This window comes from Garra rufa, chromosome 6, assembly GCF_049309525.1.
Source record: "Garra rufa chromosome 6, GarRuf1.0, whole genome shotgun sequence".
Lineage (NCBI taxonomy): Eukaryota > Metazoa > Chordata > Actinopteri > Cypriniformes > Cyprinidae > Garra > Garra rufa.
The window spans coordinates 39468915-39605680 of NC_133366.1; the positions used below are offsets into that span (position 1 = coordinate 39468915).

Here is a 136766-nt window from a genome sequence, read left to right on the forward strand (position 1 = left end):
AGGGGCCGTTCACATGTAGCATCTTTTTTGCGCTCAAGTTCGTTATTTCAAATGTAGACGCGCGGCTTGCACGCGCATAATGGAAGCGACGCAGTCGTTTTTTCCAGGCGCGTGCACGCCGCATCCAGATAAAAACATCTCAACTTTTCAGAATGCCGCAAGCGCACCGCAGGTCATGTGACATGAACCAACCAATCAGCTTCCTCACGTTTTTCCGTTACATTGAAACCTCAGCAGAAACATGGAGGAGCTCTCTTTGTGTTTCGAAGATGAACGAAGGTTACGGGTTTGGAGCAGCATGAGGGTGAGTAATTAACGACGTAATTTTAATTTTTGGGTGAACTAACCTTTTAAGCGTGCTAGCAGCAGGTAACGTTAAGTCAGGAATGGGCAACTGACATCCTGCGGGCGGGCCTCATACGGGACGCAGTGTCTTTTAATACGGCTCGCTGGACCATATTATAATGGGATTATTGATTTTTAAAATATTTAAAAAGTCATTCACGAAAGATAGTTTTCAGATTATGATGTTAATGCTACTCCAAACAGGAGGTCGCTAGTTTATAGCCGATCCCCGGACTACAGCTTAGTGTGCGCACGATAATGTTTACTTTGAAATGAGCACAAAGAAAAGATGTCAGAGTGCACCAGAACGCTTCATTTACATGTTAAATTCTCAAAATTTAACCCCAGACCCCATATAAGGACTATTATCGGAACAATGTCACATTTTCCACCTCATGTGAGGTATGAAAATAACTATTGAATTTTTCATGCTACCGTTGAAGCTGCAGGGCTGCAGTAGAGCTTCCCTGGCCTGTGGGTGCTTATGGGTTGCCTGGATGCAATCTATAACAGACCTCACTATGGGCACATGGCTGATATGTTCCGCCCAGAGTTTTGCACCAGAGCTAGCAACTAATCCAACAGATATATATTTTTTCATTGTTTAAATTTTTTTTGTCATTTTTTGGCAACCTAGGGTGTGCCCTCGGGATGCACCGAAATGAAAATTCTTGGCCGAAACTGAAAACCGAAAAAGAGGAAACCAAGGCCGAAAACCGAAACAATTATGCCAATTATTAGTACCATTGCATTTATGGCTATGACTGTGTACTAATCTTACTAAAGTCAAGGCATTGCAATTGCATAATATTAAAGTTTCAAAGAATAAATCAATTATATTAACTTAAACAATTATTATCAATCAAATATTATATTACTTAAATAACATATACATATATTTTACTGCCTTTGTTTAAATTAATGTGTTATAAAAATTTAAACAATTATCTTGTGGATCCATCAGTTCACATTTACAACGCTAAGCGTTTCTCTTCCAGCAGGAGGCGCTTTCAGAATAATATTACACAAAGCAGCGCAGCAAATGACTTTGAAACGTGCAGCACTCATATTTATTTAATGGATAGGCTTTTGAAGTTTCATCGCAATTCTTGTCTTTCAGTCCCCACATTTAAGACCACCTGAAATCATAATTAAGACTTTCTTAACCTCTAATAACACTGCAGTCATCAATGAAAATTAAGAGCTTTAGAACTGACTTTCAAAAACAAAAACAAAAACAAACCTTACACAAAATACGTTTCTTTTTATTTTTTTTTCCCACCATGTTCGGGGCACAAGAAAAATATTAGGGGACTAAATTAATATCAGTATATGAACCGTCACTCATTGTTTCTGAGAGAATGCACATCAGATGCTGAAAGCATTGTCAGTTTTTACTTTTACTTTAACATATTGCACAGTTTTCACGTTGCTTGTGTGATATCCATTGGCTCACCTCCATGGTTTAAAACATAAATATTTATAAAAATACAGTATAGAGGAAAGACATATCTTTAACATATTGCGACGTAACACCAATGTAAAGCCATTGTTTTGAAATATCGGCATTACAAGTTTTGCAAATCGCTATTGTTGGAAGTTGCCGGTATTGTAAAAATACATACTTCCCCCAGCTCGTTTATTCGCCCTTTAAATAAAACAGCTCGAGTCCGCGTCAAAGTTTAAAGCCAATTTAATAGTAAAGTCAAAGAGTGCTGAGCTCAGGATTCCAGAACAGCCAATATCAAATCTGACATTCTGGGCAGTCCAGGAATGTCTCACAAAACTAAATGCAAGTATTTATATTCTTGATCTGCAGGTCTCTCCTCCTGATATCGTTCAACCATTCTCCTCCAATCAGGGCCTGTTATCACCAACCGCTCCTGCACTGAAAAGAAAATACAGCCCCATCCCATTCTTCTTCTTAGAGTGACCAAAAGTCTAGTCTACAGTGACCTTCAAATTGCTACTATTTTTGCAGGGCTTCTTTTCTCCTACGTGCCTGTAAACAAAGGTTTCTCAGAAATTACATAAATGTAGAGAGTTCGCAACTACACACACACATTTTACTAAACAGATTCTGTTACATAGTGTACACTTTGTCTTTTCATAAGCATAGAACATTTCGTCTTCTCATAAGCACAGAACATCCAAAACACAAATTTAAAAGCATTTAGAAAAAGTATTTTCCACACTATCCGTGGGTCTTTCTCAGATATACTGAAATACCTCCACACCGCAGACGTGTTGCTTCAGACAAGCACGTGCAGGCTGCGGTTTCTGTTTGCATCAGCATACTGTTTCGGCTGTGTTGTTTCGGAGATAAAAATCTTTCCATTTTCGGCCGAAAAATTTCGGTGGCCGAATATACGGTGCATCCCTAGTGTGCCCTGTGTCCCACCCACCATGACCGTACAGGACACACCCTAGTCCTAACTCCAAATGTTTCCTCTGGGTTGAACTCGTGACCTTGTCCACATTCTCCAGGTGGCCAAGGTGTGCAATAGGCAGAATTGTACTCTTGGTCCATTGCTCGCCACCCCATCAAGAGGGCTGCAGCAGAGCTTCCCTGGCCTGTAAGGGTGTCCTCTCCCTAAATGCACAGGCGCTTATGGGTTGCCTGGATGCAATCTATAACAGACTGTACTATGGGCACATGGATGATCTGTCCCGCCCAGAGTTCTGCACCAGAGCTAGAAACCAATCCGTCAAAAAGAAAGGCTGCAAGAGGGCTGCAGCAGAGCTTCCCTGGCCTGTAAGGGTGGCCTCTCCCTAAATGCACAGGTGCTTATGGGTTGCCTGGAAGCAATCTATAACAGACTGCACTATGGGTACATGGCTGATCTGTCTCGCCCAGAGTTTGGTACCTGAGGTAGGAACCAATCTGACAAAAAGAAAGGCCAATTTGTTGCAGATATTTTTGTCATTTTTTTTTGGCAATCTAGGGTGTGTCTTGTGTCCCACCCACCACAACCTTACAGGACACACCCTAGTCCTAACTCCAAGTGTTTCATTTGGGGTGAACTCATGACCTTGCCCAAATTCTCCAGGTGGCCAAGGTGTCATTGCTGCTCTCCGCTCCGTCAAGAGGGGTGCAGCAGAGCTTCCCTGGCCTGTAAGGGTGGCCTCTCCCTAAATGTACAGGTGCTTATGGGTTGCCTGGATGCAATCTATAACAGACTGCACTATGGGCACATGGCTGATCTGTCCCGCCCAGAGTTCTGCACCGGAGCTAGGAACCAATCTGACAAAAAAAGGCCAATTTGTTGCAGATAGTTTTTTTCATTGTTTAAAAATAATTTTTGTCATTTTTTGGCAACCTAGGGTGTGTCCTGTGTCCCACCCACCACGACCTTACAGGACACACCCTAGTCCTAACTCCAAGTGTTTCCTCTGGGGTGAACTCATGACCTTGCCCAAATTCTCCAGGTGGCCAAGGTGTCATTGCTGCTCGCCGCCCGATCAAGAGGGCTGCAGTAGAGCTTCCCTGGCCTGTGGGGTGCTTATGGGTTGCCTGGATGCAATCTTTAACAGACTGCACTATGGGCACATGGCTGATCTGTCCCGCCCAGAGTTCTGCACCGGAGCTAGGAACCAATCTGACAAAAAAAGGCCAATTTGTTGCAGATAGTTTTTTTCATTGTTTAAAAATAATTTTTGTCATTTTTTGGCAACCTAGGGTGTGTCCTGTGTCCCACCCACCACGACCTTACAGGACACACCCTAGTCCTAACTCCAAGTGTTTCCTCTGGGGTGAACTCACGACCTTGCCCAAATTCTCCAGGTGGCCAAGGTGTCATTGCTGCTCGCCGCCCGATCAAGAGGGCTGCAGTAGAGCTTCCCTGGCCTGTGGGGTGCTTATGGGTTGCCTGGATGCAATCTATAACAGACTGCACTATGGGCACATGGCTGATCTGTCCTGCCCAGAGCTAGGAACCAATCCGAAAAAAAGTCTTTTTGTCAATTTGTTGCAGATAGTTTTTTCCATTGTGTAAAAATTAATTTTGTCGTTTTTTTTTTTTTTTTTTTGCAACCTAAGGGTGTGCCCTGTGTCCTACCCACCACGACCTTACAGGACACACCCTAGTCCTAATTCCTCTGGGGTGAACTGTCAGCATTGCCCAAAGCTTGCGACAGCACTTAAAACCACTTAAAGTTATTTAAAATCTTACCTGTTGGCGACTCTTCTGTCATCTGTCGTGGTCACTACTTCTGAAGGTACATTACTTACCTGCAGAAGTCTTGACTTGATATTGTAAAGACATTGTTTCACATGCTGTTGTGTGAGAACAAATGTAAATGTGATTCACAAATTCAAGAATTCACTTCAGTTTGTAAGGAAATAACTTATCTGACAACTACTTATATCTATGCTTAAATCTAGTCTCATTAATAAATGTTTGTTTGCTTTCATTTAAAATTTTATTTGTAAGTGACTCTTGTCATCTGCCATGATCTTTTCTTTCTTAAGACAATGTCATGCTTCCAGAAGCATTGAGTTGATAATGGAGAGATGTTGTTTTACACACTGCTGTGCATGTGTTAATGTAAATTTAAATTTACATTTTTAAGGATTCGGTTTGAAAATATTTTACTTATCTGACAGCTATACTAATAACTTAGCTTTTTACTTTTCTCACAGTTAACTTGAGTATCTTAAATAAAGTATATGTTTTTTGCTTTCATTTAACATCTTACTTGTTGGCGACTCTTCTGTCATCTGTTGTGGTCTCTGCTTTCTGAAGATGATGACTTGACTTGCCTGCAGAAGTCTTGATTTGATATTGTAGAGATGTTTTTTAAGACTTAACGTTACTTGAAATCCTTGTACTTCATTTCTTAACTGACTCTGCATGACCAGGAATTCCGAATTCCATGATGTCATAATGGTTGAAGGATCTGTGTATTCCAGCTGTACTGTAGTTACCTTAAAGGTGCAGTGTGTAGATTTTTGCGGCATCTAGCGGTAAGATTGTGAATTGCAACCAACGGCTCCCGTCCACCGCTCACCCTCCCTTTACAGAAGCTACGGTGGCCCACACGGGATTGAGATGTCGTCGTTTTAGATAGCAAAGAGTAATGAGGTTTCTTTTAAAACGTAAATTAAGTAATTATATTTACTTAATAATTAAATAAAACGATGTTATTGTGAATATTACAGTTACTTGTTTATCATTGTGTCAGTGTTTTTCCGCTAGAACAACAGTGATGAAACGCGATCTGTAGAGCAGTTTGTCCGTTTAGGGCTACTGTAGAAACAATACGGCGACTTCCATGTGAGGGGACCCGCGGTGTATGTAGATATAAACTGATAATTCTAAGGTAATAAAAACATAATGGTTCATTAAGTAAGGTCTTTATACATCCCTGAAAACGTTATGTATACTATATTGCATTTCTGTCTAGAGATCCTCTTAAATATTACACATTGCACCTTTAAATTTATTTTTGATTTTTTTTAAATGTATTTCAAAATATTGAAATAACAAAAAATTCAGTTTAGCAGCCTTACTGTCTGTTGAATTTTTTTTGGAGGCAAAAAAAAAAAATGAATCAGAAGAAATCTGAGTTGCTCAAAAATGGAGACATAAATTTTTACTGTTGGTTACTGTTTATCTGTGTTTACTGTGTTTTCTTCATTTTTGTCTACTATGCATTTCTATTAGTCGGTTTGTTATCAAGGGTAGATGATTTTGTGCTTAGCAAACTGAATCCAGAATCCAGTATCTGAACAAACACTCCAGAATTGCTCAGACACAATGTTGCTAAAAAAAACCCATAGACAACAAAATATGTTTTAAAAAATTTATATTATATAGTTTGTAACTGTATTTAGGACTTTTGTTGTTGTTTTTATTATATATTTTAGGCTATATTTTATGTTTGTTTGTTATGTAAAATGTCTGTGAATGAAATAGCCCTGATTTCATGTGATATGCTAGGATGTCAGTCATGAAAGAAAACAGTTACCGATATTCTTCAGTCAAGACTACTATGAAACAAGAAGTTGAAATAAATTAGTTTGAACTGAAATACTTCGTACTTTCAGAATGTTTCAATAAAACGATGATGGGTTATTTAGGTAGTTATATATTTTTATATGTCTAAGGTAGATTTTCTGAAATAGTGATAGAAAATTAGGTCAGTGAACTCAATGAACAGTCAAATCTTTCTTAATGTCTGGGGCATATCTAATAATTCAAAATGTATTATGGTATCCTTTAGGAAATCAACACTGTCTAATAAAATAGATTTTGTATTTTGTCTTTCAGCTCTGGGGTAACTATACAACGGAGACAGTTAAGCAGTGGACATCACACGTATTTAGGGACACACTTCTCCCAGTCTTCATGGGTCTTTGAACATCACTGTCTGTTTATCAAGGTTTGTACCTTAATGTTGATCATATGACCAGCTGTGACAGGTTACTGATAATAGTTCAATTTCATTCATTTTTATACTTTGAGCCTAACCTAAGCATGATCTTTCAGAAATCGCTCTGATATGCTGATTTAATTCCATTTTGTGGTTGGCTGCGGAAAGAGTTAATGATGGAAGCATGTTGGAGATCATAAAAATGTCAAGTCTAATCTTTTTCCAAAAAGTTTCCATTAGTTTGAATGGCCTAATAACTTAAATGAGTAGTTCACTTCCAGAACAAAAAATTAAAGATAATGTACTCAAACCGTTGTCATCCAAGATGTTCATGCCTTTCTTTCTTCAGTCGTAAAAAAAAAAGTGTTTTTTGAGGAAAACATTTCAGAAATTATCTCCATATAGTGGACTTCAATGGTGCCCGAGAGTTTGAACGTCCAAAATGCATTTTAAATGCAGCTTTAAAGGGCTCTAAACCATCGCAGCTGAGGAAGATGGGTCTTATTTAGGGAAATGACTGTAAAAATAAAATAAAAATGTGAAATAAAAAATGTTTAAAAGGGGGTGAGAACCCCTACTCTAAACGATCTCAGCCAAGAAATAAGGGGCTTATCTAGTGAAACGATCGATCGATCAGAGGTGTAAAAAGTACTCAAATTTTTTACTCAAGTGAAAGTACAGATACTCAGTGAAAATTTTACTCAATTAAAAGTACAAGTATAAAAGTACAACTTTAAATTGTACTGAAGTATTAAAAAAGTTTTTTTCTGACAGATAAAACTGAAAACTCCATCCCTTCCACCCTCATGCCATCCCATATATATACAATGTTCATTTATCAGATGAACACAAAGTGTTTTAGAAAAAAAAAACCTTTGCAAGTGTATGGGTTGTCCAAAAATGACTCTTCATCAACTACACAAAGTGAATATGACAGTAACTCATATAACCCGTTAATGAATCGAAGAAAGAAACTCATAAACATCTGGGATGACATGAGTGTCAGTAAATGATGAGAGAATTTTCATTTTTGGGTAAACTATCCGTTTGAAGAGCAAGATGTGATGAAACATTCCAGAAAGAATACAAGAATGTCAATCAATGAGGAGAGTCATGGAATTAAAACATACAACAATAACGTTTTGAAAGGCTACTTTTTTGTGTTGTCTATTCAACATCACTGTCTAAAAGGTTCAAATCTTTTGTTTATTTGGGGTTTTAGAGGTTTTTTTTTTGCAATATTGATAATTATTTGCTACTAATTAGATTAATGAACAAATCATGTAATTATTAAGATTAAAAAAATATTTATTTACAGTCCTAATTCCTACTCAGTGTGTCATATAATGGTATATTATAAATACAACTTACCCACTACCTGGTGAGAACGTCACTAAACATGAATTACAATTAAACATACAATGTTCATTCAACCACTTTTTTTGGAGATTTGTAACATTTATTAAAAAAAAAACCCACAAAAATATTAAATGTATTTAAATTTGCAGCACTGATTTTATTTGCACTCAATCTTGTGCAGTCAGCAAATATAATACAAAGCTAATGGCTCAATCAAAACAGAAAGAATCCCTTCTCCAGCCTCAAAATCACTTGACATCATTGCTTTATCTTTTTTTGTAAAGGGCGTTTGACTTTCTTTGCAATACAAACATTTGTGGTTAAAAAGTATACAAATTATTAGTTTTTTTTTTTTTAGAAAATTATTGATCATTTCTACACATAAGACACTTATTCCTTGGCTGAGATCGTGTAGAGCTCTTCGAAGCTGCATTAACACTGCAATTTGGACTTTCAATCCGTTGACCACCATTGAAGTCCACAATATGGATAATGTTTTCTTCAAAAACCTTAATTTGTTTTTGACTGAAGAAAGAAATACATGAACATCTTGGATGGCATAGGGGTGAGTAAATTATTCTTGAATAAGTACATTTTTATTCTGGAAGTGAACTAATAATGTTCTTGAATATTTTTGCTGGTCTATATAAACAAATATATATTTATGAAGAATGGATAAATAATGACTCGACTATTCTTACCATTTTATTTGTAACAAATAAAACTTTTCCAATACAATTGTATTCTCACACATCTGTCCTTACAACATAAAGTAGGAAAATTAAAAAAAGAAAATGTCCTCTGAAATATTTACATTTACTACAAAATCAGAGGTAAAAGATTTCCCTTTTGTGTTTCACATTAATTGATGGGTGAATTTGTAAAACCACTCACAACATTCGACAATATGAAAATGGTGATACAATGCATATTTGGTCAGATTACATGATATAGATTGTGCTAGTTTATTTTCCACATGAAACAATGATTCGTCAAAATCTGATGGTGCCTTCGCATCTGTACAAATGGTGACTGTCATGCACTGGAAAATAGATGGTTTTTTTCTTTTCTCAAAACATTGACTGATTAGCATAGAATTTCCCATTGAACAAATGCTAATTGATATCCTCTTGAAAATATAAGCATAGCTAGTTTCAACAAAAGTTGAAAGTTGAAAAACCCTGAAACTTGGTTGTGATATTAATATGTTGTAAAATGTAACAAGATGGAGAAGGTAGATAGTGGAAGATTTGCATGTTAGATTTTCAAATACAAAACTAACTCAACTCTGGTTTTAAAAAAAAATACACAAAGACAAAGATGCTGCAAAGAAAGTAAAACATTTCCTTACATCGCAAGTTTGCAGTGACCAGACTTTCTTGGGAATTACTGAATAATGACTATTACCACTGGACTAGAAGGAAAACCACTCATATTAAACCACCCTGTCATCTACGTTTTCAACAATAACATTATGCACATATTAAGCTTTGGAACCAAAACTTATGTTTCTCTTAACATGCACACACTGTGAGCGACACTGTGAAATTCATCTCATTCAATACAAATAACATTCTGTGTTGAAGAAATAGTAAGGGTTAGTGCATAGAACAAGAGTGCAGTCATATCCAAAACCATAACCATAAGACTGTTACGGTCCACAATACTGATACAGACACATTAGGGCCATTTTTATGTGCGAGTTTGTTCCCAAAGTTGTAAATCTAATTTATCATGCAGTGATGTTTTATGAATCCAATTCTGGACATCAAACTTCTAGTGAAAAGTCTTTTAAGATGTAATTTAGTCGGCTTGTAAAATCCCCCTTTCGAATGCGTCCTCGCCAGCATGAAATATGTTCTTTTTGTTGATGTTAACACACTAACATCATTGATACCATCACAACGCTGATAAACAAGAATGCAGACGCGAACGGTTAGAGAAATGAATGTTTCCTGCAGCGGTATGGACTGAAAGCAAGAAAACTATTTCCTGTTCTATACTCCATTATAATTTCAAATACAAATCATTTATAATATAATAGCTATTATATATGTAATGGAATATGCAGTTCTCTTGGCCCAGTATAGATACAATAAAGTGTGTCCTCTCAAAAATGGACACATACTGGCTTTCAGTAATATAATTGTCTAGTCATCTTGGCAGTACTTCACTTGAATGAATAAACCACCCTGGTACTTAAAATTGGTCTTGGCGTGAAATATATATATTACAATTCACTCTGGCGGATGTGACTGTATTTTTAATTCAGTTTAAGTATCATCATCTTTTTCTTAACACAAAAGCAGGTTCATATCCATAAATGTGGAACATTTAACTTTAATAGCGAACCATTTTAAACATGTGACTATGATAAGGCACTACCAGTGTCAGATGATCCATTATGTTACTGTTTTGAGAGTTTGGTGGCATTTAGCTTCAACATTTGAACTTCCAACCCTGATTGAAAGCATGTAGATAGTTGTTTTGGTAAGTTTAGTGAAGAAAATCCTCTTTAAATATTACTGCAATCAGTACTTTTCGTAACTTATGTGCACTGACAAGTACCTCACTCACATAGTATAAATATCACTCAATACATTGACAATTTTTATAGATCATGTGCTAATATGCATAATAACATTTTGTTTTATACTTTATTTCATATAGGATTAATGCGACAATATAATTACAGTGAGAATATCTCTAATACTTGAGTGGTTTTCAACTTGAAGGTGCGGTTCACGTTCAATATTGCACAGTTTTTGAGACAAATCTCCATTTTTAGCTATTTTTCCTTGTCCTAAATCTGTGAGAGATATGTACGTATATATCTATGTGTGTGTGCTACAGATAAACGAACAGGATACTGGCATAAGCACCAATACTTGTGTTGCTGAATTTTATCTTTTATGTATCGCTTAAGTGAGTTGGTGGATCCACTATACAACTGGTGACGAAAACAGTGGAAACTCTAAACCCGGACTGCATCCCTCACTAAACACTTTTTTTGGGGGGGATCTGGTGTTAAACAAATTATGACAAGTAAAAAGTACCATCATGTTGTTTGCTTGTTGTCTCCTCATTGGTCTGTTGAATCGTTCCAGACAGCACATGGTTGGATTCATGCCTTTTCATTGGATCTGCTGGCCGATTGCCAGAGTTTTACTCCACCTCAAATCTGACTTGACAACTTTCAGCTATAGGATTGGAGCTACAATTTGTTGTGACAACTCTGTATCCCAGCTGCCCTGCCTGCCTGGCTATTAAATTGTGTGCTGTCGGGAGAAATCAACAGACTCTTGAGCTGTGGGCAACAGAAAGAGGCTGTCAGATTGATCAGACGCAGGTCTCGGTGTGTAACGATGTGGCCCTTGGTCCAGGGGAAGGTTTTATGTTGCATAGTGATCAAAACTGCCCAGGTATTCCAATGCTGCTCGATAGCAGAACTGGTACTGCTCCTGTAGAGGGTGCACACACACACACACACACACACACACACACACACACACACACACACACACACACACACACACACACACACACACACACACACACACACACACACATCATTTGAACCAAATCTCAGACTGCTGATCAGTATACTACTATTTGGTAAAAAAAAAAAAAAAAAGTAAAGTGCAATTTTAATTTTATTATGAGAAATAGTCACTTAAATGACAATTGTGAGATATTAAATTCCATTTACAAGAAATAAAATCACAATTACTAGGAAGTCGCTAGTTTGGGTACAAAGTCCTAATGATGAGTAATAAAGTGAACATTTGAAAGAAATAGTCTATTATGATTAGTGCTGGGCAACAATTAATTGCATCCGAAATAAAAGTTTTACATGCATGTATATATTTAAGAACAATATGTTATGTTTACATATTAAATATATTTGGGTCAAAGATGGAAAAAGTGTTTAAGCATAAAAACAATAAGTGTAATACTGCTTTAAATTGTAGTTTTCCCCCCAAAAAGTATTACGTTTTTTTTTAATTGAATTGCATTTTTGTTTTTCTAAGCAAAAAATAAAAACAAAAAAACAAAAATCGATTGATGACATATTAAAAGATGAATTACTTTCACCCCAAGTACTAATTAGTTATAATTCTACATTTTTAAAAATTGCCACTATCCTAGGTTTTGCCCATTTGTCAGTAAGAATTTTTTACTAATTAAAACACAATGAAATTTAATGTGCTCCCTTATTCTTTTAGATATTTTAATATGTACAAGTCAGAATAAGCATATTGTTTGAATTTTTACATAAATATTGTGATACACTGAATGACAATGTAACATATTTCAACCAAATTTTGACATTTTATTCTCCAAAATCTTTTTTGAAAACTTAAGTAGACACTTTACTTACATTTACTGTGCTTTCTATGGACATAAAATAATTTATTTAAATTTCTTTTGACGTGGACATCTTAACGTCTTTGACCCATTTATATATAATATAAATTATATGAATATAAACTGTACATGTAAACATTTTCAATACATATTATGGATTTTCATTTATTTCAATGAAGATATACTGTGTGTTTCTATATATACTGAATAATATATACACAGTACACACACACATATATAAATAGAAACCTTTATTTTGGATGCGATTAATCGTTGCCCAGCACTACTTATGATATATAAAGTCACAATAATGAGAAGTAAATTCATAATTATAAAAAATAAAGTTGTGATTATTAAATATAAAGTCACAATTGGTTGAAACGGATGCAATTATGAGCTTCAAGGTAACAATAAGAATTTATCATATTTGCAAGAAATAGTTAAGTCAGTTATGGATATAAACCCACAACTGCAGTTGGAAAATAAGAAATAGCAATAACATGTAATTAAACAATTGTAAGAAATAAAGTCACAATAACGGTAAAGTCACAATTTGCAATTGTGAGATATAGTCACAATAACAAGTAATAAATTCAGGATGTTAAGAAAAAAATAGAAAAAAGGGGAAATATAAATTAAGAATTATGAGAAATAGTTGCAATTGCAAGCTATAAACTGACATGAAAAACTAAGTAATAATAATGAGATATAAAGTCACAAATGTAAGAATAAGATGCAATTATAAGCAACAAAGTGAAAGAAATAATAAGAAAGATGAGAAATAAAGTCAACTGTAAGAAATAATTACAAAATATATAACTAGGATAAGCCCCTTTTACATCGTAATACCTTTAAATCGGCATAAAATTACCGGTAAATACAAAAATGTGGCGTTCATAGTCTATGATGTTCCGTCTTTTTACTGGTAAAGCACCATTCACACATCAATTTCAAAATACCTGTCAACTTGGTGACATTATTAACCAGAAATGACCTCAAAACAGCTGCGCCTCCCAGAGTTGTGTTTAACATGGAGGGGTATACGCAGTCAGTGTTTTTGGTAATGTTTTCATTTTTGTTTCAAATGTTCACATTCATACAGCTTCTTTTGCCCCAGAGACAATACATACAGAATGTTATGATTGGCTCAGAGTAGACATCTTACATAAGTGCATTCTGAACTTGTATTTGCTCGTAATTACCAGTAATTTACTGGTAATTTTACGACTTCTCATACCAGTAAATTGACAGAACGAATTTACCCGTGTTTTTGAAAAGGTCCTGTTTACACATGATCTCTTAACAGTAATTTACCAGTAAAGACTGTATGTGTGATGGGTGCCATAGTCACAATTGTGAGATTAGTCACTAGGGTTGTCACGATACCATAAAAATTACTTACGATACTATACCAGCTGAAGTATCACGATACCAAGTAGTATCACGATACCATGCAGTATTCTGTTAATTTAAAATTCAAATCTACAAAATGAATAAAAAAATTCATAAATAAAACGATGTAAATGAAAACAGGCAAGATTTTTCTCTGAATACTTCACTAATGTGAATAAATGACTGGCTATTGTTATCCATGAAATCATGTCAACAAAAGTCATCTGAGCACTGCACAGAAGCTTCATAGAGTGACATTTAGATGTGGTATTTATGCATTTAGACTGTACTTATAATTGCATAAATAATGTTATAAGATAAATGTTTTAAATACAAAACTCTGAATATAGAAATGTGTTGGAAAAGAATGGAACATGACGGGAAACTTAAAACCGCCAGCAGGTGGCAGCAGTGTTCATGATTGTATCACTGAGTTGTTCAAACGATTCTTTCAAAACGGCTGAATCATTCAGGGGTGAATCAAATGACTCGTTTTTATGAATGGCTTAGTGAATCAGTGATTCGCCCAAACTAACGCGAATTCAGATTCGAACACAGAAACGAAACTAAAACATCTTGCTCGTGTCTTATTGCTGAACTGTCACGGGCATTTTTGCTGCCATATCTTAAAATATCCAAGTTATATATATATAATGATTGATAAGAACCAAGGTCAAAACCACTATGTTAATGAATGGAATTGCATTTGTGATCGCAAAGATGCTTCCAGAAACAAATTATTACACATGTTTTAAAAGTGGGCAAATGAATAAAAATACGAAAATTCTGTCTAGTAAAATATTTTGATGTTTAATAATTGATTCTTGGGCTGATATTTTTTAAATAACATTAGACAGTCGTCTGAATCAGACCCTCTCTTCTGAAACTGCAGCGTGAACAAGGACGTGCGCGTGCAGCTTCTCATTTCAAACTGAACTTAAGCATGGTGAAACACTGAATAGCATATAAAGCCTATACACCGCTTGTACTACACAAAGCACAGCAGAAAGACATTTTGGCAGTCAACTTGTAATGTTTCTGCTGGCGTGCATGAACGTTTTAAACAGTGTTCCTGCCGTGCATACAACATATCTTATGGTGCTACCGTTTGGAAGATACTACCGTTTCAAAAATGCAATGGCACCGCGGGTATTTGTAAGCTTTAGTATCGCGATACTACCGTAGTACCGGTATACCGTGCAACCCTATTAGTCACTGTTAGATATAAATTCCGTAAATTCCGTAACTTTGAGTAGTGTGGGCAAAAAGACATGAGTACTGCATTATGTGGGTTGCAGTCTGCAAGCTTACCTCTGTCTGCACCATGGCTGGTCTTTGAGTGCGCAACATTTTGACAGTCTGGAAGATATCGACCACTCCTTCATAACGCATCCTCTCCAATACTATACTCAGAGTGATAAATACCCCTGTCCTGCCAACACCAGCACTGCACACACACAACAAAGAAAATACATTAAGTACAATAATGTGAATTCATTCGTATTACTTCATGGCTCTTTGTAAGAATTGACTCTGATTTTTGTCCAATGATGACCTGAACTATAAACATATAATACTGTAATTTTGACTCAAATCTACATATTCTACAATCTACAATTTCCATTTTTATTTATTTGGTAGGTAACCGTACGATCAACCAGTAAACCCCGCAAAATAAACCCTGACTTTAAATTCCTTAGCAATTATTCTCCATACCTGCAATGTACTGAGATCGGCCCATCCTGACCAAACTGCTCTTTTGTTTTGTGCACTTGACCGATGAAATCAATGAAGCCTTCACCAGATTTTGGCACGCCTTGCTCAGGCCAATCCGTAAACTGAAACTGCCGGACTGTTCTCGATTGACCGTCCTAGGAGAGAGTTACATCATTAGAGACAGAAAGTGGCAGCATTTCAACCAGAGGTCTGCGGAGAACTTATATAAATCATGGAACTGTATTAAATTTTCATGATAGTTCTAACTTATAAATAATTTCCAATTTAAGTTCTAAGCATTATATAATGTAGTATCATTAGTTAATGTTCTGAATGAAAGTTTTATAAAATGTAATCGAGAAAAACTTGCTTTTTTATGTTGGGGGTTTCTGGTCTGTAAAAACCCTAGTGCTGATAAATAATACAAACCAATCGTTTTAACTGAATCATTCAAAAGAAGTCATTACAGTAGGAAAATGTATACTCACAAAAAAGTTTCTATTTCCAATTTTTTTATCAAATAAAACATTACTGTACATTCCAGGTTTTTTATGAGCATGGAAGGCTTTTGAAGGTGTTTGACATACCCTCGCGTCTGTGACTTTAAACTCTCGCAGTATATATTGAGGCATGTTGTACTCCGCCATGGGATCCACCACAAAGTACTGATAGCGTGCTGACCTGTCAGATGGCCAGTACTGATGACATTTCTCCTGCATTAGGAAAAAGTACACACACTCATCAGTGTTAGTATTGATATCCAAATCTAAACTAATTTAAAACGTTTTGAAGCTAAAATAAACATAGCCAAAAAATGAAAATCTTGTCATTAATTACTCACCCTAATGTCATTCCAAACCCGTAAGAACTTAATCTTTACGTTCATATTTGGAACAAAAATTAAGATATTGTTGATGAAATCTGAGAGATTTCTGAACCTCCATAGAGAGCAATGGTACTGGGCCTTGAATGTTTTAGTTTTGTTGCTGTCTATGCAGGGTCAGAAAGCTCTCGGATTTCTTCAATGTCTTTATTTGTGTTCTGAAGATGAACAAAGGTCTTAAGGGTTTGGAGTGAGATAGAGTAATTTATGACATGATTTTTATTTTTGGGTGAGCTATCCTCTGAAATAAGTTAAAGCTATAAACATAACAACTGGATCTCAGTATATAAATACTAAAACAACACTGAATAGACACCACATCACTTACAATAAACACCCCTGACATATATGAGTGTATGTGAACTTACCCTTCCCATTTCTCTGAGTTTAGTAAGCATAACTACTATCGTAGAATTGTGTTCCCAAAGCATCCGCCAGTAATCTTCAACTGTCTCAGCCAGCGGCCCCTGAGTCGCAATATACGCCCTCTGTTGCCTAGAGTGACGAGAAGGAAATGAACACTTCAAGAACTAAGAATTTCATCAGCTTTCTTGCAAATGTTGATGTGTCAGTGGCTTGTTTTGTAGATGTATTGTTTTATTACTAATAAATGTATAAAAAGGAGAGATTGCAATGTACCTGTAGCCATCTATAAAACTCCCATTGACATAGTCTGAGCCCTCCACTCCTCTGATTGGCTGCAGACACACGCGTGTGGTCTCGTATGGCATGATATTGACCAATCGGTTTTTGAACTTATTGCACGGAAGGCTGGCACTGACAAATCGGGAGTTATGCGCTTTGGCATTTGCTAACCGCTGAAAAAGGGGTACAGAAATAAGAAATGAGTAAACGATATTTAAATTTTATCTTATATAAGACAAATGGATTTAAAGGAAGTCACTTCCAGAACAAAAAATTACAGATAATGTACTCACCCCCTTGTCATCCAAGATATTCATGTCTTTCTTTCTTCAGTTGTAAAGAATTTTTTTGAGACATTTCAGGATTTTTCTTCATATAGTGGACTTCAGTGGTGCCCTGAGTTTGAACTTACAAAATGCAGTTTAAATGCGGCCTCAAATGATCCCAAATGTGGCTAAAAATGATCCCAGCTGAGGAAGAAGGGCCTTATCTTAATTTCTATACCTTTTAATGTCAAGAGCTCATCTTTTCTTGCTCTTCCTGAACTCTGACAGTTAGGGAATGTCTAAAAACTCCCAACTCATGTTCTTCCTTAACTTCAAAATTGTCCATCGCATCTTCTTTGCTTTGTTCACTTTGCAAAGACTGGGTCGGTACTTCTGCAGCTATGTAGAATGATCCTGAAATGAGGGTTTTCCGATGTACTCTAACTGTCTTAACGCAGAATACAAAGAGTTCAGGGAGAGCAAGACAAGACGAGCGTTTGAGGTTAAAGTATTTGGTAACACTTTACAATAAGGTTCATTAGTTAAACATTAGTTAATGTATTAACTAACATGAACTAACCATGAGCAATACATTTGTTACTGTATTTACTAATCTTTATTAACATTAGTTAACGAAAATACAGTTGTTCATTGTTTGTTCATGTTAGTTCACACTGCATTAACTAATGTTAACAAAATTTTAATAATGTATTAGTAAATGTTGAAATTAACATTAACACAGATTAATAAATGCTGTATAAGTCCAGTTCATTATTAGTTCATGTTAACTAATGTGGTTAACTAATGTTAACTAATGAACCTTATTGTAAAGTGTTACCAAGTATTTCAATAGTTTTTTTAGAATAACCGATTATTTCACTAGATAAGACCCTTCTTACTTTGCTGGGATCATTTACAACCACATTTGGGATGTTTGAAATTTGAAGCCGCATTTAAACTTCATTTTGGAGGATCAAACTCGGGGCATCATAAAAGTCCAATATATGGAGAAAAATCCTGAAATATTTTCCTCAAAAAACATAATTTCTTTGCGACTGAAGAAAGAAAGACCATCTTGAATGACAAGGTGGTGAGTACATTATCTGTAAATTTTTGTTCTGGAAGTAAACTTCTCCTTTAACAGCGTTGTGGACTGTTACTTTTCAGGTAATTTGTCAACAAATTATGTCATTTGTTTTAAATTCACAAGTTACATTCGTGGGATGTACTGACTTTAAACTCCTGCTCCATTCCGCTGATGTGCTCCGGCGGTTCCGTCTGTGACAGTCTCTGGATGTAGGCGTAAAGGTTCCGTGCCGGAACCTCTGTGTTGCCGCAGGAAACGGCCTCCAGCAGTGCATCATAAATAAAGATGTACTGCTCCTCTGTCTGCACCATATAGTTTCGCTGAGATCGCATCAGAGTCACGTGACCATAAACATCTATCGTCTTCTCCTGCTTCACACGCTCCAACATGGCATCAATCACAATGAAGCAGCCCGTTCGGCCCACACCGGCACTGAGTTAGAGAGAGAAAATGTCACAAGCACTCAAATTAGCACATTCCAGCGTGAAGGTTGTATAAAAGTTACTTTCACGTTAAAAAAAGAACTTGTGATTTTCTCTCACTGAATGAAAGAGAGAAAATCACTGCACTGCACTTTCACTGCATAAAAACACTAGACAAGGGATGACTGAGAAACACAAATTATATATACATATATATGAGCAATATCACACTGTGGCTGTATATTGGCACGGCTGTGATTCGCCATAGGTAATCACAGCGAGCCGATATACAGCCATATCTCCAGTCTACAAGTGTGATATTACGTTTATACAATTTACAGTTCGACGGCACGGGTGTGTAAATAAACAAAATAACAACGGAGTGTCTTTAAAAGTCTTCTTTTGTGGGAAATACTCCCTTCTACCACAGATTCAAATAAATGTTTTAAAATTGAACAGCTGAGCCCAAGCCTCCGATATAAATTCCAAAACGTCACTTTAGAACTAGTAACGAAGGAATGTTGAGTTGCTTCATTGAAAACGTATTGTATTACTGTATTTAAAGCTCACTGTTATGTGTAGTATTATGAGAGAGAGAGATGGTCTGAGCAATCGTGATTACCTGCATCTGATAAAGCATTCATTCTTCATATTCACTATGAAACATTACTTTGAATGTCCGCTGAGGAAAGCGCTATTATCAGTTAAGGGTGATTTCTGATGACAGCGCTACTCAGTGCATTTGTTAGCTGCATCAAGCTGTTGTTGAAACTAAAAATAACTTCCGTTTCTAACATGTTTATTTTTCACGAACACACGCACCATTTCGCAATACTAAACACTTTTAAATACTACTGTTATTTATATAAAATATTATTTATTGAATAATAATATTTAATAAACAACAACAACAGCCATCATAACAGTTGCTAGGCACTTCACTCAAATGTACAAACACAGTGCTCTGGAACAGCATTGAATGATGAGATTTTGCCAAAACTATTTGCTCTGGAACAAATAATAGTTTAATGAGACCAAAGACTGCCCAGTAGATTTACCCAAAACTAATTACCACTAATAACCACTATAGAGACAGAGTCAGCAGTAAATTCCAGGAGATCTGGCCGAGGTGAGGTGCTCTTGTGCGGGTTCATGAGTGCAGAACACCCACTGACGTTCAAACTGCATATTTGAACAATAAACAAGTACATTCTCGTCTGAAAACCTTTTAAAACTACATTCCGTGACCCAAATCAGTAATATTTATAAAATGATACTGGATTTGGGCATCCACCATGAGAAGTAGGATGCCCAAGAAGTACCGCAAATGGAGTGATACAATTACAAACTGTGAAATGGCTGTTGGAGTTTTGATAACGCTCTAATATCGCATTCCTATCAGCCGATCAGAATGGAGTACCAGGAAAAAAAATGTTTTGTTTATAAGTGGTTAAAACGTTAATTAAAAAGATGAAATGGTAAAAACTTATTTAATAGAAAAACTCACTAATTACTTGTACTGAGCCTGTAAAAAAAAATCAACTAAAATTAGAAAAAGAGAAGTGTTTGCGAGGAAGTTGGGCAGTAGATGAGAACAAAGGAAAGTGTTGTCTCATAGTTTTAAGACATTTAATGTTTTCTTTCTGCATGTCTACTTTTTCATAAGCAATTTTATGTAATCTACCATTTTCCTTGTGTCAGTTCATTTGTAAAAAAAAACCTTGCAATTTATATAGTAATGTTGCTTTGTTGTGTCTAAGCAAAATAATACACTTTGATAGAGACAAACAGTTGAGCCACAGCATTTCAACAGGAAATTGTGTGATATAACGCCAATTGTATATAGTCAAGCCAATTTAGGCCAATGATTCAATAGCACATTCAAGAAACTTTTCATTGGTACAGAAAGAAACTTAATAACAGTTTCTCAGAATCCTATCCTGTCATGTCCGACTGAATATAAATGTGTTTTCACAATTCTGTACTAGTTACCTGCAGTGGACCGCAATGGGTCCAGCGTCTGGGGGGTTGCAGGCTTTGACCCGTCTGAGGAAGGCCAGGAAGGGAGTGGGGTGTTCAGGTACCCCCTGATCTGGCCATCCTGTAAACTGGAACTGACGAACTTCCCTTTTTTCACCACTCCCACTCTGCATATAGAAACAACACAATTCAGCACAGTACAGTACCATACACTAAACCAAACTAAAATAGACTGAACTAGATTAGACAAGACAAGACTGCACATATTATATTTGTACTGAACTGAGCTGGAAGATCACTGAATCAATTATGAGCTGACTTTAACTGAAAAACACAGTATTATCCTGTTTTAATACTGTATAGCTGCTTTGACAATCAATATATAAATAAAGGTGACTTGACTTGACTTGATTTGACTAGATTTGATTAAATTACATAGATGTCAGAGAATGCTTCTCATCCAAGCAGTAGTCTTTTTTTAATTAAAACAAATTCCAGTTAATGTGTATGGCCTTCAATATTTAGCACACAAAGCACAATAACAGTGAAAAACTAAAAAAAAAACGTTACAGGGTAAGATGTGAATAAGCAATACATGACAAATAATTGAAACTGTTGACAACAACAATCATAAATAAATAAATAAAAGCAGAAAATATCAAAATAACAAATGCATAATGTTTAAAGCACTTTTGCATGATTTTCTCAAGAAAAATATGTGGTAGAAAATCAGACATTGCAGAAGAGACGAGACACGAGACTGGGTTCACGAGAACGAGACGACACAAGATTTTTAAACTTTTTTTAAAGAAATCCTCAATGATGAAATATAAAGGCAAAATAGTATTTTATTCAACTAAAAAACACAAAATGCACTTGTACTTTATGAAATTAAACTTCTATTTTAATGAATTATATGCAGTAATAAACATGTAAACTAAAGCTGCATGATTCTGGATAAATTGAAAAACTATTTTCTTTTATACATTGGAGATCACGATTCTGAAGAACAAAGGGATTAGAAATCTAAACAAAATTACATAATTTACTAGTGGTTCTGACAGAACGTTCATTGCTTAAGTGTATATTTGAACAAAATTTTTAAAAATGAAGGTCTTGTGCCACGAGATCTCGTCACATCCCTAATTATATGTTTACATTGATTCTGTTGCACTAAATAAACATTTAAATGCATAGCTTTGTCACTACATATTTTATATGGGTAACACTTTATTTTGATAGTCCACTTTAGACTTTTTAACTAAATGTAAACTACCAGTCATTAGAATCTAATGTAATCTAATGTATTTTGAATAATTTGTCACATAGCAGGTCTATTTTAATTCCAAACATTCCAAAAAAATAAATTAAAATTGTGAAAAATGTATGGAAACCTTTTCTCACAATAGGGATGCCCCCTTAAGTTAGTCGACGAGAAGAGGCTTGGTCGACCAAAATTGTATTAGTCGCTTAGTCACAGTAAACAAAAATTCACACATCGGGCAGGAAATCTAAACGCTCACCTGTCATTCATTGACCTCAAATATGGTTTTTAATCCAAAGATGTATGTAGTAACAATTTTACATAGCAGCTAAATCTAATGTTAACCTAGAAAAATGTGCACTATTCAAGTGTCTGTGTGGAGTATGGAAGTGGAATAGTAGCATGCCTACTGCGTGACAGATGGATCTCTCAAATCTTTAAAGACTCTACGCTTTTTTGTGTAACAATGAAAATTTTCGCTTTTGTAAAATAATGAAAGCAAACAGGATGCGCTTTCTGCTGTCTCTGTCTCTGTAAACTTGAGCGTGAAACTCTAAAGCTATGTGTATACTTGCCTTACAGATATGAAAAATATATCTATAAAAATTAAAATGTCTACTTTTAAACAAACCAATTCAACTAGAAAACAAAGATTATCCTTATGAAACATGCATACGTGCGTATCACTACTGCAGAAATGACGAGTCAGTGTCGCTGACTTAATCTCTTAAGCTGAAAAAAAAAAGTAATAACTAGAGTGTAAATAAATTGTTAAAACATTAAAGCCCTTACTGTTTTTCCCTGACACATTCATAATTATTATATCTGCTGGTGCGCTGTGGAAAGCTTTTTTTGTGTGCGCTTGATTGCTTATTAAGCTATATAGGCAATTAAAGGCTCATTATTATGATTTATATGGTTTCTTAATAAACGTTTGACTAATAGTCAACAAATGCTTAAAATGAATGACTACTAGTCGACCAGAAAAATCTTTATTCGAGGACAGCCCTAGTTCCCAAAAACCTGTGGGTCAACTCTACCGTTAGGTTACATTTGTAAGAGTAAAAAAGTGTTTGTATGTTGTGTTTATGTGCTGATCACTGCTGCTTTGTTACCTTAAAGAGAGCAAAAGTCCTGACACAGTAGGTCGCGAGCTCCACCGTGTCCAGTAAAGAGACTTGCATCAATCCATATGTCTCTGTACCTCTGCTGGGCCAGTACTGATCACATTTATTCTGCACACAGTTCAGCAGACACTTAGTAAACCTCTCACTGCTACATATGCCTCAATGTCAAAGGAGACATTAGAGGAGAGCTGAAGAACCAGCTGAGATCAACACTGACAGTCAGCTGCTCTTCAGCCTGGCTGCTTTCCATCAAAAACAGTACTCACATGGCTATGTGTCAGTCTGCTCCCTAGTTTACTAGCAATTACACTGCCAAAGGAGTGGGTTGTCAAAATCATTCCAGTGCACTGAACACTACACTCCCTAGAAATTATCAGAATGCCTTTTAACCTATTTTTAACCTTGTTTTTACTAATTCCCACCAAAGGGAACTAGAGAATAGACCGAGACACACCCTTTGAGAGTACATTTCAGCATGCAGTGAGAGTGTGATAACCAGCCAAAAAATTCAAGTTACACTTTGGCAAAATGTGTCTCAGAAGTCAGTGAGCGAAAGTGGAAGCGAGAAGAGACAGATCAGAAAAAGAGAGAGTAGGTGTAAAAAAGGGATGAGGCAGAGTTAACAAGGAGGAAAGAGGTGAGACACGGAATGTCAACCATTCAAGTGCAAAGTGAGAGTGGTCTAATTAGCCAAGTGAGACGTCTTGCCTTTGAGAAGAAATACGAAGGCATCTGGAGAGTAATAGACAAACAGCATAAGACTTACTCTGCTCCGTAACACCACACAACAGACTCACTGAGAAATACTGAAAATATCAATGCTGTGTTTGATCAAAAAAAGTTAGTATGGTTAGTATGTGTGCATGTGTTTGTTTTTATGAGTTTGATTAGGTGTTTTTGTGCCTCAGTAGTTCTGTTCCAAAATCCAATCAGTTGCCTACCTAGACAGCATTTTAAACATCCTGATGCAAAAACTGTTTGAAATTTTAATGTTACAGTTTTGAGTTCATTTCACGTTTTGGTGGGCTGCATAAATGCTCATAGCATTTGAAATCTGATTAAAAAATAGAGAAAAATAAGATTTTAAAGTTGTTCATGCAAACTGTTCTGGGCCTTGAACGTGTCAGTTGCGTTGCTGTCTATGCAGGGTCAGAAAGCTTTCGGATTTCATCAAAAATATCTTAATTTGTGTTCTGAAAATAAACGAAGCTCTTACAGGTTTATACAATCATTGAACTGCCTATAGTGGAAAGCAAGGATGCTTACTACATTTTGGAACAGGGATTCTTTGTGTTTCCATCTGAAAATGTATGAGTGCACATGACTTGAGTGTGGTTTGTATTTGTATGATTTAGTGCTCTCACCCTGGATTTCTCCTCTAGTTTGGTGATCATGATGATATTTGCTGAGTGTTGTTCCCACACCATTCTCCAGAAGTCACTAAAGGTGTCTGGCATGGGGCCCTGGGTGGCGATGTATGCGCCCTGTCGGCGGTACCCGTCTATGAAGTTGGCATTGATGTAGTCACCGCCAGGAACACCTGCATAACAAGAGGGAGGTGCCATAGAATGCATTGAGAGAATATTTTAAATTGTTCTCTGATATCTACATAGAAGGTATTTGGCATAGGAAAGGGCAAAAAATGTCCACAAATGGTTTTACAGGTCCATTTACAACCCTAGGATTTGTCCCTAGAATGAAATGCTCTGTTTTTGCCTTATTTGGAAGCTTCATGAATATTAATGAGCTCTGCTCTGATTGGCTGTTTCACAGAGCTGCTCATCTCTATAGCTGGCACATTGACAAAAATATATATTTAATTAGCAGCTCTAGCCGCTTTTAATATGCGGTTTGTTGAATCTGCCGTTTTGAATCGCCGACATTTTAGTCTCATTACTGTGATTCATGTGCTCTGTGTAAAGTTATAATGCTGAGGGAGTGCTTACCACACAAGTTCAGCAGCTTGTCAGTGATAACAGATACTCGGGATCTGTAAATCATTCGCCATCATCAGCGCAGTTATTTCTCTGTTTATGTGGAAAGTGAAATCGTTTGTACTGCAATGTAACAGGCTAGCGCTAGCATTAAGCTAACCGTGTCCCTTCAGTGACTCGCCTTATTTTACTGATGTGCTGACCTTACCGATGATTGGGCGATGCAAATGTTGGGGGCGTAACTATTAACGATCCCGGGGATGTTTCGTAACAGTCGGTGTTATGTTGGAATTGACCTATTTTTCGGTGGTCTTTTGCAAACACTAGATTTATATAAGAAGGAGGAAACGATGGTGTTTGAGACTCATGGTATGTCATGTCCATGTACTGAACTGTTATTATTTAACTATGCCAAGGTAAACACAGTTTTCCATTCTATGGCACCTTTAATCACTTTCAAACTAACAAGAGAAAACAAATGCTCTTCATAAATTTTAATAGGTGTAAATAAAGGATTCAGTTCCATTAGTATTGTGTCACATCTAATATTTCAAAATGACAAAGCAGCATCAGAGGCGAAATGTAGTGCAGCTGCACTTCTGGTGAGTCCCATCTGGGTGCCATCAATTTATCCACCAATTTGCTTCCTCTCTATCTATACTGTCCTATCGCAATAATGGTAAAAAGTAATCATAAAAAAGCAAAGAAACTGCACAAATCAAACAGCTCAATAAATATACAATGTAAGGGATATTTGCTAAAAAAATCTAATCTAAAAAATCTTAAAATCCCTGGAAATGTATCAGAGGTTATCTGAATCACCTTTAAATTAGTGTATGTCATTGTTATTTTAGTATTATTTATATACTGTAGCTTTTTAAAGTGTTTATTAGTATATTTTTAGTTATTTTATTTTACAATATTTTTTTGTAGTAATTTTGTGCTTTTGTAATTTTTATTTTTTTAAATATCTATTTTTAATATTTATGTTTACGTTTTAGTAATTTTACTACTAATTTATTTCAGTTAGCAGCCAAGGTAATTACGATGACAGCATCCAATTACATTTTTTACGTTTATCTAATATTTATATTTTATTTGATTTCAACTATATTTCATGTATGTACAAAAATGTATAGTTTTAGTTTACAATAATAACTATGGAAGACTGATTCCACCACTGAATAAAAAAAAAAATTTTCTCAGAATTGCACGATGCAAACTTAACATTCTGACTTTTTTTCAGAACTGCGAGATACAAACTCGCAATTACAAGTTATAAAGTCAGAATTGTGGGATATAATCTTGTAATTTTAACTTTTTTCTCAAAATTGAGTGATATAAACTTGCAATTGTGAGTTATAAAGTCAGAATTGCAAGATATAAACTCAGAATTTTGAGTTAAAAAGCTAGAATTTCGAGATTTAAACTCACAATTCTGACTTTTATAAATGTGATATAAACTTGCAATTGAGAATTATAATATCAACTTCTTAGAGGAAAAAAAGACTGATATTTCCTCAGAATTGTGAGTTTATATCTCATAATTCTGACTTAATAACTTGCAGTTGTGTGTTATAAAGTCAGAATTGTGAGATATAAACTCAGAATTGCGAGAAATAAAGTCAGAATTAGGAATTTACAGTATATCTTGCAATTGTGACTTTTTTCTCAGAATTGCAAGTTTATATCTTGCAATTTTGAATTTATAACACACAATTGCGAGTTATTATTTCAGAATTGTAAGATATAACTCGGAATTGTGAAGTAGGGTTGCATTTTTGCGAGTGTATATCACAATTCTGAGTAAAAAAGTCAAAATTGCGAGTTTAAATCTTGCAATTCTGGCTTTATATTTCACAATTCTGACTTTTTAACTCATAATTGCGAGTTTATCTCACAACTTTGAGGGAAAAAGTCTGAATTGAGAGTTTGTATCATGCAATTCTCAGAAAAAAGTAACTGAACTTGCAACTGCGAGACGAAAGTGCATTGTTCTTGCAATTCTGAATTTATATCAGATTTCTGAATATGTAACTCGCAATTGCGAGTTTGTATCACGCAATTCTGAGAAAAGAAATTAAAAATTGCGAGATATGAACTCACAAGTCACAACTACGAGAAAAGAAGAATTGTGATTATAAATTGCAATTACCTTTTTATTTTTATTCAGTGGTGAAACCGGGCTTCCATAAATAAATAGTGGAACAATTATGTGTACATTTGTGACCCTGGACCACAAAACCAGTCTTAAGTCGCTGGGGTATATTTGTAGCAATAGCCAAAAATACATTGTATGGGTCAAAATTATTGATTTTTTTTTTATGCCAAAAATCGTTAGGAAATTAAGTAAAGATCATGTTCCATGAAGATTTTTTGTAAAATTCCTACTATAAATATATCAAAATGTAATTTTTTATTAGTAATATGCATGGTTAAGAACTTAATTTGGACAACTTTAAAGGTGATTTTGTCAGCATTTTGATTTTTTTTGCACCCTCAGATTCCAGATTTTCAAATAGTTATATCTCAGCCAGATATTGTCCTATCTTAACAAACCATACATCAATAGAAAGCTTATTTATTCAGCTTTCATATGATGTATACATCTCAGTTTTGTAAAATTTAACCTTATGACTGGTTTTGTGGTCCAGGGTCACATTTAGAGATAATATTTCCCATGATAACACCCCTTTAGGATTTAAAAATGTGTAATTTCTCACGAATATAGACAGAAAAGGCAATATTGGCATACTGAGCACAAACCCTCTCACCATCGTTGTTGGAGAGTGCTACTCTGGTATGGTCGTAGGCGATGACGTTGGCATATCTGTTCTTTGGCTTGTTAATCTCAAGGTTAGAATGTTCCCATGAGAACTGCTGCCCTGGATCAATAGACTACAAAAGAGAAATGCGCCATGAATTACACATCACACTGGACAAGCCTCATACTGTACTTCACATGTTATAAACATAACATGGCCTATGCATTGAAATTAGTGCTCACACAACAAAATTACATGAAAAATAACTCAAAGCATGTTATAGCATGCTAAAAAATATGGGGCTAATATACATCATTCATTGGCCAATATGTTTTTAATGTACACCCGTGGGGTGAGAATGTAAGTGTTTGTATGTGAGATCTGACCTCATATTCTTGAGAGAACCTCAGGTTGTCATTGGCTTTCATCCTCTCTATGTGAGCTGGCAGTTCTGAGACGGACACTGGAGGGTGGCTGGTCATGCCTGTCAATCACATCACACAAACACATCATTTCATACCCTGAGAACACGCTCTGAGCAGTGTGAGGGAAAAAGTTAGTGATCTCATCTATGTTTTAACACTAGGGTTCATGAGTGAATGTGTTTTGAGGAGAACAAAGCTAAAGGAATATCACCAAAAGTTAACCCTGTAAAGCCTGATATTTGAATGGAAGTTTGTTGAACTCATAAGACAATTAATGTGTTTTTGCATATCATGCTTTTATGGCTTATATGAGAAATTAGACTCATACTGAGGAGGGAAAACCCACCTTTTTATGACTTATTTAGTATTAAATATGAGACTTTAGACTCATACTGAAGAGGGAAAATCCACCTTTTTATGGCTTATATAGTATGGAATATGAGAAATTAGACTCGTACTGAGGAGGGAAAAACCACCTAAATTTTATTCGGAGGCCCAAACTAAGCAAAAATATTCAGTTTGGTGCAATTGCTGTTATTTATATGGCCAAAATCGATGAAAAGATGAAATTCTGACAGCTTGTAATGTAAATCAATGAGATTTTTATAAAAGTATAGCAGATTACTTATATAAAATGCATATAAATATTAGATGTTACTCTATATTTCACAATAACATGTGACCCTGGACCACAAAACCAGTCTTAAGTAGCAAAAGTATATTTGTAGCAATAGCCAAAAATACATTGTATGGGTCAAAATGATCGATTTTTCTTTTATGCCAAAAATCATTAGGATATTAAATAAAGATCATGTTCCATGAAGATATTTTGATATCAAAACTTGGAAAATATCAATGGAAAGCTTGTTTCTTCAGCTTTCAGCTGATGTATAAATCTCAATTTCAAAACATTGACCCTAATTCTTAATTGTATGATCAAAGCTCTATAGTTTTTTTTAGTGTAGTTCCCTTAATATTAGGGTTAAGGTTAGATTTCACAGCAAAAAGAAACATACACCATGACCTAAAGGGGGATTTTTTTCAGTTTGGATCACATTTATCATTTAATAGGCCTTAGAAATTTATGTATCAAATATGATACAGTAGACTTTATAGGGTTAATTCTAATGAAACCTTATTTTATTGTGTTTTCAAAAGTGAAAAGAGTTCATAAAATTTTAATGTGAGGTAGTTGGCATTGTAGTTGTTTGTACCGACATAGCAATAATCATTGATTCAGACAGCCAAATATAAAATTTGACTCTCCTCCAGTCATTTCGGAAATGTAATAATACTGATGGTTGTGACCAATTTAAATGAAATGGCCACTTGGGGCTGGGTGTTCTTTTAGTTGGACACTTTTAGTTGTTTTATACATTTAATGTTCATATAAAAATAACTGATCAATACTAATTAAAAGCTCACAAAATATAAGCTAGTCATGTTTTTCATGACAATTGCTGTAAAGTGATGCACTAGGCATCTATAAACTAAAATAAAGAGTATGATATTATTTAAACAGAATTGTTTAGACTGTTTACTGCAGTCTGTAGGTTATTGAAAATGCAGAGAATGTATGTTTTTGCCTACTTATACACAAATGTTATATCTAGTGAAGTAAACAGCCTCACAGAAAATTGTATTACAATAATTTCATGATATATGACTAATTTTTGATTGTGGGATGGGACTGGTCTCCACCCAGACTGATATTCACATCCCATCTCTATAAATAAAATCTGAACTATACTGAATGTGCACAGGGGAGGGTATAGATTACAAGATAGTCAGAAGTATTAAGGAAGATGAAATAAACAATGAAACAGCTGAATCAGATCAAATTAAACTTAAAGCAGAAATCAATAATGCTGCATTTAGAATATCGCTGAGAAGAGTTCATTTCATGTCTGCAATAGTTGCCTGTTCAACAAATTCAAGATCAACATTGATTCAACACTGCATTACTGTACTTTCTAATACAGCTAGCTTTATTTAAAAACACCTCTGGTATGTCCCCATTCAGGGAGCTGTCTATAATTGTGTGTGTGTGTGTGTGTGTGTGTGTGTGCATTTATATCAGATTTCCCCAATATCATGGGGACTAAATCTACCCACAAGGATAGTAAAACTTAAAATCACCTACACTGTGGCGGCCAACCGATGGTCCCCATGAGGAAACATCTTAATAATGACTAAACAATGTCTTAATGAAAATCTAAAAAAGTTTGTGAGGGTTTAGAGGTTAGGGAATAGAAGATATCATTAGCCAAATATAAAACAAAGACGACAATGGAAAGTTGTGACGTCAGTCAGAGCGGAGTGAGGAAAAACTTCACACGCTGCAGAAGGTGTTCACATACACCCCTGTTATTGAGCCAAATGAGTTAAGAGGATGAAAAAGCCAAACTGGTTACTGCATATGTGTGAGTGGAGGTTAGGCAGTCAATATAGACTTCAAAAACCACAACTAACTTGATAACCGTCGATAACCGATGATAGATGCACGCAAACCTAGAAAAGAGACAACACTGTGTTGATACAGACAGTGTGTGTGCGTCAAAGGGGTGTTGAAAGCTGCTTCTTCAGCACTCTGTACCTGTGTGTGAGTGTGTTTGTGACATGTCTTTTCATCAGTATATTACCAGCCGTTGGGAAGTTGATTCTACGCAGCTCCACTGGGTCAGATGGATGCTGGGAACTCATGGCTTTACTGCTGCTGGGAAAGCTGCACTTCCTGCCCTCCAGCTCTGCCCGCTTCCTGTAACATCACACGTGCAGGAGCATTAAAGCAACACTCACTTAGTAGGAAATAGTTTATATTGCATTTTGGTCATAATTAGATTTTGAGAGAAACATAATACACAGACCTGTCTGGTTTGCTGGTTTGTGCACAGATAAAGCGAGGGAAGAAAAAAGAATTAGGGATAAATATAATTAGCTTGTGCAGAAGTAAAATATAAAGCATTTATCATTTTTATTCCTTTGCTTATTACCTTCTCATTCTTTTGCAATGTCATTCAAATGAATGAATATTTTAGGCCGATTTGTGAATCATTCAAGAGTTTCATTGAAAAGGACTGACTCTAATGAATGATTCACACACAAACGCCATGGTTTTAAAGTAGAAGTTCACTTCCAGAACAAAAATTTACAGATAATTTACTCACCTCCTTGTCATCCAAGATGTTCATGTCTGTCTTTCTTCAGTTGTAAATTATATTTCTTGAGGGAAGCATTTCAGGAATGTTCTCCATGTAGTGGACTTCTATTAGTCTAGTGCTTGCTGTGAGTTCCAAAACGCAGTTTAAATGCAACTTCAAAGGGCTCTAAACCCAGAGCCAGCCGAGAAAGAAGGATCTTATCTAGCGAAACGATCGGTTGTTTTCTAAAAAAATTAGACTTGTCTTAGACTTAGTCTCATCTAGCTCTGTGATGTGCATGCATACTCTGTGTACTCTGGTTTAATACAGTTAGTGTAGGTCGAAAAACTCACATCTCATTTTCTCATTTTCCTACATCACTGCAGAAGTACCGACCCAGTGTTTACGAACATGCAAAGAAGGTCAAACGGTGTTGTAGGATGATTTCAAAGTTGAAGGAGAAAATGAGATGGGAGTTTTTCAACATATCCTAACACTATTGAACTGAGCATTTAAAAGTGAGCATGAAAAAGTAAATAAATTGTACATTTTTGTTAGTTTTTAGAAAATATCAGATCGTTTCGTTTAGATAAGACCCTTCTTCCTCGGCTGGGATAGTTTTGAGCCCTTTGAAGCGGCATTTAAACTGCATTTTGGACAAATTTGTGGGCACCATAGAAGTCCACTATATGGAGAACATTCCTGAAGTATTTTTCTCAAGAAACATAATTTCCTTATGACTGAAGAAAGAAAGACATGAACATCTTGGACGACAAGGGGGTGAGTAAATTATCTGTAAATTTTTGTTCTGGAAGTGAGCTTCTTCTTTAAGTTTAACTCTACACAAGCAATATCTAGAAGATACAATGATTGTAGATTTCAGGAAAATTCAGAGCAGAGCATAATTAGAAACCTACCCTCAAGCTATCCAAGGTGTATGTGACTTTATTCTTTCTGACGGATCCAGTCATATAAAAAAAATCCTGGCTCTTCCAAGGTTAATATTGGCAGTGAATGGGTGTTGCGATTTTGAAGTGCAATAAAGTGCATCCAAACATCCATCATAAAATGTTCTCCACACAGCTCCAACGGGTTGATAAAGGCCTTCTGAAGTGAATCGATGTAAAAAAAAAAAAATCCACATTTAAAACTTTATAAACTAATTTCTAGCTTTTATTAACTTTCATACGCAGATTAATGACAGAGTGGCGTTCAAAGTGCAAATATGGAAGTACATTTGCGCATATGACAGTTAGCGGAAACTACAGATTACGGTTTATAAGGTTTTAAATATGGATATTTTTCTTACACAAATCCATCGTTTTGCTTCAGGAGGCCTTTATTAACCCCATGGAGCCATTGGGAGAATTTTTTTTCATGATGGATGGATGCACTTTATTGGACTTCAAAATCTCAACACCCATTTACTTCCATTATAAATCTTGGAAGAGTCAGGAGATCTTTAATATGTCTCTGATTGTATTCATCTGAAAACAGAAAGTCATATACACCTAGGATGGCTTGGGGGTGAGTAAATCTATCTGAGTGAACTATCCCTTTAATTCACTTTATGACTTGATTTGGTCATCCCTTTTATATAATTTAATCTACATTCAAATTATCAAATGCAATTTTTTCTGCTCAGTTCTCTTTATCTCTCACCTTTTAAAGAGAAGGATGAGGATGACAATGCTGATGATGAAGATGACGGCCAGCACTGGCCCCACCACCCACAGAAGCCCCTCCTCCTCATCTACGATTGGCTGTGGCTCAACATCGGAGAACAGCACGGCATCCGAGAATGGACTTGTGGAGTACACGGTCTGTCGATTAAATATCAAAAATTATTTTGACACTTTCTGTTAAATGTCACAATTCTTGTTTTTAAAAGTAATAAGCAATAAATCATAACTTTTGATTACAGTAAATGTTTCAAACTGAGCTATGTTTTTTTCTGAAATGATTTGGTCACACAATGATGAAATTATTTAACACAGTAAATCTAATCACTACCTAATCATAGTGGACCCCAAAATAGACCAACATCAGAGAAAAAAAAAGGACTTACGTTCTGTCCCAGTTCAAGAATAGCCAGCACGTAGCACACATACTCCTGTCCGTTTACAAGCGGTCGGTTTAGGAACGCTCCATACACACGTCCGTCTCCTAGTTTGAATTCAGCTGGAAGATTCTGGAAATGAGCACTTATGTACGCTTTTGCCTCCGCCTGCCTTCGTAAGCGCACAGAGCGACCGGTGCCATTAATCTCCCTCAGCAGCTGGAGAAACCAGAAAAAAAGCACATGACACAAGTTAAGTTAATCACAACGGACACAGCAACTCCCCTGTGGTGAACCAACATGTGCTTCAAACTTTGAACAGCTTTTTTTTATCACAGTGAATGATTTGATAAAAATTTTACAAATTATCACATCAACAACTCAATTACAAAAATGTATTACCTCATCAATGTTCATCTCATCTGGATCACTCCATGAATTCTGAAAGTTTCCTCCTCTCTGCCTCTTCAGAGGGACAACCACAATGTAGAAACCCCTTTCGATAAAACATTATATTACATTATTGTGTGTGAATCTCCTGGGTGAATCTCAAGAAAAGTCTGTGTTATTTTCCTAAAAACCATGAAATATTTCTGCATTGAAAAATTGAACGCTGATATTTCATATTTTTTGGCATCACAAGAATAAATTATATAAAATATATTTAAATATATTCTTTTAAATTCTAAAAGTCTTTAAAATATTATCATTTTTACTAAATATTTGATCTAATACATGCAGCCTCTGTGAATTTTGATTTTTTAAGTTTAGAATTCCCAGTCCACACTGGAAATCTAATTTAAACCTGAACATAAACCATTTCAAATGTGACCCAGGACCACAAAACCAGTCATAACGGGTCAATTTCTTTCCATTGATGTATGGTTTGTTAGGATATAGCAATATTTGGCCAAGATATAACTATTTGAAAATCTGGAATCTGAGGGTGCAAAAAATCTAAATATTGAGAAAATCTCCTTTAAAGTTGTGCAAATGAAGTTCTTAGCAATGCATGTTACTAATCAAAAATTAAGTTTTGATATATTACTGTAGGAAATTTACAAAATATCTTCATGGAACATTATCTTTACTTAATATCCTAATGATTTTTGGCATAAAAGATCATTTTGACCCTTGTTGTTGTTGGCTATTGCCAGAAATATACCTGTGCTACTTACAACTGGTTTTGTGGTCCAGGGTCACAAATACGTTCAATTTGAAACTTTTAATTGGTGTATTCCTGACCTGACATTAGCCTGTCCCTGGACAGTGGGCAGCTGTAGGGTAGCGATGCTCTGAGAGCTGGTCTTGTCCAGCAGCTGGGGTTTCCTAGTCAGCAGGTTTGGAGCCGTCATGGCATCAGCGCGGTGCTGCAGGCCTCCAGTGCCATCAGCTTTACTAGTTAACAGGAAGGTGTAGAGAGACTGGGGTTTCAGCTTAGTCACCAACTTCTGCCCGAGCCGCCCATCCACCTCCACACTCTCACTATCACCATATGAGATCTGAAAGAGAAGGAGAAAATAGAAAAGCAAATAAACATAAAATGCACACTTAACCAGCCAAGACTATGCACATCCTGTGGCACACACACACATTTGAGGAGGGCAGAAAGAGATTAAGACTGACACCTCAGACACTTGCTAAAACGCACACGCTCACACGTTTATACAAACACTGTCATACACAATCCCATCTCAATATGTTGAAAGAAGGGGTGGCGATGAAGGAACAACACACACACCCACATGTTTGTTTTTATACTGAGCTAATGATATTGTCTGTCATCTTAGGTAGTGATTCTCAACCAGGCGTCCAGGGCCTCAGCACACTTAAAGGGATAGTCCTCTTAAAAATGAAAATTTTGTCAATAATTATTGACCCTTATGTCGTTCCAAACCCGTAAGACCTTTGTTCAGCTTCGGAACACAAATGAAGGTATTTTGGTGAAATCCAAGAGCTTTTTGACCCTGCATAGACAGCAATGTAATTATCACATTCAAGGGCCAGAAAGGTAGTGAAGACATCAATAAAATAGTCCATGTGACATCAGTGGTTCAACTGTAATTTTATGAAGCTAGGAGAACCACAGACTATTTTATCGATGTCCTTACTATCTTTCTGGCCCTCGGATGTGGTAATTACATTTCTGTCTATGCAGGGTCAAAAAGCTCTCGGATTTCATCAAAAATATCTTAATTTGTGTTTCAAAGCTGAACAAAGGTCTTACGGGTTTGGAACGACATGAGGGTCAATAATTAATCACAGAATTTTATTTTTGAGTGAACTATCCCTTTAAAAAGGGGCCACAAGATGGCTTAAAATTATTTAAAAAATCTAAACGTAAACTGACATCAGATTCCTTATTTTAATGAATTCCTTCAACAATTAACATTTTTAGAATTTTAATAAATATATGCAGGAATTTTAAAAGTGTGATTTCTAGACCTGAAAAAGTCATTCTATAAAGTAAATCTAAATGTTTCTAATTACATAAAGTTCTAAAATAATTTATCACGTAGAAACAACTAAGAACTGCTATTTCTAAGTAAAAATTATTTAAAAAAAATCAGTCATGTAAATGATAATGTAAATCCCATAATGTAAATTCCTATAATTCTAGACCTGGAAAATTCATATAAATTTCTATACACTAAATGTTACATTAAGTTCTAATATATTTTATCATGTGTAAACAACTAAAAAATGCTGTTTTTGAGTACATTTTATAATAAAATAAAAAATCTTAGTAATGTTAATTCCTATAATTCTAGACCTGGAAAAGTCATATATATTTCTATACACTAAATCTATTTTTTTTCTAGTTACATTAAGTTCTAAAATATTTTATCATGTAGAAACAACTGATAAATTGTTGTTTTTGAGTAAAAAATATTTTTCCAAAAATCTTAGTAATGTAAATTCCTACAATTCTAGACCTGGAAAAGTCTTATACATTTCTATCCACTAACTCTACATTTTTCTAGTTAGATTAAGTTCTAAAATATTTTATCATGTAGAAACACCTAAAAGACTGCTGTTTTTGAGTACATTTTAAAATAAAATAAAAATATTAGTAATTTAAGTTCCTATAATGTAAGTTCCTCTAAATATTGTATCATGTAAAAACAACAGAGAAACTGCTATTTTTTAGTAAATTTTAAAATAAAAAAATCGTATACATTATGTAAATTATAATTCCTATAATTCTAGACCTGAAAAGGTCATATACTTTTTTTATACACTAAATTAAAAATTTTACATTAACTTCTAAAAATGCATATCATGTACAAACAACAGAGAAACTGCTATTTCTAAGTAAAAAATAATTTTAAAAAATCTTAGTAATGTAAATTCTTATAAAAAGTGTGAACCCAGAGAAATGTTCAGTTTTTTGAAATGTCTAGAATAACTGAAACTGTTTTAATTTGAATTATTTTACATTAATATATTGCCACTCTTAGTTTTTGTAAATAAAAACATCTAAAAACAAGCAGCTTTATCATAACAGTGCTTCAGCCTTTACATCAAAACCAAGTTAGAAAATAGAACCAAGTTTTTCCTACAGGTTTTTATTACGGGATTTTTCAAGTAATGGGTAAAATAAGGTCTTCACAAATTCACACCCCCAAACAACTTGAAAAACTCCATTATATAAACCCATAGTTATAAACCCATTAGTCTACCAGGTTTTGATGTCATGGCGGCTTTTGCAGTCATAAAGGTTGAGAACCACTTTTCTAACCTTTTCACACATTCAGACTTTCAACAAACCCAGACTCATGCGCACATACACACACACGCAGCAAAGTTCTGTATTTTGTAGTACTTACAATAAGAGACTGTGCTTTATTACTGGCAGTTCGTGACTCCCAGGTCAGCAGGACTGAACTCTTCATAGCGGCTTTCACTCTAAAGTTCACAGCAAACACTATTAAAGAGAAAAAAACAAGAGATCAACACATCATACATCAATACTTCAGCACACCTGAGCAGAACCTCTGGCCTCCAGCATTGCTAAAGCATTTATGAAGAACATCAAAGAATCTTTTCAACTGTTTCTACTAAAAACATTTACCACATCAGGCTGTTATCTGCGAAGGGTGCACAGAGCCAACAAGAGAAAAAAGAGCTAGTGAGTTACTTTGTCTCATAGCGCTGACAAGAATTCGTCACTCTCTTCTAAGGGCTCACCTTTACCACAGTTGTCTTATGAGATAATGGAGCACTCCACATTCACCTAGATCCATTTACAGAAAGACTCTCACCTTTTATCTGCACTTAACGGACGTCACCGAACAAGAGACTCAGACCGACAAAGACAGACAAAAATATGACCAGACATAAACAGAAAATATCCTTCCAGACTAATGAAAATGGAGTGATTTTGTTTTGGAAGGCTTGTCTGAGAGTAAACGTTTGTGTGAGGATACAAATAAGTCCTACCTTCCTGTGCAGGTTGTGTTTTGATGGATATGGGGAGGCTATAGGGCCCAGGGCCTTGTTTGCTAAGCATGCACACCCTCGCCACATACTCAGTATTTGGCCTTAGGCCATTAAGAACCACTGTAACCTCTGAAACATCTGATTCCATGGCAATGTCCGTGCCATTACTATAGGTGACAGCGAACCACACGCGGTAACCTTGGATCCGTTCATAGTTTTTTGGTCGCTCCCATCTCAGTATCACAGATGTGGAGTTGATGCCTTCGGCTGTTAAGTTAGCCAGAAGCGGAATGGGTTCCCGTACGCTCACATTCTGAGCGTCTGTTGTCCCTGGGGCTGTTACCATGTCGTCTGTGGTTGTCTGCACCACATTTGGTGTTAAAAGTGTGACTTGAGCGCTTGAACCATAGCCCCAGATGGTACGGGCTGCGAGACGGAAGACGTACAGCACCCCTGCATTCAAAGATGGGACGGTGTAGTTGTGTTCCTCAGCGTTTAGCTCTTGCACCATGAAGGAGTCTGAGGTTGGGTCGGCCGGGCCATATGAGAGCCTGTAGCCCAGCACAGGGGACAGACCTGCAGGGGGAGGCTGCCATTTCAGTAGGGCAGTGCTATCCTCTGATGGCGCGACTGTAAGCAGGGGCATACCTGGCACTACGGAGTAGAAAACAGTAGTGTAGATCAACACTAAATATGTAGCATTGCAGCAAAGTTATGTGTAGGGTTAAGTGATATACACTTCCAGTCAAAAGTATTTGAACAGTAAGATTTTTTAACGTTTTTTTAAAGAAGTCTCTTCTGCTCACCAAGCATGCATTTATTTGATTCAAAGTACAGCAAAAACAGTAAAATGTTGAAATATTTTTAGTAATTAAAGTAACTGTTTTCTATTTGAATATATTTTAAAATGTAATTTATTCCTATGATCAAAGCTAAATTTTTAGCATCATTACTCCAGTCTTCAGTGTCGCATGACTTCGGAAATCCTTCGTATTTTTTCAGAATTCTTCAGAAAAATCCAAAAATCAGCATTTGTCTGAAACAAAAAGCTTTGGTAAAGAAATGATAGAAATTAATATTTTTATTTGGCAAGGATGCTTTAAATTGATCAAAGGTGATGATAAAGCCATTTATAATGTTACAAACTATTTCTATTTCAGATAAATGCTGTTCTTCTGAACTTTCTATTCATCAAAGAAAACTCATGAAAATTGTACTCAGCCTTTTTTAATATAATAATAAATGAGCAGCAAATCAGAATATTAGAATGATTACTGAAGGATCATGTGACTGGAGTAATGATGCTAAAAATTACAATGATGCTATAAATTACAGGTTAAAATATATTCAAATAGAAAACAGTGTTAAAAAGTAAAAATATTGAAAAATATTACTGTTTTTTGCCGTACTTCGGATCAAATATATGCAGGCTTGGTGAGCAAAAGAGATTTCTTTAAACATTTAAACATCTAAAAAACATTTAAAAACTTTTGAATGGTAGTGTTCTTGATTTTGTGCTTACTTCAATTATTAGTTATTAGTACCCAAAAATGAAAATGAAAAGACTTGTGCAATATGCAAAAGAAGGTTCAAAGCTCTTTTTTCGTGAATTACAAAGAACTGGGATTGAAGACCTTTAAATTAAGACCTTTAAAAAGGACTCACTGAAATCCACAGATGAATTAATTGACTGGAAATCTTGACAATCTTGTCACAAATTGGCTGAATCAAAAAGTCACAGACTTTTTTTGCATTGCCATTTGCTCAAATAGAAAAAGAAAAACTCCGAGATGTTTTCATGACTTTTAATCAAAGGAAAAAAACTGAGAGAGACAGTCAGAAGAGAGAACAATGTCAAATTTACTGTCCCTCCCATAGACGCGACATTAGAAACACCTTTGCATAAGCAAGAACTTTTTTTTGTAACTTGATGAAAAGGTGATATAAAACCATTATAAAAGTGTTATAAATGTACATACATACAAAATAACTAAATATCAAAAAAACTTTCAAGGATTTATGATAATGATTACCGTTGAAATGCATCATCACAGTCTTGTGAAAAGGGTCCATTGGTCTAAATGTTTTGTTTATGGATCAAAAAGCTGAACTCGCACCTTATTATTCAAAAAGTGATCCAGCTCACGAAATTGGTCTGAATGATTTGTTTATACATCGATGACCTTATAATTTGAAAAGTTGAACTCACTGACTCACTATTTAGTGATACTCACTAAAAATCTTGACATCTGCCAAGAAGTAGTCAGATTTGTTGGAAAATAATTCTTTTGAGTCTTTTCAGTGAATCATTTGATCTGGTCCACAAAATTGGTCTGAATACCCTGTTGAAAAAAAAAAAGTATATTCTGGTTAGAAGTCAGAAGTTTACACACACCTTGCAGAATTTGCAAAATGTTTATTATTTTGCCAAAATAAGAGGGATCATACAAAATGCATGATATTTTTTTATTTAGTTCTGACCTGAATAAGATATTTCCTTGCTAAAAATTACCCTGTTCAAAAGTTTACATACACTTGATTCTTAACACGCTGTTGTTACCTGAATGATCCAAATCTGTGTTTTTTTTGTTTAGTGATAGTTGTTCATGAGTCCCTTAACAATTAAACTGTCTGCTGTTCTTCAGAAAAATTCTTGAAGTCCTACAAACTCTTTGGTTTTTCAACATTTTTGTGTATTTGAACCCTTTCCAACAATGACTGTATAATTTTGAGATCCATCTTTTCACACTGAGGACAACTGAGGGACTCATATGCAACTAATACAGAAGGTTCAAACACTCACTGATGCTCCAGAAGAAAACTCGATGCATTATGAGTCGGGGGATGAAAACTTTTTGAATTTGAACATCAGGGTAAATTTAACTTATCTTCTGTAGCTGGCCGAACTAAATTAAAAAATATGATATTTGGGTAAAATAAGATAAAAATATACACATTTCTATTCTGTTCAAAAGTTTTCACCCCCTGGCTCTTAAAGGAACACTCCACTTTTTTTAGAAATAGGCTCATTCTCCAACTCCCCCCGAGTTAATAAGTTGAGTTTTACCGTTTTGAAATCCATTCAGCCGTTCTCCTGTTCTGGCGATATCACTTTTAGCATAGCTTAGCATAGATCATTGAATCCTATTTAGACCAATAGCATCGCGTTCAAAAATGACCAAAGAGTTTCCATATTTGTTGTATTTAAAACTTGACTCTTCTGTAGTTATATCGTGTACTAAGACCGGTGGAAATGCAAAGCTGCGAGTTTCTAGGCTGATAAGATTAGGAACTACACTCCCATTCCGGCGTAATAGTCAAGGAAGTTTGCTGCCGTAATATGGCCGAAGCAGGCGGAGTATAATCAGAAATGAGTTCCCAGCTAGTTTAGCATTTGCACATGTGCTGCGTGGTATTACTGCTCCTGCTTCAGCCATGTTACGGCAGCAAACTTCCTTGACTATTACGCCGGAATGGGAGTGTAGTTCCTAATCTTATCAGCCTAGAAACTCGCAGCTTTGCATTTCCGCCGGTCTTAGTACACGATATAACTACAGAAGAGTCAAGTTTTAAATAGGACAAATATCGAAACTCGTTGGTCATTTTTGAACGCGATGCTATTGGTCTAATAGGATTCAATGATCTATGCTAAGCTATGCTAAAAGTGATATCACCAGAACAGGAGAACGGCTGAATGGATTTCAAAACGGTAAAACTCAACTTATTAACTCGGGGGGAGTTGGAGAATGAGCCTATTTCTAAAAAAAGTGGAGTGTTCCTTTAATGGATCGTGTTGTGGATCATTCAGGTAACACAGTTTTAAGAATCAAGTGTATGTAAACTTGGGGGGTCATTTTTATAAATTTTCTCCTGTGGACTATATGTAAAAGTCTTCTTTGTAAAATATATATTCAGGTAAGTACTAAATAAAAAATAACATGCAATTTGTATGATCCCATTTATTTTGGTAAAATAATTAACACTTTTCAGATTCTGCTAGGTGTATGTAAACTTTTGACTTTAACTGTATGTTTTGAAGCATGATACTTGCTTTGAACTGGTTTAATCTGGTTTTATACAACTAGCCCCTGCTCAAGACCAGCGTAAACCATCTACCATGCTTCAAAACATATACCTAACCAGCATATGCATATTTTAGAATGACATAAGGGTAAGTAAATGATTTTCATTTTTGGATGACCTTTCTCTTTAACACTGAAATAAACATAAAAACAAGTGTGCATACCAATGCATTAGCGTGTATGTATGTGGGAGTGTGTACACACATGATGGTTTAGTTCTGATGACAGTAGGTTTGCTGCGTGCTCCATCGCCTTTTGAGGTGAATGCAGCCACGGTCACAGAGTATTCAGTGTTCGGCCATAAATCGGTCAAAATCAGGTCCTAATAAAAACATAGACACCTTGCTAAAACACTAATTCAAAAAACCCAACTGTTCTATACTGTACCACATAATCTGTATTCATATCAGAAACTGAGTAAGGAGGAGGGCAAGGAATTGTTGCAAAATTAATGGGAGAAATTGCAATGCTCAATATGGCAGCTCTAGGAATGGATGTTCGACCTTTTGGTTAAAAGAAGTCAGTAACACTTTGATTGAGACACTGTTCGTTTTACTTTAGTACAGTATGTGCAAGCATATTAGCTTTTTTGAAAAAAAAAACTATGATTTAAGCTGAAGAAGCAACTTTTTATATCATTGATATCTTATTGATTTGGATTTGACTCATGTTATTAAAAAATAATCTTGACAAACAGATTCCATTTTTTCCCACTCAGGTATATTTTCATTCATTCAGCTAAAACATAGTTGCCTGAAGGCATAACCAAGATAGTCGCAGAGTGAACTGATTTGCCTTAAAGGGACTCAGATTTATGTAAATATCCGCATTAAAATTCTGGGTCATGTTCAATGTAGATATACTCACATATTGTTTTGAGTCGTTCTGTGGCTGTTTACAAAAACAAGACATAGTTAAAATTGATGTGAATGCCGAGATGTAATAAGATTATTTGCAACAACACAATGAATAAAGGTCTATTGAGAATAAACAGTGTGAAAGGTTCACTGGAACAATTACATGGTGGTTTTAAGGCTCTTCGTTTTTGAGATAGCTATCAGAGGTTCTGTCTTAGCATGCGGATAATAAGCAGATACTGATGTTATCTGATGATTTAGGCAAAATTAAAGTCCATTTAGAGAGCATTAGCTGAGCTAAGAAGCCTAATTACTGACAAACAAACAACTCATCCAGATCAAGTGATAGTTGAGATCTGCATCGTATTTCTAATATATGTAAGTGATTCTTCAGTTAGCGGCATTACTTGAAACCTTGAAAACAAAATAAATAAAATCATCTGTTTCAACTATATAAAATAGTTTATCACATGTCCTTGATCAAATAAATTTTGATATGTGTGATGGTGTGGATGTTTTATATTATATTACACATTTTTCGAGATTTTAAAGAATAAAGTTCAACCTTATACTTAACAATTATCTAGCAGTAAATTGTAAACTTAATTATAAATTAATTAATATGAATAAAAAACTTGTTTTAAATTAAAATGTTCAAATACTGGCTAGTCCGGAAATGACAACCTATAAAGATGTTAAGATGTAAAAATCTGTAATAATGATCTTCCAAACTTCCTCTCATATCTACGGAAGCCTGTTTACGCCACTGAATAAAAAATAAAAAGGTAATTGCGAGTTTTTGTGTCACATTTGTAACTTTTTTAGAACAAGATAACTATTAATTCTGACTTTTTTCTCACAAATTAGATTTTGTATCTCACAATTCCGAATTTATATCTCACAATTCTGACCTTTTTTTTCTTGTAATCTTAGAATTAGGGGATATAAACTCCAAGTTCAATTTTGAGAAAAAAAAAATCACTAATTTAAATCTTGAAATTCAGAATTTTTTCTTGCAATTGTGAGTTTATATCACGCAATACTGAGAAAAAAAGGTCCGAACTGTGGGTTTATATCTCGCAATTCTGACCGTATTAGAAATGCGAGTTTTTATTTCACAACTCTTTCTTTTTCAGAAATGCAACTTTATTTCTCAGAAATACGACCTTATATCTCACAATTCTGACTTTATTTCTTAGAAATGTGAGTTTGTATCTCGTAGATTATAAAAAAAGAGTCTGAACTGTGAGTTTATATCTTGCAATTCTGACTTTGTTTCTCAGAAATGCAAGTGTATATCTCGAAAATCTGACATTCTTTCTCAGAAATGCAACTTTATTTCTCAGAAATGCATGTTTATATCTCGCAATTCTGAATTTATTTCTATGAAATGCGAGTTTATTTCTCAAAAATGTGAGTTTATATCTTGTAATTATGAGAAAAAGGTCTAAACTGTGAGTTTATATCAGGCAATTCTGACTTTATTTCTCAGACATGCAAGTTTATATCAGAAATACATGTTTATATTTTGCAATTCTGACTTTCTTTCTCATAATTGCTAATTAAAATCTCGGAATAGTTTATATCACACAATATTCAGAAAAAAAAGTCTGAACTGCGGGTTTCTATCTCACAATTCTGACTTTATTTCTCAGAGATGTGCATTTAGATCTTGCAATTCTGACTTTATTTCTCAGAAATACAAGTTCATATCTCACAAGTCTGACTTTCTTCCTCAGAAATGCGGCTTTATTTCTCAGAAATGCATGTTTATATCTCGCAATTCAGACTTTTTCTCAGAATCAATCATTTAAATCTCGGAATTCAGAATTTTTTCTCGCAATTACAAGTTTATATCACGCAATACTGAGTAAAAAGATTCAAACTGTGAGTTTATATCTCGCAGTTTTGTCTTTGTAACTCGCACTTGCGAGTTTGTATCTCACAATTGTGATAAAAAACAAGTAGCAAATTTTTTTTTTTATTTAGTGGTGGAAACGGCATCCATACATATCATATTTCATAATAACAAAATTATTTCGACAATTAAATAAAAAAAGATAAAAAATTTAAAAAAAATTAAAACATTTGTTTGGCAAATCTATAGTTGCGTTGATTGTTTTTTTGGCTAAATGAGGATGTTTGTATGTGAATCAACAAATTCAAACTGACAAAACAAAGTAGTGTTAGTTAGGACAATCTTTAAGACAATAGTTGAGAGAACCTAAAAATCTGAATGCATCAGGTTAGTGTTTTCTGAAACAACAGTATACCAAACAATTAAAAATATGATTTCATGACTTAAAAAGTCAAATTAACCTTACTTTAAACCTGTATTAAAGAAGGCTATCATCAGGACTATTACTCTTAGAGGAAATTACTATTAAACACTGATATATAGCCAAAAGAGTGAATTTTGAGTCCTTGAGATTTGAGGACAAAAATAAACAACTCATTTCTAAAGGGTTGCAGCACACCCTGACCGAGAAGTGTATTTGTGTGTGTGTGTCAGTGAGGTGAAGACTCTTACCTGCGGGTCTCTCAGTAGGAGTTCCCTAATTCTGGGCGAGACTGTTCTCTCCCCTGCTGTTCGTCTGGCGTATGTCACCTGGTAACCACGGATCTTTCCATGCTGTCGCTCAGCAACTGGAGGTTTCCATGACACTCTGGCAGAGGTGGCGTTTAAGACCACCACATCCACACCCCGCGGCGCTGCACTGGGCACTAAAGGGGCATTTTAGTAAAGGACATGTAGTCACAGCTGAACATTCCTTCCAGCTCACAGGAGGAGGACAGAGAAGGTGAGGAAAAGAGGTGTGGTAAAAAGCCATGGAAAGGGATCTGACCAGGTTGAGAAAAATACACTTATCTATGAAGATGGAAAGACCTAAAGAAGAAAATCCAATGAGGAGCTTGGGAGAAGTCAGGAATAATGCAACCACTTTCTTCAGGTAGACGAAGGAAAGGGAGGTTTAAATGTAGCTTCAGGTCAAGGGTCAAAATAAGTCGCTGTCATATAGACATACCATCTTCTTCTGTGCGGATCAATATCGGTAGGCTCTCGGGCCCTTGACCGGTGTCAGTGTGGGCAGCAACTGTTACAGAATACAGGGTTCCTTTCTTCAGTCCCTCTATCCGATATCGGAAACAGTTGGATGGAATGTCCGAGATCCTTTGAACGGGGTCTTTCTCCCGTTCCACTGCCACATATCGGATGGAGTATCCCGTTATGCTTCCATTTTCATCTGTGAGGGGTGGAGCCCAGCTGAGCAATAGGCTTGTGGAGGAGGGGCTTATGCATGTGACTTCCTGGGGAGGGAGCATGGACTCTGATTGGGTGATTGGAGGTGAAGTGTGTTTTGAGGCAGCGGAGGTTAGTTAAAGTGTTGTCATGGATTATAATGCGTGAAAATGAAATGAAAAAACAGATAAAGACAAAAAAAAAAAAGACAAAACAGACACGTAAAATGTTGTGGTACTGGTAAAAAAACCATCAAACTGCAAAAGATGTGAACTGAAAAGTAAAACAAATATATTCAACATTAAACTTACTTGTTTGACTTCCTCTTTCCAGATCCTTTTATTGAGGGTCTCATGTTCTTACCTGCTGTTCATACTTAACCCATCCAATGAACAGACTGGGACAATATCATGCAAGTCAGAGGGAGTTCCTCTTTCTCATTTTATTATTTCTTGCATAGGCAAAAGCTAAAATACACCACTTTATGCCAGCAGATAAGTGGCAATTACAACATGACGTGTGTGTTTCAAAATGTCAGATGTCAAGTTTGTCTGCGATCTGAAGCACTAGTTTCAGCTTCCTGTTGCTTATCAAGGTGTTTGCGTGCCCTTCTCTTACATCAAAAGAAGTTTTCCAAGAGCTTAAAAGTAGTCAGTGTAGTGAGGTTCTAAAGAACTCTTGCCCTAATCTTACACGCATATCTACCTCTAGGCACATCATCTCTAACTGACACTTCCTGTCATCAATGCAATCATTTATTTTTATCAAAACACTTTTTACTTCCATCAACAGCACTTGCTATTTGCATCAATGTGATATTTACATGCATCAGTTGTCTGTTTTTAAGAAAACATTCATCAGATTTTTGATATCTTTCTAGTCATTTCATTCCTAACTCTCTAAATACTTGCAGTTGGCAAGTGTGTTAAGTTTAGTTGGTTTCAGTGTCAAAAGTTGATGAACAAAACAGGTGATTTACTAACAAGCTTTCTTAAAGTTTATTCTTTATGTCTAGCATGGGGAAATCTGATTCATATAAGTGAATTGTTTTGTTACAATGGTTCAAAAGATTCAAAGAAGAAGTTAAGTTAAAGAATTGTTAGATTTTAAATGTATTATATATATATTATATTTAAAATGTTTAGTTTTATTTTAAAATTACGAGATTTAAGTCATAATATTTTAAATGTTTAGTGAATGTCGAAATGCTTCAAGAATAAACAACCGGGAGAAGTTGCCAGGCCACAGGAATTGTTCTGAATATATGTGGGATTATTAGCAGAAATCATACCATGTGTTATACTTGCAGGAACAATATGCTTGGAAATAATATTTTCACGTGTTTGATTACATTCATTAGGCCTATTTGTGTGTGCCAGCCACCCAATAATAGCAATAAGCTTTGTGCTTTCGGTACTTTTCATATAAAACAAAGTCTCAGCTTTCAAAATCTGTCAGTTTTATAGTGAAATACAAACAATGTGTCTTGCAATAATGTGTTTTTTAATAATGTGGTGGGACAGATCACTGTATTTATGTGAACCAATCGCTTTTTAGATTACAATGAGACATTCTTTTCATTAAATTATACAGTTTTCTTTGTGAAAATTTCACCACCTACTCCGCAAAAATGTCTGTGGTGTCCAATCTTTCATTCCTCACATGTATTTAATTAAAAACAACAGTACAATGTTCTAAAGGTTGAAGTGGACTCCAACTCTTTTCTCAGGTATATAACGTTAAGTGACTATTTACAAACTGTCTTCCATTCATAATATGTAGCACACCAGCTACCCAGTAATCGCAATAATTTTGCGCTTTGTTGCTTTTAATCCAAATAACAAAGCTCAGATTTTAAATTCTGTCAGTTTTATTATAAAATACAAACTATAAATGTGTTTTTCCTCTTTATTTCAAGTTTAAAGCAGGATATAAATGTCAAGGAACATTAGAAAGAATGGGAAGAAAACAGTATAGCCTAATGTAATAAAACGAATGTCTCATTGTAATCAGAAAGATGACTGATTCACATGCTGCTTAAACTGAGGCGAATACAGCAATCTGTCACACCACATTAAAGAGCGTAAAAACAGATTATTGTAACAGACATATTCTTTGTATTTGTATAAAAAAAAACAGATTTTAAATGCTGAGACTTTGGAATATCTCCCGGTGCTCCCAATTTGGGACTTTTGCATGTGCAAAAGGCTAGAATACACTCTCAAAATATTATAACTTTAATCTTGTAATTGCTACAAATTCATTCTCATAATTTTAACTTTATTCTCAAAATGTTTCGACTTTATTTTCATAATTTTTACATTATTCTTAAAACATTTTGACTATATTCTTTAAATATTTTGACTTTTTTTCTCATAATTTTGACTTTATTCTCAAAATATTTCGACTTTATTCTTGTAATATTTCGACTTTATTCTCATAATTTCTACTTTATTCTCAAAATAAAAGACTTCTGTCTTGTAATCTTAGATTTTTATTTTTGAACGTGGCACTAAAACACCGTCACACTGCAGAAACATTTCTTACTATTAAAGATGTTGAGAACAGTTGCTCAATATGATATTGTCTGATGGTTATACAATACATGTGAAATTACTATTGCCACTTAAATAGCTTTAAACTTAGTTTACTTGCACTTTAGCTAGCTAAATTAAATAAAGGATGCTTGAATGTAGACTACTTTGAAAATACATTTAATAAAAAAGCTGTGAATTTGGGAAGCTACAGTTTCTAGCTTTCTGAACCCCAGTGTGGATCATGTTGAAAAAACAAAGCTGAATTAAGCTGAAAAATTTAGCTGGTCAACCATTATGATTCTTATGGTGAAACTGAGATGATTAAAGGACATCTTGCTGGTTAGGTTAGTTAAGAAGCCTGCTAGCACACCACCATCTAAAAGACTTGGTCTTTTCAGCATGGAGAAAGGTGTTTGTGTTTTATAAAAGCTTTACACAGAACATACGTGTTTGTGGAGTCTGAACGGTGATTTCACTGGTGAATGCCCCCAGGCCGTGTTTACTGCGTGCTGCTAGTTGAAATATGTAGGTGGAAAACGGCTTCAGGTTCTTCAGCAGATAACTGGAGCTCGGATCAAACGATATTTTCTGGAAGACAGCGGTTTAAAGTAATTAGCATAAACCAGACACAACAAATGAAAATGTTTTGTAAGTGTGTGCCTTTGTGTACCTGCTCTGGCTGGTCTCCAAGCCTGTAAATGAGCTCATAGCCAGTGATGGCATCAGTACCACTGTGAGCAGGGGGGATCCACGACAGAAGAATGCTGGTCTCTGATTTCACCTCTGCCTTCAGTTCCGTGGGCTGGGACGGGACTAGAAATGAGAGGAAGCAGAAAGACGATGCTTTTGAACGATGAGCATGATGCAACAGAAACAAAATAGGCTGCAATATTACAATCTATGAAATAATCATAACTTCACATTCTGCACACCTCCCGTCTTGGCAATGATGTGCAGATCGCTGGAAAGAGGTCCGTCTCCCACTGCAGTGAAGGCGAGAACTCTAATATAATAGGTTTTGTTTGGTGTCAGGTCTCGGATGTTCAAAAAATTGGCTCCTCGCACCATTTCCTTCTCCCACTGGCTCACAGGCAGTGACGAATCGGATGTGTAATACACTCTGTAACCAACCACCTGTCCGTTGGCTTCTTCTGGCTCCTCCCACTGCACCATCGCCGTGGAACCACTCAGCATCCGACCTCTGACACGACGAGGAGGGGAACTAGGCGCCTGTTCAGCCGTGCGAGCTTCCACGGTCTGACTCGGTGAGCCACGGCCAATTGAATTCACCGCTACGACCTTAAATTGGTAGTGCGAGTAGGGGCTGAGTCCACCCACGCTGTAACGAGTTGTCGCTATGGCATCGATTTCTTTGAAGGGGTCGGTGGAGGAGGAGGGACGATACTGAATGATGTAATAGGATACAGGTAGTGGATTTCCACTGTCCCACATTAGAGTAATGCTGGTGGCAGATCGCTCCATGATAACTGGAGCTCCTGGAGGATTGGGAAGGGCTATGGAGTTAAAGGAAGAGATGGATGAATTGGGGAAATGTACTATTAAGATTAATCAGACAACCATATTTAACTTAAAGGGATAGTTCACCCGAAAATGAAAATTCTGTCATTACTCACCTTCATGTTGTTTCAAACATGTAAGTTAGAACCCAATTCAAGATATCTTTTTATTTTTAGTTTTCTGACCCTCCCATAGACGTACCACGGGTCGTACCAAGTTTAAGGTCCAGAAAAGTACCAAGATGATCGACAAAGTAGTCCTTGTGACAACAGTGGTTCAACTGTAATTTTACGATGCTACGAGAATGTTTTTTTTTTTTTTTTTGGCGCAAAGAAAACAAAAATAACTACTTTATTCCACATGTTCTTCTCTACTGTGTAACGTGTGTACGCATGTTCATCATCATCTTGATACTTTTCTGTGCCTTGAATGTGGTAAGACCCTTGCTGTCTATGTGAGGAGTCAGAGAGCTCTTGGATTTGATAAAAAATATCTTAATTTGTGTTCCGAAGATCAAACAATGTCTTACGGGTTTGGAACAACATGAGGTTGAGTAATTAATGGCAGAATTAAAATTTTGGGGTGAACTAACCCTTTAATTACTCACCCTTATGTCATTTCAAACCCATAAGACCTTCATTTATGTTCGGAACACAAATGAAAATATTTTTGATGAAATCTGAGAGCTTTCTGACACTGCATAGAAACAAATGCAACTGACACACTAAAGGGCCAGAGCGGTAGTAAGGACGTTGTTAAAAAAGTCCATGTGACATCTGTGGTTTAACCTTAATTTTACTTTTTGTGTGCAAGGATTAATAAAGCCCCCCTGTAGCAAATCGATGCATTTTTGTAAGAAAAATATCCATATTTAAAACGTAATAATCTTTTCGATCTAGCTTGTGCCAACTGCTCAGACACAAAAGCCCTTCTGGGCCTTGATGGATGGATGCACTTTATTGGACTTGTTTTAGACTGTTGAACAAAAACATGCCAGGATAATTTTGAATAAAACTCCAACTGGATTCGTCTGAAAGAAGGAAGTCATGTACACCTAGGATGCCTGGAGGGTGAGTAAATAATAGGCTAATTTTCATTTTTGGGTAAACTAACCCTTTAATGATAGAGTTTTTAATTTATGGGTGAACTATCCCTTTTCAATATAATAACAACATAATAATAAGAATGTAAGTTGAGCATCAAATCAACATATTATAATGATTTCTAAAGGATCATGTGACTGGAATAACGGCTGATAAAAATTCCACATTTTATATAATATACATTAAATTAGTTATTTTAAATGGTAATAATCACAATATAACTGTTTTACTGTTGAATTTTCAATCCAATAAAGGCAGCCATGGTGAACATATGAGGCTTCTTTCTAAAACTAAATTTAAAAAATCTTTTTTTAATCATTTTCATTGAGTATAATTACATATGGTAGCTTTTTAGGCATCGCAGACCTAATGTGAAGGTTGTTCCAAATAGTAGCAATTACATTGCCTCCCAAAAAACTATTTTTGGCTGAATTCAATAGCCAAATTTCTTTCATTTTACAGGGAAGGCAATCTCAGTGCATTGAAACAAGCTCAGTCAACAAATAATAAGATGGTGAAGGATGTGTGACAAATGTTGATTTTGTTTGCACTCACAATGAGTTATTGCCTATGAAGTGTGATCCAAGTCGTTGATTTATGAGGTCATATTTCAGTTAGCCAGGCATTAAACAGCAAGCCAGCTCACTAGGCTTTGGAACAACCATCAGCCTCCCTGCTTCCTAAATACTGGCTCTGCCCAAGGAACATATTGTCTAACTAAATGGTCTCTCTTTCTATAATAACAATAAACATCTTCAAAGAGTACTCCTGCGTACCTTTAACTGTGATCTGGGCAACCGTTTCGATAACTCCGAGAGTCGACATGGCCACACATGTGTAGTTGGCAGACTGGCGTACATCTGTGAGCTCTAAAACATTCCGCCCAATAGGCATGTCATCTTCTGGAGTCAAATCCTCTGCTCCCAGCATCCATTTGACATATGGCATGGGAACGCCCACTGCCTGACAGGAGATATTCACACTTCCTCCCGGCATGATCTCATAATCCATCGGTGGCACTGAGAAGCGAGGAGGGATGCGACGCACTGAGGGTGTGAAAGACAGTGAGCCATTTATTAACTCATGCTAAAGACATTATTAATGCTACAGAGAGCACTGCGCCTAATAAGATACGCCCTCAAGATGTTTTACGCTGCAGGTTATCAATCTGTGTTGTGGTGAAGAGTGGGATAAGATGTGACTGCGTCTCCTCTTTAATGTCCCAGACTATGAATAATTTTTGGGACGTGACTATATAATTAGAAAGGACCCATCAAACACAGCCGCCTGTGACCAAGAGGTGCGCATAAGAAAAGTGATACACATTTTTTAAGCTAACGTTTTTGGCACGTCAAAATACATAGTGTACATGGCAAGTAAGATTATTTTTATGTCAAAGCAAATGTATCAGTGTTAAAAAATATACATTATACAAGTTGGTGGAGTACAAACAAGGCAAATTTTGTTACAAATTAGCCATGACGAATTTTCTTCAGCAAAATCCTTCAGGTCCCACAGATTCTTTGGTTTTTCAGCATTTTTGTGTATTTGAACCCTTTCCAACAATGACTGTATGATTTTGAGATCTATCTTTTCACACTAAGGACAACTGAGGGACTCATTTGCAACTATTACAGAAGGTTCAAACACTCACTGACGCTCCAGAAGGAAAAACCATGTATTAAGAGCCGAGGGGTGAAAACTTATGATCAGAATGAAAATGAGGACATTTTTCTTATTTTGCCTAAATATCATTTCTTTCATTTAGTACTGCCCTTTTTTAAGGTATAGAATATTCTTACATGTTTCCTAGAAGACAAAACAAGTTAAATTTATCCTGATAAAGTTTCCACCCCTGGCTCTCATCGTTTCTACATACAAAAATCAAGCGTATGTAAACTTTTGAATGGGGTCATTTTTATAAATGCAACTAACATTTACTATATGTATGTCTTAAATGTGAAATATCTTATTCAGATCAGTACTAAACAAAAATAACATGCATTTTGTTTGATCCCTTGTATTATTTTGGTAAAATAATTAACATTTAGCTAATTCTGCAAGGTGTATGTAAACGTTTGACCTCAACTGTATACTCTAAATCACATTCATATTAAAAAAATGAATTATTAGTTCGTGTTATCTCATGATTATTAAACAATATTAAACTGAGAGTAATAAATGTGTTATTGAGTATATTTCATTGTATATTTCATATATTTTCATTGTTCACGTTAACTAATGTATTATAATATTAACAACTGGAACCTTACATTTACGGGTAATATTTCTTTAGTAATATTTACATATTTTTTATAGTCCTATGTTATAGATGCTTTCTTGTAATTGCATTAGGACGCTATGAAATAAATTATATATTATATTATTCATTGTACATCTACTGTATCTTTTATTTCCTTGCGAACTTCCTTTGCTTTTCTCCCCTGCTTATCAATTGTGAAAACACAGAAAAAAATAATACTGTAACGTCACAGTATTCTATAACATAAACGACCAAATAACCTATGATGAATGTATGAATTCAATTGTAGTTTTTTGGTTCAGATGGACACAAGTTCATATGAGTACATGGCATTACTACGATATCATATGCTATTAGCATGATGTTATGGAATGCGGTTAAGTAGGATCAGGTGAAATATGGCGGATTAGTGTCAAATGACATATGCAGTATTAGGATCTGGAAAGTGAGTTAGACTGTCCGGAGGGAGGGAATCCCAGTGGAGGGGAAGGATTATGCGGATGTGAGGGTCTGAGACTTAGATTAGAGTAAGAAGCATTGGTATGAGAGGAAGAGCACTTACCATCTCTTAACTCTATAGAGGAGTCCGGCAGAGAGAAATGAGGCAAGAAAAAAAAAATAATGACAACATATCTAAGGTACTGTAAGAGGAGATGATCTAAGAAGAGCAAGACAGATCAGACTACACAAATTCGCTTTGACATATATCTACTCATAAAATGTGTTAGTTACAGGGTTTTTTGTCTAATTCTACAGCATTCAAATAAGAAACACAAAGCTGTACCTCTGACGTAAAGGTTAGCTGGTGTTGAGTAGCGCGTTCCTTCGCTGTTGGTTGCGACACATTCGTATTTACCCTGATCAGTTTCTTCACTCTGATCAATCTGAAGTGCACCTGGATACATATGCACATATAAAAGCATATACATTTACAACATGACAACACAAGCACAGACTTTGTCACCAGCCCAGTCCTTTGGAAGAAATGTTCTGGGTTGTGTACAAGTTAAGCTCTATCGACAGGCATATACTTTTTTCAAAGTTAGTAAGCAATTCTGTCATGCTAGTGTCATGCCTTACACAGTAGCAATCATTTCTATAGTATGCATTTTACAGTCTATCCCAGCACAACACATTCCCACTTCCACAGAGCTTAATTTGTACTGAACCTGAAACATTTTGTTAACTGTAACTCATGCCAACACCACAAAAACTGGTTTGCATGTAAATATCAGCACAAAATGACAGAGTAAAACAGCATAACTGAATATAAACAGTTTAATTAGTGCTGGGCGGTTTGAGCAAAAATCTGTATCACAGGTTTTTTTTAGGATTCTGGAGGTTTCACGGTTTATCACAGTTCTTCCTTTTTGACTGTACCTTTGTATGAATCAGAATGCATGAAAGTTGCAGAACCACTGTGTTTTAATCACGATCCAAACAAAAATGCTACATATAGTATGAGCAGTTTTTGATGTAAATTAGATTGTATGATTTCAGAATTTAAAGCAAAAACAAAATGGTCATACCTTAGATTTGTGAATTAATGCTACATAAAACATATCCTCATGAACCAGAAACAGCTGAATGAGAACGCAAATTCACTCTTTGCCAGCAGGTGGCGCTTATGGAACAGTGGCAATACAGTGTTTCCTTGGTTGCCGCTGTAAACAAAGCAGGGCTGCACTTTTAAATACTACATTAATATGCATTATATGGACATAAGATGCAAAGAAATACTAGGGCTGCCCTCTAATAGATGACTAACCATTAGTTGACAAAATTGTATTAGTCACTTAGTCGCAGAAAAAAAATTCACAGGAAGTGGCAAGTCACGCAGTCTGTGATAGACAGATGGTTAATGGCTGGTCTATGTGGTAATATAATACATCGGGCAGGACATCCAAACGCTCACCTTTCATTCATCGAACTCAAATATGGCTTTTCATCTGAAAGATGTATTTAGTAGCAACTTTATGTGGCCTCTCAATCTAATATTAACCTTGAAAAATGTGCACTAATGAAATGACCGATAGCGGCGTCGGTGCGGTCACTTGCTCTTAAAATACTCTGTCATTTCTGGTCATACAGATAAAAGTAATACATCTTTCGAGTCTGTAAACTCAGAATAACAACAAAAATTGGCGCTTTTGTAAAATAATGAAAGCAAACAGGATGCGCTTTCTGCCGTCTCGTTCTCTGTGAACTTGAGCCCGAAACTTCAAAACTCTGTGTATACTTGCCTTACAGACATGAAAAATATATAGAGAGAGTTAGACTCTATAGACTCTACAGAGAGTTAAATGTCTACTTTTAAAATAACCCATTCAAATAGAAAACAAATATTCTCAGATTATGTAATCCGTATGAAACATGCATACAGGCGTATCACTACTGCGGAGATGACGAGTCAGTGTTGCCGACATTATCTCTTAAGCCGAAAACAAAGAAAGCGCTAGCTGATCAATAAATTATTAAAATGTTGATGCAGTCTCCTTGCTGTTTTTCCCTGACACATTCATAATTATTATATCTGCCAGTGCGCTGTGTCATGCTTTTATTGCGTGCGCTTGAGCGCTTATCAGGTTATGTAGGCAATTAAAGGCGCATTATTATGATTAATATGGTTTATTAATAAACATGCAACTAAAAGTCGACTAATGCTTAATATGAATGACTACTAGTCGACCAGAAAAATATTTAGTGGAGGGCAGCCCTATAAAATACCATTTAAACTTTTCTAAAGTCAGTCAGTTCCCCTTATAGACACATTCATATAAACCACCAGCTCAGTATTTAGGATTTTCCTCCAATATTTTATGCATCTGCTACAGTATTTTCTTCTTTGTATTCGTCTTCAACATCTCTGGCTTCTGTTAATGGCCCTTTACAGTAAAAGAATTAGTTGTGTGTAATTAATAGTTCTTTAACCATTAGTCAGAAGTGTATGCAGTTAACAGCGATTTCCTCTCAATTCCTCTCAAGTGGCTTAGCCACTGAATTTGAATTCAAAAATTCATAATGTGTGCTTAATTCAAACCTGTTTACCTTTTTTACCGGTATATCGCCCAGCACTAATAACAATCATTACAGTATCGACAACTCTCAGAGAACAACTTTTCAAGAATAAAATAAATCACATATTGCCTTAATATCTCAAAACAGTCAAACAAGTAACCTTGCCAAAGAGAAAAAAAAAAAAACAATCAGCCTCTTTCAACACAATATTAATAGTTAGATATAGACACAAACAGACAGAAATGACTCCAAAAAGAGACACAGACTGCATGTTGAGCAGATTCTAAAAAGCCTTCATTAAAAAGACAAGATAAAAAAAAATTAAAAATAGCCTCGTTTATTATCCAAGAAGAAATTTCTAGCTGAAAAATGAAATGGTGTTTAATTAGAGGGAGAAAGAAGTGAAAAGATCCACAGAGGGATCAGAAGAGAGTGAGAAAAACAGCAAAAGAAGAAAAATGATTCAATTTGAGCCAAGCAACAGTATTTCACAAAAATATCAGTATTTTTTGTCATTTAACAGCGACAGCAAAACATGTCACTGAAATTGCGAACTTAATGGTCTATATTTCACAATACAAGATAATATAAGATAATTTAGTTAGTCTCTTCTCTTTTCCTATTATTTAGCTGTAAAACACAAGTCATCTCTCTTATCTGTTCCTCATCTAAAAAATTATAGCATTTATATCATTTTTTTTTCAAGCAATGATGCAATCATTCGATACTAGAGGGGGACTAAAAATAAAAATTGATTTTGTGGCTCTTAGTCCATGGCTATTTGCTTTGAAGCAGTTTAAGTGCTAGTGCATACACATTTGAAATTCATTGACAGAAGACCAAAAACTAGACGTACCATTGGGAACTTTTTCACAAAACGCAAAATGCATATGTTTCATGACATATTCGATGTGAAATGTTCGCTAAGTGGCACTAAAAGAGTTTTGTTTTGTTCCTGGAAGAGATGAACGTACATATGGTACATTTTATGTGACGTTGATTTTGTACCTCACCGCAGTTCTGACTTGAAATGTCCGTTGAGTGGCGCTATAACTCTAATGGTCTGTGACATTTTAAAATAATGTAATCTGCACTACACCTCAACCTACCCGATATTAGGAAAAAAACGAATGTAACTCAAAAACGGTTTCGCTTGTTTTACGATCTCTCATCTTTCAGCTCTTTCATTGTGAGTCATGTTTTTCACAGGATTTGTACCCAAGGATTCCACATCCTAAGTCCAATTCCATGCCGGCTGAGCTACTGAACAAGCTTGTTACGTCCAGAAAGCAAAACACATAGATCACTATAATCATAACTGTGTACGAAAGTGATTACAAGTGTTCGCTGTTTTACCGCCTCCAGTGTTCATCTCTGTTGGAAACTGCAGTAATATGTACTTATTGGTACTTATTTCGCATCTTGTAAAAAAGCTCCCACAGGTACGTTTTCATCATGAGATCAGGTAGTAATAATAATATGCTCTAGAATAAGAATGTCCCTCACTCTAATACCACCTACGTAGGTTTTAGGGATGAGCTTTTCAATATGTCCTGCTTAAGCTTCCGGTTTCAAAAAAGAAAGAAAACTGCAATAGACACACTGAACAACCACTAAAGTAAATCCTTTTTAATTTTTAGTAGATATTTCTAGAGATTTTTATCAACTCATGAAATGAATGTCTATTTGATTTTAATTTACCATGAAAATAACACATTGAGATAAGAACTGTGCAAAGGGGAGGTCGTTTTATCATGGAGACAGAACTCAAACATTAATCATGATAAACAGTCTCTGAAAATGACACGGTTAGTCAAACAGAGAGAACGAGAAAGACAGAGAGAGAGAGAGATGGAAAGAGAGAGGAAAGGAAGGGGAAGAGGAAGAAAGAAAGAGAGCGGTAAGGCGAGGATAGATGTGGTGGGTTGCTTTAGTCTCTTACCTCGGATAGGTGTACCCCCTGGATGTGTGAGAATGAAAGCAGATGGGAGATTAAAGAGAAGACGAGTTAGTGCAGCGAGGGAGAATGAGAAAAAGAGAGAGAGCGAAAAAAAGATACAGAGAAAGAAAACAGAAAGATAGAGGGATAAAATAGAAACAGCAAAAAAAAAAAGAGTGCAAGAAAGAGAAAGAGGGGAGGAGGGAGACTCTTCGTGTCTTAAGTGCAAAGTGTACGTTGGATTTTCATGAGATGACAAAAGAGGTTGGCTTAACTGAAAAGAACTGGAAATTTTCCGTCATTTAGCTTGTTTTACAAATACTGACGATCATAGATACTCATAGTTGTTTTATTATTATACGCATAATATATTTACAAATATTTTAACAATCACAACTGCTTTAAATTCAATTTTCACTACTACAAGGTATCTGGTCTATTATGCTATGATAGCGTTTTAGTGCCACGTAAAAAAAAAAAAAAAAAAACCTACGATTACGGGATTAAAGTCATAGTATAAAGTCAAGAATATAGGCAAAATATTATAATAAAGTCAAAATATTTCCAGAATAAAGTTGCAATTACAAGAATAAAGTGAAAGTATTTTGAGAATAAAATTTCGAGAATAATGTAGAAATTACTAAAATAAAATCAAAGTGTTCCGAGAATAAAGTTGAAATTGTTTCGAGAATAAAATCAAAATTACGAGAATGAATTCGTAGCAATTACGCAATAAGTTATAATATTTTGAGAGTATATTCTAGCCTTTTGCACATGCAAACCAGAAGATATTACAACGTTTCAGTTTTTAAAATCTGCCAATTTTAAAGCGAAATACAAACTAAATGTCTCATACAATAATGTGTTTTTCACACTCTTTAATGAGGCATGACAGATTCGCTGTATTCGCCTCGGTTTAAGCGGCATGTTTAAGCGGCGTGTGAATTTCCAATTACAGTGAGACACTCGTTTTATCAAATTAGGCAATACTGTTCTTCTTCTGACGTTCCTTCATGTTTATATCATGCTGTAAATTTGAAACAAACAGGAAAAACATTTAGAATTTGTAGTTTGAGATAAAACTCAAAATACAGAATTTGAAAGCTGAGCTGCGTTATATTAAAAGCAACGAAGAACAAAATAACACAAACTCAAACACAAAATAATGAATGGAAGACTTAAATACTATTTCCAATCATTTACTGCATTATACAGTGAATAAAACAGCTTGTGAATAGTCACTTATATACCCCAGAAAAGTGAACAAAATTTATGTTAACGAGTTGGAGTTCACCTTTATAACATTTTATTGTTGTTTTTAATTAAATACATGTGAGGAATGAAAGATTGGATGCCACAAATGTTTTGCGGAGTAGACAGTATAATTTAAATCAAACGAATGTCTCATTGTAATGAAAAAGACGACTGATTCACATGAATACAGAGATCTGTCCCGCCACATTAAAGACCGTGAAAAACACATTACTGCAAGACACATTGTTTGTATTTTGCTGTAAACCTGACAGAGCACAAAGCTTATTGCTATTATTTGGTGGCTGGCCCACTAAATGGGCCTTTATAGGACTTTATTCTCTAAATATTTAGACTTTATTCTTGTAAATTCGACTTTATTCTCCTAACTACGACTTCATTCTCAAAATCTTTCGACTTTTTTCTTAAAATATTATGACTTTAATCTCTGAATTTTAGACTTTTTTTTTTTTTACTTGGCACTAAACACCCTTGTACATCTGGTCTATTATATAACCCTGTTTCAGAAACCCTTTTTAAGCATTCTCATACTAAGTGGCAAAGAAGGATTAAAAATAAAGAAAAAAGGGAAAAAAGTTTCAAAGCACCCCTGTAAAATGTAATTAATGGTTTGAGAGAAAAACAACCGATTGCAAATGGAGTCCAGTTGAATAATTCATTAAATATTGTTTGTTTTAAACTAGACGACCAGATTACAAAACCAAAGAAGCCAAGAATCCGCTGCTAATAAGCTCTTTTCACTAAAGATGTTGTGATATCAATGTCACATTAAAAATACCAAGTGTTTTACCATTTTACCAACAGAACATGACGGAAAATTTACAACCAAGTCCGTCAGTGGCGGCTGACGATTATTTGTAGCACAACCTCTGGATGACACCTCCGTTTTCTAGCAAAGCAGATCATAAAACCAGTGCAATAGAGAAAATATCCTTAGGGAAATGAATTGAAAAGAACACAGAGACTTAAGACAGGCAGACTCGAGCCCAGAGAGAGAGGAAAGCCAAAAAAGGCCACGGTTTTGGGTGAAAAGCCACTGTAACATTCAGCATTAGGACATTCAGACCTATCTAGGCAACAAAGTGACAGAAAGAAAGAGAGAAAGAGAAAGATCTGAAAAAGTGAGGGGGTAGTGATGCAGGATCCAATGCCGAGGGCAGTGAGCGTTTGGAGAAGTGAAAGAGTGAGCCAGTGAAGGAGGGAGCGAGAAAACGTAAGTGAGAGTGGAAGCGAGAGGCTCGGTATCACACGTTAGAGGGGCAGCGCTCAGGTAAGGAGGACCATCTACTGGACGTGACTGTGACTATGTGTTGACTATGTGCGTGGAGAGAGGGTGACTATACTGTTAGGGGGGATACAATGTATAGATATATCATGCGCTTTACCAGTAACTACGTGTTTGTTTGTTTTGTGCTTGAGCATGTGAGTGTGTGTTGTGCCTCAGAATAGCACACTTACCAAAAGACTCTGTAGATTAAAACACAGAAAGAGAGACAGCACATTTATCACTTGAGGTTCTCGCACAGCAAAAACAGTGTGTTTGAGACTGTCTGTGTGTGTGAGAGAAAGCATATTAGGCTACAGGATTTCTTTAAAGGTGCACTGTTTGCGGCATGGGAATCGTGGCTGTTTTGGTTTGTGACTGCATGTTTGGACAAGTGATTTTTCCCACTGTTATGATGTGTCTTGTGTATGTATATTATATTTTTCTGGTTTATTTTTCTGTTTAGAGGTACTTCTATTATTATCTTTTCTGAAGTATATAGCAATGCATAATATACACTACATACGCGTTTGAACGTTTGGGCTTTGACATGTTTTTTATTATTTTAAAGTCTCTTATACTTACCACAAATGCATTATTTTAAGAAAATACCGTAAAAACAGCAATATTGTGAAATATTACTACAATTTAAAAAAACATTTTAATATATTTTAAAATGTATTTATTTTTTCTGAAATGTAAAGCTGGTTTTTTAGCATCAGTGTCACATGATCCTTGAGAAATCACTGTAATATGCTGAATTGGTGCTTAAGAAATTATTATAGTCAATAAATTTCTTACTATAATCATAATGTTGAAAACAGTTGTTCTGCTTAATATTTCTTTATAAAAACAGTAATATGTATATTTTCTTTGTTAAATAGAAAGCTCAAAAGAACAGCATTTATTTGAAATGGAAATCCTTTGAAATATTAAAACAACTCTTTACTGACAAAAGTATTTTTAAATAAAAAAAACGAACTTCAAACTTTATATCAATACTACATCAATTATCCTCCAGTATTACAATTTTTTACATTTGGTAATATCCAATATCGCATTGGTTGATATTAGATATTTAATTATGATTGCTTATTTTTTAAACATTTAAATTACAGCTACCATTATCTAACACTCGTTAATATTTAATGTTAATATTTAAAAGCACTTAATTTAATAACACTGTTTAACGTAATCTTTAAACAAAATCTAAAAATGACTATTCATATTATACAAAGTTGATATTCGTAACTACAAACAAAACAGTACATCATATTAATATTAGGCACAACATGAAAATAACTATTACCATAGAGGTATGAATTTTAGGGCCCATTAATCCATTTAATTTTTTTCCAAATTCAATTTAATTTTTTCAAATTTAGGATTCAAAATTTGAAAATTTTCAGGATTCAGTTTTTCATGTTTTTATCTTTCTAGACTTTATTTAAATGGTTCAATTAAAAAATATAAAATTAAATTAAATTAAAACTAAAAAGCATGTCGAATAATAATTCAAATCATAAGCATTTTTATTTTAATTTTACATTTATTAAAAGTTTAACACAAATTAAATTTCAAGGCCCTATAAAATCCTTTTTTTCTCCCCTCAAATTCAGTTTTATTTTTACAAAATTCAGTTTGCATTGATTTTCTGGATAAAATGTTAATGGTTTCATTAAATTTTCTCTAATTAACTAATTATATATATATATATATAGTTGCAATCGAAATTATTCAACCCCCTTGACCGGCAAGATATTTTGCTGCAGAGAACACAATTTTGTAAAAACAATTCAACAAAGGCATCAGAACACTATTAGAGCTGATGAATAATAGAAAAAAAAAAATCTAATTGGCTCTAAATGTTCATGTTCAAAATTATTCAACCCCTAAAAGTCAAATTTGGTGCAGAATGTTTTATTCTTTAATACCACCAATAAACGCTGCCTGTAAGTGCTTAGAAGCTTCTGTCACCTCTCTACTGCAATCTTGGCCCATTCCTCGCCTGAAAAAGCTTTCAGATCACTGATAATCTTTGGTTTTCACTTTGCCACTGCTTGCTTCAAATTCAACCAAATGTTTTCAATGAAAATTAAACCTGGAGACTGAACAGGCCACTCAAGTACATTCCATAACTGATCCCTGAACCAAGCATAAGTAAATTTTGGATGTATACTTTGGGATGACTGTCCTACAGAAAAGTCCATTGATCATCAGCTTCAGTCTTTGCACAAGGCATCATAATTCTTGCCAAAATGGCCGGATCCTTCAAAGAATCCATGACCAACACCTTCAAAGGTTTTCTGGTACAACACATTTTAAACTAACGAATAAGACTGCCAGCTATGTCTCTAGGAACCTTTAATGCCTTGGAAATCTTCATATAGCCTTAGATTTTCTAAAGTAATAAAATTATTTATTCTCTGTAGCGTCTCTATAGCTTTTGTGAGAGCTGTGTTGACTTTGTCACATTAGCTACTAAAACTTGGGCTAAAAAGCATGGGCTAACTGTATGTATGTTTAACAGCTCAAGCTAATTTTGTTTTCTAATAGAGTTTCTAAAGGCTTAATTATGTTTTACGACAATTTTGCTCCCCACCATACAAATAAGTGACTAAAAAAACAGCAATGTTAAACAAGGGTTGAATAATTATGACATAGCTGTGTTATTAAAAAATCCTAGAACTCAAAAATATTACATTATATGTTGACATATTATCACTTTTAATATGCCAGTAATTGGTTATAGATGCATTTTTTAAGTCCTAGATCTTCAAAAAAGCTTGTATTTGTAAACTACTGCAGTCTCTGGAGGGTTGAATAATTTTGATTGCAACTGTATATAATATAATTTATTTATTCCCCCCCCCCAGAAATACTGTGTTGTGTATTTACATTTTTCTGGTTAATTTTCCTGGTAAATATTCCTAATAATCTTAATAATAAGTTATACAGTAAATTGCATTTTATATGACTGGATTACGTGATTCTGTTTGCATTTTCCACATCGCGGAAATCATAAAGCCCTAGAATATTAATACTGGTGCATCCCTAATTAGTTATGTATATGAAGTAAACATATTATCCTATTATTATTAATAATATCATTAATATTAGTAACTTGTTGTTACAAGCAAACTCAACTTGTGATCCCAACATGGCAACCACCATGTAGAATAAAACATTTTTAAGTTACTAATATCACTCTTCATCTCATGTGAGCGTATATCATTTAAAACATGTAAAATGCATAAAACATTTGAATGAGACAAATTTGCTAAGTGCACCTTTAAACAAATAATGAGAATAGGAGCACAGAGACTGTGTTAAATCTTTCAGAGCACACAAACCTGAGCGTAGCTGTTTGATGCGCCCATGAGTGTGTGTATCTATGGGAAGGAAATCTTTAAACCAGGTGATCTCAGGGTCAGGTGTTCCGCTGGCTGCACACAGCATGGTAGCAGTGCGAGAACGCTCCACCACCTTCAGCTGAGGGCCCATATCTATAGACGGGAAACCAGCGGGAAGCTGGTCCTCTGAAACAGACAAATACAAACAAACATTAAACTCACACCTCTGCCTTCAATGGAGGCTTCGATCTTCACAACGTGAAGGTGAACTTATGCAGATGTTATGCAAAATATCACTTTTTTTTGTCTTCATTAAGGATCTATTCTTGTAGACGAAAAACAGCTCAGACAGGTATATAGACCACAAACTAGAAAATAACAAGGATTGCACAAATCCTTGAGTCCATTTTAAATTTTCCAAAAACTACAAATTAAAGAAAATATATATATTTTTAGCTTCAACAATGTTATTTTAATTTAAGATATTCATGAAAATATATATTAATTTTATTATTACAACACCAAAAAAAATATTTTTACTGTTTCATTTTATTTTCTAAAATTATATCAGAAATTATGATTTATTACACATTTTTTATGTAAATGTATTATTTAAAATAAAGATATTAATGAAAATATATTAATTCAATTTTTAAAACACGTTATTACCAATATTTTTACTGATTCATTTTTTCTAAAATTATTTCAGAAATTATGAAATACAATTATTTTATTAACTTATTAACTCTTAAACTGTATTTATTTGACTGAAAATAAAGTAACAGTTATATTGTGAATATTATTACAATTTAAAATATTATTTGCTATTTTAATATAAATAAAATGTATTATTATATAAGTATAAATGTATTATTTCAATTAAAGCTATTAATGAAAATATATTAATTCAATTATTAACGTTATTAACAAATAATATAATATACTTGATTCATTTTGTTTTCTAAAATTCTTTTATTATTCTATTATTTTTCAAACTATGAAATACATTACAATTATTTTATTTACTTATTACGTTTTAGTTTTTTTTAATGTATCTACTCACCAAAACTGCATTTATGTGTTCAAACATATTGTGAAATTAAAATTATTACAATTTAAAATAATGTTTTTCTATTTTAATATAAATAAATAAAATGTATTATTATGTAAATATCAATATATTATTTCAATTTAAGATATTACTGAAAATATATTAATTAGAATACTAATATCAACCAAATTGTATACAGTAGATTCATTATATTGGTTATTAGTCATTGAATGAAAACGATTATCTTCTAATTAGTATTTCCAAGAAATTCTATGTCAGTGCATCTCTAAAAATAACTCAGAGATGCCATGTTTTAAGCAAGCTTGACAAAAATGCACTTCATATTTCCAAGTTAGAGCAAACTCTTTATGAAGCTTCCAGTCAGATCTGCACCTACCGCGGAGAACACTAAGACGTGTGGAGGCACTGATCTCTCCTGCTTCGTTAGATGCCACACATTCATACACAGCCTCATCACGGGGGGTCCGCAGCGGCTGCACTCGCAACACAGACCCTGAACCATCCTCAAATTCTATCACCTACACATAGACACAGAGACAAATGTGTTAGTAACTCCCTGAATAGCTTTATAGAGCATGTGTATGGCATCCTTTGAGCCAGGGAAAATGTGTGAAGTGTACGGAAAGTGTACTGTGGGAATCTCACTTTAGTAGTGTTACAACCTTGTTTCACTGCTTGCAGTGAATGTGTAAGCAAGCTGTCTCTGTGGCTTGTGTTTGTTCAGTTGAGGTGTGTTTACCTCGAATCTCTGGTTGGTAACTTTTTTGCCTTTTCTGCTCCATGTAATTTTAGGCTGTGGATCTCCTGTGGCTTGACATACGAAGGAGGCCACACCCCCCTGGACTCCTATCTGATCAACAGGTGTCCGAGTGAACTGAGGAGGATCTGCAGATAAAGACAGAGAGTGTTTAACAAAACCATTATGACTCAGTTGAGGCCAAAACTGTCTTGAGCATCGGAAAACCTTTACTATTTAAAGTCTCCAGAATGAACTTCTCAACTAGAGTAGTTTACAGGCAGAATTTCAAATTAACAAGCACCAGATACACTAAATAAAATTTATTTACTTAATGAATATATACATAGAAGCTCCTCAAACTTCATGGGTCGATATTAAGCATTTTTATGGTGAGCAGTATCCGTCATTTTTTAAAACCGATTTGCCGATAAAATAATTTAAATGCATTTAAAGAAAGTTTTTGTCAGAGCCCTTCTTATTCTTAATTTTTACATTTAAATTATATATATATATATATATATATATCGGTTTGAAATATCGGTCTACTTGATCTGTAATAATTGGTATCGGCCCAGAAAAACATATATATAGGTCAACCCCTATTAACCATGTTTTAGAAACTGCAATATTAAATATATATATATACATATGTATATATATATACATATGACAGTTATGCTGATAAATATTTTCATGTTGTACCCAATATTAAAAATCCATACTACTATGTTTAAATAAATAAATGAATAAATAAATATAAAAAAAAAAACGAATTACGAATTCTATCATTTTAAATAAAGCAAAAAAAAAAAAAAATGCAGCATTTAGTATTGCAGCTCCTAAAACTTCATGGGTCAGCTGGCAAGAAATTTCTACCTGTATTTGGCACTTGTTAGTTTTTGAATTCTACCTGTAACTTACTGTAAGTTGATAATTATTTTCACACTGTACGTAATACTACATTTCTATACTATTGTGTCTAAATGTAAAAATAAAACACAAAAACTAAAATTAGTCATTTTAAATACTACAATAAAACAAACCAAAATTCTGATAAAAATGCTCGCCATAAAGAAATAATAAACTATTAGGGGTCGACCGATTATCGGCCTGGCCCATTATCAGAGCCAATATTAAGCATTTTTATGGTTATCGGTATCGGTTACTTTTTAAAATCGATCTGCCAATAAAATAATTTATAAGCATTTAAAGAAAGTTTTTGTCAGAGCCCTTGTTATTCTTAACCCCCTGGGGCCGACGGTCACGCCGGCGTGACCAACCTACTTTTTTTAAGATCAGCGCAAAAGACACTAAAAATGCTCTGTCGGTTTAAGTCATACACATTAGAGATATACATCAATGGAAACTGTAAAGCGTGTACTTTTATTTGGGCACACTCAAAAGAACAGCAGAAAGTTGTGTTTTTTTATTTAGAATAAAGAAAACAAACAGGGTGATTTCTGTTTTCTCTGTCTCCGTGAACTGCTTTTAGAAATGCGTCACTTATATCATTCAAACACGGTGAATATTTAGCACACAAACATAAAAGTGGTATCTACTGAAAGCTTGAGATTTATGCTTTTAAACAAAGTAAGTTTTATCAAAAACAAATAATCTGTGATAAATTAATCTATATGAAACCAAGGAGATGTCTAGTCTATCCAGTTCCAACTAATTATCTCTAATGTGACCGCGCCCACTATCGCGAAATCTTTTGCCATGCAAATTAGCCATGTGCCACAAGCGCGGCAAGGACCGGAGTGTCTGTACGCGAGGAAACTCCCACATCACCGCAACAAAGCAACATGACTTCAAGTTCATCTTGGTTACAGTTTGTTACTGAATGAAGACATGCTGTGAGGAATAAGACTTATATGTACCTCAATCCTAAGAAGGACGCGATGCGACGCAAACCCAGCAGGAGGAGACATTTACATGAGTAAGTCTTACTTTCATTTTCCTACTAGCTTTCGCTGTTATTTACTTTGACAAAACATGTACACATTTTACTAGTTAGACTAATTCCAAACTAAAATTCCTGACTTTATCAAATGAAACATTATGAAGTACGTTTGATTGCATTGCATCTCTTACAATGGCAGGATATTTATAATGTTCTAGAAAAACGATGTGATTATGACTGTGAGATGCATTTATGACGATATCTTTATGAATGTAGAATCATACTTTATTTATTTATTTTATTGTATAACAGTGTAAAAGTAATATGAGTGCTTACACTGAATGTGTGTTTACATCACGTTTATTAGTAATATAGTGCTAAACGATAATTATTAGTTTCTTAGATATTACATGTCCTTTTTTTTTACATTAGTACAAATTCTAGAGTATAGACTGTATTCTGACAGATGATCCTGATATGATTTTTGGTTTGTTTTGTTTTTGTAGTGATCTCAAACCTGCTCAAAAGATGAATCCTGCCCTCTTTCCCTTGAGTCCCTTCAAACTGTTTTCCTCTGAGAGCACTAGAAACTTGAGATGTTCAACTACACTGATATTCTAGTGTAAAACAAGTTTTTGACTTTTTTTGTATTTTTTCAAGGGCACACAAAATAGCAGGTAAGATTTGTTTCATTTGTTGAACAGAATTCAGAAGAAGTTTTCAGAAATGCCACAAAGTCTGTGCACATCTGTGTGGTAAGATGAGGGAGCTCAATAATGTGTCTTTGACCTTCATTATGTATGTTTTGTTTATACAGTGATAGTAAATAAAATAAAAATAATCTAAAACTCCATTCTCTGAATCTTCTTACATTGTTTCCTTACCTGCTATAGTCAAGTCAGACATTGATGGGGCCATTAGGGAGGGCCCTTTTGTCTTTCAGGTGTGAATTGCTAAATATTCATGGGCCATTGCCACACCTATGAATAATCCCTTTCGATCACAAAACATGTTTTATAAAATTTAAATCAATATATTGTTTTCTCTGAACGAGTGAACGAGATGATTTTCACATCATTTGGTTGAAAAAATTCTAGCCTACGACATCCAATTATCTAAAGTCTTGTAAAGAAATGTCCTGTATGTGCTTCATGGCCTTATTTCAGTGACTTCAAAACTTTAGATTTTCAATAACCACGCATAAACATAGTTTTCTCAAAAACACAAACATGCACATTAATGTTGCTTGCATATTATTGTAGCCCAATATGTGCTGATTACAATGTAATCTGACTTTAACCATTCATATGTTTTTAAGATACTGAAAAAAGCACAAATGTCAGGGCATGTCAAAACTTCTTCAGGGCCCCAAAACACCTCAGGCCCCAGAGGGTTAATTTTGACATTAATTTTCATTTTTACACCACATATATATCGGTTCAAAATATCGTTATCGGCCTACTTGATCTGTAATAATGGTTTATTAAGGCTTTTTATAAAAGGCTTATTAACCAAAATGTTTTCAGGAACTGCAATATATAATGCAGTACTAAATACTGCATTTAACTGCAGTTTGTTTGTGATAACAGTAAAAATCATAGTAAGAAATATTCATAAATATTTTTATTTTTTCTCCATAAACCAATCACTGGCTGGAACGGCAAATGTTCTGGTCTGTAACTTAACATGCTAGCATCAACATCGCATGCCATGAGCAAATTAAAATGCCCTTAAAACCCCTGCATTTTATGCCGCTTCATATATTTCACTCTGTCCAGCTGTTTTTGCATGCAAGAACGAATCATTTACATTTAAAAGTAAGGCCAAGGTTTAAAATAATTACCACACTGTTATCCCTTGTTCAAAATGACATTTGACTATGAGTTGTAAAATCATAATACCTATTCGAAAATCAGGCTTTGCATTAAAACTCCATTACAGTTAATACAAAAGACAGAGTGAATTAACTCTTAAAGTGCAGATAAGCGGTGTGATTGATGCAGTGGTTTCTAATCCACTCGATCTAAGGTTGATGTCACATTAGTCTGCTCTATAACCCACTGACCAGCAGCTCTAAACTAATGGCATGTGTAACTAAGTCTAAAGACTTAGCTCAGGTTCAAACGGAACAATGCAGTGAGTGCGTGGTAAGAGTTTATGTCATCACCCCTGATTGTGTGATGAAATCTCTTCATCTTCACTTTACATGCTTCAATCTGCAAAGGCTCAGATAAGGCTTACAAAAGAAAGCCCTGGAGTGCAACTACTCTAACATTTTTATAAAATAACATTACAAAGACCAAAACAATAAAATGTTTTCAATAATTAGTTTAATAAAAAAAAATTATAATAAATTAAATACAAATATGTTGTAATAGGTATTTCGTTCCACTTCTACTAGAGAGTAACATAATGCCGGCCTGATTATCTTCTTTAATGTTTTATCGTGGTCATCAAACGAAAAGCTAAAAATCCATGTATTAAATATTGACGTCATTTCTTTACGTAGTCAGCGAAGGCCGCAGTTGTCTTGTAAACACTGATCCGGACATTTGGTGCAGCGAGAGAAACAAATGGAGGATAGTACTATAATCCATCCAACTGGTTTAGCATGATGAAATTGCTAAGCATGTTCAAAAAAACCTTATTTTTTAATTACACACTACTTTGTAAGCTGCATTAAAGTGTGCCTTTATCCTTTGCACTGGTGGAGAAGAGCACATTTCATGAAAAGAACCAGCAATTGTTCTGAGTTTCAGAGGATTCAGCCTCTTTTATATGTATTTGATGTCTGTGTACTCACTTTGCGTATGCGCCAGCTGGAGCACGCTCAGTAGAATCAGTAGTACCGGCTGGTGGGCGCTTCTGCAGATCATGTGACCTCTGGCCATCCTCTCATTGGCTTGTCTATGTGGATCACCAAGCTGTAAATGCACTCATAACCTAAAGTACACATGTGAACAAGCAAACATATCTGTCAGTCACATGTGCGGGCCGCAGCACGCCGTGAATCGATCGCATTAATCAATTAGTACTCGGTGTGTAAGACTTTCTCTGAGGATCAGATAACAAATTACTGAGTGGTCAATCAATTCGTGAACATATCATTTAACACAGAGCCTTCACAGACAGACAGCAGTCTAGTTTGCATTAAAGGAATAGTTCACAAAAATGAAAATCCTGTTACCATTTTTAAACTCTAATGTTATTCGAAATTGAATAGGGGATTGTGGAGATCCAAAAAATATTACATACATTAATTATGCAGCATAAAATAAGGTAATACTGTATATTCAAAGTCTCACCATACAACATGCTTAAAATCTTGCTGTAATTTGTGTCACTAGTTTTAAGGTACATCGTGGTCAGTTGTGACTGACATCAAAACTGGCACCATGGGGCTCAATGCATAATTTTTTAATGTATAAATGTGAATGACACTAACAGCTACAGCAGAGGGAAATATGTTTGAATAACAGCTCTATTTTTCACACAAAGCTATCAAATGGCTTCAGAATAGATTACATATAATGCAAAACTATGTATGGATTAATTTTATAGTGATTGTTTGGTCATGTATTGAAGCTTGACTCCCCATTCACTTTCATTTTACAGAAAAGAGCTGCCAGGAGTTTGTCTGTAAACATCTCTGTGTTTCAATAAAAAAAGGAAAAACTGACAATACAGATTGAACAATCATTGGTTTCAGTGGTGTTTAGAATTGTGTGAGGGTAAATAAATGATTTTCATGTAACTAACAATTAAATTTACTTTGAATATTTGGATATTGTCCTTGAGATTAGTACTTAACATTTCTAGGCAATACACATTACAACAATCTGCCGTTTCATACAATTTAAAGGCACAATATGTATGATTTTTTAATTAAAATTTCCAAAAACCACATGAATAGCGTTATGTATTTTGATGTTTTCTTGTGTACTTAAACTCCCAAATGTTTCCAAGAATGTTTAAATGCAGAGAAATAAGAATTTGAGTAGTATAACGGACCGTGTCATTGTGCCACCTGCCAATGACGTCAAACACCTTTGGTTTTTGGTTTTATTTTGTAGAAAATATGAAAACACTAAAGACGCTTTGTTATGCGCTGTATTAGACAGGTGACGAAAGCACAGTGTAGCATTATAACAGAACTTTCAACACACTTAAATGTATCTAGTATAATAAAACAGTGCTGTTTTACCCCACATACACATGACTGGAAGAAGCGTTAGCGGTCAACTGTGGCATTATAGAAGCTCACGACGTCATCAAACTACGCCTTTGTTTCATTGTTTGTTTTGAATATGCGCTCTCTAGCTGCGAAAATTACATAATGTGCCTTTAAAGCTGTCAGCTGAGTTTGCAAAAAAAAGTGTTAAATGATTAGTTCACTCCAGAACAAAAATTTCCTGATAATTTTTTCACCCCCATGTCATCCAAGATGTTCGTATCTTTCATTCTTCAGTCGAAAAGAAATGAAGGTTTCTAAGGTAAACATTCAAGGATTTTTCTCCATATAGTGGACTTCAATGGGGATCAACAGGTTGAAGGTCCAAATTGCAGTTTCAGTGCAGCTTCAAAAAGCTCTAAACAATCAGCAGAGGAATAAGGGTCATATGTAATGAAAAAAAAAAAAAAAAAAACATGTATATACTTTTTAACCACAAATGCTTGACTTGCACTTGCTCGACTACACTCATTACACAATCACATTGGAAAGGTCACACATGACGTAGGTGGGCGTACCAACAGTGTTTACAAAGAGAATGTGCAAAGAAAATCAAACACCCTTTACTAAAAAAGGTAAAACAACAATGTTTAATGATTTTTGTCCTACTCTACTTTTTTACACAGAGAAAAAAAACTAACTTGATTAGAGCTAGTGCAAGACGAGCATTTGTGGGTAAAAGTATATAAATTTTATAAAATGACCAATTGTTACGCTGCATAAGACTGTTACTCTGTGGCTGGGATCGTGTAGAGCCCTTTGACGTTGCATTGGACCTTCAACCTGTTGATCCCCATTGAAGTCCACTATATGGAGAACAATCCAGGAATGTTTACCTCAAAAACATTAATTTCTTTTCGACTGAATAAAGAAAGACATGAACATCTTAGATGACACGGGGGTGAGTAAGAAAGGAAAATTTTATTTTGGAAGTTAATCAAATTTTTTTTTAAATCCTTTAAAGTTAAAAACTTTAAAGGTCCCATATTGTACACATTTCTGGAGGTTTATTTTAGTTGTTGATGTCCTTAAGAACATATATTTGCGGTATAAGTGCCAAAATCCATCTCAATATATTTTTACAGCTCCTTTTTAGGAGCTCTGTCAAAAACAGGTCGATTTTGGCCCATCTAATTAATATTCATGAGCCGCTCTTCTGATTGGCCTGTTGTTTTCTGAGTGACGCACAGCCAGGCCAATCACAGGTAACTAAGGTCATGTATCATTGTAGCTGAATCCAGAGCCATAGAGAGATCCTAGCCTACTGATACTCAACAAGATATTTCAGAATGATCATTAATGTTTTTTCTTTTTCAAACACCGAATGCAGTAAGCTACATAACTGTTGCTTTAGTAAAGCCCCTTTCACAATGCGCGCTGATTCTGGAAAATTACGGGAACGAGCGCTGTGTGAACAAAAGCCAGAACCATAAAGGCAGTGTTGTAGTGATGATGCACGTTATCATGCGACTCTTCACAACAAAAAAATACGTGCAAAGTGGAATGAAGCGGCGATCGGGCAGAGCCAGCTCCTCACTATCAGCGTTGAAGCACAGTTTGTTCAGGTTAGTTTCAATTTAGTGAAACGTACGCGTCGCATTACATCTCACATCCAAACGTCACATGTCTTTATGGGTTGTGTGTAAAGCACGCACAGATTCCGGAAAACAACTGTGAATGAACCAAATCAAACAACTCCGGAACAAATCATGGGACACATTATCCGTGTATTTACCGGAATCGCTGTGTGAAAGAGGCTGAAGTTGACTGCCACTGGTCTCTTATATTCACGTTGTTCTGAAGCCTGTGCAATGATGTAGTTTCGACATCTATCGACTGAACAGGGTTTTCTAGATTAGTTTCCGTGTTGTTGCTGCTTAGCAATGTTATGGACGCGATGTTGTCTGGGTTTGACAAAAGGAGGGTGGGACGGTGGTTGGTGCTCGGGGTGGTGACTGAAGGCGGTGACTGAGTAGATCGGACGTCACATCTGTACGGAGGTCACAGCGGCTCCTGAAAATGAACAGCTACTTTAAGCAGGCTGTGTGCAGTTCACTGTGGATTGACTGTTTTGAAACTCATATGGTAGTTACATAGTCCCTAGACCTCAGTTATCATGAAAAAACCAGGAAATTTCGATTTTGACAATATGGGACCTTTAAGTAACTGTGACTGTAACTTTAAGTTAAAAAAATGGCATGGAATATATGATAATACATGACAGCTCCTAAAGGTCTCTCTCTCCAGCAGGCCCGGAAACTTTAATGGTAAACTCAATAATTATAACATTCACCCCATAAATGTATAATGTATCTTACTTCTGAAAATATAACGTGAAGAATGAAAGAGAGAGAGAGAGAGAGAGAGAGAGAGAAAGAGTTGGGTGGGCAGTTGAACTGCACTAAGTAAAAGTTGCATTAAATATGGATGCTGTGCATGGGAGATTGCCACAGATGGGGGGCGTGTTGGGAATCGCTATGGTAACTCTGCCCCCACGAGCACCACGCTTGTCACATCACATCACATCACATCATTAGGAGAGAGAGTGGTTGCGGACCCCCTCATCCGTGCTGCCTCCCCCGTCTCCTATCCATATTTAATTCCTCCACTGCACTCTGAGGCTTCCTTCACTTTTACAGAGCTGAGCAAGAAAAGACCACACGTGTCACTTCCTGCAGGGAATCATGATGATGTAGGAAACGGGGAGCGAAGGAGGGGAACGGTGACACGTACAAACCCCAAATGTAAGTGTGTTTCCACATGTCAGGATTCGGCTGCGGAGGAAATGGGTCAATCTGATCTCTGACTCATGTAAAACTGAAGCCCTTCAAACCCCTAAACCTACACACACACACACCATCTGCCTCATTTGGAAAACACTCCACAGCAGCTTAACACAATCCCTAATACACATTATTATCAGGGAAATACGTAGATGAGTGCAGCGCATACGCAAACAACACAAATACATTGAGTATATCCACCAAAGACACATCACATCCAAAAGTCTAAGACACAAAAAAGCCTCAACTTTAAAAAAAAATGACATGAATTTCACATAAAATAAAATATAAAATACAGAGAATAACATATACATATGAATTATGCTACTGTATATTTAAAGTCAGATTTTTTTTGTTATTCATTTCTTATTTATTTTGACTTTTTTGAAAGCATGCACTCAAGCTGGAATAAACTTCACAAGTCTTATGATCCATGCTGTCCAGCATGATTTGAAAGAGCATCTTCTGCTTCAGTGAAAGCAAGAAAATCTGACCTTTAGCACAAGGGCATTAAAATGGTCACAACAGTGCAGAATCTTGAAAAAAAAAATCTTCTTAATTTTACTTCATAACATTTCTTAGTTTTAAACTTTTCCAAAACCTCCAATCATTTGTTCACAGGTTTAAATTAGAATCTGAATCCTATATTTTCTATTTGGACTGGGTAGACAATGTGGATTTTGCGTGCATGTGTGTGTGTGGATTATTTTCCTCTCCCGTGTGTTAGAGCCATACGCTTCCCTGCCTAATCTGGAAAGAACAGAGATCATTATGATAACCTGATATTTCCTGCTTCAACTCCATTTGTGCCAAAAGTCGATAGCTAAGCTTTGTGGCTACGTCTGTGTGCATATGAGAGAGACAGAGCAAGCGAGAGGGAGAGGAGCATAAGAGACTGAAAGAAAGCCGACAGCAAGTGTGTATATGTGTGTATTTGTGGAACCGTGAGACGTAGCTGCTGACTAAACAAATCTGCGTCTTAATTACTTATTCAAAGATGCAACGAGTCAAATAATTGATATTTATTACTAAGGCACCAATCATGTTAACATGCACAGACACAATTAGCCTGCAGTTAGGTGATATTTAGTTATGATGAGAGGGCTAACTGCATGTCATATAACAGTGAAAACAACACAGCATGTCTGTGATGAGCTTTTAGACCTTTCGGAGTCCACTTTTAGAATTTATTCACCCTCATGTCGTTCCAAACATGTAGCCCTTTTTTTTCCCATGAAACACAAAAGGAGATATTTTGTGGAATATCATGGCTGTTCTTCTACATTCAAAAAAAGTTAATGGGTACTGGTACTGGAGCACAAAAAGAAACAACAAACGTGGTCCACATGATTCATGCAATATATTCCAAGTGTTCAGAAGCCATACAATATTTAGACACTAAAAATATCGTCCTCCATTCTCAAATATGGCACCGCTGATGTCTCAAATCAGACTTTACACCAAATGCAAACCAAAATCCTGTCAGTGTGCAAAAATGTGACATCACAACATAAGAATCTATGTATTCTACTCATAGTATTGTATTTTTTATTTGAGTTCTGATGGTAAATGAAGCATTATTAACTAGGGATGCACGATATTATCAAACCGATATTGGAATTAGCCGATAATGGCTTTAAGTGTAAATATCGGCATCGCCCAGACATGAAAAAATTATGCCGATTTCGGTAAAGAGTTTTAATTCCGTAGGGGGTGCTGTTGGCCTACTTCTAATAAAATAAAAGTAAAATAAACAAACAATATTTAGACTATGTTTCTGACTAAATAAAGCAGTAATTGGTGTGATAAAATCATGAGTATGTTTTGATTAAAAAGCTTACGTGAATTTAAATTTAATCACAAACATGATTCTTGTAAATTAAATTTTATATATACTGATTTATTCATAAATGTGTAATATGTAAAAAAAAAATTTACAGAAAAGATTTTCACTTTTGCTTTAGACCATCTACAAATGTAAATCTTAAAATAAAATGTTAAGGTTACCACTGCATTTTTCCAGCGAAAAAAAATGCAGTGATTGATATATAGTTTATTTATAGTTATTTTCAAAGCTTCAGTGTACTATCATTATAAAATAACTTAATTATTGATTATTTAGTTCTAACTAATAAGTTCTTGTTAAAAATTAACCAAAATGTAAAATAATTTGCTTACAATTTCCACACAGGAGAGACTTTGCGTTGTTTCCAAACAAAAGGAAATATATCGGTATTGGCATTGGCTATCGGCTAAAATGAGTTGAAACATATCGGCATATCGGATATTGGCAGAAATCTAATATCGTGCACCCCTATTATAAACCACAGTAGGGGTGGGTGATATGACCAAAATCTTATATCACAAAATAAGTATTTTTATTTTACAGTAACTATATATATCAATATAAAAAAAACTAATACTAGCCTAAATTAAAAAAAAAAAACTCAAGCTCAATGAAGACATGTTAATAGCCAGCGATTTTAACAAGAATAAGAAATTACGACAAAAAATAGGACAAAAATAACCTACAGTAGAACAAATAAATAAGAAATGCTACATACATACATTGTATAAAGTAATCAAATGTATAAAAACACTGCATATTTTTCACTGTGTTGTATGTTTCTTTTTATTAAAAAAGTGATTTAGTCAAGAGCAGTGAAAGATTTTCTCTCTTTTGCTGTGTCATTAATATAAATGACAGACAGCAGGAATATTAGACTGCTGTCACTTTAAGAGCTGCCCGGATCCAATATACAATTACACATGTTTTCTTTCTCAGCTGTTTGCTTTCATTTAAAACCTAAATTACTGTGTTTACAAGGACACTTGCAAAGACAGGCATTTTGAGAATTCCAGTGTGTGTATTTAACTGTTCAAGGCCTTTAAGGAAGCAAAAATAACTCACTCTATGAACACTGTCTTCATGTGCACTAGCCTCTCAAAAAACGCTTAGAAAATCTCAGAAAGTATGCGCAATTGCACATAAAGCAAAATTAGTTCTTTTTCCTTGCTGATTGCATTTCAACTTGTTTTTAAACCACAATGCTAAAAAAACACATGCAAAAGTTACGTTTTCATGACCATGTAGCACATCAATGTTGTGTGATACAGACAACAGTCCAAAATCTCTACCGGTTGACAAATTTCTACCGATTAATCATGTCTAGCAGTATATCGCCCACCCCTACCTCAGAGTATTCCAAAATGTCAGCAGCAAACTAGTACTGACTCATATTCCCCTCCCATGTTTGTAGTTTCTACTACCACTTATCCTTCAGCTGCACAAGATGAGATAATTTCTTGGGAGTCAGAGGAGTCGGTGCTGATAGCCTTGTGGGCAGTGCGCCGACATATGGTGTCCCGAGATTAAATCTTGCTTCGTGGACCTTTCCCAATCCCACCCCCACTCACTTCCTGTCATGTATCCATTGTCCTGTCAAAGAAAAAATAGAAAAACACCCCCCAAAAAGAGTCGGAGTGCATAGTATATTTACAATATATACAAGCAGAAACACTCCCTCTAGTTGGATGCACTGCCATATTTGATTATGCTTTTATGGTGCTTTTTGTCATTTGGAACACTTTAAGAATGCCCATGTAAACACACTCACTGACATTTGGTCACAAAGATGTGTGAGAAGCAATGCTGCTTGATGTGATTGACTTCAAAACTGACCCAACATCCAACTCTAATATATTCGATGGCGGTGCTTTTTGACATTTGTAAGAACTTTCATTATATGAAAATGACCAAACAGGATACACTTCAAAGAAATCACCTTCTGCCCTCCACAAAAGAAAGAAACTCATACAGCTTCGGAATGACGTGAGAATTTGGGTGAATTATCACTTTAACGTCTACACAGGCTTTGAAATTACTACAATAAAAGCTCAACAGACGAGCCACTAAACTCCCTCTCCAACCCTGACTGAGCGATGTACTCTTATTTTGCTGAACCACGTCAGTTTTTAACTATTAAATCAATTTGTGCTCTAAGAGTCCATGGACATGAGCAGCAATTTATAATGCAGCTTATTAACTATAGATGGACCTGCAATGCCATAAATACGACTGTTGTACTATTAATGCTGTGCAGCAGGGGTCTTCAACAGGGGGTTCGTGACAGTATTGCACTCATTTTTATTGTGGAAAAAATATTAAACAAACATCAATCAAAGCTAAAGTTAAGAAACCGAAGTTTAGCTAAATGTTGCATTAACCCTTCCACATTAAAATACATCAGGTAAAAATGAAATGAAACAGACTTCAAATGTAACAAGGGGTCTCTTATCCAATAGGGGGTCCCTGGCCTGAAAAAGGTCAAAGACCCCTGCAGATCTTTCAAGTAAATCTGTTTGGAAATAACGGTGGTTACATAAGGTGATTTGCAGTATTGGGGAGAAATAAATAATGTGTATGTTTCCCATTGTTCATTCGGGAACACACAAAAACGCACAACTGAATTGGATATAATCACTAACTGAAAAGAGAGATCGTCACCAGGTACTTAATTCAATACTAAGTTTTCAAACAGCTTCTCATCTCTAATATGCATCCCATCACATGAGCACTCAAACATATAACAGCAAGCGAAGACAATTCTTTGGCCATATGGCCGCTGTAACTCAACACAAGAACATGTTAGTGTGTTACAAACACAAACTCTACAAAACCCTTCATTAAGTCTCTGTACAACAGATGCAGCTGTCAGGGCAAGAGACAGATGAGGACAAAATGACATGTAGATGTGGGACAGTCTCGCTGGCAGGCACTCATTGCCTTGACAACGCAGAACTCCAATTAGAGCTACTTTGACATGGAGCAGCTGTGACAGTTAACAGGTACACACATCTGTCTCACCCTAGCCAAAAGTGACCTGAAGCTTCTACATATGGAACGCCCTGCGTGACACGATCACATGGGTCCTCGGCGTATTCCAAGTGACTTTTTCTGTTTCAACATTTGAAGACCTTCTAGATCAGGGGTGGGGAACCTTGATCCTCGAGGGCCGGTGTCCCCGCAGAGTTTAGCTCCAACCCTGAAAAAAAATTACCAACCTGTATCCTGAAGACCTTGATTAGCTTGTTCAGGTGTGCTTGATTAGGGTTGGAGCTAAACTCTGCAGGGACACCGGCCCTCGAGGATCAAGGTTCCCCACCCCTGTTCTAGATGTTGCACTCCGCCAAAGAAAGAAAAGAAATATTGATTTGTTTAACAACATAAACAAACAAAAAGAACTGCCTGTCTGGATGCTTTGGGCAACCTATATAGTGCAGGACTTACAATTCACTTACAGACCCAGTGTAGGTCTAAAATAAACAACTGTATGTCACAGAGCTGAATGATATTGGAAAAAAAACTGACCTTGTGATATGAAAAAATATGAAATTCCTTAAAAAAAATACATAGCTACTGTATATTTAGAATGAATAAATTATTTGAGAGTTAGAGGGGTGATTTTGTTGGAAAGTACATTTGCATATAATAATATAAATTATAATAATTATATTTTGAAAAAAATTTTTGAATTTTTTTTTTACAGTTTCTATTACCTCTTTCAGAAACCATTTTCTGAGTTTAAAAAAAAAATCTCTTTTCACTTAAATGATTAGTTCACTTCCAGAACAAATATTTACAGATAATTTACTCACCCCCTTGTCATCCATGATGTTCATGTCTTTCTTTCTTCATTCGTACAGAAATTATGTTTTAGGAATTTTCTCCATATAGTGGACTTCTATGGTGCCCCCGAGTTTGAACTTGCTCTAAATGATCCCAGCTGAGATCATGGTTATTTTCTAGAAAAAAAAAGTACAATTCATACACTTTTTAACCACAAATGCTTGTCTTGTCTAGCTCTGCGATGTGTATGCATACTCTGTGCACTCTGGTTCAAGACAGTTAGGGTATGTTGAAAAACTCCCATCTTATTTTCTCCTCCAACTTCAAAATCCCCCTAAAAGTATATCAATTGTAATTTTTCTAGAAAATAACTGATCTTTCGCTAGATAAGACCCTTCTTTCTCAGCTGGGATCATTTAGAGCGCTTTAAATATGCATTTAAACTGCATTTTGGAAATTTAAACTCAGGGCACTATTAGGTCCATATGGAGAAAATTCTGAAATGTTATAATATTTATTTATTCCTAATTCCTTTTTTCTGTTTTAATTTTTCTTGACTCCTTTTTAATGGCTAAATTAAATATTAAAAATCAAAAAGCATGTTTAATTATTTAAAATCATGAAACTTATCTAAATTCACATCAATTTATGTTTAGGGCCCTATGAAATTATTTGAATTTTTTTCCCACAATATGTTTTATTTGTTACAAAATTCTTTGTTTTAAAATGTCTAATTATTTGAATGCGTAAAAACTCAATTTATTACAATTTATTCTTAAAATAAAATAAAATAAAGTTTTTTTCCCCTCAGAAATTCTGTGTTGTCTATTTAAAATGTTCTGTTATGAAATGAAAGCATAAAACAATTTTATTTTAATTGCTGAAAATTAAACAAACTTTTTAAATTAAAACATGAAAGAAATGTTGTGTGATTATTCCTTAAAAAAAGTTTGAATAATTTTAGTAGTACTAATAGTATGTACATTCTACTGAACAATAACAATATATTTCTGACTTCAAATTATTTGACTGGTTTACATTTCTGAATGTATATGGCATGAGGATAGCTTCTCTCAAAAGAAAAGGTGAAGTGCTCATGAAGTGACTCTCAGAACAGTTCTGGAGAGGTTGTTCATGTATTTATGTCCTCATTTAATATGTAGTAAATGAAACCCTGCGTCTGCCGCATTCATTCATTCATATAAAGACATGCAGAAGTGCCAGACTCATATTAAATAGTAATTTTGCAGCTTAATATTCACAGATACTAGTCCATACCATGATTTGATTAGTGTAATGACTTACTTTTGATTAATTCATTCAAAGTTAACAAATTCCATGACATTCAGTATTGTACATACATTCATAGAGTAAATTTGAGTTTAGAGTTTAAACATTTTTATGAATGCATTCTGCGATTCCGTCCATGCTTTCAGGAAAATCATCGGGCCCTAATTTGTAAATATACGTTCCATTTTCTTAGGTTATACATGAAACAAAAAGATTAAAAAGCGATATTGATTTTATAATAAATACATAAACACAAATGCATGCCTGTTTAGAAACTTCAATTCCATTATTATGGAATAAATGCAGACATTTTAATACTGTAGCTGTTCTTTCAGTTGTTTATGAGTAATTTTATTTTGTCTTCATGTCACAAAAACCCATTAGTTTCACTCCATGGTAGCTGGGCTTCTTTGCACTTATTTTCTTTGGTCTTGTATAACCATGTATCCCTGCTATGAATGATTTAAAAAGGACACAAGTGTTTTAAAAATGGATCTGAATAACCCCTAAATGCATATTCTGAGAATAGGTGCCTCTTAAATAAAAACACACTTGAGAAGACAAACAGCTTGTATAAATGGATTACCATAATTTCATATTTTATATCCTACAAATGGGATTTGCAGCACCAAGCTAAAACAAACCATAATCACTATAACAAGCCTTTTCAAAGTGCCTGATCACTAGCGACTAAGGATCATTAATTTTTTTCCATCACACATCTGGTTTTTCCCCCTGAATTTAAAAACTGGAACATGGTATGCAAGACATATCAGGTACTTTCTATTTTTATATATCTGGCAGTGATAGCAATTTATAAACCACTCATGAATAGTTCTAAATATGTTCCAAACAGCAAACAGGAACAGTGCTGTAAGTAACAGTGTGTCCCTTTATGTGGCATGAAGACAGTAACAATTAGAGTGCAACTGAACAGACAGAACTGGAACACATGAAATTACAGTCATTATGATATGCAATGATCTAACTTCATCCAAAACACAGCAGTGATATTTCATACGCTTTTACTTATGATGCTAAAACGCCTCCAGGGGTTCATTTTTGATGATGGTAACAAATCGCTAAATCAATCTGATTCATGACACAACCAGTTTGAAAGATCTGAGAGCTGTTATATTGACTTAGCATTAACTCATGAGTCATTGTGATTTGTGATTGAATCAGGTGCACCGTTTTATTAAAACAACTTTAGAATAACTTCTATTGACAACTATTATAAGCTATTGTGCATGTGAGTAACACTACTTTGCCCTCTTCTCTTCACATTTAACTCTGCTATCCAATAAAGAGGCAAAAATGCTTTCAAAAAGAGATTTGAACCTCAAGTTCATGAATTGTACATCACTAGAGAGTCTCCTTGATCACAACTCTTTGATGTTTCGCTTATAGGACCCATCCTATTAAATTAAGTCTCAATATGCTCGCATCCTGCAAGATCTCTCTACAAGTTCACGGAAGCTCACAGACTTTATTGGCTTTTTAAAGGTAAAGAGTTCAAATATTTCACTGTTAATGTACTTTCTCTTATCTCAGCTTAATGTACAGAGACAAATGGAAGCTATTTGTAGATTAATTTTCGCTGTGGCTGTGTGGCGCTTTCAAAACATTGCTCTGATTACTTCCCCACAAGCCCAACATAGCAACAATAGCTCAGCCAATGGTGTAAATCTGGGGCAGGTTTATCTAAACAATGGAAGACAATGTCATTATTACAGTCATTCTTTTTGCAATGCCATTTGGTGATAACAGTGTCACAGATATGACATGCATCACCTATAAATTTTAAAGAGGTAAGCATGATGACTAAACACATACAGTGTGTGACAGGAGAGAAGTGAAAATAGATTTTCAGATAGATATACTAATGCTCAGAAAAGACATGAGAAGTAAAATTAGCATTCCAAACAGATGAACTAACATTCAAAAAAGTTCAAGTAAGGAGTAATGAGCCAGTCATAACTGCAAAATAAAGCCTTTATTCGGATCACCCTGTTGAGGTTCACTTTGCAATAATGACCATCTCTGTACATTATCCGACTGTACATTATCCCACTTATTACAAAGCTGCTTGGAAAATAAATAAATAAATGGATATGAAATATTGATTTGAGCTGAAATTATTTTATTACGTAAAAAGAAAAAGATGAAAGAGCTAGACGTGAAACTAGCACGGCTATGTAGGAAATTGGTTGTCAGCTGTTGTACAGCAATAAAAAAAAAAAGACTACAGATTCCAGACAGCAATGCTTTATTCTACCACTTATCTGTAAGCAACATCAATCTTGTCTCATCATGCTGCGAGCTGATTGTAGATGTGCAAAAAGTATAATACAGTGATAGCCAAAGCAGTACATAAAAATAACGATTCTTCTCTCAATAAGCAACAGATTTTTGCCTCTGGGAAAAAGAATAATGCTACTATTTTTTAACAAAACATTTTAAATAAAACTTTATACAGCTAGATTCTGCTCCTATGCTATACTTTTTCATTTTTGGTCTACTCTGGTCATACATCAAACAGACGTCTTTGCATTTCTTCTTGCTGTTTTTTAGCATCTAACGCCATGAGCATTGAGTTTTTATAACTGTGTGTCAAGTACAAAAAGTATGCAGAAGTTCTGTTCCATTTAATATTGCTTCATCTAGCTGTATTTAAATGAAGAAATACATTATATTTTTTTGCATTTTGCATTTCTATTCGCTCAACATTCGATTCGAACACACAAACTTAACTGGGGGTTTGTGACAGTACTGCAGTCATTTTGGGGCAAAAACACAGTAAACATCAATCATCGCGAAAGTTAAGAAACTGAAGTTTAGCTAAATGTTTCAATAACCTTCCCACATTTAAATGCATCAGGTAAAATTGAAATGCAAAATATAATATATTTAGCATCTAATTGAGTTTTTATAACTGTGTGTCAAGTCCAAAAAGTATGCAGAAGTTCTTTTTCATATTATTTTGCTTTATCTGGCTGTATTCAAATGAAGAAATACATTACATATTTGCATTTCTATTCGCTCAACAGTAATTTTAAGCACACAAACGTAACTGGGGGTTTGTGACAGTACTGCAGTCATTTTTGTGCAAAAATAATGCTACTATTTTTTAACAAAACATTTTATATTAAACATTGAGATTTCTGTATATATGATTCATACAGATAGATTCTGCTCCTATGCTGTACTTTTTAATTTGTGGTCAACTGTTTTTTAGCATCTAACGCCATGAGAGTTGAGTTTTTATAATTGTGTGTCAAGCACAAAAAGTATGCAGAAGTTCTGTTCCATATTATTATGTTTCATCGAACTGTATTCAAATGCATTACGTTTTTACATTTTGAATTTAGCTCAACAGTAGTTTTAAGCACACACAAATGTAACTTATGGCATAGATACAGTATTCTATGAACTGGCTTGAAACCCAATTATAGTTGCCCCAGTCCATCAGGCCATCTATACCGCTATATAATGGCTATTGAGTACAAGTTCTTCTCAAGAAGATTAGAAATCATTTCCAAAAAGAAGCCTTAAACCATATGGTTTTGACAGTAATGCACATGCAGAACACTTGAGCTGATCAAGCCTTAAGCACTGAGCACATCAGTGCTATTAAACTCTTCTCCAGTTTCAGGAAGAGATTTTACTGCTAGCTTTCAGCTCAGTGTCATAAGCACAACATTCACTAGCAGAAGCACTTAGGACCCACACCTATAAATGGTATCAGAGACGCACGTCTGTGCAATAAGCACAAGGATTGTGCCTTTGTGACGTCTACATTATTAATATTAACCATATGCCGCCGAAGCTGAGGCAACCTGCTTTTCGAATAGTGCAAGTTTTCAAGTGTGCTCCGAGCAACCCTTAGTCTGCAGGTATGGAAAAGAAATAAATTATTCACAACTCAGAAAATCACTCTCTCACTTCGTCCATCTGTCATTTTCTCACAGCTCTGGGCATTACGGGTCAAACACTTGCACCTCACTCAGACCAACCGCCAAACTCCTCTCTCCTTTCCTCCGAATTTGTTCTCTTGCATATGCAAACCTTAATACCCTAACATCATAATATCCCTCGCTCTTTCATTCCCTCCCCCTTCTGTCTCTCACACACACTAAGAGCATTAGGAGGTATAGCAAAAGTCATCACACATAATCCCCTTCCATGTGAACTTTGTTCAAATGTAGAGTCATTCAGTTTGTTGGTCCATTAAGAATATGCTTTTAATGATCCGTGGAGAACATTCTGTCATAAACAGTAATACTTTAAGCTTAACATAATGCCCCGGAGCACTGGGTTCCCCGAACATCACTGAATGATCTAAAAGGCGGTAGTGGGGAAACCACTACAAAAATCCATGGCAATTAAGACAATACAGCAAATGCCTAAATTATAACAAGCAACTATGTATATATTTATGTATATATTGCAAGAATATGAAAAAAAAAAAAAAAAGAGGAACATGTAGCATGATGCAATATACTCCTTATGAAAAACACATTATGTTAATATGCTAGCAAAACAGCAACCAAAAAGTAGAATGTGCATGCATGCATACAATATAGTCTTTGCATTAGCCTGTCTGATTTACAATAAAGGATTTCCAATCGATTCACATGCAATTGTAGCTCGAGTGGATGACTGAACACTACAATGAAATTATTTGGTCATTTCCTCCATAATAACTAGGGAGCGGATGAGGCTTTTACTCCTCGCCTACCTGATCAACATCGCTGTCGGGTTCAGGTTTTCATTCGGATCTCACCGGCTCGGTACCGCCTGTGAATTCATCTATGAGCACCAGAGATATAATCCAGAAGCCCGTCCTCTCCCTTGTGAGGTTCACCGGTGCTGGGTTGAACTATAAAAAGCACAACAGCAGCAGAAGCACTGCGTGTTTCCAGCGCTCGTAAAGAGCTCGCAGGTCTCTCTTTTTGATGATGCTGATGCTGTGTGTGCAGCCGAGCGCGCGAGCATACAGGAGCGCTCGCGCACACACTCACGCGCAACGGAATATAAGGGGACGGGCTCGAGGCAGGACAGAGTGGCGGCAGCGGCGGCAGCAGCAAGCGACGGCGGAGTGACGTCAGGTGCCCCGGAATGAATCTCCGGTTCAGGGAAAATAAATAATTTGGAGAAATTGCATTTGCACATCGGAGAGACTTAAGGTGAACGTCTAGAAACCAGGCCAGTCACATCTGACGGTTTGTGTGGTAACACTTTAGGGTCACTAACTATATCTTTATCTGTAACATCCTGAATAGTTTTAAAAGACCATGCTTTTGATTTGACTGTTTGAAATCGTAGTGTATATTATAAAATCGTAGTGTATATTATAAAATCATAATATTAATATGTGATATAGCATTTTCAATTGGGAGACTCTGGTAAGTTGACACACTTTTTACTCCAGTGAATATTTTTTAAAGCGTTAGTTCACCCTAAAATATAAACTAGTCCATGATTTACTCTCCCTCGAGTCATCCTAGGTGCATACGACTTTCTTCTTTCAGACGAATCCAGTTGGAGTTATTTTAAAATCCTAGCTCTTCCAAGTTTATAATGGATGTGGGTGGGTTTTTCTGTTCAACAGTCCAAAAGAAGTCCAATAAAGCTCATCCACCCATAAAAAAAGCGCCTCACACAGATCGTGAATTGATGCATTTTTTTTTTAAAGAAAAATATCCATATTTAAAACGGAATAATAACTTTTTTCTAGCTTGCGCTAACTGCACAGAGGAACAAGTACAAAACAAGGATTTGTAAAGAAAAATGTCACAGGATTTTGATTAACGGATCACAAAACTCACAGTTCGGATCATATTACGGATTTTGAGCCAAGGATCAGATCATTTTTTCGGATCAACAAAAAAGTTAATTTTTTGTTAATTACTGAAAGCTTACTTTAAGTACTTATATACCACAGCAGAAAGAACTAGCTGACTTTTTTACTAAGTCAGTAAAAAAACAAGAACATTTTTTACAAATGACAAGCATAGATGAATACAACATAAAGTCAGCAACACAAGTATTTTCAGGTGCAGAAATGTAATAACTAATTGTAAAATAACTAGTGCTTCTCACTGCAGGTATTTGGGCTGCTGTCTCTTTAAGGCCAAATGCACATAACCTAATTGGTTTCTTTCTCAGCTGTTTCGGTTCACTTATGACATAACTGTGTTTACCAGAATACCAAAACGGGTATTTAAACATAACTTTGTGTGTATGTTTCCAAGAAGTAAAAGAGGAATCAATCTGTGTGAATTGTGTATCTAGGCGCGTTCAAGCCATATCGGAATTCCCGTAATTACGAGATCCTAACTTGTAAAAAGCATTCACGTCCTCGTAGAACTTGTAATTACAACTTGTGAACTGGGAGTCTTCTGAGAGCTACGACTTGTACCACATGACTGCTGTACCACCTGACCAACATAGGCTCAGTTTAGGCGTTGATATTCTGAGGACGTGAACAGCTCCGAGTAGAACGTCATGTGTTGTCATCTCGAAATTACGGTAATTATGATATGGCGTGAACGCAGCATCTCTCTCTCAGCGTGCAATGCATGCTCTCGTTTGCTTGAATGGTTTCACATTGTTTGAATGGGTGAATTGGCAAGACAAAACACATGCAAATGATACACATTCACTCTATGATGGTTAAACTTAACAGTTAACACGCGAATCACATGCGTGCCGAACCGTGGGGTCTGGTCCGTACGGATCCTTTGCACCCCTAATTTCAATATAAGCCAAAAGACTGGTTTTCCTTTGCTAAGAACTTCGCTTTCTTTTGCTCCTGTAAACAAATGTTGGTTTTCATGAGAACAGTGGCGCAAGCGTTAGCATACGTCCTATGTCATCTGCCCGGAAAATGATTAAAAATGATTATTACATTTTAAATATGGATATTTTTCTTCTAAAAATGCATTGATTCACTACAGGAGAACTTTATTCACACCCTGAGCCATGTGAGACACTTTTTATTATGGATGGATGCACTTTATTGGACTTCTTTTGGACTGTTGAACAGAAACACTGCCACTACCATTATAAAGCTTGGAAGAGCCAGCATAATGTTTAATACAAATCTGACCAGATTTGTCTGAAAGAAGTAAGTCTTATACACCTAGGATGCTTGGTGAGTAAAGTCAATGTCATGGTTATAAAAATAAAGAAGTAAGATCCACCCATTAAACAGCCTATTACAGACTATTCAGGTAAATGTGACCAGTCAAACATTTCTGAAGCACAAAATGTTATAAATATAAATCTAGAAATTTCAAAGGTACAGCCTGTACCAACCTGGCATTGAAAAACACCTTCGTCCTAAAGACTCAGTTCAGCCTTTCAGTTTAAATAACCTTGTCTGATGTGGTTTTAATGTGTTTACTAATTACTAGAGGTGGGAATCTTCAGGCACTTCACGATCCGATCCGATTCCGATTCTGGGAGTCACGATCCGATTCCAAAACGATTCTTGATCTACATTTTTTCCCCAATTAATTCTTCTGCTGTGCAAATACAACTTTACAATTTTAAAAACATGTAAAATTGCAGTTTCTATGCTTTTTGTTTATAGTTGGAATCTCTGTAAAAGTAGGTGTGTCAATCTTCACCGGTTTCAAGATTCAAGTTGATTACAGTTTTCATTAACAACTAAATATCACGATGAACACATTCTCAGTTTTCAATAGTACTGCACATGGCTACATTTTCATATTTGTTTTATATCCAATTTAATTTGGGCCAACTTTACTTTATTTTTTAAATTATGTAAGCAAGGTACTTTTTAAAACAATTACTTATTTAAAATAAGTTTTCTTCAGGTATCCGAAAGTTTACAGCCAATAGTTTTTCTTTTTTCCTCAGCATTACTGCCATTTTATTATTACTAATGAGATCATAGACAGGGAGCTTTAACATTCTGCATTCAAACTAATGCACAGCAGTGGCGAGAGGTGACATTTTTATTTACCAGGTATGCTGAGTGCTAAAACCACCAGTAATACCAAAAATAATAATATCTTTACATTATTTAGACACCAATAAAATCAGAGACGAAATCATATTTTAATATTTCCTCTTTTTCCTGTTTATTATTATTTTTAAAAATATATATACTGTCACAGGGAGTCAGACTGAGACGTGCGGATCCATTTGCAGCATTTATTGAGAATCGTAAACAGGCAGGAATAATCACCAGGAAAACAGGAACAACGTAGGAAATCCAGGAAACAGTTCGATACACAGGCAATGGTCGCAATGGCAGGTAGCAGGAATCGTCAACGGGGTACACAGTCCAGAGTCATACACAGAGAAACCAACACAAGGGAAAACGCTCGGAATTACGACCATAGGGAACGGTAAGACTTCGCAGAGTGGCTGTGTGTGTGTGAAGCTTAAATGCAGTCAGTGTGATGAGGTGCAGCTGTGAGCAGTAATCAGTAAAGTGAGAGCAGGTGAATGCAGTGATTAGTGCAGTGGCTTGTGGGGAATGAAGTCCATGAAGTGTGGTGCAAGAGTTCTTGATGACAGGATAGACCAGATACGTGACAGAGCCCCTCCCCAAGGAGCGGCTTCCAGACGCTCTAACCACCTAATACAACCTGGAGGGTGGTGGAGCGGAGGCGGAACAGGGGGAGGGATGGAGGGCCAGGTCCATGTAGGGGTACTGGAACCACGAACTGAGGCGGAGCCGACGTAGGGAGAAGCCATGGTGGAGGAAGGGTTGGCTCCTGCCTGGGGCCGACCGACGGAGGTGGAGCCGGTGGAGCCCGAGGCGAAACTGGAGAGTCGATGGTCCTGGGCGACACAGAGGATCCGGAGGACCAAGGCGGAACCCAAGGCTCTAGTGACCCCGGCGGAGATTGAGGTCCGGAGGTACGCAGAGGAGCCGGAGTGACAGAGGATCGAGGCTGTGCCCACGGGAGGGAGGAGGTCCACAGAGCCGGCAGGAAGGAGTGACGAGGCGCAGCCGGAGGAGTAGAGTCCAGAGGCGAAGGTGGGGCGACGACTGACCGGGGCGGAGCCGGAGAGACGATGGAGCCCGGATGAGCTGGTGGGCCGACGGGCGACAACGGAGACGAGGGAGCACAGAGCCGGGGTGGAGCCGCAGGGTCGGAGGGCCGAGGTGGAGTCCAGGACTCTGAGACTGGAGGTGATGGTGAGGGATCCTTCAGTCTGGACACCGATGGAGACTGGCAGTCCCACGGCAAGTCCTCTGCACCGAAGGTGGGATGTGGGTGAGCAGAGGGACTGTCAGGAGACAGAGGTGGCGGGACTGGAGCAGCAGGGAGGGTGGGTGGGAACAGTCCATGCATGAGCTCCGTGACCAGAACCGGGCAGACAGGAATCTCAGGACGACTGGATGGAACCAGCGTAGGCTCTGGAAGGCTGGGCGCAACCAGCGGAGGCTCTGGAAGGCCGGGCGGGACCAGCGGAGACTCTGGAAGGCCGGGCGGGACCAGCGGAGACTCTGGAAGGCCGGGCGGGACCAGCGGAGACTCTGGAAGGCCGGGCGGGACCAGCGGAGACTCTGGAAGGCCGGGCGGGACCAGCGGAGACTCTGGAAGGCCGGGCTGAACCAGCGAAGGCTCTGGAAGGCCGGGCGGGACCAGCGGAGGCTCTGGAAGGCTGGGCTGAACCAGCGGAGGCTCTGGAAGGCTGGGCGGAACCAGCGGAGGCTCTGGGAGGCCGGGCGGAACCGGCGGAGGAGACTTTGGAAGGCTGGGCTGAACCAGCGTAGACTCTGGAAGGCTGGGCGGAACCAGCGGAGGCTCTGGAAGGCTGGGCGGAACCAGCGGAGGCTCTGGAAGGCTGGGCGGAACCAGTGGAGGCTCTGGAAGGCTGGTTGGGAGACCAGCTGCTCGAGCCGACAGCAGCGGTGGGTCCTCCATGCTAGACATTAACCTTTGCCAAGCCTTGGTAAAATGTGGGTGCTGTGGTTCTGGGCTAGCGGCCATCTTGTGTGGTGGCTCTGAGCTGGAGTTTACTGTGGGGACATTGTTGTCGTCTTCTTCTTGAATTCCCACAGTAAAAGGAGAGCCACTCATTTGCAGAGCAAAGTCAATGTACGTTTGTAAAGTCCAGCCAGGTTCGAACATGGGCATGAGTGAAGCTATTGGCTCTAAGAGTCCTCCCCGAAAGAAAATCATCAGGCACTGCTCATCCATCGTAGACTGATTAGCCAATTCAATGAAGGCCATAGCATAATCCTCAATTGTCCGCTCACCCTGCTTGAGAAGCATGATCTGTACCGTGGAGTTCGTGCTGGAACCGGATGACATCATACTCGCTGCTGGATCCTTGTAATGGCGAAGTCTTCTGTCACAGGGAGTCAGACTGAGACGTGCGGATCCATTTGCAGCATTTATTGAGAATTGTAAACAGGCAGGAATAATCACCAGGAAAACAGGAACAACGTAGGAAATCCAGGAAACAGTTCGATACACAGGCAATGGTCGCAATGGCAGGTAGCAGGAATCGTCAACGGGGTACACAGTCCAGAGTCATACACAGAGAAACCAACACAAGGGAAAACGCTCGGAATTACGACCATAGGGAACGGTAAGACTTCGCAGAGTGGCTGTAGGTGCGTTCCGATCGACAGGGTCCCTACGCAGTGTTCACTGCTCCCTACTCCCTTAGCACGGTATATCCGTTGAAGTGGACTTCGCTGACAATAATCGCTCATTTGGAATGCCCTGGAACGTCATCAAAGCAAATCAACGGCAGGGTCACGCAGATTATGATTTAACATACATAAATATTGTAATTTATTTTACTTTCAAATTTAAATACATATAAAATACATATAAACGTATGTATCTAAAAAATATAGTCCAAATGTATATGTTTAGACCGTTAACAGATTAACAGATTTTTGTGGTCTTATCTCACGCACTTTTTTCCCCCCCACACACACAGGCTATATTTAACTATCCTGTGGTAACGTTAAATGAAACAAAATAAAACATGACAGAGCCTCACCTTGCCGGTTTTACTTTTATTCATACAATGCAGTATGCAAATGTAACATGAATCGCCATAACCATTCATAAACATTCAAATTTGTATAATAACAACAACATTTATTGCAACCGCTCCATTTCAGAGCCTTTTAAAAAACTTCAACGGCTCTGCTCCATCATTACTTCTAACTGGTGACGCGGTGCGCAATGACAGTTGGGTAGTTTTCCCCGTCCACTTCCTGTGAAGTGAAGTACCGATGTTCCCTTATTCCCTATGCCGTTTGCAGTGCCCTTCGAACTGAATATGTTCGCTCCCTTCGGTTTGGAATCTCACTTAAGATGGCGGAATACCCTGTGAAGTCCACTTCGCAGTCCACTTACGGTCGAATGGAACGCACCTTGTGTGTGTGTGAAGCTTAAATGCAGTCAGTGTGATGAGGTGCAGCTGTGAGCAGTAATCAGTAAAGTGAGAGCAGGTGAATGCAGTGATTAGTGCAGTGGCTTGTGGGGAATGAAGTCCATGAAGTGTGGTGCAAGAGTTCTTGATGACAGGATAGACCAGATACGTGACATATACATTTTATATAGGCTATTTTTTTCTGTGGACTTTAAACTTTTGAATTGTTGAGAAATTATGAAAATATACATATTATATATAATATAAAAAAATACAATACATTTTTGGCAATCAGGATCTGGCAGCATCAGCGCGTTTTTCCGCTTGGGCGAGCGCTTCTCGGACAGCTTACCCCGCGAATGAAATCACGCGCATGACAGCAAAACAGAATGCGCATCAATTCTGAGGAGTCAAGGAAGATGCGGAGAATCTGCTTGCCCAGAAGATTCAAATAAGGGATTCATTTATAAGCATGTTTATATTATTTAACACGTGAACGCATTCTCTCTGACAGCCTGAGTATGCAGGGCATTAGCAGCTTACTGTATATGGACGGAACGCCAATGATGCTCAGATCTATTTCAATATATCAGATGTTTTGTCCTGCTCTGAAAACATAACTGACTGTATGTACAGTTTCGTTTGAAACTATTCCAAAATGCAAGTGCATTTAACCGCATCCGCAATCGAGCTTTAGGACGAACAAACACAAAGCGCACGTGAGTCTGTCAGTGCAACAGTTTCTTGCATTCCAGACGGCAGAAATGAACGCATATCTAAAGTAAAACACGACGGATGGAAGCACACTGTCAAGCATTATGCGCACGTGTCTCACAGTGCAAATTCTGTGCGCTGTAGCCAGCCGCGTCTCTAGCGCGCACACGTGCCATATGCAGAAAAAAAAAACAAGCTCAGAATCGATTCTGAAATATTAGGAATCGATTCAGAATCGTTGAAGAGAGAATCGCGATGCATCGATTTTTTCTCCCACCCCTACTAATTACTCAACTATTACAAAACTTTGATATAATACTGGAATTTTAATTTGAAGGTCAAAATTTAAAACATTTTTGATGTGTCGACTTTATGAAATTAACAAGAATTTGCATATTCATATGTAGTATTATGAATTATTAAGTGTATTATGAATATTACTTATGAATTATTATATTTATATCATTATTAATCTTTTTGAGAATATGTATTCAATGCTCTAACAGTTTTGCCCTGACTGACCTTTTGAGGCATGGCATGAGACTATATGCTGTTGCTATGTAGCTATGTTACTTTCATATCATATCTATCATGACCTCAGACACAGACCAATTCTTAGAACAAGAACAAGAAGTACTTGCCTTTTTAAAGTTTGGGTTGGTGGACAAATATGCAAATTAATAACACTTTAGATCACGAGCTGAGACATGAGTATTGCGTTCTTAATCAAAATATAGAAATATTAACACATATTAATAATCATCTTGAAATATTAGTTTGGTTATGTCTTATTGATTAAGCTACTTAATATAGTGCTGAATGCTTCATCCTTCGAAGTATATGTTTCATCTGTATTTTTCCATCTTCATCTATGTATGTGTGTGATGTCCGAAGCACAGTTCCGCAAAATGGTTATTCTTGGTACTTAATGAAGACAGTCTAGATGGACAATTAGATTAACATTAACACGTCTCAATGTCTCAAGATATAAATTAAACTAAAAAGGAGAAATGAAACTGCACGTCCACTCAACTGAGTTTATAATTACTAATCACGAGTTTGTTCACGAGTTGATGTATTGATGTATTTTCAACTGACTTTGACCTTCAGACTTCCTGAGTTGTCTGGTTTTAGGGTATAAAAAGTCTTGCAATTTTATTCTGGACAGATCGGAGACTTCAGACTTCTCAACCTCCTTTACTCCGATCTCAACTTTCTTCTGGGTGCACCTGAAACGGTCTAATTTTCTATTAGACTTATTTTTCTCAGATTTGATAATATTAATTGACTATTTAACTAAATTTGACTTTATTAATTGCAATTTGGCTTTTATGGAATTCTCAACTTTTGAGTAAATATTATTATTATTGCAATATTTCTTATTTCTGCATTTGTATATCTTCTTAAAGAAGTATACTATTATTGAACAGAACTAATGTTTATTCCTGATTAATGGATTTATGGACTCTTAATTGTGTTAATCTTTCATTTATGACAATTGTTTGGATTGTGTTCTACATTGCCCTTCTGAAATATATGAATTTTATCTGAAGAATATTGAATAAATTGTATAATAATTTTTAACCCCACCCGTCTGACTTCGAATCAATCATTTTACGCATCAATTTTAAATTAAGATGGTTTTGTACTGTTTAAAACCAATGTGAATACCACTAATGAAAAAAAAAACACAATAACATTTATGTAAAACAAAACTTAACATGTATTGAGATACAGTGGATATAAAAAGTGTACACACCCCTGTTAAAATCCCAGGTTGTGATGAACTTTTTGGCCATAATTCCAAAAGGTATGTTTGGTGCAAAAACAACACTGCACATCACCAAAAGAACACCATACCCACAATGAAGCATGGTGGTGGCAGCATTGTGTTTTGGGGCTTAGTCAAGGTGGAGGAAATTATAAACAGTTCCAAATACCAGTCAATATTGGCACCAAACCTTTAGGCTTCTGCTAGAAAGCTAAAGATCTGAAGAAGAGCTGAAAGAAGCTAGAAAACTAAGATTTGGAATGGCCCAGCCAGAGCCCAGACCTGAATCCAAATGAAAATCTGTGGGGTGATCTGAAGAGGGCTGTGCACAGGAGATGCCCTCGCAATCTACAGATTTAGAGTGTTTTTGCAAAGAAAAGAAGACAAATATTGGCAAGTCCAGACGTGCTATGCTGATAGACTCACACCCAAAAAGACTGAGTGCTTTAATAAAATCAAAAGGTGCTTCAACAAAGTATTAGTTTAAGGGTGTGCACACTTACAGTATGCAGCCACAGTATTTTAGTTTTTTTTAGTTTTTACTTCACCCCCCTAAAAGATTTCAATTAGTTTTTCAATTGAGTTGTACATGTTATAGGTCACATTAAAAGTGGAAAAATTTCTGAAATGATTTATCTTGGTCTTATTTTTTTTAAATCACAGAAACCTGGCATTTTAACAAGGGTGTGTAGACTTTTTGTGCCACTGCATGTGACAACTAGCACTTGACTCTATAATAATAATGTCCATGTAATAACATTAATGTAAACTCTATATATGTATGTAGGTATGTATGTATGTATGTATGTATGTATATAAATATATTTATATATAAAATCAGGCATAACATTATGACCACCTTCCTGATACTGTGTCTGTCCCCCTTTTGCTGCCAAAACAGCCCTGACCTGTCGAGGCATGGACTCCACTAGACCCCTTAAGGTGTGCTGTGGTATCGGGCATCAAGATGTCAGCAGCAGATCCTTTAGGTCCTGTAAGTTGTGAAGTGGGGCCTCCATGGATCAGACTTGTTTGTTCAGCACATTCCACAGATGCTCGACTGGATTGAGATCTGGGGAATTTGGAGGCCAAGTCAACACTTTAAACACGTTGTTGTGCTCCTCAAACCATTCCTGAACCTTTTTTTATTTGTGGCAGGGTGCATTATCCTGCTGAAAGAGGCCACAGCCACCAGGGAATATCGTTTCCGTGAAAAGGTGTACATGGTCTGCGACAATGCTTAGGTAGGTGGTACATTTCCAAGTAAAATCCCCATGGATGGCAGGACCCAAGGTTTTCCAGCAGAACATTGCCCAAAACATCACACTGTCTCCGCATAGTGCATCCTGGTGCCATGTGTTCCGCAGGTAAGCGACACACACGCACCCGGCCATCCACGTGAAAATGTGATTCATCAGACCAGGCCATCTTCTTCCATTGCTCCGTGGTCCAGTTCTGATGCTCACATGCCCACTGTTGGCACTTTCGGCAGTGGACAGAGTCAGCATGGTCACCCTGACTGGTCTGCGGCCATGCAGCCCCATAAGCAACAAACTGCGATGTACTGTGTATTCTGAGACCTTTCCATCAGAACCGGCATTAACTTCTTGAGCAATTTGAGCTACAGTAGCTCGTCTGTTGGATCGGACCACACGGGCCAGCCTTAGCTCCCCATGTGCATCAATAAGCCTTGGTTGCCCATGACCCTGCCTCAGGTTCACCACTGTTACCTCCTTGGACAACTTTTGATAGATACTGACCACTACAAATTGGGAACACCCCACAAGAGCTGCAGTTTTGGAAATGCTCTGACCCAGCCGTCCAGCCATCACAATTTAGCCCTTGTCAAACTCACTTAAATCCTTACACTTGCCAATTTTTCCTGCTTCTAACATATCAACTTTAAGGAAAAAATGTTTACTTGCTGCCTAATACTAACAGGTGCCATGATGAAGAGATAATCAGTGTTATCGGTGTTATTCACTTTACCTGTCAGTGGTCATGTTGTGCCTGATCAGTGTGTGTGTGTGTGTGTGTGTGTGTGTGTGTGTGTGTGTGTGTATATATATATATATATATGTTGAGAAGATTGCCAAGAGCCTGGTGGTGACCAATGACATGACAGAAAGAGGTGTTGCACTTATCCAAGAGTACAAAGGACTCCTCTCAAAGACTAAAGAACAAACGCAGTTCATTATGCAGACTGTCAGAGAGCGCCGAAATCTGTTTCCAGGTCCCCGCAAGAGCACTGTGGTTGAAGGACTTGTCAGATCATCATAAATATCTAGATCATATTTTAGTTTTGTTCCAAGTTCACTTTCTTCACCTGTTCAGTAAATTCACTTTTTAACATTCTGCTTCTATGTCTGCAAAAACTTTGTGGCTGAAGGACATGTCAGAGCCGGACTGTCATCACCATCTACAGTAGTCAACCTATGAAGTGGATCAAAAAAGTTAATCAAAGTTGTCCTAAGACAAGAACGGGTATTGTTTTGATTTTAGGACAACTTTGATGATATGTTTTGATCCACTTCAAATGTTGACTACTGTAGATCAGATCGCAATCTATCAAAGATTAGTTCTCATCAGCAGCATTGTAATTTAACTTTTTTTTTAGGCATTTTATGCCTTTATTTTAAAAGGACAGGAAATAGACAGGAGAGCCTGCAAGCCGGGATCGGAAGTGCAACAGTGCTACTAAAGGATATTAACATTAAGACAGAGATAACGCTTTCCTCAGGGGACATTCAAACTAATGTTTCATTGTGAATATGAAGAATGAACGCTGTATCAGATGCAGGTAATCACAATTGCTCAGTTCATCTCTCTCTTATAATACTCTACATAATACAGTGAGCTTTTAACATAGTAATACAGTAAGTTTTCAGTGAAGCAACTCAACATTCCTCTGTTACTAGTCCTAAAGTGATGTTTTGGAATTAGTAATGGAGGCTTTGGCTCAGCTGGTAAACTGTCAACTTTAGATTTGAATTTGTGACGGAAGGAAGTAGGCTTTTAAAGACACACCGTTGTTATTTTGTTCATGTACTTACACACTTGTGCCATCAAACTGTTGTACAAATGCAATATCACACTCATAAACGCGAGATATGGCTGTATATCGGCACACTGTGATTACCTAAGGCACTCTGCCTGCAGCCGAATACATATAGAGAGAGAGAAAGTAAAATTTATGTATATATAAAAATATAGTATTTCATATAATGATATTATAATGACATAATTATATAATGCTTGAATATGAATTAAATACCTTAAAAATTAGGAGTGAAATTTCTGTCATCAAACAGAACTTCAGAAATGAATGTCTACGCAATAACATTAATGTGAAGTTTATCTATCTATCTATCTACAATAAATATATATAAAATGTAATTATATAATGACAAATATGAATAAAATACTGAAGAGTGGAATTTCTGTAGCTTCTCAGAATGCTTAAACAAACTGTAAAATATTATTTTAACCTATGAATGTCTTGCTTATGCAAGTATCACAAATATGTGGTAAATATACATATATTTTAAATGACTTATTTTTATTGTATATTGTTTTACCACACAACAAAAAATCATGCTAAAATGTTTCTTTTACGTATGTATATATGTATGTATTTATGCAGCGAGAAATATAGGGACACTTATGATGAACTGTTTTAATTAACTGTTTACTGCAGCAGAATTCAATTATATGCAAATTGAGGTGCCAGTTTTTCTAGTGGGCTGAATTTGAACAATACACAAAATAAATGCAGAATGAAATTTGTTTCTCTCTCTCATGCTCGCTGACTCTTTCTCTCTCACACACACACAAACACATATACACAGTCACAAAGATGTATGCATCATCAGTACCCCAGTTCCCACAGCGATATGTAAATGAGGGCATTAATTTGCTTTAGTTGCAGAAAGTACTCAGGTAACCACAGACCCGGCAGCCCTGGCATACAAACCACTCGCACACACATAAAGAAGAGTTATTTCTGGAAACATCCTTAATCGACCATATGAATGTAAGGTTGCATGTATAATGCATCATACAAATAAACATTTTTTCAGTACGCTGGTAGATATATAGACGCATTCGATGCTCTTAATCAGAATGTCAGCGTAAGAGCAGGAGACACTCGACATTTTGCACCAAATTAACACACAGCGAGACACCAAACACATGCACCCGCACGCATACACAACATCAGAGTACTGACATTTAATTAGTCTTGATCTGGCCTTTGAAAATGAAAGAGAAGAAGGAGTAACAGAAACTACTATCATCTGTGATATGTATCCTTCGGTGAACTGTTGATTAAAGATTATTCAGTGCTCTCCATCACTGTTTAGAAGCTCATACGATTTCTGTGTGTGTTTTCTCTGAAATGATTGGTGCTCTGTAATCCTCACACTAATCTGATTTCTTGTGTGAGTGTGAGCACGTGAAAAAGAAATAGAAAAAAACCTCAACCCAACCCGTCCCATCCCCCATATATTTATCCTTCCTATCTCTCTCTAAGGCTTACAAACTGGCACACACAAACACACACACAGAGGGCATTATTGTGATCACATAGCCAGGGTCTATTTTTTTAGTCAGCTGAATTAAGTGTAAGAGACTTTCTCACATACTGATCAGCTCCAGCTGACTTCCTACCGTAGTGTACATGAACCCATCTACACTTATTTGAAATAAAACTAACAACTGAACAGAACTGCATAGGAAACATACAGTAAACACATGCACACAAAGGGCTGTTAGTCACAATTCATCTATGTGTGAGCCTAATCTATTCTTATGTTCAACTGAAGTGACCATAATCGGATATTTTAATTATATCCACTCTATTGCACATCTGAAAACCCACACACATGCTCTCGCTCTTTCTCTTATGATTGAGTGATTGCATGTGTGTTATGTGGGTTCTCATATTTTCTGTCAATCAAAGAACATTTAAATTTGACCAATCTACATTTGGTCTTGACTTGACAGTATTAAAGAATTTTTCTTTTACATGACTTACTTGTAAAACTAGTCTAAACATTTTATGCAACTGGCCACACAACGTGTCCACGACTTGCTAATTCTCATTTTGAATAATACATTTATTAATTAAGAAACTATTCATTTTTGTTTTATTACGCGAAAAGTGCTGATTATATTGTGAGTTTGTGCTAAATTTCTTTAAAATAGCCAATATTTAAAAAATGTATACACATTTTAAAAAAGTGTATAAATCACTTTTTTTTTTCTAAAGAAACATTGTCCAGCAATGACACAAGTTACAGCAGGAATCTCTCGCCTTTCCCTGAGCATATTGAGTTTTAACAGACCTCCTAAAGCATGCAGTGAGTTTGGTGGGGGGTAATTGAGAATGAATGGAAAAGCCATGTGAGAGGAGGCAATGCCTCCAGTGGGATATGACTGGATCTGACTGGTTATGATTGGCTGTGACTGGTTCATGCAATAAATCTTGCTTCTTTTGTTTGTGCATTTTCCGCATTCACGAATCAGTCTGAATGAACAATATAATGGCATTAATGGGAAAACTAATAAAAAGTAAGTAAACAACACAGTTAGATATGACCACTTTGTAATGTCAAAATCTAATTAAGCACACTTTTTGAGAGTTATTCCATAACATTTAGTTTTTATGTGTGTACAACTGTTCAGAACTGTGCTAGCTAACCATGTGATGATAAGCATCTTTGAGGTAGGTTCAAAAGTATCTGATAAAAGGGAACATATAATCCTTTATTTGGGTAAAATAAACTAAATTTTAGCAGTTATGCAATTTTTTTAATTTTTGTATGTAGTGTTTTATTGAGTTCAAATTCTGTAATGTGATGTGATCGCTATCAAAACATTGCTGTCAGGACCGAAACATGGAATGTTTTGTCAAAAAAAAGTATAGTGAATTATCAACTGTTAAGATGTTATGATAGTGTTTGGTTCAATGCATATTCAAACTAATGAATCCTTAGTTTTTGAATCAGTATGATCAGCTTTTTGCCTTTTACAAAGGAAATTGTACCCAAAATACAACAAATCTCATAAATCACACTTGAAATATTGTTAAAATTGTAATTGTTATTGATTTACCTCTGAAAACTTTTTGATAAAGTAGAAAAAATATATATATTTACAAAATCTTAATAGGTCAATAATAACCCTTCCTATTAAATTATATATTACTGTGTTTCGGTAGCGACAAGAATTCTTTTAAGAAGAGGACAAAAATTCCAAAACTTTCTGAAAATACAATATAAGAATTAACTGCACAATTACTAGAAATGTTTACCTTGGATATTATACAATTCGCATACATACAAAATGTGTGGAAAATGTATATAATAAACAAGAGAGAGAATATAACCAGTTACTTTTAAATGTCTGAGAAAGCTGTTTTCTTTTACTCAAAGATCAGTCTAAATCCCTCTCACACAAGTGAGCGTAGAGCAAGGATGAAAAATCGGAGGTGAAGCTGAAGCAGAGTGATTACAGAATTCTATGAGCAAAGAGGGGAAATTGCTGTCACTCCACTCCCACACTTTGGCTTTTATTGGAACTATGTTCATAAGCAGAGAAAAAAATGTATAAGCTAACTGGTCAAATTTTGTTTGAGTCTGTTTACCGAACTGTTGTGTAAAAGCAGTATCACACTCGCTATCATGCTGTTTTAACGAGAAAGCTATTAAGTACAACAACAATCACAGAATAATATGTGACCCTGAACCACAAAACCAGTCATAAGTAGCATGGGTATATTTGCAGCAATAGCTAACAATACATTGTATAAGTCAAAATGATAGATTTTTTGTTTATGCCAAAATCATTGGGATATTAAAGGTGTAGTTCACTTTCAGAACAAAAATTCACAGATAATGTATTCACCCCCTTGACATCTAAGATGTTCATGTCTTTCTTTTTACAGTCGTAAGGAAATTGTTTTTTGAGGAAAACATTTCAGGATTTCTCTCCATATAATGGACTTCAATGGTGCCCCTGATTCTGATCTTCCAAAATGCAGCTTCAAATGGCTCTAAACGATCACAGCCGAGGAAAAAATGGTCTTATCTAGCAAAATGATTGGTTATTTTCTAAAAAAAAAAAAAAAAAAAAATACAATTTATATACTTTTTAACTTCAAATGCTCATCTTGTCTAGCTCTGTTTGTACTCTGTGTAGAGATTAAAAAGTATATAAATTGTAAATGTTTTTAGAAAATAACTGATCGTTTCGCTAGATAAGACCCTTCTTCCTCGGCTGGGATCATTTAGAGCCCTTTGAAGCTGTATTTAAACTGCATTTTGGAAGTTCAAACTTGGGGGCACCATAGAAGTCCATTATATGGAGAGAAATCCTGAAATATTTTCCTCAAAAAACATAATTTTTTTACGACTGAAGAAAGAAAGACATGAACATCTTGGATGACAAGGGGGTGACTACATTATCTGTAAATTTTTGTTCTGAAAGTGAACTACTCCTGTAAGTAAAGATCATGTTCCATGATAAATTTCCTATCGTAAATATATCAAGATGTAATTTTTGATTAGTAATATGCATTGCTAAGAACTTCATTTGGACAACTTTAAAAGCGATTTTCTCAATATTTAGTTTTTTGGCACCCTCAGATTCCAGATTTTCACATAGCTTATTTATTCAGCTCTCAGATGATGAAAATTAAAAATTTGCCCCTTATGACTGGTTTTGTGGTATAATATAATATAATAATTTATATTATAACAAAATATTAACACTTTTACTCAGCAAAATTGCATTAAATTGATCAAAAGTGTTAGTAAGGACATTTATAATTAGCAAAATATTCCTATTTCAAGTAAATACTGTTTGTTTGCACATTGTATGAATCAAAGTGTTCTTAAAAAAAGTATCACGGTTTAGCTAAATGACCTTTCTCACCTGTGCACAACATCAGAGCATGTGCATTACTTTTTAGGACAAATCTCTGCAACTAATCTGCATTTTGTTGTAGCTTTGTCTGGCTCCACCAGAACATCAGGGTGTGTTTAACTGAATTATTTAGCCATTGATATTTCGGCCTGCTCCTGAGGACAAAAATTATCTAGCCATCTTCAGACACAACATAGCAAACCTGCTCCACTTCCTTTGATTAAATCAAGCACAAAACTGGCTGAGGCAGGCATACATGTGATTTTTTTTATAATACAGAACAACAAACTGTGAACCAGGACTGGATTAGCTGATGTTGAGCCTTATAAAAGCATCAAGGTGTTCTTACCTTTTGATGTCCCACATGCTGCTGGTCAGAGTTACGGAAGCTGATATGAGACAAAAAGAAGAACAGAGTATTTTCATATCTTTCAGGTTTTAAAATGTTAAAATATCAGCCTCCAGAGGAGGGCAGCAGTAGTCTCACAGCATGAGATAATGCCTTAAAATCAACAGGAAAAGTTGTGCCAAACAGAGGAGGACGACCCCTGCTGTGTCTGCTTTCGCCATTGGTTTATTTGCACCTATTTATAGATAAGCTATGTGGAATATACTATCTTCATCTATCACTTTAATGCACTACCAGATTCATAAGTACCACCTCTAATAAAGAGATGGAGAGAAAGGAGAGTGAGAAAAAGAAAGGGATAGTTATTGAGCGACTGAGAGGAGAAGGGAAAAACGATCTAATGCATTAATGCAGCTCCAGTTTAGCACATTAAAGCAGACAGACGCGGACATGCACACACACACACACACACACACACACACACACACACATAAGAAAGACAGACATGACGAGTGAATCAAGGAGTGAAAGAAAATATATGGAGAGAGAGGGAGTAAAAGGAAGTGATTGAAAGAAAGAAAAAACCAATAGAGAGGAAGAGAGAGAGACAGAAAGCGTGAGAGAGTAAACCGACAGAGGAAGAGGCAGAGACAGAGAGTGAGAGATGAGGTAAGTATGTATTTTTAGGGGATTACATCTTCGGTGTCAGAAAGAGTTGGATGCATCTGTGAGTAGCTCTCAATAATGCAGCAGTGTATGCACTATAAAACACACACGCACTCTAACGCGCTAAATCCGCTGAGGTTTTATGGTCATATACAGTATTCATGTGCGCGTTATTTGCTGCGAGGTTTGACAGCCGCTGGACAGAGAGAAGCTACTTCAGGATCAACTGTGTGAGAACACAGGAAGAGGGAAACAGGGGTTTGGGGAATACAGAGAGGCATTTGTACTTGCACATGTAAAAAGGAAAGCAGTCTAAAGCGTCTAAGAGTGGCTCTGGTCCAAATCCTAGTGAGCTGCCTATTGAGGCCGCATTTTAAGACATCTTCATACATGCCATGGCTGTTTCACCAAGTAAGCAGCATGACTGTGTTCCTGCTGATATTCCTAATTTAGGCCAAATTGTACTCTAAAAAAAACTACACGAAAACTACATCCAAGTTGCTTCCAAGCCGAATAAATAATAAATAAGGACAATATTTGGTTGAGATACAACAATTTTAAAAATCTGGAATCTGAGGGTGCAAAAAATTTAAATACTGAGAAAATCATCTTTAAAGTTGTCCAAATTAAGTTCTTAGCAATGCATATTAAGTTTTGGTGTGTTTACGGCAGGAAATTTACAAAATATCTTCATGGAACATGATCTTTACTTTATATCTGAACAATTTTGGCATAAAGAGAGAACTCAATAATTTTGACCCATAAAATGTATTTTTGGCTACTGCTACAAATATAAATCCGCTGAGGTTTTATGGTCATATACAGTATTCCATAACAGAAAACTACATCCAAGTTGCTTCCAAGTGAGAGAAATGTTGACTACAAGTTGCATTTATTTAATAAAAATACAGTAATATTGTGAAATTTGATTACTATTGATTTCTATGTTTATATATTTTAAAATGCAATTTATTCCTGTGATGGCAAAGTGGAATTTTCACCAGCCATTACCCCAGTCTTCAGTGCAATGATCTTTTAGAATAATATATTGATTTGATGCTCTAGAAATGTATTATAATGAATGCTGAAAACAGTTGTGATACTTAATATTTCTGTGCAAATAATAATCTTTTTTTGATGAATAGACAGTATATTAGATAGATTAGGTCTTTGCTGTCACTTTTTATCAAGTTAATGCATCTTTGCTAAATAAAAGAATTCATTCCCATATGCAAATGTAATATATGTGCTTATGTTAAATTTCCATATATAAAATATATTGTCATTAGAAATGGGACCTACTAAAAATGGGAACAATTTTATATATTATTAACATATGTATAGCCCACACAAATATATATGTTTATTGTGTGTCATACATTTTTGGACTGATCTTATATAAGTAAATGTAAAAGATAGACATGCATTTAAAGCAATTATTACAAAAACAAATATGTGACCCTGAACCACAAAACCAGTCATAAGGGTCATATGAATAAATAAGCTTTCCATTAATGTATGGTTTGTTAGGATTGGACAATATTTGGTCGAGATACAACTACTTGAAAATCTGGAGTCTGAGGGTGCAAAAAAATCGAAATACTGAGAAAATCGCCTTTAAAGTTGTTCAAATGAAGTTCTTAGCAATGCATATTACTAAACGAAAATTACGTTTTGATATTTTACAGTAGGACATTTACAAAATATCTTCATGGAACATGATCTTTACTTAATATCCTAATGATTTTTGGCATAAAAAGAGAAATAATATAATAATTCTGACCCATACAATGTATTTTTGGCTCCTGCTACAAACATACCCGTGCTACTTATGACTGGTTTTGTTGTCCAGGGTCATATAAACTACAGATTTGTATATTTGTTGCTTTATTAGAGCTGCATATATGAACAAAATATGTATTGTTGACAAATATGGTTGCTACATATAATGCTATATAAATTTCATTACGTTGAAATTATTAACATATGTACATGTTCAAATTTTACTATGTTGTTGCGATCATCTATCTATGCAAATTATATCTAGCCTTATAAGTAGGATATATGGCAATTTCAACCTTGATATAGGGCAATATATGTCATATTACATTTCCGTATGGGTTTCTTAAAAAAAAAAAAGTACACCACAAGTCAAAAGTTTTTGATTTTTAACGTTTTTTTTTTTTTTAAAGTCTCTCCTGCTCGCCAAGCCTGCATGTATTTGATGCAAAGTACAGCAAAAAACGTAAAATTGAAATACTTTTACTATTTAAAATAACAGTTTTCTATTTGAATATATTTTAAAATGTAATGTATTCCTTATTCCAGTCACATGATCCTTCAGAAATCATTCTAATATTCTGTTTTGCTGCTCAAAAATCATTTATTATTGTTATGTTGAAAACAGCTGATTAAATTTTTTTTTCAGGTTTCTCTGATGAATAGAAAGTTCAGAAGAACAGCATTTATCGGAAATAGAAATCTTTATAGTCTTTATCATCACTTTTGAATCATTTAAAGCATCCTTGCTAATAAAAGCAAAAGCTTTTTTATTTCAGATCAATGCTGATATTTGAATCTTTCTATTCATCAAAGAATCCTAAAAAAATGTACTCAACTGTTTTAAATATTGATAATAAAAATAAAAACGTGTCTTGAACAGCAAATCAGCATATTAGAATGATTTCTGAAGGATCATTTGACACTTAGGACTGGAGTAATAATGCTGAAAATTTAGCTTTGATCACAGGAATAAATTATATTTAAAATATATTCAAATAGAAAAACGTTATTTTAATTAGTCAAAATATTTCAAAATGTTACTGTTTTTGCTTTGGATCAAATAGATGCAGGCTTGGTGAGCAGAAGAGAATTCTGTAAAAAACATTAAAAATATTACTGTTCAAAAACTTTTGACTGGTAGTGTACATCTATATACTGACTGTATCTGATATACTGGCTTTCCCACGCTCCAACCCAATTTTGCGTGAATGTCAGATTGCTTTATGGCAGCTACAAATTCATTTGTAGATTGATTTGAGCAAATCACTGGCAGGTTTTTGAAAACAATAATTATTTTTTCAATTAAATTAGACACTTTAGCTTTAAATTGTACCATATAATTTGTTGCTAGCTTTATAAATATATAAAACAATTGTAGGTTGAGACACTTGTGTGCTTTACAAGCTGCTGCTGCCTATGTAATGTAAAGTGTTCCAAATCAATCACTTACAGTATGAGTTGGCATGCTGCCTTAAAGGCAGTTAGCCAGGCTCATTGGGTTTGGACAGAGCCAGTGTGTGTGTGTGTGTGTGTGTGTGTGTGTGTGTGTGTGTGTGTGTGTGTGTGTGTGTGTGTGTGTGTGTGTGTGTGTGTGTGTGTGTGTGTGTGTGTGTGTGTGTGTGAATGTGTGTGAATGCAAACAACTTACATGTGCTAATATGAGTTTAAACTGAGTCTAAACTCAGCTGACTCTCGCTGGGTGAAAGAAGGACAGACTCCACAGGACTCTCCTGAAAGATGAAAAACTCATTAAACACACACACACACACACACACACACACACACAGTCCTTTTTAATCCTCCTCTCTCAAACATCCACACACTCACTGAAAGCATCAGATGGGATTTGACTGTTTTATGATTTTTTCGGTCTAGTTTAGAAACAGCTGACTCAGGTATTCTCCCACTAAAACTTTGCGATCATCTGTCTGAATATGAAGGTCTTACTGTGAGCTTGTCACTTTAGTTAGATGGAAATTTGTCTATTATTAGACTTCTAGTACTCTGCATGACAGAAAATGGCCATATATTCTTTAGTGTATATCTACAGTATATATATACCACCATTTAAAAGTTTGGGTCAGTAAGCTTTTTGTTTGTTTGTTTGTTTTGAAAGAAATTAAAACTTTTATTCAACAAGGACCCACTGCATTTATATAAAAATAAATAACAGTAAAGAAATATATAATGTTACCAAAAAAAAAAAAAAAAAAAACTTTTTTTAATAAATGCTGAACCTTATTTTCTCATAAGAGCCATTTGTAAATTTTATGGGTCTGGGTTCCAGTCTCATCCCCATCCAGTTATTTTAGCTGTACAAAACAGCTTGTTTTGCAGCTTGATATTGCAAATTGGTATGTCTTATCATATTATTTTAATGTATTATCTTAATTATGAACACACTGGTTTGTAGTCCAAACTGTTTTACTGTTTACTGCACGTTGTTATTCTTCTCATTATTTCCCTATAGCAACTAATGAACCAGAAGTCTTGGCCATAGGCTTACTTTCGCGTTAAAGAATCAGGTGGATATTAAACAAAAATCCTAAAAACATTCCAGATAAGCAGCGCAACTGTTTTCAATATTGATAGTAATAACAAATGTTACTTGATCATCAAATCATTATATTAGAATGATTTCTGAATGATCATGGTACAAGAAGACTACAGAAAAGGCTGCTTATCATCACAGAAATGAATTACATTTTAAAATATATTAAAACATAAAATGCTTATGTTAAGTTGTAATAATATTTCACTATTCTTTACTATTTTTATTGTATTTCTGATCAAATAAATGCAGTCTTGGTAAACATTCTTTTCAAAAACATTAAAAAATCGTACTGACCCCAAACTTTTTAACAGTGTGTATTTTCAATGTGTGTGCATGTAAATGTTCAAATTTAATACTAAATAAGTTTATAATGTAATTATAAATCATATTATCATCATAACCAGCTAATTTGAAATTTTCACTCAACCTGACATCATCGTCAAAAGCATTTGCAAAACCCGATGATCCATGTTATCCAGCATACGAGAACGTTCCACTGAGCTTCGACGGAAGCAACAACATCTGGTCAAATTTGTTTACATTTGATCAGTGACCTAGTAAATAATGTAAAAATATGTAATTTTACGCACAAAAAGTCTGTAGTGTCATAATTTTGGGTCTCACTCTATCATTTGCAAACATCTGGATTGGATCTATTTATAAATGAGGAGCGTAAATGCGAGAGATCATGCTTAAGTGTGAGATTGCTGTGACAGATGGGGTATTTTGGGTTTTAAGAGCAGAAATGGTGTGAATACAGTTCGTACATGTGGCCACTAGGTTGTGCTGTTCACTTTCGTTCCCCAACCACAGTATTGATCACAAACTGTTTGTAAAATTACCTGAGAAATGTGTTGGGAACACAAATTCAGCTTTGCCTATTTATTACACTGCATGTTTACGCAATACATGCTCCATAGGGTCTAATATGCAAAGCTCATATTTGTTCCTCCTGAGTGAGAGAATATATATATAGACTGAAAAGCCTAAAACAGTCAGCCCTTTGTGTTTGTGTGTGTTTCAGAGAGAGAGACCAAAAGGGTTTAGTGAGAAAGAGAGAAGACATTTCACCCCCACACTGAAAGGAGGTTTTATTGATCTCAGTGGACATCAGCGCCTCCCAGCATGGCCTTGTACAGAAAGGCACATTAAAACGTCTAAACAGTGTTCGAGTGTTGAATATGAGATAAGACAAGCCTTAACTACTGGCTATGAACGAAAAAAAAAGATCTGATGTTTTTAACCTCTCTAGATGTGCATTCTTCATATTTAGAGAAGACAAGCACTGTGGATGAAACAGCTGAACTGAATAACACCATTTCCACGCCAGGCCCAGAAGGAATCTGCTGACTTTTTTGCATCTCCTGTGCTGATTTTATAAAATGTAAACATAGTTAAATGTGAAAGCGAGCTGATAGTACTACGTATTTACTGATAGCCGAAAGCATTATCAAATTTCACTAAATATGGCTTAAGTGTACTGTAGTTCCGCACAGAATTAGTTTGTGACTGTTCATGTATCTTATAATTACAAGGGTTTCTGGTTCAATAAGTTCAAAGATTGATCTCTGCCGTGTGCCACGTTTCAGTTATCTTCGTTCATTCTCACTCTTGTCATCCTGCTTGTTAGTTTTTCCAAGCTGAAAAACTACCAGTATGAAGATCTCACTTACCTCTGTGTTCTATTTGAGTCAATCTGAAAAACAGAGAGAGAAAGAAAAAAGAGAGTGAGATGAATACAGTCATCCAAAATGACAGCATTACACCAACACTTCATTATCATGCAACTGTTTTCCATACAAAAGATCAAAAATGCAGTCTCCATGAACTGTGGCAATATCAGATGCTCTGTCATAGTTGATGTAACGCAGTGATTCCCAACCAGGGCCATACATTCCCAAGAGAATACTTCGAAAGATTTAGATTTTGCATTGTTAAACCTCCAAAACAATAAATGTGGCTTTAAAATAAAATATATTTGGGGCTATCAAATGATTCAAATAATGTTAAACAATTTTTGCAGATACAATAATGCATTAAATTGATCCAAAACACCAGTTTATTACACATTTATGTCGCTACACTCTTAAAAATAAAGGTGCTTTAAAAGGTTCTTCGCGGCGATGCCATAGAAGAACCATTCAGTCAAAGGTTCTTTAAAGAACCATCTCTTTCTTACCTTTTTATAACCTTCTTTCACCACAAAAAACCTTTTGTGAAACAGAAGTGTTCTTCAGATGTTAAAGGTTCTTTATGGAACCATTTAGACAAAAAGGTTCTTCTATGGCATTGTGAAGCACCTTTATTTTTAAGAGTGTACAAATGATTGTCAAATTATTAATTTAAACAAGAGTAATATTTAAATTAGTAATATTTATTATATAGGAAACACTTCCAGTTTGGGGTCAATGAAACGGTATTTAGAAACCAAAAAGGTTGAGAAACACTAATCTAATGTCTCACTATCACACAGCAGAACTGCTATGAGTGGGTAAAATCATTTAGGGATCAACTGGCTGACAGGTCAAGGGTCACGTCAAGTCAATGCACTAACCGCCACACATTGTAAAAGAGATGCGCATATGTTTGAGTGAAAATGGAGTGGGTCACGACTGTGACCCAGGCCTGTCAATTGTGAACTCGGAAAGAGACGATTGAAAGAGTTTTCTCCCTGTTTCTCTCTTCTTTTCACACTCATCTTCTCTCTCACATTCGTACACACACTTTCACACCCACATCTTGAGAGAGTTGTTTGACTGTGTGCCTAATGATAATAGATGAGGTGTCAGGATGAAGGTGAGAGACACTAAGTCATCCTCACAGCACGAGGGAGAAACAGCTCCTCTCTAGCTCCCTCTCTCTCTCATTTTCACTTCGCCTAAATCTACAGGCGTTTAAATGGGAGAAAAAGCGGCTATAGAGCTTCTATTCTAACACAACTCTGATGTTTTCCATTTTATTTTACTCTTACTTTTAAATAATGTGGCCATCTGCGTCTGAGTTGTGGAAGGGAGAACTTGGATATTCAAACATGGCTGTCTTTTCAGCACACATTAGAGCAGCAGGAAGAAGTCAGCACTTTACACAAGTCTTGTGAGAAAATGTCAAAATATGACAGGGCTGAACAGAAATAAAAATCTGCTTATGCAAGCCTCTTGTCTCTCAGCGAATCACTAGAGTAAAGTGACCTCCGGTTCTCAAGAGCAATCATATACATTCACAGGCATGAGTCCCATAATGTCTAACCGTTATTTAACGTCATTCAATTTAATTTTAGTTACGGTTTTACAATTACAGGGTAAAAATTGGCAGTGGTGATGTTTCGCAAGACGCATTTTGGTGACTGTATATGTCATTAAACTGTATAATATTGCTGTATTTGGCTATTAAAATTTATTTTTTTATTGTAAAACGTGTTAATTAACTGTACAATGACATAAATGTCACATGACGACCCAAAGATAAGTTTAAATGCTCTCTCTAGTGACTGCTGTCACACAGAAACACGTTCAGTGTTAAAAACATTACACTAAAATAAGACTATGAACATCACCTTTACAACACACTAGTGTGCATATTGTAAGTTAAAATATTAAAATAAGAATCTAACTTAAATTTGATATTATGTGAATTATGGGAATTCCCTTTAAAGTAGGCCTAATTATGACACATTTTTTTAAGATTTACATTATTTTAACATCCATAACGTAGGTTATGGTTTTATATATTTTATTCTCAAATTATATTAATTTATTAATTTCAGACTACTTCCAAAAGCATTTAACAATGTAAAATTACATCTACTGTCTTTTAAAATATAATGTAATATTTTCTTTTACTGTATAAAATGTAGTACAGTTTTACTGTAGCACTTTTTTCCTGATAATATTTGGACATTTTTACAGTGTGGTTTGTAATAGCCTGCAGTCACTGTAAGTTTGTAAGAAAACCAACAAAACTTGAAGACTTTTAATGAGTTCACCCTGTCCTAAAATGTTCGACAGGGCTTACAACTCTAATAAATAATTCAATTTAACAGCGGTCTGCACATTTACGGCTGAATAACGACGTGTTCTGTGAAAGCACTATGAAATCTTGGACATTTCTGAACTGACTGCCTAACAATAGTTTGTCTTTGACTGAATATCGCAGCACTCACACATACACACATACACACATACACACACACACACACACTTGACCAAAGAACCGGACGACCTCGCTGTATTGTAAAGCCTTACCGGATTCTCCAGGTACAGTCGCGGTGCGAGGAGATCCCGGTGGAGATCCGTCTCTCTATCCGCCCGAGTGAGAGTCCAAAATCTGGTAACTCCGACAAAAGACGAGTGCAGTCTCTACGGTTCTCAAAAACCAGACGTGTCCACACGCATAACCCGATATAAGTGAAGATCTTTAGAAGCTTTTGAAGTGGTGCGCTTCACGCGACGCGCTCGCACCCTGCTTTTAAAATTACTCTCCAGACGCAGGTGGGCTACGGGGTCGCGCAAAGCCAGAGGAGTCAGAGCGCAAGTTGATCTCAACACAAATCTGATGAAGACACGAACAAAGATATGCAGGATGCAGCTCATACACACACAGGCGTGCGCGCGCGCGTAAAGGGGGTGACGATTTGGGATAGATTTTTTTTTTGGCATTTAAAATTTCAATAGCACATATGCTGCATTTTAGCAGGAAATCCTCTTGTTTTGTGTGTGAGATGTAAGAAAGAAAAAAAGGACCGATTTAACACAACTTCATGATAATACAAGCCCAAAGGGGAGCTCAGCCCAGAGCAATAGAAATCTCATCATCATTCATTAACTCATCAAAAGACAACACACACACACACACGCACGCACGCAAAGACGAACACACACACTGTGCATCTATTCCAGGACATCCCATGGCTTCATTAGATGGAGTGTGATCTCATTAGCAACACAACACAATGCTTTAACAGCATACATATTCATGTATATTCCATGAGCATCATTGTGCCGATGTATGATATTCAGAATGTGTGTTTGTGTGGAAAAATAAAAACTAGGTCGTATAGCCCACCCAGAGCTTCCTGTGCTTATGGGGGCTGTGTACAGAAAACACACACAAACACATCAAACACTCAATTACACAACATGCAAACCACACTAAATGACCTAATACCAGGCTTCATCCTATCTTCATCTCTTGTTCACACATTCTGGCTGTCTAAATGAATATGTAAGAAACAGATGATAAGAAGGTGAATAATGAGCAGGCCTAGACAGAATCTGTTCAGTTTTTTTTCACACTTTCTGCAGTTTTTTAGGGGGGCAAAATATGTAGAATGGAAATATGGCAATGGCCATAATATAAAAATATAATAATATTTCAAATGTGATATATTACATAAAGGGTGCTGGAAGTACTGTACACTTTTATTGGTAGCTGAAAGCGTTTTCACATTTGTTGAAATATTTAATAAATGACAGGGCAGGAGAGTATGCAAAATTTGTGAAGTATGGCATTACTAAAAATATTTATTGCTGGAAGCGTATTTGTGTTTAAAGGGGTAGTTCACTTAAAAAAAATAATAAATATATAAATTATATATAAAATAGATAAATAAATTAAAGTGTAAGAGAATATGCAGATATTACATATTTGTGAATGATGGCAATAGAAATAATATTTGTGACCCTGGACCACAAAACACAAAACTTGTGTAATTTTTTTTAAATTGAAATATATACATCATCTGAATAAATAAGCTTTCCATTGACATATGATTTTGTTAGCATAGGACAATATTTGGCTGAGATACAACTATTTGAAAATGCAAGATGCAAAAATCTAAATATTGAGAAAATCGCCTTTAAAGTTGTCCATTGAAGTTCATACTGTAGCAATGCATATCACTAATCAAAAATTAAGTTTTTATATATTTACGGTAGGAAATTTACTAAATATCTTTACAACATGATCTTTACTTAATATCCTAATGATTTTTTTTGAACCCATACAATGTATTTTTGACTATTGGTACAAATTTACCCATGCTACTTAAGACAGATTTTGTGGTCCAGGGTCACAGTTATTGCTGGGAATGTATTTGTGTTTAAAGAGACAATTCACCTAAAAATAAAAAATATAAATAATTTGCCCCTCTACATGTCACCAACTTTGTCTGAATTGTATATATATATATATATATATATATATATATATATATATATATAAGAGATTGGTAAGATTTTTATGCTTTTAATTTGACCATTTATTGAAATTAATCTTGTAAAAAGTCGGGAATAATGTTTTTAATTTGTTTGAACGAATTCTTATATGCACACCAGGTCTGCATTTATTTGATGAAAAAATACAGTAAAAAGGCATAGTTCGCCTAAAAATACAATTGTTATTACAAAATCTGTCATCATTTATTTGCCTAAACCTGTATGACTATTCTTATATTTTATATAGATAAAACAGACATTTTTCAAATTATATTTCACATTATTCTGACGTGGGTAAGTAAATGATGACAGAATTTAATTTTTGGGTGTACTTTCCCTTTAACTCCTTTGACCTCACCCTCAGGGGTCGAGTGTACACCTTTATTAAGGTCAGGAAACACACACACTTGCAACTCAGCACCTTGCTCTAATAGGTGAGAGGTCAAAGAAGCACAGCCATAACTCTCTATGAATCAACCCCCTGGGAGTGTTTACTTGTGTGTTGGCCACTATGTCAAGGAATGCATTAAAAACACTCAAGAGTAAAGAGTCAAGAGAGGGAAAATATAAGATTGCGCATGCAAGCCCAATTAAGAAGAAACACCTTTCTTCTCACTTCTTGTCTCGCTTTGTCTAAGTGTGAGATACGGAGACAATATGCGTGAAGAAGGAGAATGTGTGTTGATTGTGTGCATGTGTGAGAGAGAGCTTATGTGTGAGTATGTGTGTGTGTCTCATCACCATACAGCTGAGACTGCAGGTGGTGGATCTTTCAGTGAAAGACTGTCTCACTTCTCATAAGAATCACTGCCAGATAACACACACAGGAGCCACTGTTTATCACACACACACACACACACACACACACACACACACACACACACACACAGACACACACACACACACACCATTGCAAATGAAGAAATAATCAAGCCTGGTCGCAAAACATGTTGGACACATTAAACACGATTACATTGGCGATCTCCTAAACAGATGTCTTCCAATGTATTAAACATCTATTGCTCATAATTCTCTAAATAACAATAAAATATGTATCAATTAATGCTATAAAGCGGCATTGGTTACATAAGTACGTAATTAAAAACAATAAAATATGAATTATGGGATTCAATATTGATCATTAAAAAAATTCAACCTATCTTGGGTGTTTAATGTGTTTGCCCTCCAGAGAGGCAGTGGGGAGATTAATTAGGGTCTGAACACACACACATATACACACACTGCTCAGTGCACTGGGTACTTTCACTGCATTTTGTTCCTGTCTTATTTCCAAATGTCGCTAGCTCAACATTACTTCTTTATCATTCTCTCTCTTCGTTTTTTCTGAGTCTCAGTTTCATGTTCCTCCTTCTTCTTTGTCTCATATTCTCTTCCTTCACGGGCTAAAACAGTAGAGGGACCATTAGACATATAGCAGAGTCCCAGAAACAGCTTTGATCATCTGTTCATTAGATCACATGGGAATATCATGGAAAAGGAGACAGATATGGGGATGGGCGTTGGAGCATTTTCAAGAGGATGCACCAAATTTGCGATGTCAGATTGTTTTGCACCCACAAAAATCCATATAAAAATCCATTTAACCACTGCGTTTACTCTTAGTATTTTCAATAGTCAATAAAAATAAATATTATACCATTTCTAACATTTTTTTTTATCATACACTTGGTGGTCACTTGGTAACTTTTCTCTTTTGTTTCTTTTTTTTTTTTTTTTTTTGGGATTTGCAACCTACACCAGCCTTCAAATTTTCTTTTTATGAAAGAAATCTTTTATGCTCACCATTTGATTAAATTTACAGCAAAATATTATGAAATATTACAATTTAAAACAAGTGTTTTTTATTTTAACACAGTTGAAGTCAAAAGTTTACGTACACCTTGCAGAATCTGCAAAATGTTAATTATTTGACCAAAATAAGAGGGATCATACAAAATGCATCTTGTTTTTTATTTAATACTGGCCTGAATAAGATATTTCACATAATAGATGTTTACTTATAGTCCACGAGAGAAAATAATGAAATTATGAAAATGACCCCATTCAAAAGTTTACATACACTTGATTCTTAATACTGTGTTCTTACCTGAATGATTCACAGCTGTGTTTGAACTGCCTGCTGTTTTTCAGAAAAATCCTTCAGGTCCCACAAATTCTTTTTTTTTTTTTTTTTTTTTTTTTTTTAGAATTTTTGTGTATTTGAACCTTTTCCAACAATGACTGTATGATTTTGAGATGCATCTTTTGACACTGAGGACAACTAAGGGACTCATATGCAACTATTACAGAAGGTCCAAACACTCGCTGATTCTTCAGATTAAAAAACAATGCATTAAGGGGAGTGAAAACTTTTGGAATTTGAAAATCAGAGTAAATTTACCATATTTTGTCTTCTGGGAAACATAAAAGTATCTTCTGTAGATTCTCAAGGGCAGTAATAAATAAAAAAAATATGATATTTAAGCAAAATAAGAAAAATGTACAGATCATCATTCTGTTCAAAAGTTTACACCCCTGGCACTTAATGCAGTGTGTTTTCTTCTGATGCATCAGTGAGCATTTGAACCTGTTGTAATAGTTGCATATGAATCGCTCAGTTTTCCTCGGTGTGAAAAGATGGATCTCAGAATCATACAGTCATTGCTGGAAAGGGTTCAAATACACAAAAATGCGGAAAAACCAAAGAATTTGTGGGACCTGAAGGATTTTTCTGAAGAACAGCAGGCAGTTTAACTTTTCAGGACAAACAACTATCACTAAACAAACAAACAAACAAAATGCTGTGATCATTCAGGTAACAACACAGTATTAAGAATCAAGCGTATGTAAACTTTTGAACAGGGTCATTTTTAATTCAACTATTTTTTTCTCTTGTGGACTAAACACCTTTTATGTGAAATATCTTATTCAGGTCAGTACTAAATAAAAAATAATATGCATTTTGTATGATCCCTGTTATTTTGGTAAAATAATGAACATTTAGCAGATTCTGCAAGATGTATGTAAACTTTTGACTTCAACTGTATATTGTAAAATGTAATTTATTCCTGTGATGGCAAAGCTGAATTTTCAGCAGCCTTTACCTGAGTCTTCAGTGTCACATGATCATTCAGAAGTCATTCTAATATGCTGATTTGATGCTTATTATTATCATTGTTGAAAACAGTTTTGCTACTTAGCATTTTTGTGACACAGTCTGACACAGTCTTTACTGTCACTTTTGATCAAATAAATGAATAAAACTATTAATTAACTTTCTTTAAATTTCGATCAACATATTCCTTTGATGAACAAATTTGATGAGTTCAAAAGAAGCATTTACTTTAAAACAGAAATCTTTTGTAATGTTATGAATGTCTTTATTGTCGCTTTGATCACTTTAATGCATCCTTGCTGAAAATAAATAAATAAATAAATCTTCACAACTCGGAATGTTAATGTGATTATGTGAAATGTTTATATCAAAATAAAAAATACTGTATGCGTCATGCCTTTTGATCTGTAAGGTATCCATACAACATGACTCTGCTTTTGGAATTTCAGTGTCTTGTATCTATTCCCACCCCAAGAGAAATAGCACAGGAGCCCAGACCGCATGACCTGTCTTATTATATAGGACATAGCCAGTGTCCGCCACTCACAGTAGTGCAATGGTTCACCCTTCTGTACTCTCAGATGACATTACGTCCACCATATCCCCCATTTCCAGATCCGACTGAGGCTTTTTTTTCAGTCTGGCAATGGAAAATGAATGATTGAAACCCATATCATATTTTCTTGAAGCAATCCACATGGGCTGTAATGACATCACGCCAGAGGCCTGTCATTCTAGGCACAACTTGCCCAGCTATTTGGCCAAGGAACCAGATTCAGGTGTCATGTTGATGAAATTATGCGGCCACATCCAAATGGTGACATACAAACACCTGCTCTTGTGTTTTGTACAACATATGACATGAACAAACCACAGTACAGGCCTACACAGATAAACATTTGTTTGTGTTAATATTACAAGGCTGCATTAATTTAATCAAAAATACCGTAAAACAGTAATATTGTGAAATGTTATTACAAATTTTTAAATAATATTTTTTATTTTAATATATTTTTAAACGTAATTTATTCCGGTGATGGCAAATCTGAATTTCCAGCATCATTACTCCAATCTTCAGTGTCACAGGATCCTTCAGAAATCAGTCTAATATGCTTATTTGTTGCTGTTATTCACAATTATTATTTGCACTCAAATTACGTTTTTCTTACTATTAATGTTGAAAACACTATTATTAGTGTATCATGGTTTCTACACAAATATTAAGCAGCAAAAACCGTTTTTAACATTGATAATAATAAGAAATGTTTCTTAAACACCAAATCATGATTTCTGAAGAATCAAGTGACACGGAAGACTGTGCAATGGCTGCTGAAAATTCAGTTTTGCCATCACTGAAATAAATTAAATTTTTAGATATATTTAATTAAAAAATAGTTATTTTCAATTGTAATAATATTTCACAATATGACACAATATTATTGGTGAGCATACAAGACTTAAAAAGCATGAAAACATAAAAAAAAAATACTTATTATTAACACAAACAAATGTTTATCAGTATAGGCCTATACTGTGGTTTGTTATAACTTTTAAATAATAATTAATCAGGAATAAATTATTTTTTAAATATATTCAAATAGAAACCTGATCTATTAAATTGTAATAACATTTCACAGTATTACTATTTGCACTGGTTTATTCAGTATATTATTGCAAATCAATGCAGTCACGGTAAGCATTAAGAGACTTCTTTCCAAAACTTAAAAAAATCTGAATTATTCCAAACTTTTAACCAGCCGTGCACTAACAACATATAGTCAAATTAAGTGTCAAGCTGTTTTCATTAAAAAACAATTTGGTATGTTGATTAAGCCATTTTTCTCATGGGAACAGTTAGCGGGCCCCCACAATGTACTGCAGCTGATTTGAGGTTTAACTATCCTTGTGGGGACATTTGGACCCCAACAATGCAGGCAAAATGTGACCTACACACACAAAGAGCGGAGAACCTGCTGTTACGCTCAGGACAATCATTTTTTCTAACGCTATAACCTTCAGTCAGTCGTTTACTTTAACATTCATCCATCTCACATACTCACGTACACACTCAAATCCATTAAGACTCAGGAAGCTGGGATAGCTGGCGTGAAACTTATGAGTCATTAAAGTAAATCTGAGACAGATCAGACCTTAAGACATCACTGGAAAATGCAATACCGTTATACACTCAAGTGCAGCTCTGGTGTAGAAACACACACACACACACACACACACACACACACACACACACACACACACACACACACACACACACACACACACACACACACACACACACACACACACACAGGTTTTTTGACTGGTAGGTAGATGCTCTTACACCCTGGAGGCAGCCTGACCCAATTCTGCCTCAGAGAAGATGCTGTAAGGAATCTTTTCCCCTCTCTTTCCTCCTTTTTCTCTCTCCTTCTGTTGCTCGCACTCTGCAAATTATGCATGCGATTAGTGACAGTTTAAAACAATAATATTACAAATAAAGAAACAGAGGTGTTGGTGTGAGAAAGTGTAAATTATGGAGAGCGAAGGGGGAGGTGTGAGTGGGGGACATGCTGATGTAAGGTTTAAGGTTTCACACCGATGAAATGTGGGGTTTCTATTAAGCCGCATGCGCCCTCTGCTGATAAGACACAGGTATTGCAATCTCTTTTCAGCACCCACCCAGTTTTATCTCACCGTTCGTGTCTCTTTTTTAATCCCCTCAGAGTCTTTCTTTGTTTAAGGAGGGTGTCCGTAGAGAAATGACGAAAAATATCTACCTCTGTGTGACTTAGTATGTCTGTCTCTACACTTTGATCGCGTATACACCCTCGCCCTCCCACGGTAGAACTCTCTCTCTCTCGCGCGCGCGCTTACTCTCTCTTGGTGTGCTCGTGGACCGCCGAGAATGTTCATGGAAGGGACGCAGATAATTCAGGAGGAACATCAAACACAGACCACCACCACACATTTATTAAATATTTATAAAGGCACCCCTCTTACGTAATATACAATGCTTATGTAAGCGCTCTATTTAAGTAGAGGATATTGTCTAATGATCTCTCGAAGAAGGGAGGAGCCCTATATGTGTCGGTTCCATTGATTACATACAGCTCAGATAACTAATACGATCCCTGGTAATGAAGCAATCTGGACAGGGAGCCAAGAATCTGAGCAGGCTGTCCCACATCGACTAATGAGTAAACTGAATTTGAGAAACAACACGAGTAAAATTGTTTGGAATTTGCTGCAGGTTAGTCAGTCTTGCATATTTAACTTTAATATTAAACGGCGCAAGCACACGTAGGTTAACAAGATGTTTGTTAAAGATTGATTTATCTGTGCAAACATATTAGTTTTACATACATTCTAAATCATAAACATCTTAAAGACATTTTCTAAATGTCTCTATGACGCCTGACAGCAAATAACTCTAAAAATGTCTTACAGATGTAAACACTCACATCGAATAGACGTCTCCCTGCTGAAAAAAACAGCATATGCTGGTTAGGTATGTTTTGGTGCTGGGATGCTGGTTTTAGCTGGTATATGCTGGTCCTTTGCTGGTTTATGCTGGTCCCTGGCTGGTTTTTGCTGGTCATGTTGCTGGTTAATGCTGGTCCTTTGCTGGTTTATGCTGGTCCTTGACCAGCAACATGACCAGCATAAACCAGCAAATGACCAGCATTAACCAGCAAGGGACCAGCATAAACCAGCAAATGACCAGCATTAACCAGCAAGGGACCAGCATAAACCAGCAAAGGACCAGCATAAACCAGCAAGGGACCAGCATAAACCAGCAAGGGACCAGCATTAACCAGCTAAGGACCAGCAAGGGACCAGCATAAACCAGCAAAGGACCAGCATTAACCAGCTAAAACCAGCATCCCAGCACCAAAACATACCTAACCAGCATATGCTGGTTTTTTCAGCAGGGCTCTGGGATGTACAAGAGTAAAATACTTCACTTTTTGACCTCAGCGCTATTCTTAAAACCATACCTACCTTATTTGTCCCAAAAAATGGCCATTTGTAAATGTTGTGGGTCTGGCTTCCGGTCTCATCCGCATCCAGCTATTTTTAGCTGTACAAAACAGCTGGTTTTGCTGCTTGATATTGCAAACTGGTGTGTCTTACCATATTTTAATGTATTATCCTACTTATAAACACACTGGTTTGTAGTGCAAACTGTTTTACAGTTTACTGCACATTATTCTTCTTCTTGTTATTTCCCTTTAGTGGCTAATGAACCGCAAGTCTAGCAGAATTTAGGCTGTGTGTTGCTTGCAACAAACAGTGCCTTGCAAAAGAATTCATACCCCTTCATTTTTTTCACATTTTGTTTTGTTGCGGCATTATGTTAAACTGCTTTAAATTAGTTTTTCCCCACATCAATTTACACTCCATACACCATAATAATGACAAAGCAAAAACCAGATTTGCAAATTTTACAAATGTATTAAAAATAAAACACTGAAATAAGTACATGGCATAAGTATTCATACCCCTAACTCAGTACATAGTTGAAGCACCTTTACAGCCTCCAGTCTTTTTGGGTATGATGTGACATGCTTTGCACATCTGCATTTGGCAATTATCTGCCATTCTTTGCCTCACCTTTTCACCTCTCAAGCTCTGTCAGTTTGGATGGGGGCTGTCAGACATTTTCTAGAGTCCTAGTTGTTCCAATCCTCTTCCATTATGGATAATGGAGGCTACATGCTTTGGTGAACCTTCAATGCAGCAGATTTTTTTCTGAACTCTTCCCTAGATCATTGCCTTAACCCAAGTCTGTCACTGAGTTCTACAGGCAGTTATCTTGACCTCAGGACTGTTTTTTGCTCTGATATGCATTTTCAGCTGTTAGACCTTTTCTGAGAGGTGTGTGCCTTTCTAAATCATACTCATTCAAATGAATCTGCCACAGTTTAACTCCACTCGAAGTGTAGTAACATCTAGAAGCAATATGAATGCTCCTGGGCTAAATTTCGAGTGTCCCAGAAAAGGGTGTGAATACTTATGCAACGGGATCTTTTCAGTTTTTTTATTTTCAATAAATTTGCATAAATGTTAAAAACCTATTTTTTTGCTTTGCCATTATGTAGTAGGGAGTGTAGATTGATGTGGGAAAAAGTAATTTAAAGTAGTTTAACATAAGGCAGCAACATAACAAAATGTGAAAAAAAAATGAAGGGGTATGAATAATTTCGCAAGGCACTGTATGTGCCTCTGGACTACAAAATCAGTCATAAGGGTTCATTTTTGAAAATGAGATTTATACATCATCAGAAAGCTGAATAAATAAGCTTTGTTATGTTTTGATATAAGCTTATTATATGACAATATTTGTGTGAGATACAACTATTTGAAAACCTGAAATCTGAGGGTGCAAAAAAAAAAAATCGAAATAATGAAAAAATTGCCTTTAAAGTTGTCCAAATGAAGTTTGGACAATATATTTACGGTAGGAAATTGACAAAATATCTTCATGGAACATGATCTTTACTTAATATAAAAAGCATAAAAGAAAAATCGATAATTTTGACCCATACAATGTATTTTTGGCTATTGCTACAAATATACTCGTGCTACCTAAGACTATATATATATATATATATTGAACATATTTCTTAAGAAGTTTGTCAATGGAAAATATGCTTTAAGGCAGCAGAATTATTTTAAATCATCTACCAGCAGGACCATACTAGTCAGTCAAACCATGATCCTTTATTTGGACCAGAATCAAGTAAGAGTGGATCCGTTTGCTTTCAGTCTGAAGGTATAATTAAATTGTATTACGTTAATTATATTCCATTTAGATGACATAATAATCAATACATTTAAGACCTTACAATCCATATTTAAGTCCATAAATCACCATGGCAGAACATTATACTTAACCTATAGATATTCTATTTTAAGAGTCACCTTCTGAAGTGCTCTCATGTATTATTTAGCATTAGTATAATAATTACAGTAGCTTGGACATATGTTTTTGATTACTGAAGAGCGGCATCAGTTAAACAGTCTAATTTCTGTGCCACTGTGTTCAAAAATGACTGTTTTCAAACAGGTTTCCCCATCTTCCTTTGGTCAGATAAACGAAGAAAGTCAACCAGATCTCATGATGAAAACGTACCTGTGGAAACTTTTTTGCAAGACGCAAAATGCGTTTTGATATATGCCATGTACGTTTTGTGACTTATTCGATGTGAAATGTCCACTGAGTGGCGCTATAACTAATGCTCCGTGACATTTTAAAATAACGTACCATCTGCACTAAACCTAAACCTACCTGATAGTATGAACAAAAGAGAATGTGATGTAAAATTGCAATCACAAGCATGCCGTTTTATCTTGTTTTATCTCATCTTTCAGCTCTTTCATCACAAGTCATGTTTTTTTTTTTACAGGATTCGTACCCAAGGATTCCGCATCCTAAGTCCAATTTTGGCCGGCTTATCTACCGAACAAGCTTGTTACATCCGGAAAACGAAGCATATGAAGCTGTAATAACTGTGTACGAAAACGATTACAAGTGCTCACTACTTTACTGTCTCTAGTGTTCATTTCTGTTGGAAACTGCAGTGATATATACTTATTGGTATATATTTCGTGTCTTGTGAAAAAAGTCCCACAGGTACGTTTTCGTCATGAGATCAGGTAGAAGAAAGTTGTTTTTAGAGTGTGTAGTTACAGCATCTACCAGCAGGGACGCACAGGGCCATGCTAACCCCTAAAAACCTAACTAAGATGGGAGAAATAGCATCAAACAAACCTTTATAAATAGGTACTGTTTCAATTGTAGGCCTCCATTCTCCTAATTGGATTAGACCACTGAAGTGAACAGGAAATGAGAGAAAGCTTTCAAGAAAATATCCCTGTTGTTGCGAACAATCTCTCTGTTAGCCGTGTACAAACATGCTCACAAACACACCGCAAAATCAGCGTGTCTGTCGACTGGTAATGCTACAGTTACTGGCTCTCTCCTTTGATAAGTTTCCTAATGAAGGCTGCATAAATTAGAAGTTTCTCTCTGAATATTAATAACGCATATATCATTGGTGCTGTTGTTTCTGTTGCTTCCATGGAGCTGATTTACATATGAAAAATGGAAGCTTTCTGAAAACAGAATTTCTCAAGTTTTTGACCTAAAAAGATGTCCTAGATACCTCGAAATCCACATCAAACATGCTCCTCTCCCTCTCTTCCTCTCTCTCTGTTCCACACGTACACGCTCACACGCAGGGACACAAGCAAAGCCACCATTTTTAGGTAGCATGACATCATCTCTGTCAGATTTTCTAAATAATTAGTTGCTTTCTTCGTAGCTGGCATACGCTACAGTGAATCATTTTTTTAGCTGAAGCTGTCATAATGATTCAAATGACAGACTTTGATCACACCCTGTATTCGCTAACGACTGGGGTGTTTAAACCAGTCATGATGGCTTTAATGATGTGTTTTTGATACCGTTTTTGCTGCTCTCTTTGAAAATTCTTGCAACGACATAATCGTACTAGAACACACGCAAACCTTATTGTTCGCAACTTGCACAGGGATTCTACTGTAAGAAGATGAGATGATGAATAAACTATTTTGATCCCTGTCTGCAATTACGGTATTAGAAATATGTGCAAGCCTAGTTTTTCTGTATAACTCTCACTTTTGGGCATAGGGTGTCTTGCATACTGACATTAAGCTGTGAAGGCTAAAGGAGAGCCTGCACTTTGATCTTAAGGAAACTTCAAAAGTTAAACACAGATGCCCTCCAAAAATTCCTTATGTTGTCAACATTAAGAGTTTGCTCTAGGTAATGTTATGTAAATGAAATGACATATAAGAAAAAACGTTAATTTTTTTTTAAATTAATTATTAATTTGTAAATATTTATGAGATTTTAAAGTCTTTTTATGTATGTTGCACCAGAAGTATTTACAATATTAAGATGTGAAGCAGTTTTGTTAAACTGTGTATTTTTTCTAAGAAATAATAATATAATATCAAAATTAGAGAACACTTACAGATACCTCCATGCTATTGATGTTAATCTGGCACCTGGTGCTAATTTCCTTAATCATATGACAAACCCTATTTAACTGGCAGCATTCCTCTCATTTTCAGAGATTGCAAGATGGTGGGCCACTCTAAGGTGACCGAAACCCTGCAACAGGAGGTTGCTTAGATGAAGTCCAAAGGGATGACCCTTTTCAACCACTGCAAGGTTTACAATGACACTAATTCATTCAAGTCCCCCAAAACAGCTGGTCTTCCACATAAGACAAATGCACAAGAAGACAGGATAATGCAGAGACTCTCAATGAGAAATCGGTTCAACACTGCAGCTGGAATTGCTTTCTCGGCATGTTTAAAGGGGTCATCGGATGCCCATTTTCCACAAGTTTATATGATTCTTTAGGGTCTTAATGAAAAGTCTATAATATACTTTGGTTAAAAATTCTCAATAGTAGTGTAAAAAAACACCCTTTTACCTTGTCAAAATCAGCACTGCAAAACCTCAACTCATTTTATTGCATGGTCCCTTTAAATGCAAATGAGCTCTGCTTGCCCCGCCCTTCTCTGTCTGGGATGATGAGCCGTAATGTTTACTTTAGCTGATTTAGCCGCAAAACTTGCCAACAAGCACATTATTAAGAAAGGCCATTTGCAAAGATGAATAAAAAACCCTTATACTCACTTCTGCTGTGGTTGAAGCTGCATCAGGAACGATTCGCAGGAACATAGACGCATATGTAGATCGGGATCGTCCTCTGCATCTTCAGCAGCTCAGATGTTGGGAGTAAATGACGACTGCTATGTTCATTATTACATCCAACAACAGAACACCTCCATCGCTCAATCTGAGACATTCTCAATTAGAGTCACACAATGGCGATCGGAGTCAGACTGTTTCAGTTCAGTGAGGTTGGGTCTATGGTAAGGCGCTCATGTCAATCAACTATGACCCCTTTAAGAGTAGTCAGACTGAAGCAAGAACACTGAAATGGCTGGGCCAAAGTCCTGATCTAAACCTGATTAATAATCTTAGCGACAAAGTTATGACTAAGAAACCCACAGTTATCAAACTATGGAAGAGAGTGTAAAAAGAGTGGACCAAGATTACACCAGCGCAGTGTGAAAAACTAGTGATGTCTAACGGCTACAGATGTGCTGAAGTCATTTACAGCAAGGGCCTCTACACTTCCTACTAATTTCTGACAGCTGTAACCCTCCAAAGTTTTAGCTGTAATCTTCTTTCATGCTACAGTGGTTACTGTTCTCTAATTTTGATCACTGTGTTTTCTACAAAATAAAGTTTTTGTTAAAATGCCTTAGTTATTTTTTCAAACGTTAGTAGAACAGTGGTAACAGGGTTTGTACAGATACTGCAAAATAAAATTCTAAGACTTTCAAGGACTTTTAAAGCACTACTTTTTTGATTTTCAAGGACTTCAATCAGAGATCAATAATGGTTTGATGTTTTATACTGTTAAAAAACATGCGCAAACCTGCTCCGAAGTCCCGATCTGAATCAAATTATTTGCAATTTGCACTCCTAGGTTCCAATCTAAAGCAAAAGATTTGCAAACCCGCTCCAAAGTTCCGATCTGAATAATGATTCACGAACCATCATTTAAGATCAGTACCTTGAGCGGATCAGGAATCATACAATTCTCTGAATAATTCAAGAACCCGCTCCAAAGTGCCGATCTGAATCAAATTATTTGCGATATGCGACTTGAGGTTCTGATTTAAATCATTCGCGATATGCAAAGTTCCAATCTAAACCAAATGATTTGCGAACCCACTCCAAAGTCCTGATCTAAATCAAATGATTTGCAACACATGATCCGATTGGAGCACTTCGAAACAGTGAATCATATTGTGACACAATGATTTTTAAATGGTTTTTCAAAATCATTACAAGCAATGTTGAAATTCGAAAATGAATGGCTCTTTAATTTGATCTGGTTTTGGCTAGTGAATCCCTTGAAATGAAAAGAAGTCACGAGTTCGAATCAATGGGAGCGGTTCCAGCTTAAATTACTCACTCAATTAATTGGGTTCATCTGTTCCTCTTTTTGCTATTTTTAAGGGTTTTCCAGGCCTTAAATTTCAAAAACTCAAAATCAAGTAATTGAAGTACCTTACAAAGTATTTATAGATTGTTCTCTAATTTTGATCTCCACTGTATTATAATATATAAATAAATAGAAATCATTAAAACTGTATATTCAAGTCACAAAAGTCACTTGCATTTTACAAAACTTTTCAAGAAATGAATAGATAAGACAAAAAAATGTGTGTCATGCCACTGTCCCAAAAGTATTCCCTACAGTGTTTTTTAATGGTGATCTTTTATCTCAAATCACACTGTTCATGCGTATGTGACAACATCTTCAAAAAGTGAGCGTCACAATAATATTCCCTTTGAAACTTGAAATAAAGGAATTGTTTATCCTTGTGAATTTCAGGGCCTCGAGCAAGTGTGTGTGTGTGTGTGTGTGTGTGCGCGCGTTCAGCTCCCTCCTGTTGTATGAGTGTGTTTGGGTCTTGCGTTGCATGGCTCAGTAATCCCAGTGCAGTCACAAGCTAACAGTGCCTCTCTCCTGCCGGGACTTAACGCACACAATGTGAGCGGCATGTGACTGCATTAGCATAGCTCACTGTCAGACTACACTGGTCTAATCTCTGTACAGTCACGAACCACAGCACCAACAAAGCCTGAGAGAATAATAAAGCAGGAGGAAACTCTTGAAAAAGAATATCTGTCCGCAGCGGTGGGTTTCAAATAGTTTTTGGTATTTTGGAAGCAACAAAACACTATTTTAACGACCCTTCAAAATTCCCTTGTGCTCTTGATGACATCATCAATCTCACCAGGACCCATTGATTGGGGTCTGTTCTCTCTCACCCTATCCTATTTCCCTTTAGGAATACATTAGGGCTTCATAAAGCTCTTTTATAAGAGCAGTTTTGTCATATGAGCGACTGAGTGAGCGTTATCAAACACAAAGCGACTCTTATCCAAATTACTGTGTAAAAAGTGCAGGAACAAAACTTCTTACAAAAAAGTAAAGGTTCTTGGTGCTGGGGCAGTGTGCCAGAAACTATGATGGTCATGTGAATTACAAAGTAATGACTGAAATCATGCCTGCTTTTGGGTCCCATTCAGAACTGAACTTTGGGCAATAGCATTCCAGGAATTCTTTGAATTGGAGGAGTAAAGCCCAGCAGACCAAACACATGAGGCGTTCAAGCTGCTGTTCATTAGTGAACAGAAGTTTCAGGTGCTGCTGGCTGGACCTAATCAACAAAAGAATTTTAATTAAATATCTGTCATTTTAATTACATAGCAGAGTCAAAATTAGAACCTTTATTTATTGCAAAAGCGCCTGTAATCAGCTGTCAAAATGACATGTATGCATGCTTTTTAATCTTATGTCCTGCATAATTAAATTGTTTAAGAAAGAAAGAAATGTATATTTAGTATATCTAAAATATATATAATAATTTGAACTTACTGGCAACATTTGTGGATTTTCCTGACTTGTAGCTATGCTATAGGGTCATCGCATTTAATGGAAAATGTTTTCACCTGAAATCCTTTTTCTGTTAAACGTCAAAAATCTACAGTTGTAATCGAAATTATTCAACCCCCCAGAGACTGCACTTTACAAATACAAGCTTTACTGAAAATCTAGGACTTTATAAAAAATGATATCTACAACAGTTTACTGACATATTAAAAGTGATAATGTCGATATATAATGTAATGTTTCTGAGTCATAAGATATTTAATAACACAGCTATGTCAGAATTATTCAACCCCTATTCAACACTGGTGTTTTTAAGTCACTTATTTACTTACAAAATTGTCTTAAAACACAATTAAGCCTTTAGAAACTTTATAAAAAAAAAAAAAACAGAATTAGCTTGGCCTGTTACACATATATACAGTTAGCCCATGCATGTGCTGAAGTTGAGTAGCAAATATAGCAAAGTCAACTGACCTCTCACAAAAGCTAGTTGTATTATATTAAAAAGTCTATGGCTACATGGAGATTTAAAAACACGTTAAAAGTTCCTATAGAGACAGATGACAGCCTTATTCCTTAGTTCAAAGTGTGCTAACCTTTGAGGGTGTAGAAGAAAAAAGCACAACATCATAAAATGTTTAATCAGAGCAACTGAGAAAGACCTGTAATTTACAGCCAAAGACCTGCAAGATGACCCCACGAAAAGAGGAAAAACATTTCAATGCAGTGAATAAAAAGAACACTAAGTATGGCCTTCATGTTGAGGCACCGCTCTCAGCCAAATAGAACAAAAAGTCGACTTGAACTTGAGCTAAAATTCATTTAGATAGACCCGTGGAGTTCTGGAAGAATGTTTTGTGGAGTGATATGACTAAACTGGAACTTATAAGCAGAAGCACTCCATCTCTATGGTCAAACATGGAGGTGGGCCAGTCATGTTATGGGGGTGTGTTACTGTAGCAGGAAGTAGAAATCATGACCGTATGAAGGATTCTTTGAAGTATCAGGCCATTTTGGCATAAATTATGATGAATTTGGTGCTGCAGGACAGCCATTCCAAAGTATACATCCAAAATCTACTCATACTAGGTTTAGGGAACAGTCATAGAATGTTCTTGAGTGGCCTGTTCAGTCTCCATTTTTAATTCTCATTGAAAATATTTGGTTGAATTTGAAGAAAGCAGTGGCAAAGTGAAAACCAAAGACAATCAGTGATCTGAAAGCCCTTTCAGGTGAGGAATGAGCCAAGATTACAGTAAAGAGATGACAGAAGCTTTTAAGCACTTTCAAGAAGCATTTATTGGTAGTTTCAAGGAATAAAAGATTCTGCACCAAATTTTACTTTCGGTAAAATCTATATATCTATCTATCCTGTATTTTTCATCAGTTTATAATATCTAAATACTAATTTTGTAAGTATCATGCCAGATATAATATAATATAATATAATATAATATAATATAATATAATATAATATAATATAATATAATATAATATAATATAATGGCAAGACAATACAAGCAAAAATAGAAAAAAAAATTTTTTTGACCACATTTATCTGGATAGTTAAAGTGATAGTTCACACAAAAATGAAAATTTTGTCATGAATTACTCCCTTATTAATTATTCTCATGTCGTTCCAGAACCGTAAGACCTTTGTTTATCTTCATTCATTCACAAATATTAAGATTAAGGTATTTTGGACAAAAAGATTTCTGACCCGGCACAGCAACACAACTGACACATTCCAGGCCCAGAAAGGTAGTAAGGACATCCTTAAAATAGTCCATTTGGTTCAACCATCATTTTAGGACACTACGATAATACGTTGTGTGTGCAAGGAAAACAAAAATAATGACTTTATTTAACAATTTCTTCTCTTTCATGTCAGTCATTAACATGCATACACAAGAGTACAGTGATGCATACTCTTGTGAAAGTGTGTTGATTGACAAAAGAGAATAGATGAATAAAGTCCATTTTTGTTTTCTTGTAGCTTCATAAAATTACAGTTGAACCACTGATGTCACATGGACTATTTTATGAATGTCCTTACTACCTTTCTGGGCCTTGAACATGATAATTACATTGCTATGCAGGGTCAGAAAACTAGGATTTCATTAAAATATCTTAATTTGTGTTCTGAAGATGAACAAAGGTCTTATGGATTTGGAATGACATGAGGGTGAGTAATTAGCAACATGATTTTTGGGTAAACTATCCCTTTAAACCACCTTTATGTATTATAGTGTTAAAAATATAGAGTAGCACATTAGCATGTACAGTGTATATAGGTTTACCAAAGCACAATAAACTGAGTACTTTCACACTACAATAGGCAGTTTTGAGATTTTGAGTTATTTAATGAAGTTATTGGTCACTCAATGCAATGTTTACCTCAGTCAAAGTAAAAATGTTGAAGTTCCAAAACAAAACTGTAGCACAAGACATAGTCTAAGACATGTCTGTCAATATAAATGTCAAAATCTGACAGTAGGAATAGCTTCCCTGTAGCGCAACTCAAGGATGTGGGTTTGATTCCCTGGGAGTGTGTATACTGATAAAACACATAAAGTCTTAAATTCACTGCTGTTTGCTTGGGATAAAGTGTTTGGAAAATGAATTAATTTAAGCATTTGCTCACTCACATTGGTATTCTCACAGATGATGAGGTTCTCTCACTCTTGAATAGACCTATTGCCCTGATGCACTGCCCTGATGAACTCACAGGTAGGCCTTAATTACTACATGAGTGAGACATGTCGTTGTAGCTTGGTGTGGCCTCTTCGAGGATTCCACACAGCATTCTGCAAAGTCTTGCGACTTTTCCAGACGAGGGCAAATCCTCATTGTTCCCGACGCCATCTCAAAGGGAGATTGAGGATCCCAGTCCAGAGACCTCCACTTTTGAGTTCAACACACCTGGAGCCAGCTAATTCCCTCATCCATCTCAAACACTCTATAAAAAACACACCAACAAATAGAACCTACAAAAAGAAGGCTGTTTTGGACATCTGTGGTTTTCCACCATGGGACTGTGTTCTCATAATGGATTGTTTGTGATGTTGCTGTTTCATCTTTGCCAGGCACAAGGTACAGTAACTTTTGCTTCGATGACACTGTGAAATTGTGCTTGAAAGCAGATGTTAAGGAGTCAGAATACAAAGTCTAGAAAAAGGATACTATATTCTTAGGGATTTACCCTCAGGACAAAATAGCTTGGTCTATGTTTAGTTAGCATTAGATGTCAGTTTGTTTCACTGATTCATGGACTGCATCTAGGGTTGAAATCAATTTCTAAAGTGCTATCTGCATAATCAATTTTCCTGGTCATTCCAAAGGCAGTTTGCTGATGATGAACCCAGTTTTCTATATGTCAACCGGATCTGAAACCAATAACAACTTCAAATCAGTTTGCCAAGGCTGAATGGTAACCACAGCATTGGCGGCCTCAGCTTGAGTTTGGCTGTAGTACAAACAAACTAATACCTCTGTAGACTCCAGACTGAGATCCCATTAGTTTCTTCATTTCAGGCCTATAAAAGTGATTCAATCGCTGTTTCCCAGCACCGCAACACCTTCATGCAAATCAACTGTGAAATCTCACATTCCACGGGAATTCACACAAATCTATTTCACTTTCCTTTGAAAATTACTGTGAAAACAAAAGCCTAAACTGAAGATGTTTTTGAGAAAACAAGTTACAGAGAAACATATTATTTAACTAATATTCTTTTTTCAGTTTTTTAGAGTCTACCATTTCTGTTTCCAAACATGCATTACACAAGTTCAATATGTCTCAGGTTCTGATGGATTCTTATGAGTATATTCAGGCACAGAGCTCAAAATGCATGTAGAGTCATGACGAACAAAAACTATTTAAAGAAGCTGAAATAATAAAAGTGAAAACAACTGTTACCTTAGAGAAAGTGTAACACTACTGTAAGTATGACTGTCATCACAAATATAATTGGATCTTGAAAGTATGATATTTGGTTTAAAGGCTTGTTAAAGGCTTCGGCTTTTAACTGTGGACTCCAGTGACCCTCCTGGCATTGTTCATCAGGGTTGTGCACCATTCAGAACTGAGAATAACTTTAAATTATAATCAAATCCCTGAATTTAAACAGAATATTAACTGAGGTAGCAAAGACCATTTGAATGTAAGAAAGTATTAATACATATACTATTATTTTTACATTTAAAATTTTGTCAAGATATACTAATGTTGGTTTGAGTTTAAAACAATCTGAAAGTCAAAATGATTTTTAAAAAATCACCTATGTTATTAATGCATGTTGTAGATCTTTTTGTGAACTAATCTTATATGTAAATTTGTCATAACTCAACCTTTTGGTGATAACAACTTCTCTCTGGTAACTTTTTTCAGACATTTTCAATCATTTAGTAAGTTTATTCCTGTTTGAATCAAAATCTATTCAATAATGTATGACCAAGTTCCCATCATACATTTTTTTATTTTTCTATAATCTGTTATAATCAAATGCGTGTCAGAAAATAGAATAAAAGAAATAGCGGTACTTATGTTTCAACTTTATAAAGTCTTTAGATAGATAGATTTGTCCTAAACAGTTAAACTGCCCACTGTTCTTCAGAAAAATCCTTCAGGTCCCACAAATTCTTAGATTTTTCAGCCCTTTCCGACAATAACTGTATGATTTTGAGATCAGTCTTTTCACACTGAGGACAACTGAGGGACTTAAACGCTCACTGATGCTTCAGAAGGAAAAACGATGGATTAAAAGCTGGGGTGAAAACTTTTGAACAGAATGAAGATGTGTAATTTTTTTTATTTTGCCTAAATATAATATGCTTTTCATTTAGTACTGCCCTTCAGAAGTTACAAACGATACTTACATGTTTACCAGAAGACAAAATAAGTTAAATTTCCCCTGATCTTCAAATTGGGTAAGTTTTCACCCCCCGGCTCCTAATGCATCGTGGTTCCTTCTGAAGCATCAGTGAGTATTTTAAACTTCTGTAATAGCTGACCTGGTCAAATTTGCTCTAAAGACTCAAATTCTCTTTGCTACTTTGCACAGATGATGCTCTCCCTTCCCCTGACCCCGAGCCAGCCCCACCAAGCTTGGGTGATGTGATTGATGCAGTGAAGGCAGCCTTTGAGCAGGCGGTACAAATCTCGACAACCGGTGCTGTGCGCGAGGCCTTGGAGCAGGTTGTAGGTGAACTTAAGACTCCGGAGGAGCAGTCACCAGTGGTAGAGAGTGCAGTAGATTATATAACAGAAGAAGCAGATAAAGAGGAGGCAGTGGTGCATACTGCAGGAGAACCAGATGCCCATATGTTGAAGTCAATTGAACAGACATACGAGAAACCAGCTCAAGAAGAAATGACTCGGGATACAGAGGCTGCAGAGGAGATTCAAGATCTGATAGCTCAGGACGAGTCATTAGTTTCAGAGCCAGAAGAGAAATTAGCTGAGTTGGACCTTAAGGCCATCGATTTAGTTCAGGAAGCAGTAGAATCAGTTTTGAAAGACCCTGAGACTGTTGAAGTTGGTGAACCATTGACTGAGGAAAGCCATTCAGAGGAATCACCTGTCCAGATTTATCCTGACACACAAAAAGAAAAAGAATCAGGAAAACAAGCTGCAGAAATGAACAAAGAAAGCAAGACAGTTGAAGATGAAAATGTAGAAGAACCAGAACAGGGATTGTCTGAAATGGAGGCGAAAATTCCCCTTGGGGAAATAGAGAAAGTAGAGGTGACAATAAGTGAGGGAGAAGCACAAGGACAACTAGAAGAAGAATCTATAGAAAGGCAAGAAACAGAATGGGATACCGAATCCGAGCGTAGTCAAGAGGAATGGCAGGCAGTAACAGCACAGATGGGTCCAGATGGTAGTGTGGTTGAAATGGATGAAGTAGAACAGGAAGAGGAAGAACAAGGAGTAGCGATGACTGAAGTAGGTGTGATTGAAGTTGAAGCAAGGAGAGAGGAAGTAGAGGCCGGATCTGAGGCACAGAAGGTTTCAAGAGAAGAGGAGGTTCCTCCAACTGACAAAACAGTACTGGAGAAAACTCAACAGGAACCAGGTAATAAACCTTTAATTAACATGTATTTACCACCCAAGACAGCATTAAACCAATAATAATGATACATTTAAACCTTCAAAAATTAAATTACATTTTCGCTTCATGTTAGAGGCATAAAACCAGCTGTACACCACAGAAGCAAATTATTTAGTTAGCTATGGTTTCCCAATTGTGATGGTGTTTTTCCCTCTAAACCTAATGCAATTAGACTTCCACTGTCTGATCTTTGCACTTACAATAATACAGCAAAGGAACAAAGCTGCCTAAGGGCGTCCCTTCAGTTTATAACAGGGAAAAGACTCATAACATGTATCTCTGGAGATGACTGGCTCCTGGGTGCACTCTGAGTCATCTATCCACCATTAATTACACAGTCACGCTGAAGTACACTAAAACACACTGCTCACCCAGGCTGTGCACAGTTGGGATTCAGATGGTATCACTTTATTTCAATTTAGGATTGAGCAGTGTGGTAGAATCTTCCTAAATAGAACAGAATAGAATAGAATAGTGTGGCAGAATAGCAGTTGTTTTCTTTAATCAAAGGATCTTGTTGCTTTACATTTGGGAGTATGGAGAATAATGA

General features: G+C 35.8%; 1 protein-coding gene across 1 annotated transcript; it reads right to left on the reverse strand.

The window, feature by feature from the left end:
• Positions 1 to 8766: 8766 nt before the first annotated feature.
• Positions 8767 to 87065, reverse strand: ptprdb (protein tyrosine phosphatase receptor type Db). Its single transcript, XM_073843138.1, has 36 exons — positions 86831 to 87065; positions 70960 to 71099; positions 66254 to 66399; positions 65891 to 66032; positions 64443 to 64628; positions 58557 to 58574; positions 54381 to 54491; positions 54159 to 54170; positions 52110 to 52379; positions 49645 to 50226; positions 49383 to 49525; positions 49159 to 49300; positions 45961 to 46263; positions 45459 to 45658; positions 42945 to 42968; positions 42282 to 42399; positions 37996 to 38649; positions 37383 to 37480; positions 34798 to 35054; positions 33955 to 34048; positions 33562 to 33771; positions 33156 to 33316; positions 31221 to 31232; positions 30996 to 31111; positions 28315 to 28412; positions 27938 to 28061; positions 24594 to 24769; positions 23218 to 23337; positions 20851 to 21005; positions 18583 to 18868; positions 17078 to 17256; positions 16807 to 16933; positions 16143 to 16268; positions 15556 to 15710; positions 15151 to 15286; positions 8767 to 11540 (listed from the first exon to the last, which is right to left on the reverse strand). The coding sequence occupies exons 2-36, from the start codon at positions 71045 to 71047 to the stop codon at positions 11472 to 11474; spliced, it is 5838 nt and encodes a 1945-aa protein (XP_073699239.1). The 5' UTR covers positions 71048 to 71099; positions 86831 to 87065; the 3' UTR covers positions 8767 to 11471.
• Positions 87066 to 136766: the final 49701 nt, after the last annotated feature.

Excerpts from the sequence above, each read along its gene's own strand:
- ptprdb (XM_073843138.1), bottom strand. The coding sequence starts at position 71,047 with ATGGCCAGAGGTCACATGATCTGCAGAAGCGCCCACCAGCCGGTACTA. Across the intron at positions 34,049-34,797 it reads CAGGGACAGGCTAATGTCAG|GGGTTTCTACATTGTGGTTG; the intron begins GTCAGGAATACA and ends TTTTATCGAAAG. Across the intron at positions 23,338-24,593 it reads AACTAGAGGAGAAATCCAGG|AATAAATGTGATCAGTACTG; the intron begins GTGAGAGCACTA and ends AACTGTGTGCAG.